General features: G+C 42.7%; 6 protein-coding genes across 6 annotated transcripts in view; 2 read left to right on the top strand and 4 right to left on the bottom strand.

Moving 5' to 3' along the window:
- Positions 1-28092, top strand: part of LOC138603498 (ATP-binding cassette sub-family C member 4-like) — a 39182-nt gene extending 11090 nt beyond the window's left edge. Inside the window, exons 7-31 of the mRNA XM_069675310.1 lie at positions 1-19; positions 1279-1528; positions 2221-2328; positions 4123-4212; positions 4505-4696; positions 8002-8096; positions 9268-9354; positions 10869-10965; positions 11353-11556; positions 11709-11846; positions 11921-11958; positions 12048-12151; positions 12233-12379; positions 12486-12565; positions 13117-13267; positions 13375-13494; positions 13579-13689; positions 13857-13957; positions 14087-14278; positions 14367-14522; positions 16253-16342; positions 16491-16663; positions 16832-16937; positions 27013-27147; positions 27234-28092. The exon at positions 1-19 is cut by the window's left edge and continues 107 nt beyond it. Of these exons, the coding sequence (XP_069531411.1) occupies positions 1-19; positions 1279-1528; positions 2221-2328; positions 4123-4212; positions 4505-4696; positions 8002-8096; positions 9268-9354; positions 10869-10965; positions 11353-11556; positions 11709-11846; positions 11921-11958; positions 12048-12151; positions 12233-12379; positions 12486-12565; positions 13117-13267; positions 13375-13494; positions 13579-13689; positions 13857-13957; positions 14087-14278; positions 14367-14522; positions 16253-16342; positions 16491-16663; positions 16832-16937; positions 27013-27147; positions 27234-27323 (3074 nt within the window). The 3' untranslated portion in view covers positions 27324-28092. The remainder of the gene's footprint in view (positions 20-1278; positions 1529-2220; positions 2329-4122; positions 4213-4504; positions 4697-8001; positions 8097-9267; positions 9355-10868; positions 10966-11352; positions 11557-11708; positions 11847-11920; positions 11959-12047; positions 12152-12232; positions 12380-12485; positions 12566-13116; positions 13268-13374; positions 13495-13578; positions 13690-13856; positions 13958-14086; positions 14279-14366; positions 14523-16252; positions 16343-16490; positions 16664-16831; positions 16938-27012; positions 27148-27233) is intronic.
- A 20-nt stretch (positions 28093-28112) lies between these two features.
- Positions 28113-49896, bottom strand: LOC138603499 (ATP-binding cassette sub-family C member 4-like). Its single transcript, XM_069675311.1, has 32 exons — positions 49691-49896; positions 44503-44613; positions 42546-42666; positions 42238-42462; positions 42068-42157; positions 41808-41971; positions 41610-41735; positions 38799-39048; positions 36638-36745; positions 36457-36546; positions 36167-36358; positions 35792-35886; positions 35480-35566; positions 34778-34874; positions 34479-34679; positions 34237-34374; positions 33803-33840; positions 32738-32853; positions 32506-32652; positions 32335-32414; positions 32101-32251; positions 31893-32012; positions 31694-31804; positions 30436-30536; positions 29988-30179; positions 29764-29919; positions 29586-29675; positions 29331-29503; positions 29124-29229; positions 28486-28620; positions 28357-28396; positions 28113-28127 (listed from the first exon to the last, which is right to left on the bottom strand). The coding sequence occupies exons 1-31, from the start codon at positions 49768-49770 to the stop codon at positions 28379-28381; spliced, it is 3909 nt and encodes a 1302-aa protein (XP_069531412.1). The 5' UTR covers positions 49771-49896; the 3' UTR covers positions 28113-28127; positions 28357-28378.
- Positions 49897-52908: 3012 nt separating this feature from the next.
- On the bottom strand, positions 52909-60929 carry timmdc1 (translocase of inner mitochondrial membrane domain containing 1). Its single transcript, XM_069675526.1, has 8 exons — positions 60781-60929; positions 59427-59752; positions 59080-59245; positions 57989-58077; positions 57656-57723; positions 55957-56035; positions 54558-54668; positions 52909-54475 (listed from the first exon to the last, which is right to left on the bottom strand). The coding sequence occupies exons 2-8, from the start codon at positions 59729-59731 to the stop codon at positions 54325-54327; spliced, it is 969 nt and encodes a 322-aa protein (XP_069531627.1). The 5' UTR covers positions 59732-59752; positions 60781-60929; the 3' UTR covers positions 52909-54324.
- A 432-nt stretch (positions 60930-61361) lies between these two features.
- On the bottom strand, positions 61362-65351 carry poglut1 (protein O-glucosyltransferase 1). The gene is made up of 11 exons (XM_069675498.1): positions 65272-65351; positions 64598-64688; positions 64327-64470; positions 64110-64245; positions 63902-64023; positions 63743-63802; positions 63550-63649; positions 63409-63467; positions 63158-63325; positions 63015-63071; positions 61362-62939 (listed from the first exon to the last, which is right to left on the bottom strand). The coding sequence occupies exons 1-11, from the start codon at positions 65342-65344 to the stop codon at positions 62783-62785; spliced, it is 1167 nt and encodes a 388-aa protein (XP_069531599.1). The 5' UTR covers positions 65345-65351; the 3' UTR covers positions 61362-62782.
- A 689-nt stretch (positions 65352-66040) lies between these two features.
- LOC138603572 (calsequestrin-2-like) lies at positions 66041-72517 on the top strand. The gene is made up of 11 exons (XM_069675423.1): positions 66041-66283; positions 69450-69534; positions 69660-69760; positions 70113-70221; positions 70923-70996; positions 71439-71569; positions 71654-71699; positions 71799-71853; positions 71945-72045; positions 72150-72224; positions 72308-72517. The coding sequence occupies exons 1-11, from the start codon at positions 66041-66043 to the stop codon at positions 72515-72517; spliced, it is 1230 nt and encodes a 409-aa protein (XP_069531524.1).
- A 3735-nt stretch (positions 72518-76252) lies between these two features.
- On the bottom strand, positions 76253-134238 carry LOC138603747 (vang-like protein 1). Its single transcript, XM_069675645.1, has 9 exons — positions 134155-134238; positions 120878-121126; positions 109448-109574; positions 93313-93744; positions 93061-93236; positions 85510-85643; positions 80713-80860; positions 80361-80595; positions 76253-79441 (listed from the first exon to the last, which is right to left on the bottom strand). The coding sequence occupies exons 2-9, from the start codon at positions 120946-120948 to the stop codon at positions 79181-79183; spliced, it is 1584 nt and encodes a 527-aa protein (XP_069531746.1). The 5' UTR covers positions 120949-121126; positions 134155-134238; the 3' UTR covers positions 76253-79180.
- Positions 134239-144179: the final 9941 nt, after the last annotated feature.

Raw genomic sequence — 144179 nt, 5'->3', positions numbered from 1 at the left:
TGGTCACGGAGGTCAGAAGGTAACAACAAGAAAAAAAATCATGAAAGGATTTCTGTGCTCTGCAATTTTCTGTTGAAAGTAAGGATATTTTTAGATCAAAGCCTTTAACGACGCAACTCAATTCTGTTCAATTTATCAAGCAGCATTACTGTCTTTCTTCAGCTTTTTCATAGTCGTTAGGAATAAGCTCCTTGGACGCTCTACGGAGACAAACCAGCCAAGTACAAAGTTTTTCCGTTTATAACACTCGCCTTAATTCAACCCTACCCTTAGTAATTCACAGTCAAAGAAGACGCCCACTTAAGAGCTCTTGCAAAGCGACATGGGCGGGTAAGCCTGAAATGCAGGTATGATGATGCAACAGACTGCCTTCTTTACACCTGGTGTTAAAATGCGTACTGAGTGGTCTGATCACAAGTGGACAGCCTTAAGTACAGTTGTAAACACATTTAAAATGCACTGAGGGAGTCTCCTTGACTACTACTTGTCTTTGATATTAATTGTTGTGTGATTTAATTCTTCTCTAACGTGTCTCATGAAAGTCTTCTCTACGTCTCGCTCATCCACATGCACGCTCTCTCTCCCTGCTGCGACTCTGCATCACAGTTTTTATATCAGTCGATTTCCTTTTTTGGCTAATCAAGTTGATTTATGCTGCATGTTTATCAGCCGTCCTTCGCCCTGTCCACTTGTGATTGGTTCACCCAGGATGCATATTAAAGTCGAGCTGAAACAGCATTCCGAGAGTATCTAGCTTCCGTAACGTGACGTATTTCCGAGTGAAACAGGACGTGCAGGCGGGACATATCATTAGAGGGATTTGATTTGATCGCTGAGAAGTGGGCGTGGACAGACGTTCTCCACAGCGCAGTAGCTAGCTAACTGACCGAGCGTTCTTGGTGCTCTGCGGCTGACAATTCGCTTGTTTAGGTTGTGCACAAGCGACCTGCAACCTGTTCATTTGGCTGATTTCACGCCATAAAACTTCCAAGGACTTATAACAAAGTGACATCGTGAACTGATCTGCTTTCGGTCAGAATTAGGGCAAACTTAATCCTGCTCAGTGGCGGGTGAGCTTAACAGATCAACCATCAAGTCCCTCATATTAAACACCAAAATTAGAAAGGGAAGCAGGCATTTAAATCCTTTCTGCCAAAGGTCTCGTACCCCCGTATTTCATTCCACTGTCGGCCATTGATCCAGATCTGGATGAAGAGTGTCATTCAAATGATTGGGTCTTTCCATCACCCCTTCCATCCGTGTGTGATGTCGTTTCAGGAAGGAGATCTCCAAGATCATGAAGAGCTCCTACCTGCGAGGTCTCAACATGGCCTCCTTCTTCTGCGCCAGCAAGATCATCGTCTTCATCACCTTCACCCTCTACGTCCTCCTGGGGAACACCATCACCGCCAGCAGCGTGTTTGTGACCGTGTCGCTGTACACCGCCGTGCGCCTCACCGTCACGCTCTTCTTCCCCAGCGCCATCGAGAAGCTGTTTGAGTGCCGCGTCAGCATCCGCAGAATTCAGGTAAACTGCATTAATAGTGTATGAAACTAACATTGTGGTTAGGAGTTTATGACAAACATGTTGTGCAGTGGTATCAGTCCAGAAAGCTGTTGCTCTTTATTAAAAGTCTAAGGAAAGAAATGTACAAGCCAGCAGACCCGGAGCTTACAGGACTTGAGACGCGCTTGGCACAGCTTCAGAGCGAGTTCCAGGTTGTTTTCCTGGTGAATTATTGCTCCTCCATGCAGCTTACAGGAAAGCACACTGCTGCAGAAGAGAAGGGAGCCGAGCTTTTGATTAGTTTGCTGATGTTTGTTTGGAGACTTGATGCTGTTTTGCATCAATCTCTGATCGTCTTTTAGCATGGCGTTGCCCTGGCTTTCTTTAAATGGAAGCAGCTGCATCCATTTTTTGCTGACTTGGCAGTTCAGGCAGTTCTCTAATCTCTCTAAGTGCATCGACTTGATGGTCCTGCCCTGTAACGCCAACACCTCCCTTGTAAAGATATGGTCAGCCTGAAATGTACTAAAAAATCTGCTATGGTGGCAACATTACCTTTAATGATTTACACGACCACTGCAGCAAAAGACTGATTTAAACGCCTTTATTACATATGTTACGTAACACTTAAAGGGATGGTAGTAGACGTGATGTTACTGTTTTATAAATGTCGACTTGGCTCTGACTCAATTCTGTCTTCTCTTAATGTGAAGGAGTTCTTGTTGCTGGATGAGATCGCAAAAGGCAGCGCAGCGCTGCAACAGGAGGAGAATAAGGACGCCTCAGTGGAGATCCAAGACCTGACATGCTACTGGGACAAGGTCAGATACCATGTGCTCGCTGGTGTACAGTTCGAGGAATGCCCCCATGACAACTCACTAGATTAAACCCATTCAGGAATTTTCTCTAACCTTTTACCAGCTGCTGCTTTGCTCGTGAGACACTGACTGTGTAGAACTCCCACAGACTTCTATAGATCATCATGATGATTGCATTATGACCCACAAACACTTCCTTTAAAGCCCCACATATGTTGCTTGTCACATACTTCAGGCTTTTGAAAATGATGTTCGCTTAAAGTCAGCATTTTTCAGAATACGTTTCTTTTTGAGTTCCTCATAATCGCTGACACCAGCGATTCTTGGCTGCAAGACATGACTCAATGGCAGGAAACAGGTTGCACGAGTTGTCTGAAAATTACAGGTTGGAATGTAAAGCAGTAAAAACGGAAGGGAACGACTTAACCTTCAGGATATGATGTCCCCAATGGGCAGGTGATGGAGGGTTAACTGGTCTCTACATGGTATAAAAACATGATGTGGATACGCAGGCTGTCAGAAATAACAAAAGTGTAACTGTATGAAAAAGCTTTATTTTTAGTGCTGCTTGACCGATATATTGTTCGGCCGATATTATCAGGCCGATATAGGCCTATACAGATATGTCGATATGGTTGTGTATTTTCCCAATTTGCGCTTTAGGGAAAGTTCTTTAAAGGGGGGGTATTATGCTAATTTCAAGCGCCATATTTAACTCTGTGATACCTGTGGAGTAGCTTAGCATAAGGTACAGTTAAAAAAAACTCCTAATTTTTCTCACACTGGTGCTCTATGCAGGCCCTCATACGGCCTCTGCCTGAAACGACTCAGTCAGCTCTGTCCCTTTAAGAAACCCTGCCCCCTACAAGCCCTCTTTGTGATGTCACAAAGTGTGCAGCAGACTGAGCTGAGTCGCCTGGGGATTACTCCAACGTACTTTTTACCTACAGATTTGAAACTTCAGCCACCATTGTAACGTTACATAAACTCGTCCAAAAAAGTTTAGAATATGGCGTTTGGTCGATCATATCTCTGTTGTCACATTATCATTAGCATTGAATCTGGTATCATTGGAAAGCTTGTTAATTTCCCTTTCCAACAATGTCCCATTTGTAAGAATGATGCGTTTGTGGTATGATCAGCACATCTGAGAAGTGTGTGAGGTCCCAAGGAAAATGTGCCAAATTTCCCTCCCATTGAAAAACAGACTATACTCCTGTTGGTATTCACTCTATTGTTTTGTGTTGTTTGGGAGACTGGGTGATTCAACTCTCTCAGTAACAAGGAACAAACAAGACATATTGGTAATTTTAGTATTGAACAAAATAAGGAACCTCAGTAGCGAGTGGAAGAACCACACGCAGCCACAGCAGCCTGGCACCTCTTCCTCATGCTAGTCACCAGCCTGGTCACACGTGGCCGTGGTGTGTCATCCCATTCCTCAACCACGGTTTGTCGCAGGTTAGCCAATGTGGTTGTGTTGGTCGCTCTAGCACGAACAGCAAATCCGAGCTGATCCCACAAGTGTTGAGGTTGAGGTCTGGGCTCTTGGCAGGCCACTCCATGCTCTGGAGGTAATCTTTTATAGTTATAGTAATTGTGGTGCCATGACAACCTTAAGTCATATTGGTGCAAGGTTTTATTTGAACAAACTCACTTTATCGGCATCCATATCTGTAAATGCAGAATGTTCCCGTTCTAATATTGGTATAGTATCGGCCTCAAATATCTGTCTGGCTGTATATTGTAGAGTTATTGTATTATATAATGTTGACACATGTTTTGTACCTCCTGCAGACTCTGGATGCTCCGTCTCTACAGAACGTCTCCTTCACTCTGAACTCCAACCAGCTGTTGGCTGTCATTGGACCAGTGGGAGCTGGAAAGGTGAGTTATCGACTCTGGAATATGAAAGCTGTTTGGGTAGTATGTGTACCCCCTCCACAGCATCCGGAATCCCAGGGTAGCTTGCAATATGTTGCCCACGACAACGATAATATCACGATACAGCGATTCTGCTATAATCGATACATTTGTGTTACATGTTACATTTATTCATGTCATAAGCAACACCGTGAGGAGTCATGAAGAAGTGATGTGCCGAGTCAAAAATTGATCATGACATTGCACTAGTCAGGAAGACGATATGTTCTCTCTTCATCTCTGCCTCTCCTTCCAGTCATCACTTCTAAGCTCCATCCTGGGAGAGCTCCCCGACGATAAGGGGGTGCTGAAGGTCAGAGGTCAGCTCACCTACGCCGCCCAGCAGCCGTGGGTGTTCCCCGGAACCATCCGCAGCAACATCCTGTTCGGGAAAGAGCTCAACCAGCAGAAGTACGAGAGGGTGATCCGCGCCTGCGCGCTGAAGAGGGTAAGAGATGCGAAACACACGTTACAGTTCAGAGGGGCTGTAGAGCTTTCTCTCATCTGTGAGAGTGATGAGCCAAAAGCATGGAGGATGTTAAGGTCAGCTTGTTGCTCACGTCGATCATGTGAACCAGTGTAATATTTGTGGTATCAGTCAGGTGGCTGCCTGTGTATACAGAATCATCCTTCCTGATACTGTTTGATAGAGAGCAGCTGGTCATGGCGGCAGAGTCTTAGGGTATTTAGATCATTTGATTGGCGTGTTTGTTATTTCACAAGAGATTTCTGTTTCTGTCTGGGCCCACAGCTCATTTTGAAAGCGAGCCAATCAGGGTTTCGCAACATTAACATTAATCAATATTTGATGACAGCTGCCGAGCTGTTTGCTTAGGTTTTCCGCCTTCTTTAGATACAATCTTATCAAACCACACTAACACAGCTGTGGTGAAGAAGAGAAGCACATTTCATGCAGAAGTAAACTCAGTGGGGCTTTACAGAACAAACAAACGCACATAAAATACACAAAAACAAATGAATCCAGAAAGCGCAAATATGAAATACACACACGCTTGTTTACATCAGGCAGGCAAGTTTTAAGTTTCCACAGGTCAGGAGGTACAGCGCCATGGTTACTGAACGCACCGTTACCTGCTTTGGTTTTAATTTGAGGCGCACGCAGGAGGCTCATCCCTGATGATCTGAGGGATCTGGTTGAGCCAGTGAGCAGGTCAGAAAGATATTAGGAGGGGCCTTACCATTTAGAGCTTTGTAAACAGGAAGTAGTGCTTTTGACATGCTCGCCGTGCTGAAGAGGAAATGATGACATGGATACGAGCTCTTGCAACAGCGGCCTCTAACTTTAATTAATTTGATTAAATATCTGTGCTTGCTACATGGAGACGGTGTTTCATTACAGCGTGTTGCATAACGCAGTGACGTCAGACGGCTGCCACCTGCATCAGCTTTCCTCCTGATCGTCCTGTCGATCACGAGCACGCCTCAGCCTGGATCTCTGATTTACAGCAGGGCTTTTATTCCATGCAGAGGTTTTAGCGGATACATACAAGTGTGTAAATGCGACCAAGACGCAGAAGAAGCTCTACAACAAGCTGAAAGACTGACAGCAGCGAGCCTTTGACGCGTAATGCATTTAAATGACAGCGTGAAGCGAATGGATTTCGCAGCAGAGACGGAGGCAGAACTGAGGACTGTCTTACTGTCTTATCGCCTTGTTGACAGGCGAGCATGCTTTATTACGTAAGTCGTGCACGTCTCGCGTCGAGATCACTTTGTTTGTGGTTTTGTTTGGGCTGTTAAGAACAACTCATTCCTGACTTTACAACATAACAGCGCTCTTAAAATCTGGTTGAACTGTGTTTGAACTTAGCTGTCGGTGTCTCTAACCTGACTAGAGGAAAGGTTACTGCCGGTTGTGTTCGGTAAATGAGTTGCATGTGGATCCTGTGACTATTTATACAAACACCAAATGAACCTTAATGATTGAAATCACACACACACACACACTCCTCATGTAATGTGTGACTTATCTGTCTGGTCTGTCTTTAAAGCAGCATTTAACAAGGTGTAGCACATGGCAATGTGCTGACTCACTCAAGCTAGTTTCCCTAACTGGCTTAATGTGAGCTTGTGTAATGACTGAGTCAAAAACAAGAAACTCGTTTTGCTAAATAGCTTGAAGTTAATCGCTAAAGTTATAATCGCTCCTCTCTGTGTTTATCAGTGAGATACATGAAGTACATAGCATACGGACAGATCACGACGTTATTGAGCCACATAACTGGCATGATAACGTGTACGTGGGATCCCCTCCGGTTCATTTCATTCACAGCATTTGAATGTTGCTAAACGCTTTATAAAGATGATTGTTCACGGAAATACAGGGACAGATCGCGACCCTATTAAGTCGGGAGCGGAGTATGAGAACCACACACAGATCGGTGTCATGATTTATAAACTGCTCACTACTGGATCACATGATTATAAATTCTGATAAACTGATCACACTCTCTCCGCGCTGTCTCTCCCTCTCGTCGGGTCCTGTATGGGCCCGATCAGACAGGACGCGTTTTAGCAGCTGGGGCGGCTTTTTTGTCATTGTTTTCAATGAGAGGCTTTTTGCGCGCTGCTTTTGCTTTGCAGAGCGCCGCGCTTTTTTCCGCTCTGTGCGCCTCGCGTTTTTGAGGAAACGCTCCGAGAGCCTCGAGTTGAAAAAACTTCAACTCAAAGCAGAAAAGTGCATGACGTCATGGCGTTTTTTCTCATTGTCCAATTGGAGGGCCCTAATGGACAGAACGCAAACGCGAGGCGCACCGCACTGCCTTTTTGTGAAAGTAAACACCCGATCAGACAGAGCGCGTTTTAGCAGCTGGGGGCGGCTTTTCTTCCCCCCTGTTGTTAAGGCAACCACCGAATCATTACCTGTCATTAACCTAACCGTTACATTGTAAACTGACAGAAGGCTCGCCTCTCCTTTCATCCGATTGGACAATGAGAAAAAACGCCCATGACGTCGGGCGCTTTTCTGCTTTGAGTTCAAGTTTTTTCAACTCGAGGCGCTCGGAGCGTTTCCTCAAAAACGCGAGGCGCACTGAGCGGAAAAAAGGGCGGCGCTCTGCAAAGCAAAAGCAGCGCGCAAAAAGCCTCTCATTGAAAACAATGAGAAAAAAGCCGCCCCCAGCTGCTAAAACGCGCCCTGTCTGATCGGGCCATAAAGCAGTCTCCTTCCTGAAGAAAAATAGAATGCCAGTGGCTTGTGAGAGTGAGTGAGTTACCCTGCTTATCACAACTTATCACGACAACCTATTGTGTTAGCATGTAATGATCGGCTCACATGGACCTGTTTTACTCACGCTTGATAAGATAACATGTAGGAGAAGATAACAATCGGAATGAAGGCCATCCCTGCTTGTGATGTCCTACAACTACTTTTCAGTTTACTTAATCGCATCAGATTAAAGCAGCACATGAGTCAGGGGCAGTCTGAGTGACACTGAACATGCCTGAACATGTCCAGAAAAAAAACTTGCCTGTGCGATGCAGCCTCAGGACAAAATAAACACAACCTGCTGTAATGTACTGTCTGATCCGGGTGATAGTTGCTGTGCTATCCATGTAAAGATTAACTTCTGAAAATGGCTTTGAAACAGTATCTTGTATATTGTGAATGGTGCAGTAAGTTGTTGATCCCGACCTCTTTGCAGACCCTTTTAGAACAAATAGTAAAAATATGAATTAAAACACAACTCATATTAAAATGATCTTTCTTATTTGTCATGCCTGTGTGTGCAGGACATGGAGCTGCTCCCAGACGGAGACCTGACGCTGATTGGGGACAGAGGAGCCACACTCAGCGGGGGACAGAAAGCTCGGGTCAACCTGGCCAGGTGAGAGTCGATTGTTGTTTGAAAGAAAACTGATTTTCAAGAAATGTCCGTGCATCAACAGTAAATAAAAGCTCTTATTTGTGTCTCATTAAATCAGCCATATACCGCCTAATGCGTTGTTATCCACTGGTATTGCTAACAATGGCTAACCTGGCTTGAGCTGTCTGTGCATACACCTACTGTTTATTTGCCCTTCTGTCTTATTTGTGCCTCATTGACTCAGTCGTACACACAGTATTCTTTCCTATTGTATTGTACTGTATAAGCTGCTGGAGACTGAATTTCCCAGAGGGAGTCATCCCAAAGGGATCAATAAAGTTGAGTCTAAGTCTAAGTCTAAGTCTAAGTACTGTCCAATTTCTGTGTGGACCTCATGTTTGTTCTGTAGTTGTCAGTATTCCAAGAGAGCAAGCACAGTAACTGTTTTACTGGCGGCGTCCAACTTGGTTTTCCGACTTGTTTTACTGAAATGCGGTCAACTCCGAGGTAAATGGAATGCACCAGTAATTTAAGAGTTGCATTGTGGGTAATGTAGGCACTTGTTGATCATGTTATTACACTACGTTTTATACAGAGTAATATAAAGTTTATGGTAATATGTTGTAAAAACCTGGGGCAGAGGGCTCCTGCAGCTTGATACTTGACTCAAGAGTTGCATTGTGGGTAATGTAGGCACTTGTTGATAATGTTATGACACTATGTTTAATACTGTCTTATATCTGGTAAAAGCCAAGGGCAGAGGGCTCCTGCAGCTGGCAGCTTGATACTTGAATTAACAGTTGCATTGTGGGTGGCATTGTGGGTAATGTAGGCACTTGTGGATAATGTTATTACACTACGTTTTATACAGTGTAATATAAACGTTATGGTAATATGTTGGAAAACCTGGGGCAGAGGGCTCCTGCAGCTTGATACTTGATTCAAGAGTTGCATTGTGGGTAATGTAGGCACTTGTTGATAATGTTATTACACTACGTTTAATGCTGTGTAATATGTAGTAAAAACCTTGGGCAGAGGGCTCCTGCAGCTGGCAGCTTGATACTTGATTTAACAGTTGCGTTGTGGGTAATGAAGGCAGTAGTTTGTTCACCGGTATCGCCAAGTGAACACAATAAAAGTTCCTCACAGTAGCTGTAAGATTAAGCAAAAATATGTGTGTGTGTGTTTTCAGGGCTGTGTATCAGGACGCCGACATCTACCTCCTGGATGATCCTTTGAGTGCTGTGGACGCTGAGGTCGGGAGGCACCTCTTTGAACAGTGAGTGAATTCAATGTGTGACTCACTGAATGTCGTTGTATTCCCTCCTGACAGCCACATGTGCACATAGCAGAGCAGCATGTTCAGGTCCCGCTCGCTGTTACGGTAATTTATTTGATCTAGCAAACAGGAAAATATGAGAGAGTACCCCTCCGATAGAGGCTGGGGCGGAAATCCTTCGCTGCAGGTCACAGCGAGAGAGAGTTCCTGGGAAAAGAGGGAGGAAATGTTCCTGCATTATTACACAATGAAACCTAGCTTTTTCCTGTATGTTCCTCCCCATACAAGCGATTGATATCATCGCTTCATCATTTAAGAGTGTTTTTAAGAGCATTAAAAGATCAAGAAAACCTGTTCAGTGTTTAAACAGGAAGAGGTGCGGTGCTGCTGGTGTCAGCAGACTATTGAAATTGGCCGCACTCTTCCTGTTTCACTCTCGTATTGGACAAAACATTCACACAAACGATTACATAACATCTGTAAGAGCGGAAGCACACACTGATACAATGGGTTGTTTTTTTACTGTCACACAAGATGAAAGTGAATATAATTAGTATTGTGTGACCCGACCTCTTTTCAACAAACATGCAATTTAAAAAGCAGTTTTGGTCTCGAATTGATCAAATATTTAACTTTTTTAAAACCACTTCTTAAAGACGCAGTAGGTAACATTATTAAAAATCTGTAATATAAGACACAGTCTGTTTTGGGGGGTTATCTCAGAAGGAAAAAGTTTTCTATAACGACTAAAACATGTAAGTCATTTCAACAATGTTTTTCATTTGAAACGCATTCAAAACACACACAAATTAAACCCTACCATCTGTTGTCGCCATGTCGAGTTTGCACTCCTGCTAGCTTCCGGTGCGGTAGTTGAGCTCAGCTTACGGTAACTTTGATTGTTGTGAGGATGGCGGCTGCACTGGCGATCATGGCGGCGCACGTCCGTGATGAAGCTTATACCCAGATTATAGCGACTGGGTAACGCAACACGATAACATCCCTCTCGCTGCATTTTATGCTGGTATCTTGGTCGCACCGATATATAGGACTAGGGATGCACCGATACCGATACCAGTATCGGTATAACAGTTGCAGTTGTATCATTCTGTCTATTTACTTTCATACAGTCAGAAAGTGAGGACCATCTGATGAAAATGAAACATGTTTTTAAAGTCATTATGAGAACTGTGATGATATTATTAAGTACTCATATCGGTACTCGGTATTGGCAAGTACCTAAATGTAAGTACTTGTACATGGTCTGAAAAAAAGTGGTATCCGTGCATCGCTATATAGGATGTAGCCCACTTTTTAGATGAGAAAAAATGTATTAAAAGTGCGTCTTATACACCAAATTTTACGGTAACTAAAACTTAAACTACATTACAGATAATTATGCACATGTGTCTTGCTACCTGCTAAAAACAGGCTGGCTGAGAACACCAAAGTCCATGTAACTAAGAGTTGAGGTTGCTGCTTAAAGCTGACGCTCTGCTCCCTTCGTGTTTCAGGTGTATCTGCGGCCTGCTGAGGAACAAGCCTCGGATCCTTGTCACCCACCAGCTGCAGTACCTGAAGGCAGCCGACCAGATCCTGGTCCTCAAGGAGGTTGGTCATATCGTGCCTAAACCTTACTCTTAGTACTGTACACAGTCTGGACAGCACAGAGTTGTTTTACTCTCAAAGAAAAAGGCAAGAACCACTCAAACACGGATGGTAGTGTGACCTGCATTATGTCAGCCAAGTTACAGAGAGGTTCACCAACTTTAAATTGAGAATGTATACAATTCAGTAGTTGCTGCATTCCTCCAGCTGCCTCACAATGCGTCCAGATAGCAGGGGCATTGTTTGAGTTAATACATGTTAACTCGGGAGAATCCCTGTATTCATCAAAACAACATGATATCTCAGAAATGCAGGTCTTTCAGATTAGCTGTGAGTGCTGATATCTTAAAATCTACTGTGTGATATACTGTGTGTGTTTGCACATGTCAGGGTCACATGGTGGCTAAAGGGACATACACAGAGCTGCAGCAGTCCGGCGTGGACTTCACCTCCCTGCTTAAGAAGGAGGAAGAGGAGGAGCAGCAACAACTGCCGCCTCAAGATGGCCCCATCAGGAACAGAACTCTGTCCCAGAACTCCGTGCTCTCCCAGACCTCGTCTTTGCACTCGGTCAAAGACGGAGACTACTTACCGGTTTGTACATCATTCACCCCCTCTGTTTGTTTGTCTGTGTTAAAAAACAAAACATCGCACACAGGACAAACAAGACATTTTTCCAAAGTAGGATCGTTGTTCTCTCTTTCATTTGTGTCGTTTTTAATCTACTTTATAAATCTGCCACACAGGAGGAGACGGTGCAGACAGTAGCAGAGGAGAGTCGCGCTCAGGGAACCATTGGAGTTGGTCTGTACATGAAATACCTGAGAGCTGGAGGCAGCATTCTGGTCCTGCTTATAGTCTTAGTGGTCAACATTCTGGCTCAGGTACGCAAGAAGGCTACTAACCAATCAGCTGTCTTCTCTGGAGCCTGTTCTGACTGTTCTTTTTTATCTTATAGGGAGCATACATTTTGCAGGACTGGTGGCTGGCTTACTGGTGAGTATAAAAACCACTAAAAAGAGCAGAACATACTGCACATTAATCCTTAGCATTCACATATTGTTCACTTGTCTTTGTCTGATCAGGGCTGATGCGCAGGATACGCTAAGCGCTAACAACACCACCATCGTAAATGGAACAAACGTCACCAAGGAGCTGGACATAGACTTCTACCTGGGTGTTTATGCAGGTAATGTGAAAAAAAGACACGTTATGTCATCATGTAACCTGCACTGTGTTGTGTTTGAGTGCTGTAATCTGCCTCTTACAGGTTTGACGATAGCCACCATCATTTTCGGCTTCATCAGGAATTTGGTCCTGTTCCACGTGCTGGTGAGGTCTGCACAGTGTCTGCACAACCGCATGTTCGACGCCATACTCCGAACACCTGTGCGCTTCTTTGACATCAACCCTATAGGTAAGCAGCTGTTGCATATAATGATAGTATTTTGGCCATTAGATTGTTGTTTCTGTTTTATTTATTTTATACCTTTTATTAACTTTTCTCTCCTGTCTCACCTCAGGAAGAGTCCTAAATAGGTTTTCAAAGGACATTGGCCAGCTGGATTCTAACATGCCATGGACTCTTGTGGACTTTATTCAGGTAAGGATAGAACAGCGTGTAAATGTATGGTTAAAGAACATTGCATAAATAAATCTGTCCTTTCAAATATTTTCTAAACTGTCTTATTTCACACTATAAATGTTTCACTCAACTACATTTACAGGAAATAAAATCACCATAATAAGATTTCACCTTTTCAAAAGAAAGGGCAACAGTAATTATCATGTTCGTTCAATATAAACCCATTAGACGTTTTTATGTAATTCAGAATTTTTGTCAGAAATAAGTGGAAGGGCTTGTGTCTACAAAACAAGCTAGTTTTAGCAGCATAAAGTTACCAACCATCAGTGAAACATCATTAATGTAGATTTAAAACAATAGAGGACCAAGAATGGATCCCTGTGGGACGCCAAAAAATCTGAAGTTACCTTTCCTTTATTACAAACATTTTCTAGTTAGTGACATATTTAAAGAGTCAGTTTGTTGAAACACTTAAAATACAGCATTTGAATACATTTGAATGCTATAATTTTGCCTATTAATGTTGGTAAACAACAAGATTGCAAAGCTGTTTTCTTCTCTCTTTTAAGGTGTTCCTCCAGATTCTCGGGGTGATCGCTGTGTCGGTCTCGGTGATCCCCTGGATCCTCATCCCCGTGCTTCCGCTTCTCATCATCTTCATCTTCCTGCGCCGCTACTTCCTGCAGACCTCTAGAGACGTCAAACGCCTCGAGTCCACCAGTGAGCGTCCTATCTAAGGCTCTATCTATATCGTGTGCAGGGTGGGAACTGTGAGATCATCAAGTGACATAAGCTGTAATATGTGTGCTGATTTCCTCCTCCTGCAGCTCGGAGTCCGGTCTTCTCCCACCTGTCGTCGTCTCTTCAGGGCCTGTGGACGATCCGAGCCTTTGGAGCCGAGGAGCGCTTCCAGAAAGCCTTTGATGGCCATCAGAACCTGCACTCAGGTACTGCTCTGCTTTACACTTTTAGATTCACTCTGTGAGGCTTTTGTGAGCTGTGTCAATAACATGTTTTCTCCTCCTGCACAGAGGCCTGGTTCCTCTTCCTGACCACCTCCCGCTGGTTCGCCCTACGCCTTGACGGCATCTGCTCCATCTTTGTGACCATCACCACCTTTGGCTGCCTGCTGCTCAAAGACCGTGAGGACATTTTTAATCCTTTAGCATTACAGTTAGAGAATGGTGTTCAAATCGTAGACTTAAAGAATATTTTGTAGGATTATGTGTGAGATTTGCTTTTTTTGCTCAAAGGTCAAGTGAGGCTCTTTCGGTGCGTTTAACATGAAATACCTTTCTCCTTCTGTTAGAGCTGGACGCCGGCTCGGTGGGTTTGGCTCTCACCTACTCTGTCACCCTGATGGGCATGTTCCAGTGGGGTGTCAGGCAGAGTGCAGAGGTGGAGAACATGGTGAGATATTCCTTTTGTCTTTGCTAAATGAAGGACTTATCCATTTAGCCTTTCATCACTTCCTAATGGAGTAGTTGTACTAGTAGTTTCCACGTCAGTGACCTGTGTATTTATCTCTAATGTCTTCAGATGACATCAGTGGAAAGGGTGGTGGAGTACACAGAATTGGAGAGTGAAGCACCCTGGGAAACCGATAAGCGCCCTCCCCCCGACTGGCCCGGCAAAGGCCTGGTGACCTTCGACAAAGTCAGCTTCTCCTACAGCAGCGACGGACCTATAGTGCTGAAGAACATGAAGGCCATGTTCCGACCCCAAGAGAAGGTCGGCCATCTTTGCCCACCAGAGAAGCAAACACTATTTTCACTTCACATGACCTGAGCTGACGTGTTCTTATCTCCCTGTGTGTCAGGTCGGGATCGTGGGGAGGACCGGTGCTGGGAAAAGCTCCCTGGTGTCGGCTCTGTTCCGCCTGGCAGAGCCTCAGGGGAAGATCTACATCGACGGTGTTCTGACCTCGGAGATCGGCCTCCATGACCTGCGCCAGAAGATGTCAATCATCCCTCAGGTAGACATTTGCTGACTTATTGTAGATTAAAACTGACACTAGACCAGTGGAGACTTTCATGATTTGACAGTTCTTTAGCAGAGGAGGAAGACTTGTGTGTGTGTGTGTGTGTGAAAATGGTTGTTGGTATTTCAGTCCTTTGAAACAAATTGCTCTTTGTTCTGATCGGCAGTAAACCGCCCAACAAAGCCGAAAGCTCTTACGGGATTTCCCCAGAAAACATTTTTGTCCAATTAATTATGTAATAGGATTTTATTTAGACCGACAAAGACTGTTCAGTGTTAGAAATTGCGCATAAATAGGGCATAAGGACCTCGTAATACCTCTGTCAAAATAAGCTCAATCGGTCATGATTAAAGATCCCCCAATTAGCTTGACTGTAGCCGCCAATCCGAGCTCGGTAATATTGTGTTACAGCAGCAGAGTCTAAGTCAATCCTTATATCCTCTTAAATGTTGGTTATTATGGATCTGACACATTCAAATAACTGCTGTTATAGCTCATTGTTCATTGAGATTGTGAGATTTAAGTAAAAGATTATCTGGATGAATGCCAATTCAAACTGACATGTCGTGATCAGCTGATGGGAAGACGCCTCACAGTAACGCAGTGCTGTGTGCTGGGTGTTGGCACAGTGACCTACTTTTATGTGGACTAACATTTTGAAGCCTAAAGTTTGCCACCGTATTGGGTCTTCATCTACACTATTTGTACAAAATTGAAGCTAAAATACCCCCGAGGCAGTTGCTGCCATCTCGTCCATTAGGACCCAGAGATGGCGCAGTAGGGTGTAGCAGCCATAGCAACTTCCGCTAACCAAAACGCACACTTAAAGGGCCAGTTGGCCAATTTTCAACCTCAGTCATATCATATCCTATTATAGGGAGCTAATGCCATTATGTTAGGAAAAAAATGCAATTTCACTCTGTCTCTGGAGGACCCTATCCGCTTCTCCAAAGCGCCCTGGAAGACGGAGGACAGGGAGCTAGCGAAACTACACTTCCTCGATCTAGGACGCCGCCTCCGATGTCATGTCTCCTTCAAATTTGTCAGGTTTGAAATGTAGACTGCAGACCTGAAGATTTTTTAGACGATCCACCGGTATATTCTCGTCGTATTTTGGAGTCTGTACCGCTCTGAGCCATTGCCTGCAGTAAAAAGAGAACACCAGCTTTGACTGACGGTGGCTTTTTCCAGGGGCGAACTGCTCCTAACAGCAGAACAGCTTCTGTTCTGACACCGGCTGCAGGAAGCACTTTTACACATGATTTATTCATCCCTGCCAACATTAGGATGTGAAAAAGAGGGAGATTTTCCGGGGTATTGGATCATATTTCCAACCGTATTCTACGCTAAAGTCCATTCTAGACACCTTACAGCATGCATGGTATGCATCAAGTCGGCTAGCGGCATTAAGGGGGAATTTCTCACACCAAGTGGGGTTAAATTTGGAGGCGTATTTTTTTTTCTTTGGGCCCATTTCAGCCATTTTCAGCAGCAAGCTCAGTAGAGAGGTTGCGAGCCGCCGCAGTGAGGAGTGATATGCACGCCAGGTAGGGGGTTTGCGCATGCTTGCCGCTGCCTCCAGTTGGGTTGCCAGGAGTTATGACACATATCCCACATAGAGGTTGAGGAACACCCGTTTGATTGGTATCAATGTGAAATAGGGAGAAAATCGGGGTTTCAATATATTGATTAATTGACTAGAGTGACCTCCCCTTGTTTTCCAGGACCCCGTGCTCTTCACAGGCTCAATGAGGAAGAACTTGGACCCTTTTAACTACCACTCTGACGAAGAACTGTGGAACGCTCTGCGAGAGGTCAGTATCTCCCAGTCTCACACAAACAGTGTCAGTTGTTACTGTGTGTATAGTAACATTTTCTGACTGGTTAGAAGAGCTTTTAGACTCCATATCCTGCTTGTATCAATCAGCACACACACAACAATCATTATGTTGATGCCTGCAGGTGCAGCTGAAGTCTGTAGTGGAGGAGCTGCCCGGCAAGCTGGAGACGGTTCTGGCCGAGTCGGGCTCCAATTTCAGCGTGGGCCAGAGACAGCTGGTGTGTCTGGCCAGAGCCGTCCTGAGGAAGAACCGCATCCTCATCATCGACGAGGCCACGGCCAACGTGGACCCCAGGTACTGCTGAGACGCACACCTCTGGCAGTGGTTAGGGAAAGTTCTGTCAGTGATAATTACACTCAAAGAAAACGCTAGCAGAAATGTTGTGTTTTTTATCAAATGCTTTATTTTTTTATCAGCACAGTTGAAAAATGCACTTCTTCAATGTGTGCTGTCTCTCTGCAGGACGGACGAACTCATCCAGAAAACTATACGGGACAAGTTCAGAGAATGCACTGTGCTGACAATCGCTCATCGCCTCAACACCATCATAGACAGCGACAGGATACTGGTTAGTCCTTTTTATACTCTCTGTTTAACAGGCAATAATTTTCAGATTTTTTGGGATGCTGCTGATTCAGAGACAGAGACTGTACCTCCAAACTACAGCCTACAAAAAGATCTTGAAGTTGGATTATTTTCAACAGAAACTGAGCAGTTTAATCTCCATATCACATCAGGCTAGTCTGCATGAGTGTTAACCACATGGACATACTAATCTGACAGTTGATACTAAGACTGTTAGCAGGCTGAAACAGCTAGGGAATTAACACATTGTATCTTGTGTGATTGCATGGCTTTGGGGTGGGGTAAATGGGGTAAAAATAAAATAAAAAAGTCATACTATAGCATGTCGAAAAAAGTGATAAAAAAGTCATAGTATAGCCTGTCAAAACAAGTCATACTATAGTATGTCGTAAAAAGTGATGAAGTCATGTCATAAAAAAGTCATACTATAGTATGGCATGGTATACTGTGACTTTTTATCACTTTTTTCGGCATGCTATACTATGACTTTTTACGACATGCTATACTATGACTTTTTATGACATGGTATGACATGCTATTCTATGACTTTTTCAATCACTTTACACGACATACTAAACTATGACTTTTTTATAATTTTTTACGACAAGCTATACTATTACTTTTTTATAACATTTTACGACATGCTATATTATGACTTTTTTTATCACTTTTCATGACACACTATACTATGACTTTTTTAGCACTTTTTACGACATGCTATACTATGACTTTTTTTATCACATTTTACGACATGCTATACTATGACTTTTTTTATCACATTTTACGACATGCTATACTATGACTTTTTCATCACTTTTTACGACATGCTATACTATGACTTTTTAATCACTTTTTTCGACATGCTATACTATGACTTTTTAATCACTTTTTTCGACATGCTATACTATGACTTTTTTATCACATTTTACGACATGCTATACTATGACTTTTTCATCACTTTTTACGACATACTATACTGTGACTTTTTTATCACATTTTACGACATACTATACTATGACTTTATTCGACATCTTATACTACGACTTTTTTATCACATTTCACGACATGCTATACTGTGACTTTTTCATCACTTTTTACGACATGTTATACTATGACTTTATTTGACATGTTATACTATGACTTTTTTATCACATTTTACGACATGTTATACTGTGACTTTTTCATCACTTTTTACGACACTATACTATGTCTTTATTTGACATGTTATACTATGACTTTTTTATCACATTTTACGACATGTTATACTGTGACTTTTTCATCACTTTTTACGACACTATACTATGACTTTTTTCGACATGTTATACTATGACTTTTTTATCACGTTTTACGACATGCTATAGTATGACTTTTCGACATGCTATACTATGACTTTTGTGAGTTTTTTCGACATGCTATACTATGACTTTTTTGTGAGCTTTTTCGACAGGCTATACTATTACTTTTTTATCACTTTTTTCGACGTGCTATACTATGACTTTTTTCAACATGTTATACTATGACTTTTTTATCACTTTTTACGACATACTATAGTATGACTTTATTCGACATGCTATACTATGACTTTTTTATCACGTTTTACGACATACTATAGCTTAATTTTGTACGACATGCTATACTATGACTTTTTTCGACATGCTATACTATGACTTTTTTGTGAGTTTTTTCGACATGCTATACTATGACTTTTTCATCACTTTTTACGACATGTTATACTGTGACTTTTTCATCACTTTTTACGACATACTATACTATGACTTTTTTATCACATTTTACGACATGCTATACTATGACTTTTTCATCACATTTTACGACATGTTATACTGTGACTTTTTCATCACTTTTTACGACATACTACACTATGACTTTATTTGACATGTTATACTATGACTTTTTTATCACTTTTTACGACATACTATACTATGACTTTTTTATCACATTTTACGACATGTTATACTGTGACTTTTTTATCACATTTTACGACATGCTATACTATGACTTTTTTATCACATTTTACGACATACTATACTATGACTTTATTTGACATGTTATACTATGACTTTTTTATCACATTTTACGACATGCTATACTGTGACTTTTTCATCACTTTTTACGACACTATACTATGACTTTATTCGACATGTTATACTATGACTTTTTTATCACTTTTTAATCACTTTTTTCGACATGCTATACTATGACTTTTTTCGACATGTTATACTATGACTTTTTTATCACTTTTTTCGACATGCTATACTATGACTTTTTTATCACGTTTTACGACATGCTATAGTATGACTTTTCGACATGCTATACTATGACTTTTGTGAGTTTTTTCGACATGCTATACTATGACTTTTTTGTGAGCTTTTTCGACAGGCTATACTATGACTTGTTTATCACTTTTTTCGACATGCTATACTATGACTTTTTTCAACATGTTATACTATGACTTTTTTATCACTTTTTACGACATACTATAGCTTAATTTTGTACGACATGCTATACTATGACTTTTTTCGACATGCTATACTATGACTTTTGTGAGTTTTTTCGACAGGCTATACTATGACTTTTGTGAGCTTTTTCGACAGGCTATACTATGACTTTTTTATCACGTTTTACGACATACTATAGCTTAATTTTGTACGACATGCTATACTATGACTTTTTTCGACATGCTATACTATGACTTTTTTGTGAGTTTTTTCGACATGCTATACTATGACTTTTTCATCACTTTTTACGACATGTTATACTGTGACTTTTTCATCACTTTTTATGACATGTTATACTATGACTTTATTCGACATGTTATACTATGACTTTTTTATCACTTTTTAATCACTTTTTTCGACATGCTATACTATGACTTTTTTCGACATGTTATACTATGACTTTTTTATCACTTTTTTCGACATACTATACTGTGACTTTTTCATCACTTTTTACGACATGTTATACTATGACTTTATTTGACATGTTATACTATGACTTTTTTATCACATTTTACGACATGTTATACTGTGACTTTTTCATCACTTTTTACGACACTATACTATGACTTTATTCGACATGTTATACTATGACTTTTTTATCACTTTTTAATCACTTTTTTCGACATGCTATACTATGACTTTTTTCGACATGTTATACTATGACTTTTTTATCACTTTTTTCGACATGCTATACTATGACTTTTTTCAACATGTTATACTATGACTTTTTTATCACTTTTTACGACATACTATAGTATGACTTTATTCGACATGCTATACTATGACTTTTTTCGACATGCTATACTATGACTTTTGTGAGTTTTTTCGACAGGCTATACTATGACTTTTGTGAGCTTTTTCGACAGGCTATACTATGACTTTTTTATCACGTTTTACGACATACTATAGCTTAATTTTGTACGACATGCTATACTATGAGTTTTTCATCACTTTTTACGACATGTTATACTGTGACTTTTTCATCACTTTTTACGACATGTTATACTATGACTTTATTCGACATGTTATACTATGACTTTTTTATCACTTTTTTCGACATGCTATACTATGACTTTTTTATCACGTTTTACGACATGCTATAGTATGACTTTTCGACATGCTATACTATGACTTTTGTGAGTTTTTTCGACATGCTATACTATGACTTTTTTGTGAGCTTTTTCGACAGGCTATACTATTACTTTTTTATCACTTTTTTCGACATGCTATACTATGACTTTTTCATCACTTTTTACGACATGTTATACTGTGACTTTTTCATCACTTTTTACGATATGTTATACTATGACTTTATTCGACATGTTATACTACGACTTTTTTATCACATTTCACGACATGCTATACTGTGACTTTTTCATCACTTTTTACGACATACTATACTATGACTTTATTTGACATGTTATACTATGACTTTTTTATCACATTTTACGACATGCTATACTATGACTTTTTTATCACTTTTTACGACATGCTATACTATGACTTTTTTATCACATTTCACGACATGTTATACTGTGACTTTTTATCACATTTTACGACATGCTATACTATGACTTTTTTCAACATGTTATACTATGACTTTTTTATCACTTTTTACGACATACTATAGTATGACTTTATTCGACATGCTATACTATGACTTTTTTCGACATGCTATACTATGACTTTTGTGAGTTTTTTCGACAGGCTATACTATGACTTTTGTGAGCTTTTTCGACAGGCTATACTATGACTTTTTTCGACATGTTATACTATGACTTTTTTATCACTTTTTTCGACATGCTATACTATGACTTTTTTCAACATGTTATACTATGACTTTTTTATCACTTTTTACGACATACTATAGTATGACTTTATTCGACATGCTATACTATGACTTTTTTCGACATGCTATACTATGACTTTTGTGAGTTTTTTCGACAGGCTATACTATGACTTTTGTGAGCTTTTTCGACAGGCTATACTATGACTTTTTTATCACGTTTTACGACATACTATAGCTTAATTTTGTACGACATGCTATACTATGACTTTTTTATCACTTTTTTCGACATGCTATACTATGACTTTTTCATCACTTTTTACGACATGTTATACTGTGACTTTTTCATCACTTTTTACGACATGTTATACTATGACTTTATTCGACATGTTATACTATGACTTTTTTATCACTTTTTTCGACATGCTATACTATGACTTTTTTATCACGTTTTACGACATACTATAGCTTAATTTTGTACGACATGCTATACTATGACTTTTTTATCACTTTTTTCGACATGCTATACTATGACTTTTTCATCACTTTTTACGACATGTTATACTGTGACTTTTTCATCACTTTTTACGACATGTTATACTATGACTTTATTCGACATGTTATACTATGACTTTTTTATCACTTTTTTCGACATGCTATACTATGACTTTTTTATCACGTTTTACGACATGCTATAGTATGACTTTTCGACATGCTATACTATGACTTTTGTGAGTTTTTTCGACAGGCTATACTATGACTTTTGTGAGCTTTTTCGACAGGCTATACTATGACTTTTTTATCACGTTTTACGACATACTATAGCTTAATTTTGTACGACATGCTATACTATGACTTTTTTATCACTTTTTACGACATGCTATAGTATGACTTTTTTCGACATGCTATACTATGACTTTTTTGTGAGTTTTTTCGACATGCTATACATGACTTTTTCATCACTTTTTACGACATGTTATACTGTGACTTTTTCATCACTTTTTACGACATACTATACTATGACTTTTTTATCACATTTTACGACATGCTATACTATGACTTTTTCATCACATTTTACGACATGTTATACTGATTTTTTCATCACTTTTTACGACATGTTATACTATGACTTTTTTATCACATTTCACGACATGCTATACTATGACTTTTTTATCACATTTTACGACATGCTATGCTATGACTTTTTCATCACATTTTAATCACTTTTTACGACATGTTATACTGTGACTTTTTCATCACTTTTTACGACATACTATGCTATGACTTTATTCGACATGTTATACTATGACTTTTTTATCACATTTTACGACATACTACACTGACTTTATTTGACATGTTATACTATGACTTTTTTATCACTTTTTACGACATACTATACTATGACTTTTTTATCACATTTTACGACATGTTATACTGTGACTTTTTTATCACATTTTACGACATGCTATACTATGACTTTTTTATCACATTTTACGACATACTATACTATGACTTTATTTGACATGCTATACTATGACTTTTTTATCACATTTCACGACATGTTATACTGTGACTTTTTATCACATTTTACGACATGCTATACTATGACTTTTTTATCACATTTTACGACATGTTATACTATGACTTTATTCGACATGTTATACTATGACTTTTTTATCACGTTTTACGACATACTATAGCTTAATTTTGTATGACATGCTATACTATGACTTTTTTCGACATGCTATACTATGACTTTTGTGAGTTTTTTCGACAGGCTATACTATGACTTTTGTGAGCTTTTTCGACAGGCTATACTATGACTTTTTTATCACGTTTTACGACATACTATAGCTTAATTTTGTACGACATGCTATACTATGACTTTTTTATCACTTTTTACGACATGCTATAGTATGACTTTTTTCGACATGCTATACTATGACTTTTTTGTGAGTTTTTTCGACATGCTATACATGACTTTTTCATCACTTTTTACGACATGTTATACTGTGACTTTTTCATCACTTTTTACGACATACTATACTATGACTTTTTTATCACATTTTACGACATGCTATACTATGACTTTTTCATCACATTTTACGACATGTTATACTGATTTTTTCATCACTTTTTACGACATGTTATACTATGACTTTTTTATCACATTTCACGACATGCTATACTATGACTTTTTTATCACATTTTACGACATGCTATGCTATGACTTTTTCATCACATTTTAATCACTTTATTCGACATGTTATACTGTGACTTTTTCATCACTTTTTACGACATACTACACTGACTTTATTTGACATGTTATACTATGACTTTTTTATCACTTTTTACGACATACTATACTATGACTTTTTTATCACATTTTACGACATGTTATACTGTGACTTTTTTATCACATTTTACGACATGCTATACTATGACTTTTTTATCACATTTTACGACATACTATACTATGACTTTATTTGACATGTTATACTATGACTTTTTTATCACATTTTACGACATGCTATACTATGACTTTTTTATCACTTTTTACGACATGTTATACTATGACTTTATTCGACATGTTATACTATGACTTTTTTATCACATTTTACGACATGTTATACTGTGACTTTTTTATCACATTTTACGACATGCTATACTATGACTTTTTTATCACATTTTACGACATGTTATACTGTGACTTTTTCATCACTTTTTACAACATACTATACTATGACTTTTTTATTACATTTCACGACATGTACTGTGACTTTTTTATCACATTTTACGACATGTTATACTGTGACTTTTTCATCACTTTTTACGACATGTTATACTATGACTTTATTCGACATGTTATACTATGACTTTTTTATCACATGTTACGACATGTTATACTGTGACTTTTTCATCACTTTTTACGACATGTTATACTGTGACTTTTTTATCACATTTTACGACATGCTATACTATGACTTTTTTATCACATTTTACGACATGTTATACTGTTATCACATTTTACGACATACTATACTATGACTTTTTTATCACATTTCACGACATGTTATACTGTGACTTTTTCATCACTTTTTACGACATGTTATACTGTGACTTTTTCATCACTTTTTACGACGTTATACTATGAGTTTATTTGACATGTTATACTATGACTTTTTTATCACATTTTACGACATGTTATACTGTGACTTTTATCACATTTCACGACATGTTATACTGTGACTTTTTCATCACATTTTACGACATGTTATACTGTGACTTTTTCATCACTTTTTTCGACATGTTATACTGTGACTTTTTTCGACATGTTATACTATGACTTTTTTATCACATTTTACGACATGTTATACTGTGACTTTTTCATCACTTTTTACGACATGTTATACTGTGACTTTTTTATCACTTTTTACGACATGTTATACTGTGACTTTTTTATCACTTTTTACGACATGACAGGCTAAAAAAAGTTGATAAAAAAAGTCATGTCATGTCATGTCGTAAAAAGTGATTAAAAAGTCACAGTATAACATGTCGTAAAAAGTGATGAAAAAGTCACAGTATCACATGTCGTAAAAAGTGATGAAAAAGTCAGTATAACATGTCGTAAAATGTGATAAAGTCACAGTATAACATGTCGTAAAATGTGATTAAAATGTGATGAAAAAGTCATAGTATAGCATGTCGTAAAATGTGATAAAAAAGTCATAGTATAGCATGTCGTAAAATGTGATAAAAAAGTCACAGTATAACATGTCATGAAATGTGATAAAAAAGTCACAGTATAACATGTCGTAAAAAGTGATGAAAAAGTCACAGTATAACATGTCGTGAAATGTGATAAAAAAGTCACAGTATAACATGTCGTAAAAAGTGATGAAAAAGTCACAGTATAACATGTCGTAAAAAGTGATGAAAAAGTCACAGTATAACATGTCGTAAAATGTGATGAAAAAGTCAGTATAACATGTCGTAAAATGTGATAAAAAAGTCATAGTATAGCATGTCGTAAAATGTGATAAAAAGTCACAGTATAACATGTCGTGAAATGTGATAAAAAAAGTCATAGTATAACATGTCGTAAAAAGTGATGAAAAAGTCAGTATAACATGTCGTAAAATGTGATAAAAAAGTCACAGTATCACACGTCGTAAAATGTGATAAAAAAGTCATAGTATAGTATGTCGTGAAATGTGATAAAAAAGTCACAGTATAACATGTCGTAAAATGTGATAAAAAAGTCATAGTATGTCGTAAAATGTGATAAAAAGTCACAGTATAACATGTCGTGAAATGTGATAAAAAAGTCATAGTATAGCATGTCGTAAAAAGTGATAAAAAAGTCATAGTATAACATGTCAAATAAAGTCACAGTATAACATGTCGTGAAATGTGATAAAAAAGTCATAGTATAACATGTCAAATAAAGTCATAGTATAACGTCGTAAAAAGTGATGAAAAAGTCACAGTATAAAATGTCGTGAAATGTGATAAAAAAGTCATAGTATAGTATGTCGTAAAATGTGATAACAGTATAACATGTCGTAAAATGTGATAAAAAAGTCATAGTATAGTATGTCGTAAAAAGTGATAAAAAAGTCATAGTATAACATGTCGAATAAAGTCATAGTATAGTGTCGTAAAATGTGATAAAAAAGTCACAGTATAACATGTCGTAAAATGTGATAAAAAAGTCATAGTATAACATGTCGTAAAAAGTGATTAAAATGTGATTAAAAAGTCACAGTATAACATGTCAAAAAAAGTGATGAAAAAGTCACAGTATAACATGTCGTAAAAAGTGATAAAAAAGTCATAGTATAACATGTCAAAAAAAGTGATGAAAAAGTCATAGTATAACATGTCGAAAAAAGTCACAGTATAACATGTCGAAAACAGTGATGAAAAAGTCACAGTATAACATGTCGTAAAAAGTGATGAAAAAGTCACAGTATAACATGTCGTAAAAAGTGATAAAAAAGTCATAGTATAGCATGTCGAATAAAGTCATACTATAGCATGTCAAAAAAAGTGATAGTATAACATGTCGTACAAAGTGGTAAAAAAGTCATAGTATAGCATGTCCAAAAAAGTCATAGTATAGCATGTCGAAAAAGGTCACAAAAGTCATACTATAGCATGTCGAAAAAGCTCACAAAAAAGTCATACTATAGCATGTCGTAAAACGTGATAAAAAAGTCATAGTATAGCCTGTCGAAAAAGCTCACAAAAAAGTCATAGTATAGCATGTCGAAAAAAGTGATAGTATAGCATGTTAAAAAAAGTAAATGTCATAGTATATAGCTTGTTTTATTTACACGCTATATTATGAATTTTTGACTTGCTATACAGCAGTCTTTAATCTAAGTGGTGGAAACGGGCTTCCATACATTTGCTGCACTCTTGTGCTTTGAAGTTGCAGAAGTCATGTAGTGTGAGCTCAGTTCAGCCTGACGTCCTGTATGTGAGAAAATATTTAGTTGAACTGACCCTTAAACAAAGCTGTTCATCTGAGGTCTTGTGGTTGTCACAGCTGCGAGTGTGCTTTGCTACACGACTGTTATAGCATTGCCATAGCAAAGAGATCACAACACACAGAACTGCTGCAAAGCTCAAGTTTCCATCTGGATACTAAGGGAGATGTCGGTTACAGCTAGCGTTAGCATGTTTGTCTTTGTTGTCTCACAGTTCAAACCAGTCAGTCAATAAGTCCTGCTGATGTTTGTCTCCAGGTTCTGGACGCAGGGAGGATTCATGCGTACGACGAGCCGCACACCCTGCTTCAGGATCCAGAGGGAATCTTCTATAAAATGGTGCATCAGACGGGCAAGCAGGAGGCAGCAGCTCTGTTTCAGGCAGCTAAACAGGTCAGTTTAATCCTACAAAATAAGCTTTCATTACATTTTGAAATGTAGAAAAAGAGAGTCTGACAGTGCATACGTTGTCTTTCCAGGCGTACAACAGCAGGAGCCGTCCCATCATTTCAAACGGACACGCAGAAACAGCGGATGGCAACTTAGTAATCTTCGAGACGGCTCTGTGAGCCGCTGACTCGCTGCTTCACCAGAAGTCCTCAAAGTGCCCGGGCTCCCCCCCAGCCTCTGACGAACGAACACGGGGCCTGGATCGAAAGGCCTCAATCACGGCAGCTGGCGAGGAGGACGACGGCCTGCAGAGGCTCCGGCCTCAGTGTGGCCTTCACGTGGCTGAGCCAAACACGTGCACACTAAGCTGTTTCCTTCAAGCTGCAAAGCATGGAAATCACTACTGTAAAAACTTTTGTCATGAATCTATTTATTTTCTTTGCTTCAGTATGTTAACTAATTGCTGCTCAGTAAACCGAAAGATTGCTTTAAACGGCCGCATAATCCTTAAAAGAACTGTAAGTGCCTTATTAGGTTTGCACATGTTGACCAATGACAGCGTGTCTCAATCCAAAGTTGCCTTTGTAAATACAGGTAGCATTATTGCACAGGAGTAATGACAACCAAATCTAACCAATCACACTGCAGCAGAAGTTTCTACAGTCTCAGTAAAGATCCGTTTTGTACGTTTGTGTGAAACTTTACTGATTTTAGACGAATCTTTATTTTGTTTTTAACGCTGCCTTTTTGTACCGCTCATATTCACTCCACTGTTTACAGGGAGGACGGTGAACACGTGTAATGTAATTATTTGGCCCTTGTTGTATTTCCTGTTTGAAATGTGTCACGACTATCATACATGTGAAGACTTTGTGTTATCGAATGCTGCATAAACACCTACCACACCCTCTGTAAAGTGATGGTAATAAATAAGCCTTTTTACCTGAATGACACTTTTCCTGACGCGCACAGCTTGTTATTGTCTAAAGAAAAGAAGCAAAACTCAGACATGTAAAAATCTTTATAAGAAAGGGCAATACAAAAATGTATTACAGTTAAAACAACACGACCACTTGAGGTTTCACAGTCTTTCACTGAAACATTCAAGTGTCATTGGCGTATTCACAAGCGTTGCTGAAGATGTGAAATTACTATTAGCAGGTCAATTGTGAAACTTGAAGCACCAGGTTCCGGCTCTCAGATGCTACTCACTATTGGCAGTCCTGTCCCGCTGTCAACACCGCTGTGCTGCCTTTAAAGACAAGAAAATTCATCCTTTGAGTTCAAACGAGCAGTAAACATGAGCATGTTTTTAACACATTATTTAAAAAGGAGCCTCACCTTTCTGGCAGACTCCAGCAGGGCGGCTGCCTCGGCCTGGCCCGTCTGTTGCACCAGCTTGTAGAAAGCACCCTCTTTATTTTGCAACAGGGTGAAGGGACAGTCTAACTCCTGGATGCTACCACTGTCCAGCACCTGAAAGGAGGACAAATGTCAGTAACCCACTGACGAATCAGAGGTTCACAAACACTTAAGGGTGTGTTTTATTTGCCCTGATAAGAGGCCAGAAAGACATACACATGCTCTCAAAAGTGCTTATACATAATTTGAAAGAACAACGAATTTGTCATGAGCGAAATGTTTATATTTTCTGGACCAGAAGAGTCTGCTGAACGTGTTGATGTAAGTTTCATGTTTGTAGAGCCAAAAATGTGACGAGAGGAGCAGATTAACGTACAGCACCAACAGTTGATAAAAGCCCCTTTTACATGACCATCTTCTATGTAAGACGCATGGAGGTGTTATGGTGCAGCTAAGTCGGAGCAGCACACGCTGTTTGATTACACCTCGTGCTTGTGCTTGAACGCTATGAAAAACAAACTGCGGCTAAAAAGGGCGACAGACTCGGCCCCACATGAGCTGACGAGCTAAATGTCTATAACGTAGCATATCACACTGAGACAGAAGAGAAGACTCACCAGTATCCTGTCACTGTCTATGATGGTGTTGAGGCGATGAGCGATTGTCAGCACAGTGCATTCTCTGAACTTGTCCCGTATAGTTTTCTGGATGAGTTCGTCCGTCCTGCAGAGAGACAGAAACGAGGAGTCACACAGGAGACGTGTGTTTACATCAACTCTTGAAGCCCTGAGCTGGGAAGCACAGGGGTGTTCTCTCAGCAGTACCTGGGGTCCACGTTGGCCGTGGCCTCGTCGATGATGAGGATGCGGTTCTTCCTCAGGACGGCTCTGGCCAGACACACCAGCTGTCTCTGGCCCACGCTGAAGTTGGAGCCCGACTCGGCCAGAACCGTCTCCAGCTTGGCGGGCAGCTCCTCCACCACGGACTTCAGCTGCACCTGCAGGGAGCGAGGAGACGGGGTCAGGGGGAAGCTGCACAGTGAGACGTTAATTAACTGTTGGTGCTGAGTGGACTCTTGCCTCCTCCAGAGCCCTCCACAGGTCTTCATCAGAGTGCTGGCTGAAAGGGTCCAGGTTTTTCCTCACTGAGTCGGTAAAGAGCACCGGGTCCTGGGGGACAGAGGGGGGGGACAGACGACCCAGTGAAACACAGTGAGCTTTTTAAAACTGTAGTGTGAGGAGGTGAGCTTATGTCTACCTGAGGGATGATTGACATCTTCTGGCGCAGGTCATGGAGGCCGATCTCCGAGGTCAGAATACCGTCGATTTGGATCTTCCCCCGAGGCTCTGCCAGGCGGAACAGAGCCGACACTAGAGAGCTTTTCCCAGCACCCGTCCTCCCCACGATCCCGACCTGGAGAGAAGACAGAGTGTGACTCATCGTCCTGCAGGATGCTGAGACGGCAAACCTGGATGTCTCACCTTCTCAGTGGGGGTGAAGGTGGCGCTGATGTCTTTGAGCACCGCTGGTCCGTCTCCGCCGTAGGAGAAGCTGACCTGGTCGAAGGTCACCAGGCCTTTGTTGGGCCAATCGGGTGGAGGGCGCTTTTGGGTTTCCCAGGGTGCTTCACTCTCCAATTCAGTGTACTCCACCACCCTTTCCACGGATGTCATCTGAGGAGGAGGAACTTTAACTCACTTTCAGAACATTTCATTAAACAGACATTCGTCAGGACCGAAAGTGTCTCCAACGTGCTTCACTTAGTTAACACAATCGACACATCTTTAACCTTGTAAAGAATAACGTTATTACGACTGCAGTGTGTCTCTATAAATAGTTAAAGGTAAATTAACCTAGCTGTCAAACCAGGAAGTGTCAACATCCAATGATAGAACTATCCACATGACCTGATGGCTGTTAAAGTCTCACCATGTTCTCCACCTCAGCACTCTGCCTCATCGTCCACTGGAAGTTCCCCACCAGTGTCACAGCATACGTCAGCACCAGGCCCACCTCGCCAGCGTCCAGCCCTAAGAAACACCAACACCCAGAATGCTTTGCTTTACGAAAATGCTTGGACAATCTGAAAGAGGTATAAAATCTGAAATAGACATACGCTTTTTACAACATTAGTTCAACCTATTAATGAATCGGGAGTGATCTCGAACACTCAACTGGGTGGTGGGGGTTCCCACGGTTACATAATTGATTGACAGCGAACACCCGTTGAAATCTCTGCTGCTTAAACTAACAGCTGCTCCCCGATCGAGAGGCTTTGGCTTCACCTTTGGGGAAGACGTCATGCAGCGGCAGTTTAGAGTGAAACAGATGTTTCAGTTCAACGAGTGACCGTTTTAACTTGTGACTTTTAGAATGTGGTCTTTGGTTGCCGTGGTTACAGCAGCTGTCGAGGATAGAGAACACGTAGCTGTCCTCATGAAAGTCTCTTCATTATGGTCTCAAAATAAACGTCTTTGAGCGTTAGTCGCCTGCATGACATGTTTGCTACGTTAAACCGAAACACCGGTCCCCCCAAAACGGCTCGTCCTCCGTTGCTTGGAGGTATTCCGGGTTCAGGGCAGGTGACGTTAAGAATGAAAAACTAGCATGCAAAGAGCGCATGAAACCTGTGTCTGCGCCGCAAAGCAACACAACTTGTTCAAGCAGCTGAAGAAACACAAAGTGCAGTATGATGAGTGTGTGTGAAGGCCGAGAGGAATAACGTCGCGACTCCTCGTCCTCGTCCAGCATCAAGTCCATAACAGCGACGCTCTACAGCGAGACACCCGTGTGCCGTGCGTTACGCCGACAGCTGCTGACCTCATTAAACTAAAACCTACTTTGCAATTAGAGGATGGGATAGCTCCAGAGAGTTAGAGCGGGAACGCGCCCTGCAAAATTGGGCATGGGTTACCCAGAGAGGGAGAGAAAAGAGGGGCGGGGTTTCTTAAAGGGACAGAGCTGACTGGGTCGTTTCAGGCAGAGGCTGTATGAGGGCCTGCACAGAGCACCAGTGTGAGAAACATGAGGAGTTTGTTTAACTGTAAATTATGCTAAGCTACTCCACAGGTACTACAGAGTGACATATGAAGCTTGTAATTAGCATGATACCCCCCCTTTAAAATTTCATATCACCCTGTAATTACAGCATAATGATGTCATACATCTGCAACAGCGGCTTCCTCACCATCTCTGAGAAAGATGCATCCAAACGACGCTAAGGTGATAAATATGGAGCAAATGCTGTCGAGGCGAAGCGCGAACCAGCGGGAGGTCATCAGGAACAAAAACCAGGCCTCTGAAACAAGAGAGAGAAAATGTCAGCACAGAAGAAAAGTGCAGTATTCCAAAGGACTTGTTTGCGTTGTTAACAGTCAAAGGAGAACCTGAGTGCAGGTCCTGATGTCCATCGAAGGCTCTCTTCAGCCTGTCCTCAGCTTTGAGGGCTCTGATCGTCCACAGGCCCTGAAGAGACGACGACAGGTGGGAGAAGACCGGACTCCGAGCTGCAGAGAAGAGGACAAACAGGCGATGAACGCTAACTTCTTTTAAATAGCAACCGCCGCTTTAATCTTCGAATGTGCGGACGCGTACTTGTGGACTCGAGACGTTTGACATCTCGTGATGTGCAGAGGTAGTAACGCCTCAGGTACAAGAAGAACAGGAGCAGGGGAACGACGGGGACGAGGATGAGAGGGATGACCGAGGCTGCCACGGCGACGACGCCGATGTTCTGTAAGATTAACTACAAAACACAACAGGCATCATCGCACTGTGAGGAACATTGGGAAAGATCTAGGCATGATTTAATCTGTAAAATCTTCCCACCTGATAGAAGTCCACAAAGGTGATGGGTAACGTCGAGTCCATCTGGCTGATGTCTTTGGAAAACCTGTTGAGGATTCTTCCTACAAAGCAGGGAACAGTCGGGTCTGAGCTGTACAGTCATGACATCCTGTTCAGGTGGATTTGTTGTGTACAAACAGGAAGTTTAATCACCTATAGGGTTGACGTCAAAGAAGCGAACAGGCGTGCGGATGACGGCGTTGAACATGCTGTTGTGCAGCGTCTGAGCCGACCGCACCAGGCTGTCAAAGATCACGAGGCTCCGGGCGTAGCCGAAGACCACGGCGGCTGCTGTCAGACCTGACGGAGGAACAGCAGCAACACTTTACAGACATCATTGTGGACACTTTAAATAAATACGTGTGGTGACACATATTAGACTTACCTGCATAAATGGTGAGGTGAAATGTGAGCTTATGGTCCTGATCGGAGCGAGTAGCATTAAAGCCGTTTCTGATGCTAACAGCGATCGTCGTGCTGTTAGCGGACTCTTCTTTGGCCCTGCCAGACAAGATGAACACATCAGCAAAGGTCACACATTAGTACTTCCTCCGAGGGGGTTTATGTTGTTGTCAGCAGGATTACAGAGATTGATCCAACTCGTAAACAAGAAATTATAGTGCGTTAAATCGTTAGCTAAAAATGCTAACTGAGGGACGGAGATCAGGAGCAAATTTGTGACTTTTTTTGATAACAAGCTTATATCTATACTTGTTTGGCACCAGTGTATGTGTGAAACATTAACAAGTACAATTTAAAGGCACCGCTGAGACTTTACTCTGAAAGTCCGGTCCGTTTGGACAGGTGAGAACACGCATTCGGACTCCGGTGCAGACCAAACAACCGGACCACTGTCCGCCAGAAAACACGGGACTCGGCGCGTTCCCAAACGAACCACGGTCCGCGTCTCTTCAGGTACAGTCGATTTGAATCGAGAACATAAACGGACTTGCATTGAGGGCTGTTAGCGGGCGCTGATACTGGCAAAGACAGCCACGCAGCATGATGAGTAGAGGACAGACGTGGGGGAGCAACGAGGAAACGGGCTGACCAAACAATTTCACTAATACGAGAGTTGAACTGATCGAACAATGTCGGTTGAAAGTAAAAACATTAAAGTCTGCTGTTCTTTCTCTTCTCGTTCTCTCTCTTTGTTTACATCAGGGAGTTTTCCCACGAGGAAATTCTGACCAATCAGAGAGCAGTCTCCCCACACAGACTGACGTTCGGTGTGAAAGCTCTTACATTGATTGTTATGTATGCAAGGACATTTTGGTCAATCTGTTGATTATTTTGAGTAGTGTACATCTACACATACAGTATGTAGCAGTTGTGCTAGCAGATTATTATAATCATAGAAGACTGGACTTTAGTCCTACGCAAATGTCTGCACTCTCTGAATCAGCAGCTACTGTGCATGCTGCCTTTCTCCAGCTGATGGAACACTCACCAGTAAACCAGCCACCAGTCCTGCAGGATGTACGCAGCCTGGGAATCAAACGCAAACAAAGGGGAGCATGTTAGCTTAGGTGTCACACCAGGTTAGGTTCTTTTCTAAGGAAGCCCTAAGCGGACATGCATGCATACATTTTATTCACTTTCATTTTCGGTGATAGGAGTTATTTCTGTTGTAATTTAAACGGATAATAGATAAAATGTATGGATGCATGTCTGCTTAGGGCTTCCGTAATATAACAAAAAGATTCATGAACAGACTTGTGGTCTACACAGACTGATTTCACTGCCTTATTTAAAGGATGAAGCCAAGAGAGGGAGGCACAAAACTGACACGTGCTTTATTTACAGAATATTTCTTCGTTCTTGAATTCGTCAACATGTTAAAGCTTGTTAACGGTAAAGTGTAACATCACTCCTCAGCCTTACCTCGGCTGCGATACTGAGCAGCAGTATAGCAAACAGCACCACATAGTTACAGCCTGCTGTGAAGTATGTGCGATAAACGCGGCAGCCGACGTTTCCATCGACGCGCGTCTCCTCCGCCAGGGTGTGAACCGCCTCAGCCTGCAAACCAAGTCACTGATGATCAATAAGACTTTAAGGAAAAGGTAAATCATGTGGCTGTTTGACTCATAGAGCATACTGTATGTTTTAGCTTTTGTACCTACAGGAAGCTGGGAACTCTTGCAGCTCTCGGGCGGCAGGAGGCTGTTGTACGAGCACAGCGAGTTGTGGCTGTGTAACGACAGTCTGTCTGTATCCGCCGACCGGGAGCGAGCGTCCTGCTCCTCGTCGCTCTTCAGCAGGGACACGAAGTCCAGGCCCGAGCCCTGCAGCTCGCTGTAGGTCCCCTGGGCCATGATGTGACCCTGAGAGACACAGCCATTAAAAGCGTCACCTATGTCACTGGGTGTATGAGAGAAGGCTCTAAAGTGTAGTCTATATTGTACTCTCCTTGGACACTCACCTCCTTGAGGACTAAGATCTGGTCCGCGGCCCTCAGGTGCTGCAGCTGGTGCGTGACCAGGATACGGATCTTGTTCTTCAGCAGGCCGCAGATACACCTGACACACGAACACACACACGGTATGGGGTGTCTTTAAACAATATTAATAAATGCGGCCTCGTGCTGCCGTGCTGATATTCAGTATAACAGCACGGCGTTGACTGTGTTATTGCTTTTATACAACAAGCAGCAAATATTAGGAAACAGTAACAATCAACAACAGATTATTTTTTGCTTCACCAACTGAACTGAAAGTGGACTTTTGTTGCTAAGCAACACAAACATCCTCCTGCACTCTGTGTCTACAGGTTACACAGATCAGCTGTTTTTTATCTGTATGTTTTAATGTATCATCAACCAGTGAAAGAAGATCAATGTAGACATACACGGTCTGCTGTATTCAGAGCACCTGGCTGAGGCGGAGTGATACACACAGTGAAAAGTCCCAGTGATGTTATACTCTATATCAGCACTCATGGAATGCCTCTTGTCCAATCAGATCACTTGGTCTGAAACGCCCCTTGGTCACCTTCAGCCCACTTAAAAACCTAAGAGCAGACCAGTCTACAGGCTAGGTGCAGTTAGCCACAGCCTTCCTGATCATGCTGGACTAGCTGTATCTCCCGACTTCCTCCATTTAACCTCCTGACCTCCGTCACTCACTGTTCAAAAAGATGTTTCCCGACCTCAGCATCCACAGCGCTTAAAGGGTCGTCCAGGAGGTAGATGTCTGCGTCCTGGTACACAGCCCTGAAATGACACACACACACGTTTTAATGCAAAATACAGAACAGATGTTACAAGAGAATATCTGAATGTGTCCTAACTGTGACACAAATATGTGCATGCCTGAAACATTTAAGAAATGCACCCCAACATGTTCCGACTTGTGTAAGCTGCCTTCACACTAAGACGAGAGCGACAGAAATACAAAGCACGAGACACGTTTGGAAGCAGCGCTCACTTTGCTCTCACCTGGCCAGGTTGACCCGAGCCTTCTGTCCCCCGCTGAGCGTGGCTCCTCGGTCCCCGATCAGCGTCAGGTCTCCGTCCGGGAGCAGCTCCATGTCCTGCGCGCAAACACAGCAGAGGTTGGAGAAGGCAGATACTATTTATGTTGCCAAGTGGAGGCTAGAGGCTACCTGCTACTAGCTGCTTTTCCCTTTTATCTATATGTGCTGTTGAGCTATCTTTTGTCATATTGCTGTAAAATGTTAACAGCTGTGTTGATGGGAAAAAAGTAGTAAAAAGTAAAACATTTTTTTCTCTGTAATTGAAGTTAAAGGGACTTAAAAGCAGAGCCTCCTGTCTGTCCACCAGAGGGAGCTGTTTGCACTGTGTCACACTCACCCTCTTCAGCGCGCAGGCTCTGACGACTCTCTCGTACTTCTGTCGGTTGAGCTCTTTCCCAAACAGGATGTTGCTGCGGATGGTTCCCGGGAACACCCACGGCTGCTGGGCCGCGTACGTCAGCCGACCTTTGACCTCAAGGGCCCCCTTGTCGAGCGGCAGCTCGCCCAGGATGGCGCTCAAAAGGGAGGACTGTTGGCAAAAAAGGATGTTGCGAATGAAGCACTTTTCTTTTTGTTAGTGCTCAGAGTTTATTTAAGCAGGGAGAGAGTTTACACAGGCGCGCTGACCTTTCCTGCCCCCACCGGGCCGATTACAGTCAGGAGCTGCTGTGACCTCACAGTGATGGAGACGTTCTGCAGAGAGGGAGCGTCCAAACTCTGACAGAGAGGGAAAAAACGCCTGTTATTCTAACAGCCTTACTGTACGCTGATTACATTGCAATCATCCCTGTATGCTTTAACTCCTCACCTTATCCCAGTAGCAGGTCAGCTTCTCCATCTCGACGCTCTCCTCCGTCTTTTCCTCCAGAGGCGCAGCAAAGGTCTGTCTCTCCACCTCGTCCAGGAGGAGAAACGTCTGGGAGGGGGGTTAACACACACGCATGCTGTTACACTGTGACCCCTACGACCCTGTCTTTAAATTATCTTCAGTATTATACCTGAACATGAAGATGTTCTGAAAAGTTCTTGGAAAAGTGCTGAGTTACGGAGCTAATTATTCACCTCCAGAAGCAGCTGGGAGAAAAGGATTTACAGTGTCAAAGTACAGGTTGTGCCCGCTCTGCAGGAGTCGATTACGAGTTCTGACACTGATTTTAAAGCGCCTGCTTCACTCGTGTTTCGTAACAAGTTGTCTGTTAACTTCCTGTACAATAAAGAGTTACATGTGGCCTTTTTTAGTGTTAAAAAAAGAGGAAAACTCAACATGGAAACGAGCCATTAAATCAAAGTTGGACACATTTCCTCTGCCAGCTCTCAGAGGTTTTAACACTCCGTCAGTGCCTGCCAGACGTTACAGACGGAGCTGAATCCCTGTGTGTTTAAATCTATTAAGAGCTTCACAGACATTACACAGCACAGGGGAGCGACTGAGCTGTAATATCATAAAACACAGGCCAGATGTTGCAGGGCTTTTTTTACCTGCTTTGAATCTTGGCAGATGGTTTGATTTATTTGAACGCAGCTTTACGAGCTTAGAAAGCAGCTTTACAGCTCGAGGGAGGTGACCCTGTTATTTTCTAGACTCCCTTTCCTCCATGTGGCATGATTATTCACAACTCTGTTACAAAGGTCGTACTTAGTGTTTTGGGGATTTGACTCTGTCTGTGTGGAGGTTTAGCCAGCGTTTAGCTCTTAACAACTTCCAGCCACGGCTTCCTTTCCCGCATTGTTCACAGTCCAGTTAGCAACGTAAGAAGCGACCGTGTGTTCAGATCAGAAGCGATACGGCAGGTATGTCAGCAAAATAAATGCGTAATTTCGCCCGTTCATGTTTCTGCCGGGTCTCCGTTTCACTGTAAATTGTAAGTTGGTTTTTATGGTAACTTACTTTAGCTTAGGAGGCTGCGCAACACAACGCGCCGCGCAACGAAAATCGTGCAGGAGCCGGAGCACTTCCGTTCACACCAGACGCGCATTTCTCCGCGCCGGTCGACAAGCACCTCTGCTCCTCAGCTGTTGTTTACTCACATCTGGAGCTGTTTTTTCATCATGCTCTCTCTCTCTGTTTGCGTGTGTGTTTTGACACCCCGCCCGCACCCCCTATAGCCAGCAAACTTTGTGTTTCTCACTTTCTTGTGTGTGTGTTTGTGTGTGCGTGTGTGCGTGTGTGCATCTCTCTCGCGCTCTGTTTAGATACTGACAAATATATAAAAGCACACAAATATAACATCGTATTTCTCAATCGGGGTGTTTTATTTTGAAAATTGTTTTAATTTAGAAGATTGACCGCATTCTCTCGTTGTTTCATGTGTGACTTCCTGCCAGGATTGACGCGATCGTTGCAGGGCGCGAGCCGGCCGCTCCGCTACTATTCGCGGCGCTTCTGCGTCCGGTGTGTTCCCGGCGTCAAGAAGAACAGCTGCACTGTTATTTTGTTTGTGATGGCTGTATCGGAACTGGTGGAGGTGGGCGCCATGCTGGGTTTATGGGAGAGAAAATGGGAGAGGGCCGGGGGATGCATCTTTTTCCAGCATTGACCAGCTCCTTCATCTGGTCAGCGAACTCGAACAGCGAAGGGGGGAGGGGGGAGAAAGGGTGATTCAGGAGGAGGAGGACCTGGCTGGGGTATGAGGGGGTGAGGCAGGTGTTGTTGAAAGGGTTGGAGGGGGGTGGAGTCCCCCCGGGGGTTCTTCCTCGAGGTTTCCGAGGACTGATGGGCGACGCGAGGAGTTAACGAGGTTAGAGGCGAACAGTTTGACTTGCTGAGGCAAATTCAGTCTGATTTCACAAAATGTCTGCGTTCCCAGAAAATGTTGAAATTGTCAATAATATTTTTGACTTTTTATGACGGGAAAACAGAGTAAATAAAATGTTAAGGGCTTCTGAAATAACATTTCTTACTTATACCAGTAGTTGTGTGGAAATAACAGCTGTCAGATTAATGTTACATAACATACAAACAGAATTACCTTGATCCTGTGAACGCTGACCACAGTCTCCGACAGCTTCTCCACGGCCAGCGGGAAGAACAGCGTGACCGTGAGCTTGACTGTCCCGTAGAGGGAGACGGTGACGAACACGCAGCTGGCGGTGATGGTGTTGCCCAGGAGGACGTAGAGGGTGAAGGTGATGAAGACGATGATCTTGCTGCTGGCGAAGAAGGAGGCCATGTTGAGCCCCCGCAGGTACGAGCTCTTCAAGATCTGACTGATTTCTTTCCTGGAAGGAGAAGACGACATGAGGAGGAGAGCGACATCTGCAGAGTGCACAGCTTTGTCTCAGGCGGTGACAGAAAGTATTCTAATGACTGAAGTCAGTCCTTCGTGCATGCTTGAACTGTAAGACTCATCAGTCATGCATGAAGGCAGGATATTAGAAACTAGTATCCCCGCCTGAAGGCTGTGTGCGGCATGAGGAGGCCTGCAACAGATACTTCTGACAACAGAAGAAGATGAAGCTGAGCCCTCCAGGCGATGCTGAGATGAGACAGGCGTGAGTCCTCAAGTCTGACTGGATGTTGGTTCCCTTTAGGCATTGCTGAGATGTTTGGGACAGGCTTTAGGTCGCAGTGACTTCCACTTATTATCAGCAAAATCTGATTTGTTCATCGGCTCCAGGTGGACATTTTGCTTTCTGCTGCAGGTGTGAAGGCAAAAGAAAACATCTGCACCGGCGTGCACTAAATCCACGTCCAGGAATGTTTAAGTGAAGATCCTCCTGGCTAAGTTTGAACTTAAAATAATCATCACCAAGATCTCAGTTTCGTTCTCTTTGGCGGCACTTGCGGGAGCACGCTTCCCAGATAACCAGACGGCCACGGTTGGCTCCGGTTGTCACTTATTTTTGAAGTTGTATCTGTAGTCGTCAAGCTTTTCTTTGTTTGTTCAGCCATAGTAGATTACTGTTTACTCGCAACACTTGCAGAGAGCGGAGAAGCAGCCGCTTAGCTCCGCCTACCCTCTCTGGCAGACCAACCGCTGCTGGGTGATGGAAAACGCGTCACTAACTGGGCGCAGGATAAAGCACTTAAAACTTTTACTTGTGGACAGCTCAAAGATAGAGCCCTGAGCTATGAATCTTTCTGAGCGTGTGTGTGAGAAATCTTCTGCTGCGTGAAGCATAACACGCTCCTAACCCTTCTTCTTCCACAGCGGACACCGCAGCGAGCGCTCGTAGGCAGCCTCTGACAAAGAGCACACTGTCCACAGAGAGGGAACGAGCTGAGAAGACTCAGCACGCTTTAGTTTGCGTTTTTAGCAAAAGTTGAACCCTTGGCCTTCTGCTGTCAAACTGATAAACAGCAATAAAGTTCTGTTAAAATGTAAAGACAGATAAGCCTCTTCACTTACTGAGTTGATGTATAACCGAGGACTTCGAGGGAAATGTAATAATGCTCAGCAGTGCCTGCAAATGTTTTATTTCTACAACAAATCCTAAACCCTCGTCTCCCCCGTCGAGCCCTAACGCTGACCTCCGTGTGTTCCACTGTCAAAAGATCATTTATGAGTGTACTGTCCCTTTAAGAGGTTTCCTGGAAATATCTCCAACATGTGCTAATAAAAGTAGACTTTGTATTAACCACAAGTCAAACATTATAAAGGATGTCCTTAACCAAAAACACATGGTTTTGGTAACCTGACGCGGCCTATTGCTGCTTATTAATATATGCTGCTGGTAGAGCTGCTGTTTACGAGCAATGTGACACTTGAGGTGATCATCTTTGGAGCCTTCATTTCATTTATTTATCTATGGAATTAAGACGGCGCACATTAATCTACCTAGTAACCAAGTAAATACGCCGGAATTAGCACAATAGCTAAATAGCGCTCATTGGCACGACTGCAGCCAATGACAAGAGTTACAACCGTGCTGTTATCCAGTACAACAGCACTCCCTTTAACTGGACTGTACTTATGTAGCGCTTTTAAAGTCTTTGCGACTGCTCAAAGCTTTTATTACGCATATCACAATCACACGTCACATGATGGCAGAGGCTGCAGAGAGCAATTCAGGGTTCAGTGTCTCGCCCACTTATACATGAGGAAGCTGGGGATCGAACCTCTGACGTCAACCACTGAGCCACAGCCGCCCCGTGCCCCTTTAGTGTCATAGTTCAATAGTTTGCAGCCATGAGATTATCTCTGCAGCCTTCCTGCGACCTCATGCCTGTGACAGAATCACAGCCGTGCTGTTATCCGCTATAACAGCACTCCCTTTAACGTAACACTGCAACATAAAAAGGACTCATTAATTCCTTATTAATGGACTACTAGTTCATGCAGAATAGGGCTTTAAAGGGGATTCACAATGGTTTATAAAGAGCCAGCACTGACTAACATCGACGTTAACAAGAACCTAGCTAATGGTCAATATTCCTACCTTATTATAAAGAATTAAAACAGTGGCTATATACAGACTTTATAAGAGCTTAACATACTCGGCTTAACAACCCGTTTCACATCCAAAGCCTAGAGCCTCGCTTCAACTTTGCAGCTTGAAATGGCGCTTTGACTTGATGCAAGGAGAGATAAACTAGTCTGTTTGACAACATAATGAAACTACACATTGACGGATGCTCTCGAGATGTCCCCGGGACGGTTGCTGCTGATTGGGGAGAAAAGATTCCACAAGTTGGAAGCCCTGCAGAAGGCTCATCTCTCATCGCCCTACATATATACATTTCGGGTCTCAGGCGGAGTAGCAGCATGCAAATGTAGTGCATCCTGACATTAACCAACACACAGAGTTTGTCTACTCTTAGATATTAGTTTCATTCTTACCTTCTGACTTCAGTAACCAGCGCTGAGAACGGTTTCTCCCAGGCGTACATCTTGATGATCCTGATGCCAGACACTACTTCATTCATGATGCGGATCCTATTGTCAGTAAAGACGACTGTCTTGCTCCTGCAACACGACAAAAGCATTTAATATTGGGGGAAATTAAGTAACTCGTCGAGTTTTAATCTTGTTCCTCACCTGAAGATGCCGAAGAGCTTCCCGAACCAGCTCTGCAAAGGCAACATGAGGACGATGACCGCCATACCTGCCAGGCACGAGGGACCGATCTCGTACCAGAGGAAAACGAGGATCACCACTGCTTGGAGCGGTCCCACCCAAAGGTAGTGCAGGTTGAGCGTAATCTATGCAGACAATGAGCACAGTACATCAGCTACTCAACATATAAGCCTGTTGTGACTGGTTGTGACTGGTTGTATTTAAGCATACGGTTGTCTGACCTCATCAAATCGATTGACGTCATTCGACAGGAGGTTCACGATTTGTCCGGTGGTCGTTCGCCCCATGGCCTCGCTGCTCAGACCGAGAGCCTGACGAGAGAAATTCCACCAGACTTGTGAAGCATTCCTGGAAGTCTTAAGTCATCAGCGTAATCGGAATATCCACTGACCTTTCTGTAGATCATGTGACACATGGCCACTCTCATCTTCATGCCTATCCTTTGTACGACGTAGTAGTAGAGATGCTGGAGGATGGTGATTCCGAAGGCGGAGATGGACATGGCAGCAGCGTAGGCGTACACCATGTGGAGACTCCTGTGGTCGTCTGGGTCGTAATTCTCAAAGTACTGGATTATTTTCCACAGAAGAAGGGGCTGGAACACTTTGATTGCCTCCTTTATGAGGAAGAAACAAACACATTGACACATACCGTCTTCTACTTCTTCTTCTGGTTTCTTAACAAGTTGGCAAAACATACCAGTGAAAAGACAAAAAACCCCGCCAGCGAGTAGGACTTCCCGTAGCACTTAATCAGAACTCGGCTGAGGTTTGGCTTCTGAAGTTCTTTGGTCGCTTTTCTGACTTCATTGTCCCAAAGTCTGGAACAAAGAACACAAACAGCATATTGCCTCGGCACTGGAACATAGTGAATCTCCATTAGATCCATAACACTGAATATTGAACATTGAATATGAATAACATTGATTCTCTTGTTACGGTGACACCTGTCAGCAGGTGGGATATGTTAGGCAGCAAGTAGGGATGCACGATATTATTGGCACGTTATCGGTATTGGCCGATATTGGCTTAAAAATGAACTATCGGATATCGGCCAACACGCCGATATCCGCTGATATAATTAACCGATAAAATAATGGGCTGCTGCATACGTGATTAAATGCCCGACCTCGGCGCAATGTCCCCGGCGCGAAGAAGACCTGCGCGGCGCAGCCTGATGACGTCACGTGTGTCTACCTGCAGCATGAGAGAGTTAGAAGCCAAAATGTCCGTGGTGTGGAAGTTTTTCAAAGTGTCCGAAATAGATAGCAAAACTGCTACTTGCAATGACTGCTCAGCTTCGGTGATGCGAGGAGGAGCCAAGGCAAAGTCTTTCAACACTACAAACTTGATTAACCATCTCAAGACCCGTCACCCCGACCGTTGTAACAAATGTGATAAGAGTATCGCCATTATACTGTACGCTAATTCCAATACAGAAGAGACTTGATGATCTCTGCAATTAGGTGTGCAGGAAAAAAATATAGGTATCGGTAATCGGCTAAATGAGTTGTAAAATATCGGCATATCAGATATCGGCAAAAAATCCAATATCACGCATCCCTACCAGCAAGTGAACCCTTTGTCCTCGAGGTTGACGTGTTGGAAGAAGGAACAATGGCCAAGCGTAAGCATGGGAGCAACTTTGACAAGGGCCAAACTCTGATGGAGTCAGGGCATCTCCAAAGCTGCAGCTCTTGTGGGGTGTTCCTGGTCTGCAGTGGTCAGGATCTACCAAAAGTAGTCCAAGGAAGGAAAACTGGCGACTGGGTCATGGGCAGCCATGGCTCATTGGCGCGCATGGGGAGCAAAGGCTGGCCCGTGTGGTCCGATCCATCAGAAGAGCTACAGAAGCTCTTAAAAAGGTAATGCTGGTTCTGATAGAAAGGCTTCAGAACACATAGTGCACCCTTGTTCAAGCCGAAAACGTCTACGTTTACTACATGGTTGGCCGGGTGCATGTTCGTCGCTTCCTTGGGGAAGACATGGCACCAGGATGCACTATTGGGAAGATGGCAAGCCAGCGGAGGCAGTGTGATGCTTTGGATAACGTTCTGCTGGGAAACCTTTGGTCCTGCCGTTCACGTGGACGTTACTTTGACACGTACCACCTACCTAAACATTGTTGCAGACCAAGTAGTTCATGGAAACAGAACTCCCTAATGGCAGTGGCCTCTTTCAGCAGGATGATGCGCCCTGCCACACTGCAGAAATGGTTCAGGAATGGTTTGAGAAACAACGAGTTCAAGGTGTTGACTTGGCCTCCAAATTCCCCAGATCTCAATCCAATCGAGCGTCTGTGGGATCTGTGGGACAAACAAGTCCGATCCATGGAGGCCCCACCTCGCGACTTGGTGACGGATACCTCGCACACCTTCAGAGGTCTGGTGGAGTCCATGCCTCGACAGGTCCGGGCTGTTTTGGTGGGGAAAAGGGGGACTTACATAATACTAGGCAGGTGGTCATAACGGTGTATCTTATTTCGGTTGTAAGGCTTCTACATCCTGTGGAGCCAATGCAATGTTGCTCAGATACTACAAATAGTACTAGTGTAGTTTGAGGTCCATAAATGGTCACGTTTATTAAAAGGAGAATCCACCCCCCCCACCCACAACCATCTCATGAGTGATGTAAGAATGTGTTACAGTGATAAGTACCTCTGTAATTCCTCTCCCAGTTTTTCAGACCGGTCCTCTGCTAGGACACTGTACATGTCGCTTTCCTCCAGTCTCTGTCTGTAGCCGAGGTTCAGGATCGGAGCGATCCAGCTGAAAGGAAAGCAGTTATCACTGAGTTATAAAGCGAGGAGGATTAATGTCACACAGATTACCAATCACACTTGAATAATCCGTTTTAGTCTCTTAGAAAGGTTGTAGGAGTGCTCTATCAGTTTTGATGTCACGAGTAAGACAGTGCTGGAGGTTGTCTCTCTCTCTGTGGAACTTGTGTACAGTAAATGTCTTGTCTGGGCTTGACTACTTGAACAGGTTGTGTCTCTAGTGCTTATTCATTTGAATGCACAGAAAATGTGCTGATATTTTGAGAATGCTGATAATCTCACTTACATATAATACAAGACCTTAAAAATGCACTGAAGTACTAGCTGTTAAAAAGAACTGCAGATGAAATACAGATCACCTTGGTAGCACAGGTGACAATGACTATCAGGTTAGACCAGTGGTTATCAAACTTTTTCTGCTTACATCATGCGCTCTACTAGCGTTTGCATAAGCATATATTTACACAAGCAGGCGGGGAATGTCATACACATTCCTGCCAATTGATTAATTTTATTCCACTGATTGAAAGTCAGTGGCTATAACTAGCGATGGGAATCGCAGGACAACGAACGATACGTGCCCCATGATAACGATAATGTCACAATATGCGATAGGTGGCCCACAATAATGATAATATCACGATATGTGGCCCCTGATAACGATATCATGATACGCGGCCCATGATAACAATTATATCATGATACGCGGCCCATGATACACGGCCCACAATTACGATAACATCACAATACGCGGCCCATGATAACGATAATATCATGATACGCGGCCCATGATAACGATAATATCATGATACGCGGCCCACGATAACGATAATATCATGATACGCGGCCCACAATAACGATAATATCACAATACGCGGCCCATGATAACGATAATATCATGATACGCGGCCCATGATAACGATAATATCATGATACGCGGCCCACAATAACGATAATATCACAATACGCGGCCCACAATAATGATAATATCATGATACGCGGCCCATGATATGCGGCCCACAATAACGATAATATCACGATACACCGCCCATGATAATGATATTATCACGATATGCGGCCCATGATAACAAGAATATCATGATACGCGATACATGGCCCATGATAACGAGAATATCACGATACTCGCCCCACGCTAAGGATAATATCACAATACGCGGCCCACAGTAATGATAATATCATGATACGCGGCCCATGATAACGATAATATCATGATACGCGGCCCATGATATGCGGCCCACAATAACGAGAATATCACGATACTCGCCCCACGCTAAGGATAATATCGCAATACGTGGCCCATGATAAGGATAATATCATGATACAGCAATAATTGATATATTGCAAGACAATCATATAATGGTACATTACGATATCTGATTAACTGAAGAACACAAAATGCCCCTAAAAAGGTAAAGTACAGCATTATACAGCAACATATTGCCGAAGTTGCTCTAGTTGTATTGCCTAGATGATACACAACATGTGTTCTTTAAGATGTAAACAAAACTTTCATAAGAAAACTCAGCAGGGTTTCTTTAAGATCGGAAACAGCTGCTGCTGCAGTCTGTCATTGGATTATAACGGCTGGATGCATCTCATGTTGAGGGAATTGTATTAATGGCTGTGTGAGTCCTTTTCTATTGTACCCCTTGCAGTGCAATATGTTGCCCTTCTTAATGAACGGAATGAGGCAAAATGTATGGTTGGTTTGCAGGAGCCAGTCCTGCTTAGGCAAAAAGTAGTCACCAAACAGGCAATGGTGTTGCTTGACCTCTCAGCCAGTGGTCCAGTGATGTTGCTAGGTTACATGTCTCTGGCCACACACTGGCTCAATAAGACAGACTTTGTACTAGGCCAGGTTAAAGTTGGTTTAATGTCTGGATGAACCAAATCAGACATTTAGTGTCTCACATGCAGCTCCTCTGGGTAAATGTCAGGGTTACCTGTGGAGCGCTGCACATGTGTGAAAGGAACTTCTGATGCATTCAAATCAGACAGGACGCACATTCAATTTATTCCCTGTAAATGGAAATAAACAAAAGAAATCCAGCTACAAATATTTCCTGCGCATCTGAAGTATGGAAGGCGGTGTCCACTGAAAACTCCCTGAGGGCTTTGGGAGGCTCTGGCTGTCTGCATAATGGACATACACGACATCAAACTGGAGCAACAAGCAGCGTACTTTGCTCTAAACTATTTATGTTATTAGTTATGCAGGCTTGTTAGACAGAAATGTTGTTTTACTGCTTCATGTTGAATTGAACATGAGACAGCAGAGATAAGTCTCGCCCTGGGTTGGTCGCCACTGGTCTGTGCATCCCTCTCATGCCCAGTTCACCTCAGATGACTCCGACGTTACGTTCCGCCTGAATGGCGCGTATTTGCTTGAGATCATCCCTGCAGTCAATGGTCCCACGGCTTATGAGCTCTAGAGCTTTTGTGGATGCCACATTTCCAGCACACCTACATAGACCTCTATCAAAGTGTGCGTTTATACAGCCAGCGATTTGTCAGCCTTGCTAATCCCATCAGAAGCAAAGCCTCGTCCAGCCGCTTTCACACTGGATTGTGTAAGCTATCTCCCGTGTGGACAACGGCAGAGGTTCTCGTGTGAGAGGGCACATGGGGACAGCAGCACGGCTACATCGCGGGCTGTGTTTAAAGGGGTATTTGTGGCGTCATCTGTTTTGCAGCAGGTTTGTCATTAGGCAGGATAGAAGAAGCACAAGAAGACGACGAAAGGAGAAGAAGCACCACAATTAACTATTCATCAGCCAGTGTTGGAGCTCTGTTTGTTTGCAGTGCAAGAGAAGCAAGAGAAGACTTTTAAAATAAGAGATCAAGTAGAATCAAGTACGATTTTACGACATCAATAGAACAAAATGAAATAAATATTTCCTTTAAAACCGTTCTTCATCTAAAGACAGGGTTTAAGTTTAAAGATAAAGACTTCCAGGTGTTCCAGCGGCCCGGAGCGGAAAAGCTAAAAGCTGCGTCACTAAAGGTTTAAGTCCGGTGCCTGGAATGGACTCGTTCTCGGAGGACGTCTTGATGATTGAGTCATATCGCTCAGCAGGTTATCTATATTTACAACAGGTTATCTGGATTTATACGAGCGCATGAAACGAAAGATTCCAGCGCACGTGGCTTTTTGTTTGTTTCCATCAGGTTAAAAAGAAAGTGGTGAGAATAAGACAGGTATTTCTCGTCTGACCGCTCCCTTTGAGTGTTGTGACTCTTTGTCCGACCGCAAAAAACGAATGTTACGGTCGTTACATTTTGATTTCCCGTTCTTCCTCCTGCTACCTCGTGTCTCTACATTCACTTGCTGAAGGCTCCGTTTTTAAAGGTTTAGCGCTCATAAAAACAATTTGTTCTGGGTACTTTAAGCTGAAGGAGGAGCTTCCTGCTTACAGGTCTTTTGTAATGTGATGTAATGCGTCATGCTTTAACCGCTTATGCTGATTGTCTGCTTCATTGTCTTGTATGTCTTGCTTATACTGTCCTACTTTGCACGACGCTGCCTTACTCTCCCAAGCTTTTTTAGCTTGTTCAGCTGTTTACGTGCCTCTTCCTGTTGTGTTGTTTATTTGTTGTTTTAATGGTTTACATCAGGCCGAGGGACTTTTGGCTAACACTGCCACTTTTACAGTGACGTTGATTAATGTTCATCGTCCCTGAGATTGAATGAATAAATAAAAGACCTTCGGCTTAATGACAGGCTCAGGCAGGTAAGCCATTCAGTCATTGAAGTTGGTCCAAATTCAATGACTAACCAGCCAAACCAGGCTGCGACAGCCACATTGTTTTTGATCCGTTTTCTGGCCCGTGCTTTTGTTTTCTTCATTGTTAAAAAAGGACTTAAAGGAAACTATAACAAATAAAAACAACAGCATCTTAAATAAGTTGCCTATCCGAGCTTTAGGTTGGATTTACATCGGCACAACCACTACTAAACCATCACAGGCGCACTTTGGTTTTTCATAAAGAAAAAGCACTCCATTTCTTAACACGCAGCCACTGATTGATGTTTCGTGGCGTCGAAAGTGACCCAGTGACCTAGGGGGGAGTATTTTACAATCTGCGCAAATCTTGTGCAAGACAGGATCGCATTTTATTGAGTGGAGAACAACTTCTGTTCTTTTAGCGCCCGAGGAGACAACTTTATGAGCTGTGTGTTTTAGCAGAGCTTCACAGGAGACGAAACTTGTTCCATCAGACTAAAACAAACATTTATATTTTACACACTTCTCAGATGTGTAGAGTGATTGCATTCGTACAGTAGCTTGTTTGAGATTTTATGAACACTTAAATGTTGTTTTAGAGACTGACAAACTAAACTATACATACAGCATCAACAATGAGACAGAGACTCACATCCCTCATTATCTAAATAAGAGTCACACCCGAAAAGTAAACGAGGGTAAATACTCAAGGTTGTTGGATCTTTAGATAAGCTGTTTACTAAACATCAAGGGTCATATAGATAATGTGCATCTATACAAACAATGCTGATTTAGTGATCTACCTGTGGAACAATGCACGTCATCAAAGCGAGTCTCAGTGTTGCGGGTTGTTTGTAAACACGCACACTGAACTACATAACACTTATGTAATTGTAATAGAGGATTATTGGCGTCCTCTATAGGTGTTATATATTTATTATTATTGATGCATTGTTTCCAACTACTGGCTGCGTTTCTTTTCAAACTAGTTTTGACCATCACACTGCCTGTCAGTGTATGGTAAAGAAAAAGTAACTAGTAGTACGCATCACGTAAGCAATTGTTAGAGTTCAGAGAGGAATACGTTTTCTTCTTTCCTACTCTAGTTACATCACAGCGGCTGGACTTAAAACTTAAGTTACGACAACACTTCTGTAGCTCCTTACTAATTTATAGACTCGCTCAATTGACTAATTGACGACACTGACAAGCAGCATAACTCATAATAATTTAGGTCATTGAGCTCTCACTCACTGGCACACCACGCGGCTCATTCAGACTCGGACCCCAAGGCGGAATATTGTGACGCTTGTCTCTTACCACATAAAGACCCTTGAAAGAAAGCTGGCAGATGCCAACGGGTTCTGCTTGTCGTCTTTCTTTACACCCTCCATGGTCATCGCCACCCGGTCGGGTTGGTTCAGCCTCGTCCAAAGCGTTGGCACAACGTTTCATCGGCTCCTGTGTCCACGTGTGCGAATAAATTATCTACATGTGTAGTTAGCTTACATTATGTGAAGCAGAAACTCGATTTAACGAGGTTGTTGAAGCGGCTTCGTTTTTCAGCTTCCGTTGGAACGTTTATTACTTAAAAGTTATGGGAAGCCAGAAGGGTCATAATGCGTCTCTATTCAACAAGCGCGAGCAGGTGTTTAGAATACAGTTGACACAAAGGGGCGTTTCCGGGAGTTGACTAGGTCTGGGGGGCTGTGTTTGTTGTTTTATTGAGGGATGGGTTGTCTCTAATGTTCTACCTGCCTACATTTTATTTGATTGCATTGTATAATTACTGAAAATATTATATTTAATTTAAAATGTAACTCTACAGTAATGTTAAACATGGACTTTCCTTTTTTCCCACTGCTTTAAAGCTCCTGTGAGGAGTGTTTTGCTGGTTATGAAACAGACTGAAATTCATTCTGATGACTCTCTATGAGCTACAAAAGCTAACCAGACAATCAGAAACAAGTTGATTATTTCTATATAGTTATTTTCAATGCCTGAAACTGCTGGCAGGGGGGTAGGTGTCAGACGAAGCGATTAACTAAATGCTGCCTTTATTTATACAAGTTATTTTAAGTGAGTGATACATATGTTAAAGAAAGCTGGATGAGATTTTTTGTTAAAAACCCCCACTTAAGCATGTACAGGAGAAAATCAGCAAAGATATGAGAGGTACGGCTTTGTCCACAGAGGGCGCCAAAATCAACACAAAGCGAAAGCTCCTCACAGCAGCTTTAATGTTTGGCATTTAGTGTTAAACAAATAAAATACACCAGCAATTTGTCTCTATATCAGCGCCATGTATTAAAATACTATTAGAAGTTATAAAGATAACTCAGCTTAGGCAACAGTGGCCTTTTTTTTATCATTATATGATTAATTACTATCAGTTCAAGTTTAAACTTATTTTATAATATTTGGGCTGAAGTTGAGGATTAATTAGAAAAAAAATGCATTAAGTCTGCAAACAGTTTGAAAGAAAAACTGTACTCATTTTACAAGCAGCGCATGAACGCATCATCCGCGCAGTATGTTCACCACGCCTATGTCCAGGAGTGCTGGCCCATGGCCCAGTACCAACAAGAAAATTGTCTTAAACCAATCACTTGTTAGTTTTGGAGACTGAACTTGGCTGAAACTGTTGGTATGCTGCTGAAGAGTAGCTCCTTTAGTCGACAGAAGTGTCGAGGAGGACAAAGGCTCAATTCAGTCACTGTAGAATGTGACATGCAGCATATGTAGACATGAGACGCAGCAACAACAAGCGGGAGAGGGGGAAAGACGCTGCTGTTTATTCTTGCAGAAAACCCCACGAGAATTGCTTAGCTAGGAAAATATTATCCGAAAAACAGTGCGGATATATTTATTGAGTTTAGTAGGTTAAAGCCTGTTTGCACAACGTATATCTGTACTACAATACGTACGACGTTTGATGCAAATCAACTTAATATTTTAAGATGATTAATCGACTATTTATTAAATTCCTCTTAAGTTGCTTAGTAACAATATTGTAAAGATGATATAAGGAGACTGGACTTTAAACAGAATTGTTGACTGTAAATATTATACATCGTCAGTTGTGATTTACGTCTGTCATGTTAGCGTGCAACTGTTATGCTTAAAACACAGATTAACGTAGCATCATGTACATATTGAAATTATCCTCCTTTATATTTGGGGTAGATTTGCAGCTCCACAAAGCCACCAATAGAGGGAACTAAGAGCCAATATGTGAATGCTCTTATTGCCTTCTTACATACTGCATTTTCTCATAGTTCTTATAATGTTCCAGCAAAACGAATAGATTCAAGTGCCCATTTAAGCCGAAAGAGTGTGACATTTAAGCAAATTTTACAAGCTAAAAACAGTAACGATCTGAGGTTTAGACATGTGCGTGTCAACACTGCAAACCCTCTCCAAGTTTCTATCATTTTTCATGTCATATTTTCCCCCCTCGGGCTTTTACCGGGACAAACCTTTATCATGCCTCAGCGATGCTGGGACACAGCCAAACCAGCACCGACAGTTCTATGTAATCCTACCTCCAGTGTCGACCTGCAGGAGTTGAAAGTCTGGTATTCAACACAGACTTCAAAATAAACACAACTTGTAATGTAAGAACTTTACCTGCAGCGCAATGCTTCCTCAATCTGTGTCCATGGGCGGTCCATCTGCATGTCAGCAGAGGCTGCGACATCCCGGGCCCCAGCTGTTTGTGTGGCTCATCTTGTTAACACCAGGGACCAAGGCCGTGTTTGACCTAGTTGTTAAAAAGCCCGAGAGGCACAGTGAAAAGCACACTACGCATTAACACAGAAGGGTGTTTTGTACAGACATTAATTGACGTTTATCTCATCTAGGTGTGTTAATCAGTGATTAGCGAACAGCAGTACCTTCTGCAGCGCAGGAAAGGTGACGTCATGTCTCAGCAGGCCGCTGTGAGCGATGAGCTTCTGTCCTTTCATGGTTTCAGACAAAGATGGATTTAAGGGAAATAGTTTTTTTCAACTTTGTTTATTCATATTTATATTACACTGGAAGGACACACAAACACTTTTGATGACAACAGTATAATGAGGCAAGATGATTTGATCTCAATGTGTCAATATAGGCGGTGTGTTTCCTTCATGTGGGGATGTTTGATTGGGTTTTACTCATCACAATGTCAATTTTGTTTAATGTTAATCAAGTACACAAGTCAATCTTAAAAAGTGCAGCCACCATTGATTTGTGCCATAGACTGTATAAGAAAGATGGACGACATGACAGCTCCCTGAAAGTGAAGCCAAACCCTCTCTACCGCCCCCTGCTGACTGGCTGCAGTGTAGGTCATAAAGCCCGCCTCCTCCATGTTAACAGATGGGACATGAGTCAAACTATAAAATCAAAATACACGCCAAATTTCTCAAACATGGTTTCTGTCATTATAGTTAGTTCTTATCATGCTGACTTACGTCCAAGTGTTCATTTTTCTGACAAGTTCAGTTTTAATCTGATGCTGTAAAAATGATGATTGACAGCTCTGTTGACCAATCCGGCTCCTGCAGCCGATCTGTTCCTGATCAGCAGAGTAGAGGAGGAACGGCGAGAGGAGACGTAACTAAAACAATCACTACAGTCATTGAAGTTTACATATCTGTGAACGTCTGCTTCAGAGCAACACAAGAAGCTGCTTTGTTGTTAAAGGAGCAGTTCGCCCCTGGAAAAAGCCGCTGTCAGTCAAAGCTGGTGTTCTCTGTAATCCATAGATAATAATATTTGAAATTGGCGCCATAGCTGTGGAGAAAGTTGTACAAACAGCTCATGGTTTCGCCCAGTCTACATTCCTACAACACCCAGCGTGCATTGCGCCCCTCCCTCTGAACGGAACAGCCCAGCGAGAGACGCTGGAGTGAAATACTACTGTTTTTGCTGCAGGCAATGACTCGCGGTACAGACTCCGAAATAGAATACACCGGTGGATCGTCTAAAATATCTTCAGGTCTGCAGTCTACATTTAAAAGCTGATGATTTTGAACGAGACATGACATCGGAGGAGGGCGTCCTCGATTGAGGAAGTGTAGTTCGAACGTAATCATAATGGCATTAGCTCCCCATAATAGCAGTATAGGACTGAGGTTGAAAATCGGCATGCTGGCCCTTTAAATATGCCGACATGTGGGATCCTTTTTTTCAGTAAGTTAAGTGTGTGTTTTGGTTGGTGGAAGTGGCTACGGTGGTTCCACCCGCCGATCTCTACCACGCAGCTCTGGCTCCAAATGACGTCACCAGAGCAAGATGGCAGCGCCCGCCACGGGGGGTATTTTGGCTTCAGTGTCCTACAATGAGAGCAGATGGAGACGCATCGTCCAGCTTTGTCATACAGTCGTTGATATGAGCCTCTAAAGCTTTCTAATCCCTCTGAGAAGTGTTGCTTTTTAACCCGCTGCTCCTGAGCCAATTTCCAATTTGAGCTGGACAGTCAAAGACCATCTTAACTTGTGATTTGGCAAAGAAAGGGAGCATGTCTTTGTCTGTGGAACAACCCGCCTCACACACACACAAGTGTAAATGTATATTTGTGAGGAACATCTTTGACATCAAGCGTAACTCCATCCCTAAACCCACACTCATCCTTATTCTAACCTCAACCTTCAACTGTGGATTGGACAAAGTGTCCTAATTTTCCAACAATGTCTGTACTGCCAGTGTCCAAAAGTCAAATTGGTCCTCACAAGGACAGGCATACAAACACACGCACACACACCAACACCTCTCGTAGCTGCCCAACAGCTGCCCAGTCCACACGAGCTGGAGCTGCTACAGGGCACTGTGACAGGAGTTGGTGGGGCACACCCGTGTCCTTTCATCCTGATGTGAAGCTTCCATTCAGTCACAGAGAAGGTGTGTGGAGTCCAGGTAAAGAAGACATTTCTCCTCAAAGCTGTGTGAAGTCCCACCTTCAGCGGCTGTCACTGCCTGCCCGAGTCCTGAGCCGCATCCTGGTTCTTTGGCAAACCGAGCAGCTCCTGGATCCTCTGCATGTCCTTGTTAGTTTCCTCCTTCTGACAGCCGATGTTCAGATCTCCTATTAAGTCGTCTGTGAGCTGCAGACGAGCCGTCCTGCACGTAACAGAAAAAGAGAAACGGGTAAACAACAAGGCGGAAGAATAACAAAGGAAGGACTGCGACACAAATCTCTCACCATTCTGCCAGTCGGAGCTCGTACAGCTCCCTGCGCTCTCTCCTCCTCCTCTCTCGAGCCGTCTCTCCAGCCAGCGACTGCATGCTGATGATCAGCGCGCCGGTGGGAACCCTGAGCAGCAGTTGTGTTGTTTAATAACTTTATAGAGAACACAGTGCAAAAGCATGCTTTTAACTTCCCACACCAAGCATGAACACATCAGTGAGCAGCAGTTTAAACTGATGAGATCATTTCAGCTTGGGGTGACATCAGCACCGAGGAAACTTGGAATGCAAGAGGTTATTAAGCACATTTCATGGTTGCGCAATCAGTTGTTGTAGTCTTGAAGTCACATGAGTTTTTCCGAGGCGCTTATTTTGATTGTGACGACCTGCAAGTCAAACATCAGCTGCGGAGCGTTTGTTGAAATAGCAAACACATTAAGAAGAAGCTTCACTGGACTCGTCGACAACGGGGGATTTGTAACGGGTTATAAAAACATTTTCTGCTTGCATAATAGCTTTCGTAACAAGCCTAGATGTCACAGCTAAGATCTGCCGTCTCCTACAAGGTCACCCCCTCCTCTGCAGGCCAACCCAAACCTCCCACTCAAACCTCCGCCACGTCCCCGGACAAGATCTAGAGCGTGATGTGCTCTCCCGATTCGCTGCCTGCTTTCATTCCATCCTCTTTTGCCCCGGCTGCACCTGGCATAGCCGGGGCTGTTTGCTCACATCACATGCTCCAGGTGGCTGGTCCCTGAGGCGGAGAATGAAGAGGAGGCGGTCGATGCTTGTGCGAGGCCAACAGGAGCGCGGAGAAGGGGCCGAGCCAACGTGATGATGATCACAGGCAATCAAAAGCAGCCCCTCCGGTCTGTTTCACCGTCAAACACCTCACGCTCCATCTCTATTATACGATCAGATCTGCTCCTGGCTCTGTACTGAAAGTGGCCACAGGAACGAGTGGAAAGTGGGACACAGAGACGGAGTGAAGCGGAAGTCCACATCAGACTATGGTAGATGGAGATGAGAGGCTGGAATAACAGTGGTGGTATAAATACAGAGGGGCAGCTGCTGCCTTGGCGCGCCTGCTTGCTCTAGTACCCAAAACACGGCCCTCTGCGCCGCACATGAGTCCCTCTGGCACCGTTAACAGAGATGGAGGGGGGCGTGCAGGGGTTCAGCTGCGCGACAGAGGGTTGCTGGGAGGGGCACAGCTGGCTGCCAGAGTGCTCACTGCTCCCGAGCATGACCGAGGACAAATACATGTGTGTTAAGAAAATACATGCAAAGCAGCTTCTGACAGTGTAAGGGACTGACATGCTTCAGGGCGGGAGCTACACTGTTCAAAGTTGATGGGCTGCTGCGGTGATGAATGCATGTGAGGGGACAGTTGTGGAAGCAGGAGCCAAACTTACCCCAGCGCCGCTCCGATGATCGCCCCTGCCACCAGCCCTCCCAGGCCCAGGTTCAGCCTGAAGAGACCTCCAGTCACAGCTGCACACACACACACACACAGATATTAATCATTCATAACTCTGAGTGCTGGCATGCTAGAACAGTTTGTCAAAAGGTTAAACAAGGATTGTTAAAGTTCCACCATGACTGTCAGGAAAATAATTTTAGAGGAGATAAAAGTCTGTCCTCTGGGCGTGAGTGAAGCAGACAAACATACAGATATGAAACAATATAAAAACAAGATAAAAATCGCATTTTCAGGACAGTGGAGCTTCTCTTTTATCAACTCTTTGATGGGCTTTTTTATGCCTCTGTCGAGATTTAACGGGAGAGATGACAGGAAATGAAATGGGATAGAGAAGGGGAAAAGACATGAAACAAAAGCCCTCACCAGCTGTGAACTGGGCGAGGGCTTCGCAGGTCATGACAGGTGCCCTAAGCGCTAGGCATCCTGAGATCTGGAGTATTTTGCTCAGGTTAAATAGCAGAGGGAGTAAACAGTGAAGACATTGCGATCCACAGTGGAAACAGTCAGAAAGGTTGGACCCATGTAAGAGATGCAATTTTCACTTGTTACCATATTGTATATTTAAATGTATATTTTTATATTTCTGCTTCTGCCTTAATTGCATATATTGTTCCTAAGATGTATGAATTTAGCTCTACATGCTTTTGTTATACATGTTATTTTCATTATATTTTATGTGTCTTTTATATTTATAACTAAACATTATGAATATTTGCTTTTCCCTTTTAAGGATGTAATCATACATGTTTGGATCTTGTACAGCTATCACTGTAGGGCTGTCATGGTAACCGCATGACAGCGGTGATGTGACGCCAACCGCGGGGTGGACCCAGTGACCGTCATCACCACTAATATCAAAGACTGCATGTTGTTGCTAGGCACGCGTCCTGCCTAATTAAAATCTAAAAAGGGACGCAGTTAACTCACTAGCCAGGCCTCCCAGGGAAGTGCCTCATCTTTCCCATACAGAACTATACATTATTAACGACTAACTCGTTTTAAAATAACGGCTGTCAGAGCGCTGCTGTTTTAACCCTCTGCGCATCTTATCGACGCAGACGAGCCCGTGTGCAGTCTCGCGATAGCTTGATTAGCCGCTACAACAACAACTAGCCAGTCATCACGGATTTCATTTCAACAGTTAAGGATACGCTGTAGATAAATAAACACCCCGGCAGCGGGCTCCAAACCGCAAGGGGGCGGTAGTTTTTCGCCGCGGTTAGAAAAATTAATTACCATAATACTGGTTTCATAAACATAACATTACAAACGTTTATCAAATAGTGGATATACAGACTGGTTCAAAACCACCACAGCAAGTGGTTAGCAACAGATGAGAAGTACCGCCTCTGTGTATGTTTAACTGATACCGGAGCGGTTATAAGAGGACAGCAGAAAAGTTACTGTGTAGCAGAGCTGTGAGGACAGACCTCATTATAAATGCAGCATCATAACCCTGGATGACATTAGACAGACACAAAAGTGATGAGTGGAGCTGCTCAGCACAAACACTGAGCTCCAACTAACCAACTCTGATGTGTATATGAAGCCAACATGTCACACCACAGCCCTAGATAAATGATGTTTCAAAATATGTTTGACCGGGTCGCGTTGACGCCCATGTGACTCACCTCCTGCTGCAGCGTAATGGCTGAGGGCGTACTTGTCTCGGTACACAGAGAGCCCTGTGCTGACAGAACTAGAGAGAGCAGGGAACAGATCAGAGACAGAGGGTTAATAATGATACATACCTAATCTCATATTTATAATGCTCTGCCATATTAAAAAATAATTACTTACAATTAGCAGAACCAGCACATATCATATGAACAATAGATCTTTTTCCCACTTCAGCAGATTTAAAGAAAATAGCGCCATCTAATGCAACTTAAATGCATTCTTTTATGCAGTCAATTTCCCTCATGTTCCTTGTCTCAAGTACTATAATTGAATAGTTTCCTTACTTGAACAAGGTGACAAAAGCAGCCACTCTCCAGCTCCATCTCCACCCGTATCTCACGAACCCTCGGATTGCTGCATTATGAGCCGAGCGCTGACACAGACAGAAAGGATTTGACCGTAAGGACAGTACTGCAGTCTTTTTCTCCTTCATCATTATACTCAAGGTAATCTCTATTTACTCGATCATACAGAACAATGTAGGATCTGTAGGCAGGGATGTGGATTTTGAGTACAGTACACTTGTAGTCTGAGTAATATTGATTAATCACCAATCAACAGGCTGCGGCGTATGACATCCTGGTTCCAATCAGCGTCATCTGACGACGATTTAGCTTCTTATTAATCTCTATAAACACACATCTGCAAGCTAACAGCTAACAATGCGTTCTAGACCAATAATTCAACTTGAGATAAATTCCCTTGACGCTGTGTCACCAAAGCCGTTCGGTGTTTAGATTTCCCGACTTCCTCGAATGCATCAGAAACAATCGATCCGACCATTCAACAAACGAGCATTTTAAAAGTAGTTTTCTTCTCCTCTTGAGGACAGACCTGACTTTTTACTAATCTGCATCATGATGTTATTTCAGCAAACTTAAGACCCGTTTATTAAATTCAATCACAGTCTATTTCGAGTTCATAGAGCTGAAGTAAGCCAGAGTGCAGCCTCTGTGTAACTTACTGTTTACAGTGAAACTGAGACTCACCAGAAACAGATGAACGGGCGCTCCTCCGGGGGATTTAATGACCCAGGAAATGATGACGTTTATTATGCAGACATAACTAGAGGAGCGAAATTCGCTTTTGATCTGAACACACGGTCGCTTCTCAAGTCGCTAACTGGACTGTAAACTATGCAGCGCACAGAAAAGGAAGTCTTGAAGTCGTTTTCCGCGAATCGCTGGCTAAACCGGACACGCCTGACATGTTTACCGTTGTCCCCAGAGGCTATATCATCGTCAAGCTATAGCTGATGGGTTACGAGATTGTACTCATGGGTTAGCATAGCAGTTTATAGCATGCGCCATTATCAATTCACTGGGAAATTGGATTGTAGTTTTAGATCTGTATTAAATGCTAGTAACCCACTTACCACTGCGTCCACTCGGCTGGTGTAGAGTTCTGCCTGGCTGGTTTGGATATACCTCTGCCTGGCATGACGAGCAGCGGGAAAGCCTCCGTAGATCAGGCCTGCGAGTCCAGCAACGACACCGCTCTTTATCACACTGGTCAGCTCCTCTGGGTACCTCTGTGTGGCACTGCAGGGGGACAAGAGCGAACAACTCAGTGCCACTTTATCCTCGGCTTTAGAGACGATTAAAAAGGAACTTTGAAGAGAAAGTAACTGACAAAATGATGTAAGAGAAGTTGTGTTTAGATACTTGATTATTTTTCCTATTATTTCCTTACTACTATGAAGGGGTAAGTAGGAATACACACTCTCTATCAAAGATGTCCTTGATGCGATCCCATCCTGTGTCTGGGAATTCTGGCTTGCCCACGCTACTTGGCACGGTGCTGGGAGAGGAGATGGGTGCAGGAGCAGGACTGGTTGAGGAGGAAGAGGGCATCTGTGCAGGCTGGGCAGCAGCCGCATCAGCTGCGTGGACCCTGGGGAGCAGGAGGCAGAAGGAAAGAGGCCTGGCGCTCTGGATGAAGCCCTGCAGTAGGCCGGTGCTCAGGGTGCCCCGGGGGGCTGAATCTGCCTGTCGTCTCTGCAGGGCGAGGCCAGTTCTGGGCTGCATCACGCTTCAGCTGGCATCGGGCTGCAGCAGAGAGGCAGAAACACATGGCAATGGGTTGGGATGTTGCGCTCAGCGCCTCAACTTAAGCTGCATCCTCAAATTAAACAGCCTGAAGGCAAGTGGAATCCTGGCAGGGCTACACAGGCTGTCCAGCTCAGCAGCTGTTCAACGGTGAAGCCATATCAAAACACACTGGGCACACAAGCAGACTTTCTCTGAAGAAATTCCTTCATGAAATCAAAATGCATCATGGTGCTTTCAATGTACTGCACGTCCTGAGCAGGGTGAGCTGGCTGGTTCAGGGTCAAAGATAAATACAAAAGGGCTGTACCTTTATAGCATCTCTGTCCTCTGTTGTAATAACAGCTTTGAAATAACATTGTAAGCATGTTTGTTCATGTGTAATGAACAATTTAAGTCCACACTTCCACATCACATCAGTTGTTTAATACTTTAAACGGCCTCATAACCTGTAAACGACTGTTTTCTTCCGTTTCATATCATGTTAAAATGTAATACTGAGGGTTTGTCCCAGCTAGTCACGCTAACGTTAGCATATGTTTCTAAAGTGTTTGATAAGCGGTAACATAAAATTGTCTTTTATTAATATTATGTTATTACTTATGTTATCATGTAAAATAAATTTCAATTTCACAAACGACTTGAAAGATAATTAAATAAAGTCACCTGTAGCACTGCTAATATCTCAAACACCGTCCTGCACAGCGTAGGGTCACTGACCGTTACAAACTTTTCCTCAATCAGCCTCATGTGTTTCACCTGTGTCACTTTAAGGTACTGTTAGCTAAACACGGCTAACATCTTAGTGCTTGTTTTCTCTATGACCTTGTGTACCAGTATATTAAACAATAAAATTTCCCTTGTGATGCGGAAGTAGAATTAGAGTTCCATTCGTATTTTTAGATACCTTTGTTGTCAACAAAGTGCAAGAACAACGTAAATCATCATATTTGTCCGATAATGGGAGTCTTGTTGTTAGCACTTAGCATGCTATTAGCTTCTCATATTACTGGAAGAAGGCAGCTTACCCCCAAGCGGCGCGGAATTCCTCTTAAATAAACCGTTTGTTTATGCAGTGCCTCGAACTCGGTTAATACACATTCATTCTAGTGAGTGTCAACATTTCTGTTTATCGTTATTGCCCTTGTGCTGTGTTTTTCTCTCCACGGTGACTCTCCTGTGGTCTACCGGCGTTTTGAACTTTGACCTCGGCCAAAGTTCAGTTTCGCAAACAAGGTATGAGAGCAGCGCCGCCTGTCGGTGGGAGGACGCAATAATTACACTTCAGGAGCACTCGGCATAAGAAAGAATAACTAGTACCGCTTTTTCGGAATACTATTGAGTGATGATTTGCTCTTTTGCTACATAGAAATTATTACAGTTACTCAGTATTTTGCATTTAATAACAGTAGGTGCAGATCATTCCTCCCCATTGCAACAAACTGTTGCAAGTTACATTTTGCAAATGTGCACAAGTACAAAGCCCTACTAAAGTCATCAAATAGGAAAGAAAAACTCAGCTTTAACAAGTTTTTAAATGAACCAAATTGTTTATTGGTATAAAAACAACAATGCTGTGCAGACCATGACAACCTGAATGTCACACGTTGATCACAGCTTTGTGGTCAAATCGACATACTAATGGAACATCTTTACCAAATGTTTTAACACTAAAAACTAACAACCTTCCGTCAGTGAGTTCCTGCTTGTTCTCAGTACAATGTGAATACTACAACATATTCAACATTAACCTGCAGCTCTGTACACTAAGGCAGATTCTTTTCAAAAGGTAACAACTATTGTGAGCGTTTCTTGGAAACTCCACACAACAAAAGAAAATGTATGACACTACAGAAGGGTGTTATTGCATACTGCTGGCACTTAGTGTGGAATTACATATTGTGAAGATTATTTTTTTCCACTTTCAGGTTAATTAACTCATGGCAGAACCCATCTACACACTGATATTAATATGTAACAGTAGTTTCTTCAGTTGTCCAGTGGAGGGTGGTGTCGCAAAGCTCATGTCATGTGTGAGCTTTGTGTTTAACTGCAATGTCTGTGTCACAGAACTATCAGCCAATCATATTCAATATTAGCTATGGCACTATTTCAGATTGAGCTGTAGACTTAAACAAGTAGATCAGAAGTCCTTAAAAGAATATTTTCCATATTTATCTAGGTGGAAAAAATGGCAAATGTAACAGCATGGTATCAGTAACTATAACTTTAAGTGACATGTGGATATAGTGTTCAATAGCTGGATTATTTCATTGCTTCAATGGATTTTGGCTAACGGTCTGAGAAAGGATCGCCAAGTTGACACTTAAATACAACTTAAAAACAAAACTGAAACATTAAATGTGCAAAAAAAAAATTATAATAATGTTTTTCACTACTTTAAAGTTGAGGATATTTAAGGTTTAAAAAAAGAACGGCCTAAATCGTAAGCAGCAGGGGCGGAGATAGCTCGACTTTAACTCGCTGGTTCTGGATCCTACACTTCCCATAATGCATCTTGGCGGAAAAATGATTTTTCATTACTGAATCTCCACATCTTTTAAACTCCTCCCCCCTACTTTTTTTTAACTTTTTGTAAAAAATCTCCAAGGCTAATCTGACATAATCTTGATGACATCACTATGACATCATCATGGTTATTCTATCTCCTTTCACAGCCACAGAGGACATAATACAACTGCCCCTTTAAGGAGCAAAAAAGATGACTGCTGGTGAGTACATGTCACATCCTTAAACAAAGAGTTGTAGCAAATTCATCTGGAAAACTATCAGTGATTCAAAATTGTGTACAAGCCCCCTAGTGGCCGCTGAAGGTATGGCACCATCAACAGTCAACATTCTAAACTACACCAACGACTGTTAAACTAAACTACGTGTAGCTGTGACTCCTCTTAAACCACACGGTCCAACGTTACTCGTGATAAAATGCGATGTGGCAGGTCTTACATTCAATATCTAGACTAGAGTTTCCCTTCACTACAGCTGCCCTGGTCCCGCAGAGTCTCCTACTTATAGCTCCGTCTTGCTGGGTCTGTGCACAATCTGGTTGTAGTCGTTCTTTCTTTTCGGCTTGTAGGTGAGAAGGCGGCCAAACTCGGTGAGCAGCCTCTCCCAGTAGCAGGAAATATCTTGCATCTGCAGGTGGTCGAGGATGAACTCCATACCCCTGTGTGGAGAAACAGGAAGTTTAAACCCATTGTTAATTTACATTTAAATCCAACTGTAAAATGTGATCTGTTACCTTGTTGCAATCTCCTTTGCGATGGCGTCATTCTCTTTGACAAACTGAAGCAGCTCCCTGAGGAGACAGATCATGCAAAGTCATTAACACTTAGTTATTTACTAAAGGTGAAGCCAGGGAAAACACAACACTAGTCGTGGTACCTGACATCCGAGAGATCCTGCTTCACTGGGATGTAGTGGACCCAGGGCTTGAGCTGAGGGTAAAAAAACTCCTGCCATTCATCGCCAACGTGAAACACCAGGGAACCACAGAGGAAGAGGTGCTTGAAGCGGAAGCTGGCCGCCACACCGCGGAAGTTGAATAGATATCTGCAAAGATTTTAAGGGCAGGGAGGGTCGGTTAAACCTGCTTGAAAATGCGTCTGCATCATTTTGTGTTTGGTTCAGCTTACTTGTATTTGCAGTGATCGGATAGCGGGATTTCTTTGGCTGGAGGTCTACCTAAGGTGTCCTAAAAGAGACGGGAAACAAATGTCTAAAAACATGAACACAGATTGACTTATTTTCCACTTTTAAACCCTTTAAAGTCTGACCTTCTCAGACTTCCAGGCCTGGTTCTTCGTGTACTCTGCATCCACCAGCTCTGGAGCTTCTCTGGACAGAAGCACCAGCGGATCGCGCTCAGGACTGGTTCTGTAATTTACACACACATGCACAGGAGGGAATTAAGAGAAAGCAGCTCATAAAATAAACACAAAGGTGGAGGACAGGGCTGACAGGACTGACCTGGAGCCTCGGAAGAATCCTCTGGACTCCTTCTTCTTCCACGGCCACTGTGCTGCAGACCTATCCCAAAACAGTGCATGGGTTAGACACACTGAAAACACGGAAATTATTCATATTTAGGAGCTCCATTCGAGTCTTATTTTTAACATATGATCGTACTTTTTAAGATCATCCCTCATTAGGTCCCATCGCCCCAGTCCGGTGGGGTATATCGGCCACACAGCAGGCCCGCCCTCCCAAAACGTCCATGCAGGGTACATGATGTCCTGATAGTCTGCAGTCTGCTTAAATCAAACATGCACATGTTAAAAACCACTTACTGCATTGAATAAACATTCATGTGTGCTCGTATGTGTGCGAGTCTGACCTTACTGAAAGATAAGACAGGCAGGGTTGGTTGGACCCAGTTGGGGACTTGCGGGTAATCTCTGACATTTACCACCATCTCCATGTCGGGTAACCTGTCCATCACCTCCAGGATGAAATGCTCCACCCCGCTGCACCTGAGTGGTAAATAAATAACCATGCAGTCAATTTAAGCTTCCGAGCTGATCAAATATTCAGACTTAATCTTCTTTTCTTACCTGGATGGGAACATACAGCTGTGTTCTCTGTACAACTTGTGTCCAATGATCTGGTAGTGCGTGCCCACCCCTCTCTGAACTGTCGCAGCCATGACATCCTCAGAGATGCTCCCTTGAAAGGGCTGCAAGTCCTGTTGTAGGACACTGAGGAAGAAGTCGACATTATATAATAAAACCAGACCGAATCAAATGTAGCAATACGTATTTGTCTGACAAGAATATTTATTGAAGTTGTTAAGAAAATGTGAGGAAAGACAGGTATCGCACCCACCTTAGATGGCAGCTGCAGTTGACAGGGTTGCAGGGAGAGTACCCTTTAACAGCAGCAGATATACTGTCTCTGTATTTCTTCCACTGCTTGCCTACAAATAATGGCAAATAGTGTCAGAATAGATTAATGTGCAGTTATTAGGAAAAATGAGACTTCATGGATCAGGTCCACTAAAGATGCCCCAAACAAGGCTAGGGGTCAGCACGGTGCTAAAATGTCCTACAACGACCTCGAGCAGCCAGCATTTCGCATGTCTTGTCTATTAATTCCTGTTCCGTGCAGCACCATGACTCGAACAATGATGCTATTTACTGAATAAATACTGCCAGGGCAGCCAGCCAGGACACTCATTAGTGCTAACTAGCTTAAGCAGACCTGTTGCCAAAAACACTCCCAGCCTTAGTGAAAACAACAATTTAAATTAACATAAACCTTATTTTGCAATATAACTGTAACCGCGACTGTTTAACCTAAATTCAAGCAAACCTTAAAGTTAGCGAACAGTTAGCTTGGTTGAGTTAGCTTGAAGGCTATTTAGCCAGCTCGTGAAGTGATGAATGACTCCAACAGCAAAAGTTACGTCAAGGAGGTAACGCGACACAAAATGCAGGAAAGTCTCACTGCCGCTTTTAAAATGGTTTTACGAGTGTTATTTGTTAAAAAATAATTATTACCTGAGGCAGCAACCAAATATAAATCATAAACTTGCAGCAGTATTAAAAACCTCCACAGCCTAAAGCGCTCCATTTTTCTCACTTTCCTCCAGCTTTGTCTGAAGGAACAAAGCGGCGATCGATTACTTCTGCCTGAATACCGTCATTACGGTAAAGCGCGCATTAAACTCCCAGGTTTGGCTACCGTAACGTTTGAAAGATGAGCCCAAATTGGCATTAAAGGGACTCTCCTCACAGAATCTCCCCTTTTATATTCACACTCACGTTCTGTCCAACTAAATAAATCAATTCTTCATTCATTTCATAGAATGATATTTCATTCTGAATGCATATAGCCAATGTCCTTTCATTTTCCCTTGATATGGATAATGTCATTGCTGATTATAAGGCTGATGAAATCCCTACAGCTTCTCTGCTCTAATTTCAGAATTTATTTCAAGGGCATGAATGAGCATCACGTGAGTGATTGACCTGCAAATGGATTGTTGAGGTGAGTTTCTCAGGCAGGGAGAGAAAATGGAGGAAAAGAAAGAGAGCCTCCTCATGGGAGATTTGACAGAGTGACGGAGGGAGGAGGAGACAGAAAACAGGTGGAGAGGGAGATATATCAAAGGAGAGCAAAAGAGAGAAGCAGAGAGGGAGAAAATAGTAATGTAATATTTTTGGAGAGGGAAAATTTGTAGATGACTTTAAGCTAATCTCTTTTGGGCCTTGAGAGGTTTTTATTAACTTCATTCTGGCTTGCAAACACCTCCACAACTAAACAGAAATGCTGCAAATGTGGCTCCCTCTACTATCTGGCATTTGCCTTCACCTTGTCTTCCTTTGCACCGCTGAGGAAGGTCTGGAGTTCCCTAATTTTGACGGGAAGGACAGGGTGCTGGACATCAACGAGCGCAACTTCAAGAAGGCTCTGAGGAGATACGACCTGCTGTGCCTGTTCTACCACGAACCCCTGCCTGCCAACAAGGGCCTGCAGAAGAGGTTCCAGATGACAGAGCTGGTGCTGGAGGTAAGAGACGATGTTCTACAGAGGTGGGAAGAGATACAGTAGTTGTAGAGTAGAAGTATGCTAAGTTCCCAAAGGCCATCCAAGCAACAGCACTTAGCCCAAAGTTACATTTGATTCTGGACCCAGATTATGTTTGTAATGTTATATGCCCATGTAGTACTGAAGCACCTGGGAGGGGTATTCCAATTTATCGGATTGTTGGTTGACCTCTTTGGTCCAGACTTGTGTTCCTATGATTTTTAGTGAAGCTCCACCAGCAGGTCAAAGTTTAACGTAACCAGTGAAATATCTTTAAATGTCAAAAATGACCTGCACAGTAATTATTTAGACTTTTTCAGACATATTCCACTTCCCTATGTTGCTAGATTGACAAAATCAATCAATTCATTTTTTTAAAAAAGCAATAGTTTTAGAATTACAATATATTAGTTAAAAATGATTAAATAAATGTAAAGTTTTTCCATCGATTAGCTAAACTGTTAATCTGCTAATCGTTTTAGCTTTACTTTAAATTGTGAAATAATGACAGTCCGATTAGCTGTCTAAACAGTCTGTTTAGTGCTAGTTAGCAAATGTTAGCATGCTACAAGTAGATGTTAAACATTGAAAAACACGAACGCTTTTAGAATTAGCATATTTATGCTAGCATTTAGCTCCAACACTCACTGCATCCCAGTCCAGGGGCTACATCCTTCAAATGACGCGGCCTACGGAGGATGCGCCATTTATAGCCTGCGAAGGCCACTAAGGCCGAACTGACATGAGACAGTATAGTCTACAGAGGATTTCCTGTTTGTGTCACCAGCTATTCCAGCCCTTACCCTAGCCTCACCAAACGCTGCTCCTGACGCCTGGCAACAGGTAGCTAGCAGGCAACTAGCTAGCATAACTAACGTCACATAACCTATTATTTTAAAGAGAATTTGTTTCAAGGGCCCTTTCGTTTTTTTAAACGTTCAATGCCAACTATTTATTTTAAAAGTGTATTCCTCTGCCATGTAAGAGTCCGTCATCGCGTTTGAATTGGCGCGCAATTAATCTTTGGATACGTTGGAAAAGGAGCGCGCATTTGTTGGCCGCATCTGAAGGAGCCTTCCAAATGCGGCAGCCTTTGTCGGCCTTCAAAGGCTGCAGCCCCTGGATTGGGACATAGCTTGTGCTTCCTCACAGAGCTGCTAGCATAGCTGTAGACTACTGCAATAAATAATTAACAAATAACTGAAAAGGCTAGCTATTTATTTCTTGTCCCAAAGCTCTTTTTTTCTTTTAACGGCCACTACCACTGACTTCCTCAGGATCACTACACGTGAATCATTAATTAAAGAAGACAGTCGGACTTGAGAGACGTATCTGTTGTGACGTAGCCACAGCACTCAGACATATCTGATGTCACTGATAACATAAAAACGTCTCAATAAGCTACAGCTCACATGCCTGCAGGTCAGACTCGCAGCCTCGCTAAGGTGCTCATTTGCCTGTAACCTGTCACAACATGTCATTGGATAGTCAGTAAGCCCACCTGGTAAATCAGACACTGAATGCCTCATGCCTCTGACTCCTCGATGTGTAGAGCGTAATGTAAAGTGATGTATTTCACAACTGTCACTTTTTGATGGACAGAGTCAGTGTTTTACCTGCACACTGTTTAAACCGGCAGCTTTAATCCCATTACGCGCCCTCCTCTGTGGTTCGCATGCATCCGGGGATTGTTTCTAGGTCGTTCCGTTAATTATAGCGTGTTCCCAAAACTCTTCACTAACTGGCTTTGAACTAGAAATAAGTTGACGCGCTCCTGCATCACCTCACTTCTTATTTTTGAGGTTAAAGTGTGCATTCCCGTCACGTTTCCTGCACTTTTTAAAAGCAGACATTCAGTCAAATAGAATCCAAATCTCAGCTTCACAGCGATATTTCTAAATCCCTTTTCTTTTCTCACTAAGTGAAAGTCGAGCAGTCTTGACTCGCAGCTTCCCTCCGACAAGAAAGCTCCACAGGGGGCTCTCAGCACACGCACAGATTTCGGTAAATGAAAAGATGTATTGACGGAGACAGCAGCAGCTGTGCATGCCAGCTCAAATACACAGCGTGGAAGTGCCAAGCTAAATGCAGCGTGCAGAGTAGAAGCTGTCGGCTGATCCGCGGAGTCTCTCTTTAGCAGCTTGGATTTTAGACACGCTGAAGGAATGAATGAGGTATTTTTTCCTTCCTACATCAGTGACTCCCCAAACGTTTTGACTAATAACCTCCCAAAATATAGGAGTTTGTACTTCGGACTTGTTATGAGTCAAACTTTGCAGCATTTCACAAACAAAGCAAGTTGTTCGTCATCTTTCCAATCTTGTTGAACGTCTCATGAGCCCTTCATGGTCCACGCCGGTAGCCTACAATTATGAGGGAATTAGGACCCTATAAATCACTTTATGTAATTGAACGTCAATTTTGCCCCCTGACGAAGCCAAAACATACACTATACAGCAGAAATATAATATTAATGTTACGCTAATCTAATAAATCAATGTTAGGGTTAAAAGCACATATGTGAATAGCTTAAAAACTCCCCCTCAGTTCACAAAAGTCCCCGTAGATCAAGATAAAATAAAATCTAACGTTCTTGTTGATAATTCCTATAAATGATTTTGCACACAAGTTAGCAAGACTGTTGAGAGTTAACAAAACTACAGTTATGCTAGCAGCTCTCTGAGACATATGTTAGTGTGTAGCCTACTGTGGTGGTTTTAGCTAAAGGCTAACATCAGCTTGCTAAGATGCCAACAGTTAAAATGCTAACATGCTTATACTGAGCTGATACAGTCCTGTTTACAGCTTTAATTATAGGTATTTTAGCATGATAACATTTGCTAATTAGCAGCAAACACACTTAGCCAAGGCTAGCTTGATCGGTTCTGGTGTTAAATGAAAGGGCAGGTGGTTGCCAAAGTTGTCCCTAAGTAAGACTGCGATCCTGACAATCCATAAGAACTAAACTACCACAGATAATGCTAAAACAGAGACCCCCAACATTAGAGAGAATACAGTTACATTAGCACAGACATTGCTGTCCTAGCTCAGTTTTTGCGGATCAAGAGTTAAAGTGTGCAGTGATTTTCTGTCTCTATCAAAGAAAACAGCCTTCTCCTGACTGCTATTTGTCTGTGTGAACACTCAGCTCACAGCTCAGGTCCTGGAGAACAAAGACATCGGTTTTGGGATGGTGGACTCACAGAAGGACGCCAAAGTAGCCAAAAAACTGGGTATGACTCGTGTGACAGTAGCCTGGAGATGTTTTTACTGTGCCTGCTGAATGTTTTAGCATTTTTTTCTCTCGATGTAAAGCCCTGAGATAGCTTTCTTAAAGTTGTATACTATACTTCCGCAGGTCTGGAGGAGGTTGGCAGCTTGTACGTCTTCAAGGACGACCGTGTCATTGAGTTTGATGGGGAGCTCTCATCAGACACACTGGTGGAGTTTCTCTTGGATGTAAGTAGACGCTTTGATTCTGTTTCTGTTTTTAGATCTCTGATATCAGTGACATTTCAGTAAGTTTTTTGGGATATAGTTGAGCTCCTCGGCTTTGTATATGTACACACCTTTTCACTTTCATGCCAAGACGTACATAAGATTGATTTCACTCATTTTTTACTCACTGAATAAACCAACATGTTCAATAGTGAACTTTTAAGGGACTCTTAGTTGGATTTCTCTACCGTTGGAAAGTGCCAGGTTGTCTTTATGCTAAGCTAAGTTAACCAGCTGCCAACTACTGAAGAATTTCTTTATGTTTTGCAGCGTTTCTTTGTAGTGAAAATACCTGTTTTATACCGCTCCCTAGGTGCTGGAGGACCCAGTGGAAATGATCAATAACGCCATGGAGCTGCGAGCCTTCGAGAGGATGGAGGAAGATATCCGCCTCATTGGTTACTTCAAAGGAGAGGATTCATGTTAGTTTACCACCAAACCCATATGTTAGTGTGTATCCAAATGTTTTTGAATGTGCGATAATAAAGATAAGGAGTGTTTTATGGGTTAATAAAAACATTTACACTGTTTTTCTGGCCACTAAAGTTGCCTCACTTTGGTCCCCAGGCGCTAATGGGATCAAGATGCTAATGGAGCCACTGTACATCACCCCGTAGCAGGCTGTTAAAGGGAAACCTGCTATCAGACTGTGGCACTTTCCACAGTCTCATGAGAGGCCTTAAATAGCTTCTAGTTCTCTGTCTAATAGGTCAAACTGCAATTATAGTTCCTCTCAAAAAAACAGGAGAAAAAGTGAGAGAGGGAAGATGCTATCTGGTCCAATATGACAGTAGCATGAAGTTTGATTATGGAGCTTATTTCTGTCCGGAGATAGGTTGGTCCTTGGTTGTGACCTTGTTGGGAGCAGAGCCCGGAGCGCATTACAAGCGTATAAAACTGTATTAAGCGAGACTTTGTTACTTTGGGAAGACAGTACAATCATGGTGGGAAATTGAATGAAGTGAGGGGGTGTTGCTGCTTGCCTTCCTGATCGTGTACTGTAGATTTGGGTGAGGAAATGTGACCAGCATGTCAATAGCAAGGTGCTTATACTTTGTAAATATTTTTGTTTCTGTCTTTCTTTTCAGTTCATTAGAAATCTCTTTGTCTCCCTTATTTTCAGACTTCAAAGCTTTTCAGGAGGCCTCAGAGCGTTTTCAACCCTACATCAAGTTCTTTGCTACATTCGATAAATCTGTAAGTCTTGGTGTACAAAATGAAATCATTATCTTTATTTATAGTGTCCAAATCGAAGGAACATTTCATATGACTGTTGATGACCTTTGTAGGCTCAAGAAAGCTGATTTTGATCAGACTTGATGCTAAGCTAGGCTAACGAAATTTCGCGCAAAGACATGAGAGTGGTGTTGATCTTCTCATCTATCTTTCAGCAAAACAAAGCATATAACCAAATTCCCATTATGTCAAACTATTTAGTTTTTATATGTAGCAACATGATGAACTGATGGAAGAAAGCTATTTAGCTTGAAACCATTTTATTTTCAAGTTAAACGCACATGAAAGCAGTAACGTATTGTAAGATTGCCTTTGTTTAATTAGCTTAATCAACTCCTTAAACAAACCCTGTAATTAGCTCCAAATGCTAATCATAATGAAATCCTGGCCCTGTCTGTTTTAGGTAGCCAAACATCTCTCCCTCAAGATGAACGAGGTGAATTTTTATGAGCCGTTCATGGAGGAGCCGGCCATCCTGCCTGGAAGACCTCTGTCGGAGATGGACATCGTCGAGTTTGTGAACCAACACAGAAGGTTGATTAGATTTATGTCTTTTTAAGGCTGAATTCAACGCTGTCAAAACCTGGTTTAGAATTCTATGACATTTTCTTTTTATAGGGCTACTTTGAGGAAGCTGCGGGCAGAGAATATGTTTGAAACGTGGGTGAGTAGTTGTTCAATTTAACCACAGGAGACAGAGAATTGTTTTAAGCTAATTTGAGGTGGTTCAGTGTCTTTGCTGGAAACTGTTCTCAATTTCTAGGAGGACGACATGGACGGAATACATATTGTTGCGTTTGCCGAAGAGGAAGATCCAGGTCTGTGTCTTTTCCATGAACTTTTTTTGTCGTTTCCCTTCCCTTTAGTACCTGAAGGTGAGCTAAGGTTCCTCTCCTTTGTCGTCCCCAGATGGCTACGAGTTCCTGGAGATCTTGAAAGACGTGGCCAGAGACAACACCAACAACCCAGAGCTCAGCATCGTCTGGATCGACCCCGATGACTTCCCTCTGGTTCTGCCTCATCGTTAGCTTAAAATTTCTAACAAGAGTACCAAAGAGTTCCTTTCAGAAGTAAGATAGGACAATGATATACCCAATTTATGTTGTCCCTGCAGCTGACCACTTACTGGGAAAAAACCTTCAAGTTGGACCTGTTTAGACCTCAGATTGGTGTGGTCAACGTCACAGATGTAAGTAATGGTTCAAATCTTGGTTAAAACTGCACAAAGTGAAGCTTTAAGTACCTTGAATTTCTTGTTCCCCTGTGATCCAGGCGGACAGCGTTTGGTTGGACATGTCCAACGACGAGGACCTGCCCACCGCCGAGGAGCTGGAGGACTGGATAGAGGACGTTCTGTCAGGGAGGGTGAACACGGAGGACGATGACGAGTCCTCTGACGACCGCGAACACCCTGACAGCTACGTCACAGAGGACAGCTACGAACGCCAGGACCCGGATGACGAAGATGACAGCGATGACTAACCTGAAGGGATAATTGTTAAAGTCCTGGCAGTCAAGACCTGGGTCAAAATACTGAACCGAGCTAGCTGGGCACATTATAACTGAATTAGTGACATTCAAAAGTAGCAATGTAGTAATATTAGAAGAAAATGTGTGGTGTCTTTGAAACTGATAGGATGATAAAAACAGAAGTGACTACAGGCCTTCATGGGAAAATCCTGGCCCAGTTTATAATAAAGTTAGCACAGCGCTTAAAGCAATAATTCCCCTGTACTCATCAAGGATCAAGATATCGGCATACTCAAGTTTCTATGTCACATACACATGATATTTAAAGAAATCTTTGCCTTTTTGGGGCAGCGCAGCAACTGTAGTGACAGATCATCACCTTTGAAGCTGCTAAGGCTAACGTGTTAGCAAAGTTTCCTGGTTACATATCCACCAGACATAAGAAACTTTGCATTCCTCATATTAAAGGAGTTTAAGTGATGAATCTAACTCAAATATTCATGTTCCTTTGAGCTCCATTTTGGGTCTCCACCAACCCCTAAGAAAATGATCTGGATTTTTAAGCTAATAGATGCTCGAAAGTTTTGACTAGCTAGCTGCTAACTTTGCCTGTGTGCTGTTTGGTGCTGGTCGACTAACGTACAATTGGTTTTTAGAGCTTTTAGCTAAATGTGTTGAGGGCACTGCTGACTGAATCGAAACATTAAAGCTGCGTCCACAAGATGCTAACATGCTAGATTAAGCTAACAGGAACTGCATTCTGGTGACAATTACTTTGTGAAGAATTGATTTTTAGAAGCTTTGAGGGTGACAAATGATTTGATAGGTACAACTTTTGAGTAAAATATTGCAGGGCAAAATTAAATGTTCTGTATATAAAATGCTAATATGCTAAACCTGAATTATAAGAACAACAAATTAAAGTATTTTGTGAACATTCTGATGATTTAAAACCTCATTAATAAAAGTACAAAACAACTATGTAATGTGAATGACCTCAGCCAAGAGCCAAGCTAGCTGTTGCTCTGCTAACTAGCTTAATTAACTGGCTGCTAGCTAATGATTAATATTTAACCTACACACCCAAGTGTGGTATCAATCTTCTCACCTTACTCTGGGCAAGAAAGCTAACAAGCTAACGTGTTTGTTGAAGACTTCATAAGCTTTTTTTCATGTGTGTTGTCGTGTGTGTGTAAAAACACACATACACTTCAGTTTTCTCCCTCATTAGGAAGGTCCAGACTGCTGCTGCTCAAGACAGCAGATTGGCACATTTTCTCCCTCAGTCCACGAGCGATTTCACCTTGAATTATTCAAACATCAGTGAATAATTTAGCATCGTTATGCCTCCTAATAGGCGAGGGGGACCAGGACAGTGAGGCTGGGGGAGGTCACGGATGAGGGAGTCGGGGGTGAGACGGGCTAAAACGCTGCCCACTGGGCCTCACAAACTGCATAAGGAGCGTACACACCGGACATGAATTAATAATACAAGGCCATGCTATGAATGATTATCCCCCTGGAGGTGGAAGTGATGTAAACAGGATGTTGTGGGATTTACACATAATCAATGCCGTAAGAGAGAGATGAGAACATTCAACTTAAACGTGACCCGAGGCAAGAAGACATTTCACGCTCTTCTCTGAGGGGAAAAGGAAGTGTCATAGTGCGAGTGTGCGATGTTCTGCGAGGCCTTCAGGTTACATAATCCTGTCAATGTCAAGTGTGATGGTGTTTTACATGATAGTCGACAAAAAAGGAGGGCAGGAGGACTGAGTTCACACACACACACACACACACACGCACACTTCCTTAATCCCAAGAGAGGAAGGAAGACAGAAAGGTAGTGTGCGTGAGGGTCGAACAGGCTCGAAATAAAAGATGAAAGAACAAAGGAAAGACAGGAGTACGATGTGTTCAGGTGCTCAAAACTGAAGCAACTAGAAGAGGATTTTCTCTCATGCTTCCATGTGCACATAACCAAGTCATTACCAGACAAATCGAAAGAGAGGAATGAAGGGGAAGAAAAACATTCCATTTAGATGCAAATGCTCCTCATTTTCTCCTCCGTCCTCCTCTCTCCTGCTCGTCCCAGCCCAGGCGGCGATGGGAGCGGGATTAACCCTAGGACAGATGAGTTCCGACAGGCGGCCTCGCGTCCCGAGCTCGCGGGGGGATGAGGTTGTTTGTTTTCGGCACTGGACACTGACACTGACATTCATTTACCCACAAGCCCCGGCTGCGCCACTCTGACAGGCTGACGGCAAGCCAATTACCGGTGAGCTTCATGACAACGAAAAGCCACCAAAATAAGGGCAAAAAAAAATAAATGTCACGCAGCAGGGCCGCGCGTTTAATGGGCAGCGACAGAGGAGGAGACACTGAACATCTGAGGGCGCAAGAGAGCGTTTAAAGGATGAATCCGCTGTAAAATGATTCATAACATGTTGAGACTTTCTAACTTTTGGTTCAGAAGCGGGGGAAAATTAGGACTAATCTTAATGTCTCCCTATAGAAAATGACGACTGGTTAAGATAATCAAAAGATAATGAAAAGTTCATGTTCTTGGTGCAAAACTTCAAGAAGCTCGGCACGGTTTGATGGTTTGTAAACATCCATCTTCCTCTTGATCACATCCTGGAGGTTTTAAATGGGGTTCAGATAAGGACTGGGCTGGCCATGACATGTAGAGAGAGATGCTGATTTAAGGAACATTTGGAGTGGTCTGTTATTTTTTCCAGAGCTGTGGATACAGCTGTAAGAAAGAGGAACGAACAAAAAAAAAGAAAAACAATTGTGAATATGATTGTATACGTTGCTGTTAAAAGTTAAAAGTAATACGTTTATATTTTGTTTCTCAACAGAGGACACAGAGTCATGTCCTTTGGGTCATTTCTTGTCTTCCGTACCGCACAGTGAACTGAACATTAGGAATTCACTTTCTGGATCATTAGTGTTTGGCTTACATGAAGATTTAGAAATGTTTTCAAACATCTAACAATTAAACTTTTTAAAAAATCAGCTACCTACAGTATAACCGACTGAAAATGTAATACTCCTTTTGAAATGTGTAAGGCATTCTGGGATATGTAGGAAATAATAATACCAGTAGAAGAGCAGTTAATCACAAAACAGAGGATAAAACTTAATATACAGCAGTTAGTTCTGACCGAGTAATCTGATTGGATAAGAGGCATTCCGATATAGAGTATAACATCACTCCGACTTAGCCACATGTTCTGAATACTGTTAATCAACATTACAGCAGACTGTGTATGTCTAAATTAATCAAGCTTGTACCTCTGAATCACACAGCAGACTCTTATTTCATTGGTTGATGATACATTGAAACAAACAGGTAAATGTTTATGATAAAAACAGCTGATCTGTGGTAACCTGGAGACACAGAGTGCAGGAGAATGTTTGGGTTGCTAGGCAACAAAAGTCCAGTTTTAGTTAAGTTGGGGAACTAGTTGAGTTGCTGTTGATTAATACTCTTGACTACTACTTGCTGCTTGTGTAACTGTTGTATAAAAGCAATATCACACTAAAGATCGTGCTGTTATAATGAATAAAAGCATGGCTGTGGGAACGTTCAAAGCCGTGTTGATATCGGGGACACCTTCACTAATTAAAAAAACCAAACAATTTAAACCAAAATGGCGGAAACAAAAATGGCTTTCGGAGACAAATTTTCTACCAAATCCAGTCGTTTTACAAATGTTCATAAAAATGTTTATTCTTTTTACAAATGCGAACGCTGTGAAACTGAAGCATGTCTTACATTGCGCTGTCACGTCTCCGCCGACGGAGGACCGTGACCTGGCAGCGGCGTGACAGATGGTGCCGATGTGGAGGGGAGAAGGCTGGTCGTGTGAACTGGAATGGCAAACGTACATTCATACATACTTACACACATACATGCTTGTTTACATAAATAGGTACAGTGTAAAAACAGGAGGCACAGTCACATTGGGATCATACAAAGTTCATGTGTCAGCAGGTACAAAATATGACCAGTTGCAGGAGTTAAAAAAAGAGATTGGCTGTTTTTAAAGTGTTTTTGTTTTGTCATTTAAACAGTTAGAAGTTTACAGTGAAAGAAGTTATTTTTCACCCCTTAGGCACACACACTGACAATGCGAGATTTAACAGCCAGGGGGCAGTAGGGGACAATCCTGCTCAGAGATACAGAACATGATATAAGTATAGGTATGAGTTACACATGAGCTCAGTCAGTATGACAATTCTTTTTGTCTTTTGTGAAATACTGGACACGCCGACATGATCTCAAAGTGTTATTTTAGTGCCTTTAGCTTAACTTAATGGTGTTTTTCTGGTTTTAAAAGACGGGCTGATTCATCACGTGAAAGAGAGTCCCCTTTGAGTGAATGTTTGTCAGACAACAGAAGTGAGACAAGTTAAAGGAAAACCAGACGGTCCAGTTGGGAAGGAGGTTCCACCCTGCTGCAGCTCTCACCTTTGATAAACACTCTGTTGATTTATTATCATGTATTTTGTATTCTAGTGTTACAAGCAAAACCAGTGAACCCTGAAACATTAAATTATACTGTGAATTCTCAAATCGGTGCCTTTATTAGCCCAATGGCCTGATAGTGTTAATAACTGCTTCAGCACCTAATTATATCAGTACAGCAAGAGTATAAGGTGTTTTACTTAAAGAGGGGGTTTTATGCACAATCACATTGTAAGACATATATATCATTTTACATACATGTCCAGACTAAGCATAGGTGAAATTTCAAATCTGTAGGTAAAAGTATGTTGGAGTAATCCCCAGGCTTCTCTGCTCAGTCTGCAGGCTGCTGTGAACGCCAGGTTTCACACAGTTTTTTCTACACGCTGCACTTTGTGACGTCACAAGAGCTGGCCAAGCAGAAGAAAGCAGGCTTGTAGGCGGCGGGGTTTCTTAAAGGGACAGAGCTGACTGAGTCGCAGTTTTTTTAACTGGGAATTATGCTAAACTACTCCACAGGTATCACAGTGTGAAATATGAGGCTTGAAATTAGCATAATACCCCCCCGCCTTTAAGTTACCTTGTGTGAAACTTTTCAAATTAAAAGCCTTGCAGCCTGGGGCGTTACGGCAGCCCTGTAGCCCTATGACCCTGTCCACATTTGGTATCAACATGTAGTTTTTGTGATCGGACTCATTCAGATCTGATCGCTCAGGCTCTGCTCACATTTGGTTTCATGCATGTGTCCTGGGTGGTCCGATCACAAGTGGACAGCTCTAAGCACAGCTGTCTACACCCTGCTTCAACGAGCCTCCCAGAGTACAAACTCCCAGACGTGTGTGTGGATAAATGCGTCCCAGACCACCTCCGTATGTGGCCTGAGTGATCGGGTTCACACCTGCACTGAAGGCTCACGAGAACCATTCTAACACCAAATGTGAACGGGGTCATAATACTGAGATGGCCTGGGACACATTTATCCACATACGTCTGGCAGAGTGTGTGCACATGTATCCTGGGCCACCTTAAGCACCGCCCACTCCCCCTGTATCCACGGCAACGATATAACATTTCTCTGCTGTGTTTCATAAAAATCGTATTTTTTTATCATGTCACTTTGTTTCTTGACATACCCCCCCTTTTTTTTTACAATACAGTCTTCCCTTTAAAGCAAGGCTTTTATTTTGAAAAACGTCAGAAGAAGGTGCGCTTTGTTGACAACAAAAAAGAAACGACTGGAATTAGAGTATAAAACATAAATTACATTAAAAAGAGAGACTGCAGAGAGCAGACTATGACATGATTCTGTTGCTGTACTGGTAGAATTAGTGCTCTGCAAAAATGAAAGTAGTGAGCTCCTGTAGTGCACTCCAGTTGAACTTACAGTATTTGTTTTTCTGATATGTAACTCTTAGAAGAAATCAGTAGTACTTTCAATTTACAACATCCCGGCTCCTCCTCGCTGCCTTCCCTTCCCATCACGTCAGACAGATGCTGCGGACATGGAAGCCCCTCAGAAGATCGCTGAACCGACGAGGCAGGGCGAATGTTTGTGGTGCATGTGTCCACCTCTGAGCGTCTCTCACGATCCGGTTCATCCAGAGTTCAACCTGGGGGTTTAATACGTGTGTGTGTTGTTTCCAACTGGAGTGGAAATATTTGGGATTTTGCTCCATTGCACCTGGAGGGAGAATGGTGCACGAAGGCAGGTCAAAGCAGCCAACGTTGGCTGCGAGGGTTAGCACTCAGGGGGACTGTTGTGCTGCTGCGTCCGGCCTAAGGCAGGTGTGAGTTGGACTTCTCGGCGGCTAGAAAAAAGTGCGTCTGGAGTCACACCATCGCACCTTAGTGGTTCGTCTGTCTGTTTAATCGTCCCGCGGAAATAAAGGAGTGACCGAGACGACGAAGTGTCGGAAAACTCAAAGATTCCCATCTTGTTTGGCTGCAGCGTCTCAAACAGGAAAGGAAGGAGTGATTGTGTTGACACAAACTAACACACGTACTGCATGTGCACCGAGACGTCCTTAATTCTCTCTTCTGTTTTCATCCAATCACACACATCAAGATCAATATATTCAAACGTGTTATTTATAGATTCATATATAATATATAAAAAATCCAAAAAAGTACAAATAAAAACCCAAAATGAAACATTTGAGAGCAACAAAACAGCGTGAGGAGGAGTAAAAAAGAAAGTTCTACACGGAGGTCTCCGACTGTAGCCGCAGCACGAACTTGTGCGACTTCGGGTCGATGTATTCCTCCGACATCTGGATGTAAGGGATCTTCTTGGTCGTCACCACCAGGCTGAAGTCCACGCACTTCAGCTGGAAGACGGTGCCGTCTTTCAGGCCGCTGGTGACCGACGCCTCGCTGATCAGCATCCACTGACGGGACAGCCAGTGGTCCCGGCTGTACTGCAGGGTGGGCCCCGGGGTCAGGTAGCTCTCCAGGAACGCCTGGGTGGTAGAAATAAACACATTTTAACATTTAAAGGTTTAAATTTACAAGCTTCATATTTCACTCTGTGATACATGTGAAGTAGCTTAGCATAATTTACAGTTAAGAAAAAACAGCTCTGATAAACTCACTACTCTCCCAGCACCAAACAGCATCCAGAGTTAGCAAGCTAGCTAGTAGCGTAGTGGAGTTGGTGGAGACCAAAATTGAGCTAAAAGATGAGTAACTATTGGACTTACATTCATCTAATACTGTTTTTATTTGGATGCAAATGTTGCTCTGTATCTGCTACATATAATTGAGACACTGTTTGCTAGCATATTTGATTAAATAATAATAAACTAAAGCAATCCACGCAGGTTTAAAGGGGGGGGTATTATGCTAATTTCAAACGTCATATTTCACTCTGTGATAGCTGTGGAGTAGCTTAGCATAATTTACAGTTAAACTGGTGTTCTGTGCAGCCTCTGCCTGAAACAACTCAGTCAGCTCTGTCCCTTTAAGAACACCCGTCCCTACAGGCCCACTTTCTTCTGATTGGCCAGCTTGACGAGCAGAGCCGTTGAGCAGAGTGGTGGAGTAAAACATTTTTCCAAAGCAGACTGAGCTGCTGGGTGGGCGTGTCCTTGAACTGTGCAAAGGGCAGGAAGTTCTGTGGTGTCTTGGGCAGACGCCCAAATATAGAGTTCCTCCAATTTGTGACATCACAAAGTGAAGCGTCTGAAACCTGGTGTTCACAGCAGCCTGCAGACTTTTTTAGCAGGAGATTACTCCAGCATACTTTTACCTACAGATTTGAAACTTAACCCACATTAAGTAAGTACTTCCAACATTGTAAAATTATATATAGCATACAACATAATACCCCCTCTTTAAGTCTCAATGCAAACACAATAAGCACGTGAGCTGAGTTCCGACCTTGGGCGTCATGTTGTTGGTGATGCAGAAGGCCAGGTGCTGCTGGATGCTCTCCATGCTGTGGCAGTGCTGCTGCTTGGTGGTCCTCAGGTACTTCTGCAGGGCGCGGGCCATGGAGGGGAAGATGGCCTGTGCAGCCTCTCGAGGGTCCATCACGTCTCCCGGCGCCTTCTTCTGCTCCTCCTCCTGCATGCGCTTGATGTGCGTGAACGCCTCCTCTACTGCCACCACCAGGCTGGGAGGACACATGGTAAGCAACGCTTCGGTTAGTGGCTAAAGTAGTTCGTTCCTCCTGACAGAGTGTCAGCAACTCTTGGCTAGAATATTCTGTCTGTTAACAAGCATGTATTACCGTGCTTTGCGTTTGCGAACACGCCTCTCGTGCTCCGCCTCCTCGTAGTACAGCTCGTTGTGACTGGTGTCTCGGCGGCGGGCGGCGGCTGCGATCATAGCTCTGGACTGCGAGTGGGCCATTCCTGCCGCTGCGTTGTTCCCAGGACCTGCAAAGAGAAAGGAAAGGTAACTGAATATATGCGTGTTTCTCTCGTAATCACAGGCAGGTAGAGATGAAGGTAAAGGAACAAAGCGTTTGGTGATGACATAAAGTGCAATGTGCTTTCAGAGTGGAGTAGACAACTCTAGATGCACATAAACCTCGGCCTGTTTCCTTTCATCACCGGCAACTTTTCTCCGAGCACTCGTTGATCATTCAGCGAATCCAAGAAGAAGAAGCTCACCCACACATGACTCTACATATTCAAACATTCCCTTTACTCGGTGCCTTCAGGAAAAACGAGGCGTCCAATTAAAGCAGCGTCTCAGGCAACTTCAAAACTGTTAAGATTTCTGAAATTAGGATGGGAGGCTGCTGATGAACCCCGCCTGATGTTAATGCAGGTTAAAAGAAGGCAGAGCGGCTGAATTATTAATGAGGGGAAGGGATCGAGCATGAGCAGAATAATTCATGGACGGAGAGGGGGGATGTTTCAGCACCCCCTGCTCTGCCGCACTTAGGTGGGATTTATGGCTGAGAGATGTTACAGGGAAGGAAGCTGTTGGAAGTTAGCTTAGAGTTTCGTATGTATGCGCTGGAAGAAAATGCCCATCATATAAACCCTTAGATCAGGTGTGAGCCCACCACATCCAGGTGCCTTCACCTGCAGCATGAAAGTAGTGGAATCTACTAAAGTAAGAGCAAAAAGTGTGCTGCATTAAAACTACCCCAACCCATGTCATATACTCAAAATGAAGTTACATGTTAAGCAGTAAATTAATCTTAGAACTATTCAGCTGTGAACCATAGACTGTATATAAAAAGGACGGATGGATAAGCACCGCTAGGCCTCTTTGAAAGGTTGGAAGGTGGCCATTGTAGCCACATGGCTATCGCAGGTAGCTACATGCTAAAGCATACCCTGCTTTATCTACAAAATTAACCTGTATTAAACACAGAGCATAACTGCACTATGAACATGTTAAGAATGGTGGTAAATCACTTTTCTCATCTAGTTTCATACAATCTGACTTAAACCAGTGATGCAGGTTTAAGGCACGTACACATTAGAATCGACAGTCATGTGATCAACGTCAAGGCAACGTCGTGGTCGGCCCCGAGTTTGATTAACAGACTGAATGAGTAATAGATACAATAAAGACCTAACCACTGTAACATCGTCACTGTTTACTGCATCTGTGATGTCAGACGGTGATGCAGCAGAAAAGAGACCGAAAGCAGGATACTTCACTGGCAATGGGAAAACAGACAATCGGCATCTATAAGCGTGTCTTCCCGGGACCTAATGCATATGCTGCTGATTGCAGACAGCCTACACAAATATTGATAAGGAGCAAGTACAAACAACAGTTTGCAACTCTGCTGCAATAATGTACGCAACAATAATGTAATGAAGGAGTGCCCCATTTTCCTCCCACCCTGAGAGTGTGGCTTTGGACCCCCTCACCTCGAATTAAATTAATGACCAAGTTTAGCCGCACATTTTAGAACACATTTATTTACCTATTTTATGGCTTTTCACTTTCTACATTTTATTTATTTATTTTTTTTACATATGACCGACTTAAGCTGTTCAGCTGATCAGCTGCTGCTGCGAGCGTCTCTCCCTCGTCGCTCTGGGCAGCTGAGCTTGAACCGTGGATCCAGCGTCACAATGGGGATGGATTCGGTCCGCTCATCGGACTCAGTGTGAACCGGGTTTCCAACTGCTGTCTAAATGCATTCTTGAAAGCACGTACGTATTATTTCTGTATTTCAGTCGACTAGTCTGTGCACGAGTACACATTGGCTTTACTTTCAAATCAAAGAGAGACATAACAATGTAATACACACAAAAACATATGTGCCTTGTTTTTTAATGTGGCAGGAAAATGTATGTAAAACATTCATACAGTTATTTAAGAATGAATGGACTCTTATTGTGAAAGGAACCACACAGAAAACGCCTTTCATCCGCAGGGATTCATCTCCATCTCTTAATATCGCGAGCCGAGAAAACAATATAAACACCAAGCAGCTCATCGGGCATCATAAAATCACCTGAACCCATTCGGACGCGGTGTGTAATTGAGTGTTACGGCCGCTTTGCGCTCAGAGCTTCACTCCTCTTTAATCAAGGAGAGATTACAGTCTGCTCCTGCATTCGTCTTATTTATTAGAACGTCTGTGCGGCTGCAGGAAGAGCGAAGGAGTGTGAAGCGAAAGCTCCAGACGAGAGAGACGGAGGGAGACGGAGAGGTCCCCGATGCAGCATCCAAGGCGGATGAGACACGAGAGAGAGATGACAAGGCCGGCGGCGTAATAGCTATTGATTTATCAGCCGTCTCCGCGCTCAACATTTTATAAGAGGCGGAAGAAAAGAGGGAGACAAATAGCAGCAGGAAAAATAACAAAAAAACCAAGAGGGAGTCAAGTTAGTGCACTTTAATGAAGCTTGAGTACACTTAAGGGAGAGTGATAATTTAATAGAGGGTTTGTGTTTCATTCTGCCAGCTGTCGTGAGCACGAGTGAACTTTTTTCATCAACCTGTGGCATGCGGTGAGTGAAGAGGAGCGGGTTGGGGGGGGAGCGTGAGTGGATCCACAGTGATGGAAGTGTGCGTTTCACTCAGTGAAAAGGAGGCTTTTCGTTCAGCTTCAAGGGCATCTGACAGGGCTGGAGATTTAAGGATAACGTGAACACAGGCGGTCTGTGAGGGGGGCTTTATCAGGAGCAGCGTTGGAGTTACTTACTGTCCAAAAGGTAGGCTTTCAGTTTAGCTCTAAAGACATCTTAGCGTCAGAGTAAAGAGACACAGAAGTGGAGGAGAGAATTAACATTCAATTTGAGCAGGAGCTTCAATCTCTGAGGTACCAGAGCGTAAAGGCACATATCAAATAACCACTCTTTTATTTGCGCATGCTGTAGCCTATTAACTACAAATCACTTATGCTTGTTTTATGTCTGCAGATCAATTTTCTTCCTTGTAGGCAGCCATTTCTTTCATCATATTCGATTGCAGTGTGAAAATCAACTTGCAGAGACCTGAAATGTGCTTTGGATGGTTACTCTGTCGCAGCAAACTTGAATTATTGTTGCTAGCTAACGCAGCTGCTAGCAGTTTTGTGAAAGAAACACAAATATATAAACAAAACTAATAACATCGCAGGCAATTTACTGGTTTTGACCATCAACACAGAACCAATACATTCAGGGGTAAGTTGTTCTGGTAGGTAATGTAAGCTAATGTTAGCAAACCTAGTAGTTTAGCAAGTTTAGCTACTGTTACACTGTAGTTAGCAAACTAGCTAGTAGCGCAGTGGAGTTGGTGGAGACCAAAGTTGAGCTAAAAGTAAATATAGGACTTACATTCATCTTGTAATGTTTTTATATGGATGCTAATGTTGCTCTGTATCTGCTACATATAATTGAGACACTGTTTGCTAGCATGTTTGATTAAATTAAAAATAAATTAAAGCAAACCCTGCAGGTTAATAGGGAGGGTTTATGCTAATTTCAAGCTTCATATTTCACTCTGTGATACCTGTTCACAGTATCTTAGAATAATTTACAGTTAAAATAAAATTCCTCATTTTTCTCACACTGGTGCTCTGTGCAGGCCCTCATACAGCCTCTGCCTGAAACGACTCAGTCAGCTCTGTCTCTTTAAGAAACCCCGCCCCTACAAGTTCGCTGTCTTCATTGATTGGCCAACTTGACGAGCAGAGTGGAAAACATTTCTGAGGTGGACTGAGCTGCTGGCTGCTCGGCTGTGTCTCGGGCAGATGCCCAGATATAGAGTTCCTCCACTTTGTGACATCACAAAGTGAAGCATCTGGAGAAGTCTGTCTGAAAGCAAGCGTTCACAGCAGCCTGCAGAGGATTACTCCAACATACTTTTACCTACAGATTTGAAACTTCACCCACGTTTAATATGGACATCCTATATTGTAACATTGTTTATATGTTTTAAAAGGTGCAACAGCATTATACCCTCTCTTTAAATATTTCACTAGCAGACTAGTTGTAAAGCTGTAATCCATAGAATATAGCACCCACAGAAATTTATACTCTATAGTATAGAGTTGTATACTCTACAACTCTGTTGTTACAACACAAGAGCTCAGCTCCTCTGACCCGCATTTAGCTGACAGGAGCAATGCAGATGCTAACAGCTGTTAACTGACCCACAACACACTACAACTTTACAGCCTTACCTACTTTACCTCAAGAACTCCAAAAAAATCTCGGGTTCCAGTTTCTGTAATGCAAATATTTGCTGTCTTCTTTCTTTCTTTTATGATAAAAGACTAAATATAATAGTTTTTTATTATGTGGGTCAAACAAAACAAGCATAACAATCCATTTTTCTATTTTAGTGTTTTGAAGAGAAAAAATATACAGGTAAATATACAGGAAGTCAAGCTGCTGTAGAAAAATTAATGTGGAAATCAATGGAAAATAAAGGTATTTCTCAGTTTTTCAAGACATTTTAGAGAAAAAAACAAGCATATTTTGTCCAGGAATGCTAGCTTTAGGAAGGGAAAGATCTGTTAAGATGCAGTTCACCAAAAAAAACAAAGCACAGACAAAGACACAGCATGCAGTTTAAAGACCATCCCACTCACCCTCAGCGGGGGCTGCTGGGAACTCACCATCCACGTTGTAGACCTTGAGGCCGGCAAGGTGCTTAGCTGCGCGGGACTTGGAGGCGGAAAGCAAGGCCGGGTTATGGACCGGGAAGTCGCAGTAGTAGTGCTCCAAGATGGCCAGAGCTGCCCGCTGAATGCTGAAAAGAAGAAGAATAAAGTTAAGCTTGAGTCGAGGGAAATACGTCAGGTGAGATCCAGGTAGCTTACCGCCAGTGTGAGAGGCTGAGAGAAGAATGTGAGAAACATTAGCCACGGGACGTTTTTCACTTGTGATATCGAATACGAGGAAATCCCTGCAGTAATTCAACAACCCTTCTTGCTGAATACAGAAGAACAATGAAGAAGACAGGAGAGGGCAAAAACAGAAGGAAGTATGAGCCCAGAGAGCTTCTCGGCTTTCTTTGAAAAGTTGCTAAGACTGAAAAACTCTTTCTTGAGGATAGAAACTGTCGTCTACTGAGGGGGAGCAAAGGGTTCTCATGTGGGAAACTGGAATTCACTTAGTAAATAACCAACCTTTTCCACAGTTAACTAATATTAATAATGGGGGGATGACAAGTAAGAAAATGAGGTAAAACAGTCAGAGGCTAATGTGTGCTCCTAGCAGCAGCCATACACCACATCCTCATCCATACCACTGTGGGTAAGAGAACATGCCAGGACTTGCCCGTCATAACACAACACTATTAATCCAATTGTACATGAGTGGGGTGTTTTCACATGTTATGTGACATAAATCATCGGCTCCTGTATAAAACACTGCCTCTGGTTTCCTCAAAGTGAGCTACAACAGAGGCTACAAGACTGGTAGCTAATTTAAGCTAATGTTAGCAAACCTAAGTTTAGCTACTGTTACACTGTTTTAAAGCATATACTTATTTAATAATTTAATTTTGGTCTTACCCACCGTGTTTTTCTTCACCCTTACGGCTCTTTACATTGTCTTTCATATATGAAGCTGCAATCCTAAAAACAGCTCTGTGTTAGCAAGCTAGCTAGTAGCGTAGTGGAGTCGGTAGAGACAACAGTTAATATAAACATACTTGTATAATAAATATACCTACATTCATCTTATAATAATTTTATATGGATACTACTTTTGCTCTGTATCAGCTACATATACTGTAATTGAGAAACTGGTTGCTAGCATAGATGCTAGCTAGGTTAAATGAAAAAGAAAATAAAAGCAATCCGCACAGGTTTAAATATTTCAGTAACATTCTCGTTTTAAAGCTGTAATCTATAGAATATATAACCCACAGGAATTAAGTATTTACTGCAACTCTGATGTTACGCCACAGGAGCTCAGTTTCTCTGACCTGCATTTAGCTGACAGGAGCACAGCAGATGCTAACAGCTGTTAACTGACCCACAGCCCTTTGACTTTCCTGCTTAACGCTGAGTCTTTTCCAATATGTGTGTGTGTGTTTGTGTGGATATATCTGCCAGTGTGTAAGCCCTCAGTGTGTCCTGTGTCACTCTCTAAGCCACGTGGAGAGCTAACTCAATATACATGAGCAACAACACATGCTAGCTAGCAACATGCGCCTTCTATTATCCCAGTGGAGGATGACAGTGCAACTTCTGACCCTCTCATGAAAGCACTTCATGCTCTTATCTGATCTCTTGTGATTTCCTTTGTCAGAACAAACCATACATTAGGTGGGAGGACAACTTGAAATGCCACAGACAGATAGAAATCTTTCATGCATCCAGTCAGCATTCTAATGTTATTTATTCTTACTGCTTTTCCATCTGGTGACTGTCACATGAACACAAGCTAACAGTTACATCCTGACATGCTAACCTTACAGATGTATTTTCCATTTAATTACATAATAAAAGGTACTTTTCCTTTTTTTTCCCACTTGTGCACATATTACAGCTTAAAAAAGTGTAATATTAAGAGGTCCAAACCTTGATTATGTTGCATTTGTCCTGTTTTTTTCCTGTTTTTTTGGACGTCTTTAATTGTGTTTACTTGCTTTTATACTGGAGTGACGGCAGAGAAGATTAGGCTATACTGTGTGTACAGTAGGGGTGGGAATCGCAGGGTACCTCATGATACGATACGATACAATACACGATACGAGGCACAATACGATGCACAATACGATGCACAATACGATACAAGATACACGATACGATACACGATACGATGCACAATACGATGCACAATACGATGCACAATACGATGCACAATACGATACAAGATACACGATACGATACACGATACGATACATGATACGATACACGATACAATACACGACACGATGCACAATACGATGCACAATACGATACAACATACACGATACGATACATGATATGATACACGATACCATACACGATACGATGCACGATACAATACACGATACGATACACGATACGATACACGATACGCTGCACAATACAATGCACGATACCATACACGATACCATACACGATACGATACACGATACCATACACGATACGATGCACGATACGATACACGATACGATACACGATACGATACACGATACGCTGCACAATACAATGCACGATACGATATACGATACAATACACGATACACATTGCAATACACGATACAATACATGGCCCACGATAACGATAATATCATGATACAGCGATAATTTCTATATTGCAATCACGATATCTGATAACTTCTTCAGCCAGTTTATTTCCATTCACAGTACCCTCATTCATGTCATAAGCGCCACCAAGAGGAGTCATCAAGTGGTGTCAAAATCACAGGAAAAATCTGTTTAGAGCCTCATATATTTGTAAATTAAAATACCGATATTTGCCGCCAGCCATCGATAATTGTTTTCCACTTGTCAGGACAACGATATACTGCCAAATCGACATTTTGTTAATTCTGTTATCTACCTTAAAAATATCAGTCTGTTGATTATTAAGGCAGGAAGGGGCGTTTGTTTCCGCTAAAGCAGCAGGAAGGAGAGTGATAGCAACTCCCTTGGTTAACTAAAGCTCTCTCTAGCATTAAGCATTCAGAGCCGCTACAGAGAGAGTCATTGTTAAGTGATCAATTGCTAAAAGCTGAGTCAGAGTTCCTGCTGCTTCCTAACTTCTATCAATCATTAAACCGAGCAAACATGACACGAAACCTTTCAAACCAGGCAGCTCGACTGAAGACAGCTTTGTAAACCTGCTGCCTTTGAGACCAACGTAGTTGACCGTTGCCTGCTTTAATGTTTCTGCTTATGACCAACAAGCCAGGGAATGTAAACTGGGAAGTCTCCAGCTGGGAATTTGTTTAACCCCAACCCTGGTGCAACAACTATCTCTGGCTGTAAGGAATGCATTCATATTCAGCTTGTCTGGTCTGACAAGGGGACAAAAAAAAAGCTTCCTCTGGCCCTCAGATTGGCATCAAAGGCCAGGCAGGCAGACAGAGACAAGCCTTCAGGGCCCCGGGGCCCGGGCCGGGTCTCCATTATGATAAGAGAAAAGATGGCTGCCAGAAAAACAGGAATGTGAGCAGAAGCTGCTGAACGATCTCTGTATGATGCTCTGTTCATGTTTGTGACTACACGTGCAGTAATCTGTCATTTGCATGTATACGATGCGATTATCCATGCACACACTCACACACGCGTGTCAGTGTTTGTGTGTCAGGCTGACCAGATGCTGCTCTGCAGTCTGCAGGGAGCACTAATTAGCCGTGTGTTTACAGTCACAGACGGACGACAGAGCGAGGCTGGGCCTGCTGCCGGCCAAGCAGGGATGAATGGCACCGCTTACAAAGGATGACACCCCCAAAGCAGCCTGCTAACACGCTGAGACCATTACCCACACACGCACACACGCACACACACACACACACACACACACACACACACACACACCTGTCTGTCTGTTAAGGTCACATTAAGTTAAAATGATGCTTATGAAGGATGCGCATCAGTATCGGCCTAAAAAAATCCAGTATCGGTTATTAGCTTTATTTGCTATATAATTTTAGCACTTCAAGGATATGTCTTTTGAAAGCGAATGTTTATACAGTACGACTCGGCTTAAAATGCTCTGCTCTTAGGGGAAGCTCTCAAAGTATTCAAGGAGCAACAAAGACTTCTGGGAGATTTAATCCCCCTTAATAAACACAGAAAGGAACATTAAATATTATACACATGAAAATGTAGAACTTGTGAAGGTAGGTAGGAAAGTGACGGCAAGAAGTGTCGAGGTGAGTTTAATATGATGGGATTCCTTTCCTACTTAGTTGCACAGAATACTTCAGCATTAATCCAGGTGGAGCTTAGACTGATATATAAGCCGATATCGCTATAAAGGAAAACAAATGGCAGTACAGAAATTCGATTGTGATCATCCTCGATCGTTGTGTATTTTGGTTACCATTTTAACAAGATTGTCAAGATTGTTTAACGCCCAAATATCGGTATCAGTATCGGCCTAGAAGATATCTGTCAGGCTGCAGTGCCATTATATCAGGGGTGTCTGAATATGGGGAAATATGTTGCATTTCTAGACTTAAACTTTAGCCATTAAACACATGCACCATACAACCATACAGAGACTGACAACGCTGCTAACTACATTAGCATTACTATCATCTGTATTTAAGTCTGAGCATATTGAACTGTACATAGCTTCTGTTACACTGCAAGTTATATACTGTACCTATACCTGTACCTGTGCTGTTTAAACTGTATTTAACAAAGCCAGACTCATTCATCTTATTTTATTCTACAGACCAAATCACTGTGACGTTGTCAATGGAGATAAAGTTGTTTTTGTTGTCGTTCTGTTCTTACTGTGACATTTAAAGAACTACAGTTAAACACGATGGTCTGACTTTCAGTATCTGACGTTTCTGTGTTGCATATTTTATGGGCCGTGCTGCTTTGCTAATGTCTTTTATAAATCTACCTCATTATCTCCCTGCTGGTAGGACTAACTTTAACACAGTCTGAAGCCCTGAAGCACAAGCAACAACAAATAAATATGTATATTTAGAATCCCTACACTGATTAAAAAATCATATCGTCTCTGTTTCTCTTTTTTCATACATTTACTTCTGAAAACACTCAGAGTCACCGGTCTCAGGCAGAGGAAGGCCCCTTAAGAAACTTGCTGAGAAGGCAGAGCAAGGGAGTCTCTCGCTTTGGCTTACAAGAAAGGACAACAAGTCAGACAGGAAAAGATCTTAGGTCAGCTGCAGGGAGCGGTAGCGGTACCCCTGCCCCACCACCTGGAAATGTTCTGGGACCAAAGGGGCGAAACATCTGTGCAGGGTGGCTCCCTGGGTGTCAACGTGCCAATGCTCGACAGATGCTAACGTTAGCCTCATGTAAGCTAAATCCTTCCTATTTTGAAGCTAACTCCAGACCGGTCTTTCCTTTGTGACTTTCTGATCAATGGGGAATTTTCCAACTGCAGTCCCCCCAACCTCCTCTTAAATACTGTGGATCCATGACTGATGAAACCACCTGCAGAACTCCAGAAAGACATAAAGCTCAGAATTTAAGAGCACATATAAGATAATGTTTCATCCATCCTGTCATAAAAGAGGTCCCGGCCTATAAATCCATCATCTTTTATTACTTGCCCCTGAGCGAGAGTCTGCGTGAGACCGGGGGGCTGCGTATTGATACAGAGCTGCTGCTGTGTTTGAGGGAAAACAGGAAGATCCCATTTTTAGCCAGAGACTGTAAGGTCATAAAAACCTGGTTAGTCTAGTCGGAGCTGTTTCTCTCACATACGCACGCCTTCCCTTTCTGCATTCCCACATACATTTTAGGATTCTTCAACACAACCCTCCCATTAACTATTAATCCCTCCTTCTCTATTCTCTCTTTCACCCTCCTCCCGTGGCTCTCGGTCTCCTGGGTCTTCCCTCTGTACTCCGCCCTCCGTCTGCAGCTCTTTTCTGAGGAGTTTCCTCTCTGAAGTCTTCCCCGCCCTCTGCTTTTTTTTCTCCTGGCACGGTTTCCTTTCCCTATCAGCCACTTTGTCGATGCGCCTTCTCGTTCCTACATTTTCTTCCTCCTCTTGTTTAACACTCAATCTCCCTTTTTTACTCTCTTTGACTTCAGGCTCATCTCTGTCTCTTGACCTTCCCGAGTCCATCCTGCTTCCTACTTCCTCCTGTAACCAGCGACTTCCCTCTTCCTCTCCCGTCTCTCTCACTTGAGGTGTCCCACTTTCCATCTTCCCCCCCTCACGTCCTCTCCTTTTCCCTTCCTTTCATCCCCCGAACGTTCTCCTCCTCTATCCCCTGGTCGCTTACCTCTCTCTCTTCACCTCCTGTCTTATCCTCTTAATCTTAATGTCTTCAATTTATACATGCACCGAGGTCATCTGGCTTTTAACTGCTATCATTTCACCGCTAACCGCATCTTATAACGCCATCAGAAACAGTCGAATTAGCAAGATTTGCATCTTAAAATGCACCTGCGAGTCTTGTCAGCTGAAATTACAAACTTCAAGTCGCCTCCTTTTATTTCACACATCAGCTTTGGTTAGAAGACATAATTCTCCTTAGTTTCCTCTCTACTCCGTGTTAAAAAAACCAAGTTGCGCTGGGTGACATGTTCCTTCCTTTCCCTGAACATACAATCTGTATTTTATTCTGAAACAATCCTACGTACTAGGGGTGCAAACGAGTGCTCGGGTAAACATAAAGAAATCTAATCGATAATCGTTTTGTAGTCCTACATTCTATCCCTTTCCCCGTCCCCGTGTCATGTAGGCATTTAACTGTTATTTAAAAAGCTCATGCTTTTTGCGTCCTGTGTTTTAAAAATAATCCCCATGGCAACGTTGCGAATCCAGCGATGATGTCATAGGAAGCGCACGCAGCCGGCTGTAGCTAAAGAATCCTGTGAAGACTTAAGCCGCTTTCCGACTGGTCCAAAAATCCGCTAACACCCGCTTTTTTGCTTAATGGGAAAGGTTACAATCTGCATTCAGACCCGGGTCAAATGATCGCCTCGGCTCCGACACGCTAATCTCCGCCCATTTCTGGCGCTAATCTCCGCCCCTTTCTGGCGCAATGTTCCGTCGGTAACTTCTGCGACTCCTCGTCATCTCAGCTACAAATCCAGCCCGTCTCCGTCCGAGCAGTGCTCGAACATCGTTCCACATTTCTCATTGCCGAATTTGACAAACAGACTGAATGATTAATAGATACAATAAAGACCTAACCACTGTAACATCTTCACTGTTTACTAACCCTGTTTCCGGTGTCTGACGTCAGACGGTGACGCAGCAGAAAAGAGACCGACAGGAGTATACTTCACTCGCAATGGGAAAAGAGAGCATTTATCGGCGGGTCTTCCCGGGTCTGAAAAACCTGCGTCAGTGTGCTAATTTTGGTGGGAAAGGAGTTTTAGCTAAAAGCTGCTGGTGAAACAATGGCTGATAGTGAATGTGGATTAATCCGCAGCTAAAAATAGTCCCCCACAAATGTTGTCCTCTTTCAATAACATCTAAAAACTACAATGCCCAGCTTTTTCAGGAAATAACTGTAAATCTTAGACTGAACATGAGGGTAACCGAAACAGTGCGTCTCACCTGAGCTGCCCCAGGTTGTAGTGCCTGATCTCGCCGTCCGTTGAGCGCGTCACGCACACAGAGAAGCATGGCTGGAGCTGCCTGAGCTCCAGCAGGACTATGGCCAGGTAGTGGATGAAGAGCAGAGCGTCCACCAGGGACACGGCGTACTGCACGATGCCTTGGTAGTTCTCGTCCTGTGGACGGTTTAAGGGGTTAAATAAGCACATTATGCAAACAGATATATACTCTACATACAAAGCAGTAGCTCACCTGCGAGTCGAGTATTCGGACTCCGTAGAACAGCCAATAGGAGAGCACAAAGAGCAGCACCAGCACGGCAAGCAGCGCCCGGAATACAAACACCCGCGGGAGCCCGGCCCGCGGCGGCCTGAAGAACAGCGCCCACACGGCCAGCAGCAGAATGAGCAGCTTGAAGGCGACGGAGATGAAGAGGCCCTCGCAGGCCGTGCCGCAGCTCTGCAGCTTCTCCGGCCACAGGAGGTGGGGGAGCACCAGGAAGGCCAGCGGCGTCAGGAACACCAGCAGGCCTAAGATAACAGCCAGGGTCAGGGTGAGGTAACGGCGGCAGTCGAGGCCGACGCTGTCCTCCAGGTCCTTGGTGATGCGGACGATGTCCTCCTGAGAGAGGCTGTGCTCGGAGGTGCCCGTGACGGCCGTGGTAGTCTCGCCCCAGTTGTCATCCTGGAAATAAGGACAAGGAAGGACATTCATTAAAGGGAATTGGGATGCACTCTGACTTCAGCAGGTTGAGCAAATACAAAAGGAAAAAAACACAATAGTAGAATGCAGTTAGAGCCAAATATAGCACATTGCTCAGGGGGGGAATGAAAGAGGATTGGAAATATTAGAGGAGAAAGCTTTTATCTGCTCCTGGAATACCGTTTGGTATCTCGCTGTGGTGCATTTGCGTGGATTCCCTCAACTCTAAAATGTCCCTGCTTTATAACACACCTTTTTTTCCCCTCTTGGTTTAAATGTCAGCTCCACAAAGGCCAGGGAGGTGTTTTTTTTCAAAGCACGTGGGAAAGAAAGGAATAGACGATAGGAAGTGGAAAAAGTAAACAGAGCGAGCTGCCAACTGGTCTACGCGCTGACGTCCGCGTCTGACTGCATCCGCAGATAATGAAGGTCAGCGGTGTCGGCGTTAGAACAAGGAAGATAAGGACTCTTTACACAGCAATCATAACAAGCTGCGAACGTGAGCATGTGAGAGTTTGAGTGCTTCTCATGCCAGCGAAAAAAGGTCAGATAATGAACTGCCATGAGCTAGGAGAGGACTCTAAAACAGCTCATGCAATAACGTTGCATTGAATACTATTTTAAGGGTTGTATCAGCCGATACTCACAGAGAGGGGCTCATGGAGTAGATGCATTATAATCACTTTATACCGAGGGGATGGACGAAGAGGAGGAGGAGGAGGAGGCAGAGTTTCCCCTGGCCTCAGGGTTCAAACAGCAGAGAATGAGATGAGGCAGAACAATGGGAGGAGCGGGCAGTGTTGTTCAGGTTGTCTTTAAAGCTAGCTTTTGATTCTATATTTTTTCTATTTTTAAAAATGCCATTTAAAAGACCAAAACGTGAGCACTCCAATCCACTGCTGAAAATAGTCCGGAGCAAAGCACCATAAATTCCTCTTTATGCTACGTTTGGTTAAAACTACACTGCCAAGCAAAGCAGAGATATAGTGTATAGCTATGCTAGCATCTCAGTGATTCTGTACTGAGGCTAAATAGTGCTTTGAACTAATGCTAACATCAGCATGCTTACATGTTCACAGTGACAATGCTAATATATTGACAATGACAATGATAACATGTTCAGAGTGACAATGCTAACATGTCCACAGTGGCAATGCTAACTTGTTCACATTGGCAATGCTAACATTTTCAGTGACAATGCTAATATGTTCACAGTGAGAATGCTAACGTGTTCACAGTGACAATGCTAACATGTTCAGAGTGACAACGCTAACATGTTCAGAGTGACAATGCTAAAATGTTCACAGTGGCAATGCTAACATGTTCACAGTGACAACACTAACATGTTCACAGTGAAAATGCTAATGTGTTCAAAGTGACAATGCTAAGATGTGCACAGTGACAACGCTAACATGTTCACAGTGAAAATGCTAACATGTTCACAGTGGCAATGCTAACATGTTCACAGTGACAACGCTAACATGTTCACAGTGAAAATGCTAACATGTTCACAGTGGCAATGCTAACATGTTCACAGTGACAACGCTAACATGTTCACAGTGAAAATGCTAACATGTTCACAGTGGCAATGCTAACATGTTCACAGTGACAACACTAACATGTTCACAGTGAAAATGCTAATGTGTTCAAAGTGACAATGCTAAGATGTGCACAGTGACAACACTAACATGTTCACAGTGAAAATGCTAACATGTTCACAGTGGCAATGCTAACATGTTCACAGTGACAACGCTAACATGTTCACAGTGAAAATGCTAACATGTTCACAGTGGCAATGCTAACATGTTCACAGTGACAACGCTAACATGTTCACAGTGAAAATGCTAATGTGTTCAAAGTGACAATGCAAATATGTTTAGTGACAATGCTAACATGTTTACAGTGAGTGACAATGCTAACATGTTCACAGTGACAATGCAAATATGTTTGGTGACAATGCTAACATGTTTACAGTGAGTGGCAATGCTAACATGTTCACAGTGGCAACGCTAACATGTTCAATGACAACATCTTTGTTTAGCCTGTTAGCATGCTATCAAGTGCAAGGGCTGAAGAGAATCTCATCTCATTTTTAAGATATTTCGTCATAATCCAAAGATCAGGACAACTGTTTTTTATTTCTTTCAATGCAGCCTTTTCTATCTATAGCAGCACTCTCAGTCATTAGAGATGGCATGCTGACTCTTAACTTGTTGGTATAGGTTTTCACAGAAAGTCTCTTTGATGATGTCCAGCACTGAAATCTCAGTTTCATCTGACCTTTGACATTAGAATGAGGTCATAAATACTCATCTGACTGTCTGCATGTCTGTAGAAAGAGCCAAACATCACGACTGACTGATTGTATGAGCAGTTAACCAGACGGTGGAATGCATGACCTGGGTCAAAGGTCAAAGAGGAGAGATGTATGTATATGGCCATGCGTGGCATGTTCTTTACATGAAGTCATTCATGCATGTAAACAAACCTAAAATAGACAATTTAATACTGGTGTGTATAATATCGGTGTAATATCACTTCAGTTCCAGCGACAACAAATGTAACTGCAGCTGCAGGCCCAAGTTGTTAGCCATTGCTTAATCCCATCTTTTATTTGAGCACCTCACAGGTAACTCTTTGACTCTCTATGTCACTGTTTTGTATTATTCGATTAGCTGGGTAGCGTATATAGTGCTGGGGTTAAAAGTCCAATAAACCAATAAAACAGAGAAAGCTAACGCTAAAACCCCAATTTTGGAATAATGGAGGCTGTACACAGAAGTGACATGTGGGAGCTGTCAATAATGGGGTGGGAATCGCAGGAGTAACTCCCGATACGATACGCGGCTTACGATAACGATAATATCATGATACAGCGATTCTGCGATAATTGATATATTGCAAGACAATCATGTAATGATTGAACATTGAGGGAAATCTGTTAAGAGAATTTTAAATTTGTAAATTAAAATATCGATATTTGGCGCCAGCCTACCAATAAATGTATTGTACTAGTCAGGATGACAATACATTAGGGATAGACCGATTATCGGCCGATGCCGATATGCGTCAAAATGCCGAATATCGGCATCGGCCTTTTTTTTTTTTTTTTTCTAATCCGACAGCCGATAAGAGTGCAGAGTGCTCACACACACGGCGGAGAGGAGAAAAAGTTCATTTCTTTGCAAATTTTATTTAACTTTGTTTTATTTACTTTATAAAACTTCAGGAAGTTATTTATTTATTTATTTAAATTTTCAGTTAACTTTATAAGAGATGCTGCTGACCCTGTGAACTCCCTGCGCTTTTTGTTTGTTTGTTTAATAAACATATGCTTAAAGGCATTTAAACAAAGTTAAGGAGTTTGTATTATTCAAAATTTTGACGCTAATATTTTCACTTTTACTGCAAATGAATATCGGCTCCAAATATCTTTTATCTGCCTCCTTGACTACTAATAATTGGTATCGGTATCGGCCCTTAAAAAACCATATCGGTCTATCTCTACGATATATTGCCGTATCGATATTCCACTTACCTGATAGACACAATAGTTTCAAATATCTAAAGTTAGCTTGCCTGAAACCGCAACAGTATTTTGCATCTGTCTAAATGTTGAATGTTTAAACACACACTAGTCTTGAGTCAATAATAGGACATAACTTGTTGCTTAAATGTCCACATTAGTGGGCTTTAATCTGCAGCACTTGACTACTAGTGGTTCTAATTTATGCTCCTTTACATAAGTTATGTTTTATCAGTATTTCCTATGTAAAAAGTGTAATAACATAACTCAACAAACACACCCGCACAAGCAAAATGATGAAATGATACATGTATCAGTGCAGTCAATCTCAGCTGGGATTGTTTTTGAAACAGAATGGTGAAAGCCACTTCATTAATAATGAGAGGCGGACGATTGAGGCCCTCATCCTCTCCACACAGACTTATGCAACAGGCTTATTACCCACATGAGGCAATTATCCCCCACAGAAAACAAAAGTAAGCAAACCTCATTATTTTCTTTTGGTATTAGCAGAGATAACTGCTTGACAAAAGCGAGCCTCAAGCCTCGGTTACAGGGAGATCCACAAGTCATGAGGGACGACGACTAGCATAGCTTAGCAGCGCTGGAGATATTCTGGCGTCTGAATGAGTAAATATGGTACATCTGGTCCATGTGGAGTCGAGCAGAGTCTATCTTTCCCGCTTAACTGTTGACAGATTCTCGTCTTAATCCTGTCTGGCCACCGTCTAGCTGGAGAAGAGACAAGCATGCTCCATGTGTGTGTGTGTGTGAGAGAAAGTAAATCAATAGAGTGTCTCCAACCACGGCGCACCTTGAGAACACCCAGGGGAGACATGAATCACGGCTTCTCATGCTTACACTCATCAACACTCATCGCCCGTGTTTTTTACCCCTGAGTCACACACCACTCCATGACTCCTGAACTGTCAGAGTTTTGACAACATGCGCAACATTGTTCCAGACAGAGAAGACTGATATATTATGATAAACTGAATATCGGCTTTTTGGAAAGTATGTTTAGATATCGCCTGGGCCTCTTGGAACTTGTGATGAATGAGTGTGTGAATGGGTGAATGTGACATGTAATGTGAAAGGGCTTTGAGTGGTCGGACTAGAAAAGCACTATGCAAGTACAGTACCGGATTGTGTAATTAGAGCCACATCCCTAGCATATAACAATATAGCATATAACCCTATATCCCTTCATAACAACGGTATGTTATTGAGAAATAACAGCACATCTGGATGGAATGTGAACTGCAGAACCTTATTATAGAAAAGGAATGAACCTCAAGAGACCTCCGTGGTGTTCTGTTACAACATCCAAAAGCTTGTATTCCAAAAAGCAGCACCCATCGTCTAATTGAACTCCAAAGGTCTGTTATTGAGAAATAACAGACCTTATTGAGAAATAACAGACCTTTGAATGCCAGAATGAACCAATCAGATTGACATGACATTCTACAGACTTCAAACAATTTATTAAGATAATTTTGATGGCTTAATTCATAGAAAAAAATATTGTAATAATTATTGCAAACCAAATCAGACGGATAATATTTCATACTGTTTGTAGAAATCATTTGTATATCTGTGTATCCAGAACCCTACTTAGATTAGGAACTAAATTCAAGGCTGCAGGGAGACGGATACAGGAGAAGGTTAGCCTAGCTTAGCATAAATAGTTAGCATAAAAGACTGGAAAAAAGAGGCAAGTCTGTCACGTTAAATCTAAGTGCCTCTAAATAACATCACATATATAATATATAAACTTACTCCCCTCCCCTAAAGTATCAACACCATGAGGCTGTCAGGCAGCAAGCAATGACGCTAAAAGTCACTACGCCTGGGCCAAGAAATAGTCCCGCACGAAACCCTTTAAACCTTAACATGTAATTTTGACATGACCTTTAAATGCTGTATGGACGATTTCTTTACAACTGGACTTTGAAGGTAGGTGTTTCCAGTCTTCTGCTATGCTAGGCTAATTGTATCAAGGCTATAGCTTGTGTCAAACCAACAATCCAAATCCCAAAGATATTAACTTAGCTCTCATATTCAACAAGCTCCGTTTAATAACATCAAAAAGTAAATCAGTAGAACCTTATGTTTCCAATAAAGCAAAAATGTTGATTTAATTACGCTTCATGTCTATGCTCAGTTTGATGTATCAACAAGCCCTCTGCATGTAACACTAACTCTGGCTCAATGCTAATCACATTTAGCACATTGTTGTTGCTGGCTCTTACTACTGTACCTTGACTTTCCCTCTGCCTACAAGACTAAAAATAGGGACTATTGACCCACATTTGCTCATGGGATTAACCGATCACCACAGGCTGATCTGGTTCAGTACCAGCAGCCTTGCAGGAGGCCCAGTCCCATTCATCACATGAAAGTGGGTGAAACAGAGAGGAACAGCAAAGAGAGAGAGGGAACAAAGGGGGGGAAAAAAGAAAGAGGGCGACAGAAGTGTCCAATAACAAGAGAGCCAATTAAAGGAGAAGAGGGATTGATCCAGAGAGGGAGGGAAAGTAAGGGCAGGGGCAGTTCAAGGGCCAGAGATGATTACGACAACATGTGAAATGCTCCGCTAGAAACTGCACATGCGTCACGGATGTACACACTGCAACTAAACACCTGTCAGGTCTACTCTTGTTCTCCGTCTGCAGTGATTTATTCAACCGAGACAAGGTTTTACAAGCAGTGCCTCTGCTCAGGGAGGAGCTGAAGCGTTCCAGAGGAACTACACAGCAAACGGAAACATTCGATATGACGTGTTCTCGTGTTAACCACTGAACGAGAGAAAAGAAGGAAGAAGAAAAGAGTTGCGATGATGGAGGAATGTTTAAAAAAGAACCAAACCACCACGCGCATGTAATAACTGCAGTTAGCCCCGCCTAGCATAAAAACTGGTAGCATGCAGGAAATAGCTAGCTTAACAATGTCCCAAGTTGAAAAAAAGGCAAATCAGCTTCTTAAGCTCAATAATCAGCATGTCAACTACAACTGGTTATGTAAGACACTAATGCTACTTCTTGTCTTTATGCTAAGCTAAGCTAACTGTCTCCTTGTTCTAACATCTTACTAAGTCTAAAGCAGATCAATAAAAAGGGTCTATCAGCACTTCCTAAGCTTGTGTAAGCGTCCTACATCTATTGACTACAACTTGGCAGTAAGTAAACTAAGACTACTTTTAATCTTTATGCTAAGCTAAGGTAACTGTCTTCCAAGTCTTGCAATTTACCTAGGGTAAAGACATGATAAATAAAAAAAGATTATCTGCACATCCTAAGCTTGTGTACGTGTCCTACATCTACTGACTACAACTTGGCGATAAGTACAGTACGGCTATTTCTAGTCTTTATGCTAAGCTAACTGTCTCCCACATCTAACATCTTATTAAGTGTAAAGACATGAAAAATATAAGGTTTATCCACACCTCCTTAGCTTGTGTATGCGTCCTTAGTCTACTGACTACAACTTGGCAGTAAGTACAGTGAGACTACTTCTGGTCTTAATGCTAAGCTAAGCTAAGTGCCTCCCAGGTCTAGCATCTTACTAAGTGCAAAGACATGCTACATCAAAAAGGTCTATCAGCACCTCCTTAGCTTGTGTACTTGTCCTACATTTATTGACTACAACTTGTCAATTAGTACAGTACGACTACTTCTAGTATTCATGCTAAGCTAAGCTGTCTCCCAGGTCTAGCATCTTACTGTGTTAGTGTAAAGTGTAAAGACATAATAAATAAAAACATGCACTGTAAGGTAAACTCACTACTTGCGCATCTCTTGGTTTCAACTTGCTACTTAGTAAACTAAGACTACTTCTTGTTTTTATGCTAAGCTAGGCTAATTGTCTCCTGGGTCTAGCTTCATGTTTAGCTTACAGACACGAGAGTGGTATCAATCTTCAATGCAAATTCTTAGCAAGTGAACAAAAGCATCCACATGAACGGGAAACCACTTTCTCCATTGCACCCATAAACAAAAAAGGCATATGTAAAAACCATAGAGCACAGTGGTTTTAAACGCATTTCAAGAGCGGTTTGGTTAGACCCAAACGTGTGATTAAGGTGTTTCTTTGCTCTTTTTAAAAGCTTAAAAACAGAGCAATAAAGAAATGATGAGTCTGATATCACAGCAAAAGATGCTCAGACAAAACTAAGTGCATGTTTGCATGTGTACTCAAGTATATTTAGCACACTGGCTACCTGCCCTTGCATGCAAAGTCAGCCAGCGTGCATTTACAAAGCTTTCACCAGAGTATTTTCTGCTCTCTTTCTCCACCTCAGTATAAATAACAGCTATTGTCTCCCTCGATAAATCAGATGTCCACTAAAAGCCTGTTTTCTGTTGTTCTGCTATAAGTGGGCTGCAAACAAAGCCCCTCGCTCAGCGCAGGAACAAGTGCACTCTACTCACTCCTGGGAGGCAAGGTGTGTGTGTGTGTATAATATAGCAACATGCATTCCCAAAGAGCTCTTCCCAACTATTAAAAACCAGCTTTGTACAAACTGTGGACAGCGTGCGAGGCTGCCGACGACTTGTCAGGACAAGGATGGAAGCACTTAAAGATCCCCTGACTAATTCGAAGGATAGAGGAGAGACTGCGGGACAATGGGAGGCTGACAGCTGCGCAGCACTTGGTGAGGAAGTAAATTGCAGTATGAATTAGTTGGATTCTTCACAAGGAATACAGAGCTTCTAATTTAGCCATTCAGAATCTAGTGTAACTTCAGTGTCAGAGGGAGAACTGATGCATAAACCTGGGCCTTAGCATAGAAAATTACACACTGTACAGTCACTCCAAAACATGTCTCAGCAGGAGTGTGTCCACCTTGGAACCGCAGTTATACAGGACTCTTCTCAAATCCCGTTGGACGTCTCTGTCTTACCTGGCTCGGTTTAGTCCCCGCTCCAGAGCTGGCGACCGGAGGAGAGTTAGTGATAGAGTCTTCTTCTATGGTGGTGACAATCACTTCCTTTTTCTCCTCTACAGCCTCGCAAACCTCCAGCACCCGCAGCACCTCCTCTCCCGCCTCCATCACCGGCGACTGCATCCCGAAATCCTCGATCGCCAAACTTTAGCTGGGTCCTGCTCGCGCAAACATCGCCTCTGCGCTCTCCCACTGCTTCCCTCCTTCCTGCTTCATCTCCGATTGTGTGTGTGTGTGTGTGTGTGTGTGTGTGTGTGTGTGTCTATGACCTCCCTGACTCTCTCCTGATTCGAGCCCAGCCCCGCTTTATCCGTCTTTATATAGAAATCTCTCCAATCATGCCTCGGGAGGGCATTGTATGTGACTGTGCGCTCACTTGCCACATAATGTACGGGGCTTTATGGAGCGCGGAGTGAGGGGAGAGAGGACGATGAGATGATCACATGGGACGTCCTGACCGAGGCAGGGACGGATGAGCATGGATGGAGAGGAAGAGGAACGTGGAAAGAGAAGTGCAGGAGTGCAATAAATAAACACGGAGAGTAAACAAAATAACACACAGATATGGTGTCATCCTTCACTCCTCCTCCTTACTCTCTCTCTCCTTCCTACTTCCTCCCTTTTGTGCATCTCCCCCTCCAGGCATCCTCTCTCGTTCTCTTCCTCACTCTCCGCTCATCTCTTGCCTCAGCACCACTCTCTGTCCATTGCTTCTGACCCAGTGAGCACTGTGGTGTGTCCGTGCTGCCGCTGGCAGTGCTGCATGTGTGTGCGTGTGAAGGTAAGACAGAACCTGTTCAATCAAAGCAACATACCATAGTTTATTTTGACTCCCTGCTGCTACAAATACTCACTAGTACTTTAAACATGTATAAATCCGCAGCGGAAAATAGACCCTGTAGAAGGATCACGCTTTCTTCCTGTTTGAGTATCTCCTGCTAAAAACTACAAAGCCCAGCTGTTTTAGAAAATTGTTTAGTTAAAAAATGATCAACTACACAAACTTTAGGGATTGTTTTGTCCTTATTGGGACAAAGCTTACAAGCTAACTGAACACAGCTTAACTAGCAGTTAAGCGCTAAGGTGGACTAGGTGGATCTTAGGATATCAGGCAGCACCATTAATTACCATAAAATACTCGTTGGAAGTCATAAACCATGGAAATTTCGTTCTTTGTGCCGGCCTTTACCTTTGAGTCTTTAACCACAAAGTTCTCCCTAAGTGACTTTTTCAATGAGAGCCGCAGTGGCCTCTGTTTGAGTCAATTTGTTGCATGTCCCCATCCTTCTCTCTAAAAAAAACAAAAACCCCAAGAGACACCTTCTCCAAATCCGCTGTGTAAAAGTGTTAAGAGTATCTCACTTTCTCTCTCTGTCTTCGCCCACCCACAGAGCTTGCAGCCTGGCGGTGGCTTGCAGCCTACAACAAGCACAGGCACAGACTCAAAGCGGCGGGATAACCGCGAAGCTCCGCAGGGATTCTGTCTCACAGGAGACTGAGCCAGGAAGCACTCACCACAGGGAAGAGATCCCAACAAGAACGCAAGTGCCGAGTCTCTTCCAACAGCCCGACATGGCTGCGTATGCGCCTTACTGAGTCTGGGGCCGGCGGAGCTACCTGCGCGGTGGTTTCCCATAGAATGCCAAGAGTGGTAGAGTTGGTGAACAGCTGAGATCATAAAGCAGCTGGGTTTAATTAGGATAAATGAATCGAGCTTTGAGGAGAGTGAGAGGAAGGTTAAACAGCAGGAGGTTGAGGGGTGTTAAGATACTCTCCAACTTCAGAGAACTGGCTTGTGCAGTATTCTCTTATATTTGGAAGACAGTAGAGTGATAGTACGACAATGGTTTTCTTTAAGTCTGCTTGTATGTTACAACTGAAGTGTGATTGGAAAAGGCATCAGCATGCTGTCTGTCATACACAATGATACAAGAAAGACGGCCAAATTTGGATAGAAGAAGAAGGCACATAACAAAAACTAGGGTTGTTCTGATACCGATACCAGTATCAATAGCGATTTCAGTATCGGTACCAGTATCGGTACAAGTATCAGTACCAGTATTGGTACTAGTATTGGCATAAGTATCTGTACCAGTATCGGTACATGTATCAGTACCAGTATTGGTGCTAGGATCGGTACCAGTATTGGTACAAGCATCAGTACCAATATTGGTAGTAGTATCGGTACCAGTATTGTTACTAGTATCAGTACCAGTATGGGTACCAGTGTTTGTGCAAGTATCGGTACAAGTATCTGTACCACTATCGGTACATGTATCAGTACCAGTATTGGTACAAGGATTAGTACCAGTATTGGTACTAGTATCGGTACCAGTATCGGTACCAGTATCGGTACATGTATCAGTACCAGTATTGGTACAAGTAACAGTACCAGTATTGGTAGTAGTATAGGTACCAGTACTGGTACTAGTATCACTACCAGTATTGGAACTAGTATCAGTATCAGTATTGGTACAAGTATCGGTAATGACCTTTGATACTGCCTAAAATGAAGTTTGGGGTACCAGCATTTATGCCAGTCAATGCATCGTTACAATACCATATTTTATTTGTTTTATTTCTACCTTTAAATTATAGAAATAAAAAATCCAGCTAGTATCTGAGGAATACTCAGTATTGGCTGATACTCAAGTCTAGGAATTATCGGTATAGAAGAGGAAAAATATGTATCAAAACTTTTCTAGCAAAAACTCAGCTGTAAGTGTTGTGCAATCACATGCCAGCCATTCAAATCAGACAGGTTTCAGTGTATTCGAGCCAAACTGTCTTTCACTTTTTCCTTGCCAGAAAGAACTGGCTCGCTGCACAAATAAACCAAAGAACAGGCCAGTGAAACAAAAGGCATTCAAAGGGGAGTCAAGGTCAAACATCGGTGACTTCATCTCACTGATCCACCAATGTATAACACAAGGCTTTCTTATCTAAACTGCATGTAAACAATGTAAAAATAAACCCAGCTCCGCTTTCTCGCTCCATTTGAAGGTGCTAATTCTCAAAGAATGCTTTATGGTTAAAACATATCACATTTCTGCTGTTTGACACCTCGTACAATGCCTCTCCACATCACACGCCTAAGCCGCAAAGCTACCATGCTGTATTGACCTGAGCCGCTCCAAGTCACCTCTCAGTATCCAGCCGAATATTGAGTTTCTTGCAACAATAAGAGCAGGTTAAATTGAGCCAATTACTCACTCCACCTATAGAAGCCTTAGTCCAGGCTATACTCATATTGTCCTTCATAAACACCCAGCTAGCAAAAAACAGCAGAGTACTTGCCGTCAACATCTACAAATGTTACTCATTCCCACCTGACACATTCACACATTAGCATACAGCCCGGAGCTTTGGCCTGCCTTCTGAAATTGGAGCAACCTGCTGCACAGTTCTGTTCAGACCTATAAGGCAATCTCAGGTAACATAAAGAGACGGGTATAATCAGACGCACTGAAATACCACTGCAGAATCTGTTATTACTTTCATGCATGCAAAATATGACGCTGGTTAGCCTAGCTTAGCATAAAGACCGGAAGTGGGTGGAAAAATCTAGCTTGGTAGGATCTTATAAAAATTTCCTTTGTCATCATCATATCCTGGGCTCGGTTAGTTTGTTTCCCTCTGCAACTTTGATGCGAAGCTAAGCTAACCAGCTGCTTGCGCAAGCTTCATATTTAGTTAACAAACATGAGGGCAATAAAGAAAACAATGTTATTTCCCGTATTGTCATTCTTTTCCCTAAAACGTTGCTCACAGTTGGTATGGTTTCTCTCTTGCGTCCTGTGAATTCCTCCTGCCAAGATAAGAAGTTTACACACACAAACACACTCTTTCAACAGAAGGCAAATCCTCCAAACAATTCTCTGGCTTGTGTGGTGTTAATCTTGAATCTCCGGTCGTGTTTTCCTGTGGTGCAGCATCACAGCCATGAGAAACTTTTTTTTGTGCTTCAGTGTGAGGACATCCCTGCCCGGAGCGATGTGCTGCTCTGTCAGCCAAGACTCTGATTAAGTCCCAGCAGTGGAGTAATGAGCGCAGTGCTGCACAGTTAGACTCCGAGACGAGGCTGACGCACGCAGACACAAAACATTCACAAACAAGAGCATATGCGAGGCGCCCAAGCACACACAGACATGGATTTGTGCTGAGCCTCTCTCTCAGTAGATTTGGTGGCCCTGATTACTCAAGCTAAAGCCAAACACTCCCCGCCCTGTCAGCAGCACCACTGCAGGCCACGGCATGAATAAGACATGAAGAGCAAAATACTAAGGATGGCTTTGCTGTGGCAAATCCTGTCATGTGTTAAAATTAGACACACTATGCAGACAAAAACACAGTCACACATACACAAGCGCTGCTAACGAGTCTCGCCACAAGGGAAAGTGAGCGCCAAGTAGGTCAGTAAATGTTGGTGAACGTTGGGAGCGTCTGTGACTGTTTGTTTTTGTCATCTTTTCCCTTCAGCGGGTTAAACCGATCACTTGATGAAGGCCACTGTGCCAGACAGTTGTTTGGCTAAAAGAGCAGGTCATTCTTGGGTAAGCTGAGGCTGTCAGGGCGCTGAAATCTCCATCTCTGTTTTCATGAGATGCATCTGACTCCTGCCAGCAGCAAGTGTTGAAATTCCTGCTTTCAAAGCAAGCGGGAGGAAGAATCTGGCACATTTCACGCTTTCAGATGACAGATAACTGCTCATCAGAGCATCCTCTGAGTTATCAGAAAATCTGGACTTGTCTCAACTATAGCCTGACAGATATATCAGCCGGCCAATGATATCGGGCCGATTTATGAAGTTATATCCTTATAGCGTCTATGTTTTCAGATTTGTGATTATACTGTTTATAGTATGGGTGCCCAAGCCACATTAAAAATGAATTTTATCATTCCAGCAAAAAACAGAAACTGTTGAATTTTTCCACCTCTAAAATCAGTATTGTATCCGTCCATAAATTCCCATATTGGATGGGCTCGAACAATATATCGGCCATCATATCAGTAACTGTTGAATTTTAGCACTTCTAATATCGGTATCTTATCAGCCTCATAAATTCCTATATCGGTCGGGCTCTATAGCTATATCGGCTGCCATATCAGTAACTGTTGAATTTCCCCACTTCTAATATTAGTTTCATATCGGCCTCATAAATTCTCTTATTGGTCAGGCTCTATCACTATATCGACCGCCATATCAGTAACTGTTGAATTTCCCCACTTCTAATATTAGTTTCATATCGGCCTCATAAATTCTCTTATTGGTCGGGCTCTATCACTATATCGGCTGCCATATCAGTAACTGTTGAATTTCCCCACTTCTAATATTAGTTTCATATCGGCCTCATAAATTCTCTTATTGGTCGGGCTCTATCACTATATCGGCTGCCATATCAGAAACTGTTGAATTTTTCCACCTCTAAAATCAGTACTCAGTATCGGTCCATAAATTCCCATATCAGTCGGGCTCGAACAATATATCGGCCACAATATCAGTAACTGTTGAATTTTACCACTTCTAATATCGGTATCTTATCAGCCTCATAAATTCCCATATTGGTCGGGCTCTATCACTATATCGGCTCCCATATCAGTAACTGTTGAATTTCCCCACTTCTAATATTAGTTTCATATCGGCCGCATAAATTCTCTTACTGGTCGGGCTCTATCACTATATCGGCCGCATTATCAGTAACTGTTGAATTTTACCACTTCCAAAATCAGTATCATATCGGCCTCACAAGTCCCATATTGGTCGGGCTCAAGTCTTCATAATGAGCTGTAAGATTTAGATAGTGTTTTTGATCAGATAACGGACGCTGTGCGACTCTGAACCATCAGATCAAGTAAACTAAAGAAAAATATGCTAATAAAGAAGCTTCCATTGTCGTACTTTAAATCCAATACAAACCACACGATGATGCCCTGTATGTTGTTAAACTGTGCCAACAAACACGGGGAATACCACAGACTACGTAAATCACCTGTAGCATCAACATAAATTAGCAGAGTGCTTACAGTCTCCAACACCAGCAATTAAACTCAAGTAGCAAGGCACTCAGAAAGAATCCCACAGCTAACCGCAACATGACCGAACACTGTTTCCAGCAGTAATAACACATGCTAGACATGGACATCATTCAAAATGACTTCAGGTTATTTAAATTTATTGGCCTTTTAGTCGACCTTTGTGGAAGAATTGTTAGAACGTATCTTGTGTTCTTGCTCAACAATACCACCCAAAAGTGGAGCTGACAAATTGGCAATTACTCATTTTCAGTCCCTGTGAGTGTTTCAGACCAACAACTCTTGTTTCCTTAAAGTGCTACCGGGAGTTTCACGTCTCTACATGCCACCTTGCAGCCGACCTGCCCAGCTGACACTCTGATATGTGATCTTTTATCCGTTCTGCCTTTTATCCGACTCCAAGAAACATAATCACACGGCTGTCTGTGTTACGGAATTAAAATGTGTTAGTAGATTCATGTCTATACATTAGCTGATGTTTAGCAAATAAGGAGTTATTATTGAGGTTGAAAACATGACTGATAGAGTCAAAACGTTGTCCTACCTTATATCTCTCTTTTATCAAATAATCCATCACATAATCCATATTTTGAGCGTGCATTCGCTGACATCAGCGTCAGCATGATTTCTGATTTACAGTTTGACTTTTGACTGACAGTAACAAACTGCTAAGCTGCTGTTTTCGCACGGCCTGGTCCATTTTGGCAGGGGGCCACTGAACACACCTCCCTACCTTGCAATAGAATATCTTCTATTAACTCCCTGCAGTGGAGTACAGTGTTTGCTCTGACAAAAGAGATAAAACTAAGTTGTAATAACATAAAAAGAAACGTCCTGGATACACGTCCTGTTGCTGATATTTTCAGGAACAGATCCAAACAAAAAGACGTCCCACACCTCAGTGAAAGTGGACTGCCCCTTCCGGGTTTTGCCCTCATATACCAGATGGCCGCTCCCAGCCCGGGCTGATTATCATTCCGACTCATTTTCACTAGTGACTTTATAAATCTCCTTTGCTCTAAATCCCTGATACTGCAGACTAGCAGTGTTATTCTATCTTGCTGTAGAAGCATCAATAAAGCAACATGGAGTAAACGCTGTTCAGTAATGGCGGGTGATTTGGTGATACAGGATTGTGTTAAAGGGATGGTGTAGTGTTTAAAGGTGGTGTTCATTCCTACCTGGACCTGCTCACCCCGAACGGCCGAGTCCCCCAGCAGCGGCTCTGCAGGCGGCGTGTTTATTGTGACAGACTTTTCTGAGCGGCTGTCTTTACTCCGAGACTTGTGGCGGTCCCGACTTCTCTCCCTGTGAAACAAGCAAAAATCATAGTTAGTGTATTGCACATATTGATAGAGAAGTAATTCAGTATATAAGCTTGTAGAGGAAGTCAAATGTTGTACATGAAGTAACATTAAAAATAGGGCTGCAACTAGGAACGTTAGGATTTTATCGATACCGATACTGCTTATCGACACAGATACTTATAGATACTCTTAGTGATAATACTCTCCATTATTTGGTGCAAAGAAATAAAGGTCATGACTTTATTAGGGTGTCTGATAATTTGCCTCTAAAGGTGATGTGGTCTTATCCCTACAGTAACAACAGTTAACTGCATTTTTTGGCTGATCCCATCTGCAGCATTGCGAGCCACCGGGACTCGGAGGCTGCGCCAAGAACGTACTAGCAGTAACGCTAGCAACGGCGTTAGCATTCACCGCTTTGCTAAAGCAGTGAAACACGCTGCATTGCTTCAGATTTATACATTGTTGAACTTGTAAGTGTTTCGTGAGGTTGCTGGTGTTACCAACTTAAGACGCAACTATCTCCAGTATTAGACATCAACAAGGCAGCGTCATTGCCCGACACCGCTGCTTCGTCATCACTAGGGGACGGATGCCAGCTACGTTAGAATGAAACGACTTAATTAAATAAAAATAAAAAAATAGTCCAAACCAAAAGATGTTCAGATTATATATTAGAAAGCTAAGATAAGCTAAATATTTACATTAAAGGAAGCTAAACCAGAGGTTTTTGTGGGAATTTTTGCATTAAAAAATGACTTTTGACAATTAAGTGTTTATTAAAATTACTGCAGATTAATTTAAAATGAATCAAATTATCGTCCAAGCTCGTTTAATGTCCGTCATAAATCAGGGTTATTTAGGCTCTGATGAAAGACGCTACTCTGTTGCATTATGGGAAACATAGGATTCATTTTTTTGGCACTTGACCCTTACAAAGAAGTAAAAATCAGGATTAATAAGCCTCTACTAATCTCCACGACAGACATTAATTGAACCTTTATGGAGCAAATATAATTGAATTTTTGTCTCGCTTCTGTCGTTAAACCTTAAAAAGAAGCCAGTGTAATCCATGATGGCCGTTAAGACCCTGGTTTTAAACTATGACTCGCTTTTTGATTTGTTCTACTCCACAGAAAAAGAGCTTAGAAGACCATAAACAATTCCCAGAGCGAGGGACGCATGCTATATTAGACACCAATATGAACATACAGAGAGAGCAGGGACAATGTGTTTGAGTCAGATAAGAGCACAGCAGCTCTCTGTGTGAAGGTGGGAAATTAAATTGCGTCTTAATTTCCGATGACTGAAGCCCTTGTGAACTCACACACATAAACCCCCTCCGCCACATCCTTCCTCCCTCCACTCACCACAAGGCCCTCTGTCCCTAACATATGAGCTCCATTAGCAGCACAGACCCCCTGCACTTACGGCCCTAATCCCGCACAGAGCATGGACGGCGGGTCTTTGCATCCTCCGCCCGGCATCGCCATCTCCACGTGGCACCGTGCCCACTCTGCGGCTCCATTACTACAGAAAAGCCCGAGTTAATCTCTCATCTGTTTCCCTCCCCCTCCGGCTGCTGGGATCTTGGACACAATACATACAGTATTTAATAGTTCTCTCACATCCGAAGAAGGAAAACCAGCTACACGAAAAGGCTGTTTTCAAGTGCCTCAAGTTGAATTTAAGTGACAGCAGTGGATAGGAGACAAATATACACCAGAGCCGCGGCTGTCAGATCTCATATAGATATAACACACTGAAGATGCTGTAAAGAGATTACTGGACAAACATATTGGACATCAGGTGATTGAAAGAGACGCCATACAGTCTATTCCTGTGCACAAGGAAAGAGAACAAAGCCGCTTCTAGACTCTGTTGTCTTGCTAAATGCTAATCGTGTTTCCAGCCGTCTCTAAGCATGTTGTTCCACGGTAATCACGTCTTTTGTTCGAGAGACATTAGAACAGAGGAGTAACAAATTTAATTTCCACAGCGCTCTCTCCATTAAGTCTCTCAAGCTCAGGATGTTGTTACTGTAATATTCACTTTCCTTTCAGCCTCAGTGTGGTCTTTACAAACTCCTGAGGGATATACACGGCTGTTTAGCTAGCTAGCTTCACCAGCTAGTTGCTAACTTTCTCTATCTGTGGTTCGGTGATGGGCAGGTAGAGTAAAAGTACGTACTTATCAGAACATTTTTGGCTGAAAACAGGACACAGATAGGAGCCATGACACTGAATCAAAACATTACAGATTCAGGCCCTAAAACCAAAACAAAGAGCTAAAAGATAACATTCGAAAGAGCTAAGGGAAACGGTAAGCTAATCATTTTCAAGGTTTTGTCACTAGAAGACACATTTTTTTAAATACTAACTCGGGCTGCCCTAGACTCAAGATTTTTCATGTGGACTAGTTGTTGTTTTGTTTAAGCTAGTTTAAGCTACTAGTTAGCTAGCCTCCGCCCATTTACGATATTAATTCAATTATCTAAGTAGCTATATCATTTTGGCGCATAAGAAAATGGTGTAGGGCTGAAAAATAATGTTATAAGTGACAGTGTTCGCTAGGGATGGGTATAGTTAGGATTTTATCGATACCAGTATCGTTACCGATATTTATCGATACTAACTTAACGTTTAACTTGGGTGTCTGACTTCTGTTAATGTTACCCATTGCAGGTGAAGCTGGGGCTGCTGCTTGATTGACGCCTATTGGAACATAACTTAGAACTGCTAATAACCAAAGCTAGCTAAAAACAGCGTTAGCATTTGCCGTTTCGCTAAAGCAGTCAGACAGCAAAGTTAAACGTAAGTATATAAAGTTAGTATTGATAAATATCGGTATCAAGAAGAGTATTGAGTAAGTATCGGTTCTCAATACTCATCCCTAGTGTTAGCACAGGGCTACATTACAGAGAAATACTCACAAAGCGATCCATCTGTTAGCAACAATGCTAACTACAAAAGTTGTAATGCTTCCAAAGGTGTGTGAAAAACCCGAAAGGAGACTGAACCTTTGTTTCAACAAATATCATCATGACATCATCCCCTTCCAGCCTTAGTCCCCACAACTCTCATTGGGAATCTTTAGCGTGTTTTAATTAGCTTTAGCCTGTCTGCTAATTGCTAACTACCTCTCTAATAATGCAGTTAATGCTATACAACAGCTATAGTCCAGCTGGTTACTACTGGTCTTTTTGAGTTCACACCAAATGTGAAGAACTTGCTGAACTGTGTCAGAGCAATACCCTAAGACTTTTCCATAAATCAGACACAGGAGAGACTCACTAATGCTAAGTTCGGTTAATGAAAGTTTAGCATTAAATTTGACATCCAAATAACCTCTGGTGCCCCTTTTGCAAACCTTTTAACGAAAAACACAAAACTCCAGTGAGTCTTGAACGCTCCTCTCTCACACAATAACAATTCATAACCATAATGTACAGGATATCCTGCCTGCAGGGGGAATGGAGGAACCAGTGTGATTGACAGCAGAGGAAATGCAGCAGTCTAATAGAGTTGCATTGGACCAGAGTGTTTTGATTAAAGGGTGTTAACCAGTCTGCTTTCCGCCTTTATTCTTGTACTTCCTTTTGAATGTGGACGCAATTTCCTACAGAAACACACAACAGCAGCTGAGTTTCAAATGTGCACTCAGTAAGAGAAGCTAATTTTTAGTAGCCTGCGGCAACAGCTTCTCACTGACAGAGTGACTGACATATTCTTATCTGGTAAATCCAGGAGATTAGGAGGTTGATGTAAGCCTTTAAATATATTACAGCCGTCATTGTTCCCTTAAATATTATTATGGTTATCATCATCAGTGTAGCGGCGGTTAGTCTAGCGGGAGTGATCACCGCTCAGAGGCTGTCACTGATTACGGTTATTAATTGGGGAGGAGAGCTGTAAGAGAGGAGACTGGGAGGAGCAGCAGGGCTCATAAAGCAGTGATCCCACTTCAAAGTCATGAGCGGAATAACAAGCAGCTCAGGGGAGAAGTAAGGGAAAGGTAAAGGCTAACGTACAGAGGAGAGGAGAGTAGTAGACGGTTGTGTTAGAAGGAAAATATATCTACATTCCCGAGGAACAGACAGGGTCTGTTTGTGGGGAATGACTCAGACAAAGAGAGATCTTATCATTTGTTTTTTTAAGCCTTTGAAAAACAAGAACACAAGAGCAAACCTGTAAAGGACATTTCAAAAAGTGTGTTTATCTGCTTTAATTGGGGCTACAAGTGTTAGCAAGTCTGGTTAGCGAATTTTTTACTAGGTTAATTAACGTAAGCTAGCACTACAGAAGCTAGCAAGTAACCAAGCTCTAATCGTGTATTAGCCAGCTAACAGCTAGCATAACATAGTGTTACTGTTGTCACACAAAACAATGTTTTGTTTGGCCTTTTATTTTAAGTAATTTCAAGTAGATTATTGATAAACTCAGCTATTCAAGTCTCCATTCAGTTTCTTCCACTTATCCGGGGTTGGATCGCGGTGGCAGCAGGCTAAGCAAGTTAGCCCAGATGTCCCTCAACCCAGCAACGTTTTCCAGCTCCTCTTGGGAGAGTCCTAGGCGTTCCCAGGCCAGGCGGAATATATCATCTCTCCAGCAAGCTCTGGGTCTACCTCCTCCCAGTTGGACATTCCCAGAAAACCTCCAAAGGGAGGTGCCCAGGAAGCATCTTTATCCGATGCTAGAACCACCTAAAGTGGCTCTTGATGCGAAGGAGTAGCAGCTCTATCCCGAGGTCCCTCCTTATCCCATCTCTATGGCCCCACCCTTCTGAGGAAACTCATTTCGGCAGAGACCTTTGGTAATGATCCCATTCTTTTTGTCACTACCCAAAGCTCATGATCATAGGTGAGGGTTGGAACGAGATCGACTGGTAAATCGAAAGCTTTGCCTTCAGGTTCAGCTCCCTCTGCACCAAGACGGTCCGGTACAATGCCCGCATTATTGCTGAAGCTGCACCAACCAGTCTGTCAATCTGTCACGTCTGTCAAGTGTAAGTCCAATGAGTGCTGATGGTAAATATAGTGAGTTGAAACACTTAATTCCTCAGTACATGCTATATTAACCGAGAATGCCAAGTTCTCCAGCTTGTGGAGCTGTGCTGGTAGTGCCTACACGTACCAGGATGCATTGTGTATGAATAGCGACAGCCTCGGCCTTGACCACTGCATGTCTTTGGCCTCATACTATGGCCAATATTCAGTCAGCTAATCTGTGCTCACCCCCTAATATGCGCTCATATTTTGGGGAGCCATTTTCACTATTTGAGGCGCAATTCCGTCACTGGATGGAGACCGAAGGCCGACCCTGTAGTTCTTGAGGAACACACACTACGTCAGGTGATGAGAAGATCAAAAGATTGTGCAGCTTCACCTAGACACAGAACATTACATATCATACTCAAAGCAAAGGTTTGCCTGGTTCTCACGATGTTGGCGAGACTACAAATGTAAAAGAAAAAAGGTGCAAAAGATGATGCAAGTTACACATCAAAAACGGCACAAATGTGAGCATAAAGCATGCAATGTGGAATTGTAGTTGCACACAGACAGGAAACACAGGGGCGAGCAGACCTGTGGGCAGCCAGGGAGTGTTTTGAACAGATTGGCCTCTGTCTGCAGCCCCTCCCCTCCCCCAGCCCGCTTTTCTCATTCCCCCTTTAGCGAGCTTCTGGGGTGATTGCACCGTGTGGAAACCTCGCACCAACACACACACACACACACACCTTCCCCCTCCTTTCCCACATCCTCTTCCTGCCTCATTAGCATGCAGACGACTCGTTGCTATTCCAACAGCGTGCTGCGCTATGATTTGATTAATGGAATTTGACTTCCAGCATGGATCCCTGAAACGGGGATGGCTTTTTGGAGGATGAGGAGGAGGGAGGGGAGGAGGATCTGTGAGGGCATAGACGCCTGGCGAGCCCGGGGCACCGTCCTGCCAATTAAGCTGTGGTCGCACCGTTTCCCTCTAACACCTGAGGATGAGCGTGGCCGTGATCGCATTCTCCACCTCACAGAGAAAGCGACGGCAGGATGGTTATTGAAGAAGTAGAGCCAACGAGCATGGCAGGCCAAGCTGTCTGTGGACCAATTTGCTCTCTGTTTGGCGCCTCACACACCTGTGTGACACAAAGCTTTGTGTCGGAACGGAGGCACCGGTGGACGACTCAGCCTCGGCCAAATGGGTAGAACCATGAAGCCAAATAAGAACTGACCAACCACACACTCAGTTTGGATATTTCAAACCCACGGTCTGGTTGTTCAAGACCTGATTCCGACTCCGATTGGTTTAGGTGAGGGATGGCGCCAGGGTAGAGCGCAGAAGGAAGTGGAGTCTTCTGTAATGGTGACTTTTCTGGGTTAATAGCACGTTTCCGCAATACCATGCGATAGTAGAAAACAATTTATGGGCCACTGAGGCGAGCAGCAGAGAGGCAAAACTTGCTCAACGTGAACAATGTAATCATTGGGTCACCCCAACTTCATGCCGGGACAATTTCGGGACATTGTCCTTATAGATGTTCCAAACAGCCACACTAGAGGCAAAGCAAAGACTTGCCTCGGACTTCTTTTAAGACATTGATATTGTTGGGTTAGGTTGCTCACAAATACTGAGAGAAATAGTTGTACGGCGAGTTAAAGAGGTCCCAAACGCTGGATGCTTTCTCACCTCCGCACAACCAGCCGATCGCTGCGTGAAGTGGCTGGGAATGTTGGACTGTCGGCTTTGTAAAGTTACAGAGAACCCACTCATTCCAACGTCAGATAAAGCTTGGGGGAACGGGTTTTCAAACCATTTCCACTCCAGTTGGTCCCAAAAGAGGGACTGGCGAGTCTCAGCAGACCAAAGATTTACTTCCTACCTTTGACCTTTAACCATCAGTCCTCATAGTCGGTCTTTCTTTAGCCGCCATAGTTTAACACTCGCCCTTGTTAGGGATCCATGATTGATGCCACAGTATTCAGACTAATTAAGCCAGTAATAATAAAAACATTTGAATGGTCCACTTTGAAATCAACATATAACGTCTCCTTTAAAAGAAGTATCAAGTATCCAAATGGTTTTAGAACTGTGAATGAATTACTTTAAATGACTCAGTCCTGTGTGAACGCCGTATGCTGCCTGATAATTGGAGTTGTACCAATCAAAAGAAGCAATTTTCCACATGAGCAGCTGCTAATATGAGATATTGGAAATTTACAATCATTTAACGCTGAAAATTGACTGAGTGAAGACGCCTGGCTTTGGGGGGATTTTGAGAGAGTAAAGTGGCTTAATACCAACTTCCCATTCTTAAAAGGGGTCTGGTATGAGTGTGATGCTTGTACACAATTATGGCAAAATATTGACATCATATCATATATCACTTTTGCTGGTAGAAAATCATAATTTACTGTCTGAATTGAAAACCAAAGTCTTCTGATTTACCAAGCAGGAGGAACCATTTACAACATGCAGTGTGAATTCACCAAAGAATAGGGGTAAGAAAAATATCGACACAGCAATATCGTCGTCTTGACTTGTGCAATACAATTATTGGAAGGCTGGTGCCAAACATTGATATTTTAATTTACAAATATACGGAGCTCGAAACAGATTTCCCTGCGATTTCGACTCACCGCGTCACCACCTCATGACTCCTCACGGTATATCAATTATTGGAGAATCCCTGTATCGTGATATATCATTATCGCGGGCCACGTATCGTATCGTGTATTGTATCGTATCACGTATCGTATTGTGTATTGTATCGTGTATCGTATCGCGTATCTGTCGTGTATCGTATCGTGTATCGCATCGTGTATTGTATCGCGTATCATATCACATATCATATCACGTATCGTATCATGTATCGTATCGCGTATCTGTCGTGTATCATATCGTGTATCATATCGCGTATCGTAATGTGTATCGTTACGCGCAGGGATGCACCGATACCGGTATCGGGTAATGGGCAGCATCGGAGCTTAAGTACTCGTACAACTACGCCAATACAACTGCACCCGATACCACTTTACGTTCGTGATGAGCGCTTAGAAATGGCAGTGCTCATCACGTGATCCTTTTTACACTATATGTGGTATGTTGTGTTATACTGAAATCCACTGAATGTGTTATAGGTTACACGAAAGTAAAATGTGTGGCAGTGTCATGTTTGATAAGTAAAACAAAGTTGAGAGTCAAAATGTCAGTTGTATCATTCAGTCGATTTACTTTGTTACAGTCAGAGAGTGAGGAACATCTGATGAAGATGAAACATGCTTTTAAAGTCATTATGAGAACTGTAATGATATTAAGTACTCATATCGGTACTCGGTATCGGCAAGCACCCAAATGTAAGTACTTGTACTTGGTCGGAAAACAAGTGGTATCGGTGCACCCCTAGTATCGTGTATCGTATCACGTATCGTTTCGCATCGTAAAATGGCATAGCATCGCATATCGTATCGCGAGTTACCCTCTGATTCCCACCCCTACTAAAGAACATACAGAAAAACACACTCATAAAGCTTGGCAGCCTCTTGTTATTTAAAACCCTTCCCTTGCAGTTTGCACCCAGAATTGTAGTGATCACACTTTTAGGTCTGTTACCTTTGCACAACTGAAGTCGGTAGGGTACAAAAAGCATTTCAAATAAAGTTATCGGTGTCATCGGCAGGTTTTGTCACAGCTTTTGGAAGGAAGTAAAGTCTGCAGACAGAGCGGCCATCACCGAAGAGTCGGGGGGATATTTCTGTGGAAGTCACTTGGACACCAGTTGAGGACAAAAAGCCAGCTACTGGAGGAAACAACTCCAAAAGCCCGCTCCGTCTGTGAATCAAAACCGAAGCCAAGCCCATTCCTCTGTTCTAATGTGACTAATTGTGTTTAAGACCAAAACACAACAGCATGATGATGTTACTGTGTGATTATCTGTATTGGTTCGTGCACACAAGTAGTGAAAACTCTGCATCTGCTCCCAGCATCAGTGTAATTAGACACCCGTGATCCAGAAGTGCCTCCGTGTAAAAAGATTACCTTCAGACGGTGATGGCAAGCGATCTCAAAGGCAACTATTTTTTTTTTTTGTTGTTGTTAGAATATCAAATTAGAGGCCAGCCGGCAGCTTTGGCACAGTCATGGAGGAGCAAAGGAGCGGAAAAGGCACTTGGCGGGGATGCACATATGTTCCCTTCCAATTTGGTGTCACTCACTTTAAAGGCTTCGGAAACAGCGCAGAAGCAAGGGATAGGAACTCTCGCCTCCACCACCGCCGCCGCCAATTTCCAAACCACCAACCTCCCCCCCCTCGCTTTGATTCCAAGTGAAGTGAGACCACTTTTGCTCGGCGTAACTTTGAGCTACAAGGGCACATTCCTGCCCCGGGGGAATGCCAGCGAGCGAGAGGGGAACGAGTGATACGCCTGCGCCTTCCCGTCCTCAGAGAGCAGCCAGGAATCCATTAAAGAGGGTGGAGGAGGTCAAGAAGGAAGGAGAAACGGGGCAGCTGCTGCATTCATATCATGATGGACACATGGGAGCAAAAATGAGGGTATGAAAGAGGGAGATAAAGACAAGACGTGTGAAGGGGAATGAGTGGCTGCAGAGTCCCTGGAACAGCAACAGGTGGTAGCGAGAGTGGGCGCAGCACTGGAGATATATGGCGATCACGCAGTAAGGGGGCTGTCTGTGACAAGGGAGGGGCTGTTGTGGAAGAGGAGCCTCCTCTCCAGTTTCCCTCCTCTCAGGCTCTCATCGTATCCGCTGAGCCATCAGTCAGCCGGGCCTCTCCAGCACCTGTCTCCTGCTGCCTTCCTGAGGCCTGTCAGCCACGGCTATTTCACTGCTGACAGACTAATGCGACTACACGAGCTGTGGACTCCACACACGCCGGGACAGAGATACACGAGAGAGGGGGATCAGGGAGGACAATGTGTATGGGAAAAGGAAGGCTGAGGAAGTACTGGGTTTAAGTGAGCAAAAAAAGTTTGCTTTACGTATGAGAGGAAGTGCTACAACATATATTCACATATGAAATAGTGGCATGACATTTCCAATAACAAAGCATGACATGCGCTAATTCAACCAGAAATCAAATGATTTTGGATTCAAATTTTGGATGAATTCAGCGATTATGACGCAGAAACATTGGTGCACATTCATGCCACTGACTGTCTTAAGTCCATGGCAACGGGCTCGAGGCTTATGGGTTTTGAAGTATCTCCAGCCACCACCAAAAGAGTGGCAAAAACTATTTCACAGGATAAGAACGTAAGAAGTGGTGGTGAGGAAATTGAAAAATGTTAAGAACCTTGCAGCTTGAAATGTGAAGACAATCGACCTCTTGTATTACAGTCCACACAAGCATTAGTTAGAGATACACAGGGAATCTGGTTGGGTGGGAATATCTAGGCTTTTCTTTACTATTCTGTTATTGGTCTTCTGTCTAACTCTCACTGACTGAATGTCAAGAAACTAGGCAACAATAGAATCACTGTTATGTTTTATGAAGCAAACTGTCAAAAAATGTGCAACGGGGTGCAACGACGACTTGACAAAAATCAACGTCAAAATCAGTCAACAAAGAATTGTAGTCGCCACCGTCATTTTTTATGCTGTGCACAGGCACGTTGGACTTGTGGATGATGCAGACTCGCCCATAATTAGCTTCTCCGCTGTCTATAGATGGAGTTGTAAAGGCTTTTAAAACTAATATATCACCGTTGTGGTATAGAAGGAACCTTGACTCATCTCTCTTTTAAAGTCTTTTCTCTTTTTCTCTTCTACATTTTCAGTCTCTCACCTTGAACACTTCTCCTTCTCATCTCTCTTTCTTCCTCCTTTTATTCATTTCTTGTGTCAGTCGGAGCCGAATCAGCGGCAAAAGACTATTTTTAAATGGACAACTCACATGTAATTTATTCATCTTTATTATGAGTTTGCACATGCTCCAACGCTGATAGCTAAACAAGAGCCATTGAGTAATTGTGCAATGCATCATCCATCGTTTTTATAATCGATGACTACTAGTCAATCAACAAGACTCGGCTGACTGCATCAGGTCAATGTGCACTTCTGTGGGCAATGTTTTACAAGGAGTGTGGACGAGTGGAGGAGCAGCCCCGCCTACTCCCCGCACAAAGTATCCAGAGCCATGTAGACAGAGAGTCGCGTCAGTGGAGGTCCAATATGCTCTGCCATTGCGATGTCGCAACTCTCTCTCTCTAGGGCTCTGAAATACCGTCACCTAGTCAGAGACTTTATCAGCAGTTCCCTTCAGGTGAAAGCAGACAGTATAATGTAGTCTTACCCATGCCTGTGAGACCCCCTGGAGCGTCCCGAGTAGTAGGAATACCCGGAGTAGGTGGATTCTGTATCCATGTTGTTGCAGTCCCGACCAGGCACGCGGTGCTCGGCTGGACCGCTGGCAGACGCGGTGCGCGGCGTTGTCGAGCCCGAGGCGCTCGATTGGTTCGCTCAGGAGGCTGACAGAGGCGGCGAGCTGTCGGCAGTCAGGCTTGAAAGCGACCCTGGGGGCGCCCGGCGAGGAAACATCAACCTGGAGAGGAGAGGCAGACGGGAAATGTAAAAATCAGAAGTGTGGGAAAGCTGCCCACATTGGACTGTTTATTAAGTCTTTTTCATCACATCTTTTATTTATCATTTGTTAGCACTCCTGCTGCAAAAACCTGCGATTATCAGCAGCTGCATGACAATTTGTATATTTTAGCTTCCAACCTGCTGCGACACTGTGTTATAAGCAGCTCTCAGGAGGTTACACTGCAGATAAAAGCAACCAGAGCGGCCGTGAAGCAGCTATTTGCTGCGATTCCCACACGGCTGACAACTGTTGTTCAGAGGCGGCTTCGCGTCTCTGACACGCAGCGACACTGACGAGCTGTGAGGCGACGAGCCGCGAGAGTGGCGAAGATAAGAGCTGCTGTTTTCACAGGAGGAGTTCAGTGAGACGGAGGTGTTGCCACGTTCGGGAGCGAGTGTCGGGAAGTTTGTGACAAATTTACAGAAGTGCTCCAAACAATGCGTCCTTGTTTCACCTGCAGGTTTACTTATGCTCCTTAAACAAACTGTCACAGCTGCAGTGCTCACAGGATGAAGAGAATTAACTGTTTGTGGCTTGGACAATGATGACACATTCTCATTAACGTGACGTCTACACAAACACTACCACGTGACCCCAGGAGCCAAACATAACACTGTATTTTCAGATAAAAGCAAAAGTGACAACAATCAGAGGCGTGTCGTTTTGGTTTTGTTGTACAGCGTCCGACCTTGAGAAAGTTTGTCAAAGTCTGTGGCAATTAAAACAGCAGCAGCATGACTTATTTCTACATCTCAAACAAAAACACACAGGTTAAGGAGAGAAGTGCATCAAGCTTAAAGGAGCAGTTCGCCCCTGGAAGAAGCCAGTCAAAGCTGGTGTTCTCTGTAATCGATAGAAGCCATAATATTTGAAATTGGCGCCATAGCTGTGGAGAAAGTCGTACAAACAGCTGGTGGTTTCGCCTGTTCTACATTCCTACAACACCCAGTGTGCATTGCGCCCCACCCTCTGAAAGGAACGGCCCAGCGAAAGACGCTGGAGTGAAATACTCAGACGTGTCATCTGGCGGAGGTTTTCCAGGGCCCGTTGGAGAAGCGGATAGCGTCCTCCAAAGGCACAGAGCCACTTTGCATTTTCTTTCTACCATATTGACATTAGCTCATCATAATAGCATGATAGGACTGAGGTTGAAAATCTGCGCACTGGCCCTTTAAGACAGTGGCAGCCTGAAAACACCTGGTAAAAGGGGGATAGCATTAGCAGCATGACAAGGAATATACTGTATATCATAAATGTCATTTGTTGTCACTGTCTCGACAGTCTCTCAATTTCTAGCTGACCCCCCACTGGAGATGACACCCTCAGCTGTAAAGCGCAATGTTTAACAGATAATTATTATTTATATCCCCTTTTTGCAGCATTCCTATGCAGTGACACCCCCTGCTAATGTCAACACCAACCATCAACATTCATGACAAACAAAGCGAGCGTCTGCGGCCGCATACTTCATCTTAAACGCAACAGTTAAAGTTCCTCCAGCTGGATGGATGCTTTAAACCAAATCGCTTAATGATGCTGTGATTGCATCAATGTGTATCAGAGGAATAGCATTCCCTGATTGGACCTACATTACGTCATTTCCAGAGAAATCAGGCTGCATTCTTTCCCCCTGAGAGTCACCGTGAATGTGCAGAAGCAGAAGCAGTGAATAGTTCTCGGTAGAGACTAAATACAGTTTAAAAGGTGGACGATCAAAGGAAGCTTATTTAGTGCACTTGATTGAGTGAGCGAGCGAGGAAGCACAGATGTGTTTGAATGAGATAAATTTGGCTCACAGAAACAGACATGAGTACCTGCACAACAGGAGGGAGATTAAAAAAAGTGACTCATTGGTTGCTTGAGGCTTTCTGTTTACACACTTTGTAACACACACACACATTCGTCTCACACAGCTCTGGGTAAGATGAAATAACTGGAGTGTGAAACACACAGGTAGTTAAAACTTAACTCAAAATGCCCTAAAATCACGTTTCTGCTCAGACGCTCACCTCGCTGTGAACGTGCACTCTGAGGCAGCACGCCTACGCTTGGCATTAAACAGCCAGCGGCCCTATGGAGAACTGTGGAGGACTGAAATAGCTGGTAATAAATCTGAGCTGATATTAAACAGAGGACTCCCTCAAACCGTTTTGGTTCAGCGCCACAACAAACTACTTTCTTAGTGTTTGAAGTCACACATCACCATTTTTACTGAAGTATTAAACCACAAGGATTTTAGTTAGGGATGCACGATATTGGATTTTTTGCCGATATCCGATATGCCGATATTTTACAACTCATTTAGCCGATTACCGATACCTATATTTTTTTCCCACACACCTAATTGCAGATATCATCAACTCTCTTCTGTATTGGAATTAGCGTACAGTATAATGGTGATACTCTTATCACATTTGTTACAACGGTCGGGGTGACGGGTCTTGAGATGGTTAATCAAGTTTGTAGTGTTGAAAGACTTTGCCTTGGCTCCTCCTTGCATCACCGAAGCTGAGCAGTCATTGCAAATAGCAGTTTTGCTATCTATTTCGGACACTTGAAAAACTTCCACACCACGGACATTTTGGCTTCTAACTCTCTCATGCTGCAGGTAGACACACGTGACGTCAACGTTGACATTGCGTCTTATTTAATGTCGTTTTATTAAAGTCGTTTCATCCTAACATAGCTGGCGTCAGACCCCTTATCATGACGAAATAGTCGTCGTCAGACAATGACGCGCGTCCAAAGGCGGTAACACCAGCAACCTCACCAAACAGTTCAGCATTTATCTAAAGCAGTGCATCGTATTTGACTGCTTTAGCAAAGCGGCTAATGCTAACGCCGTTGCTAGCGTTACTGCTAGTACATCCTCAGTGCAGCCTCTGAGTCCCAGGGGCTCCGATAGCAACGCTGCAGATGCAATTAGCCAAACTAAAAAAGCAGATAAAACGCACGGTTCTAGTTATTTAGCCGCTGTTGTTACCTAGCTTAGGTTATTAGCACTTCTAAGTTCTGTTCCAATAGACAGAGTCAGTCACGCAGCAGCCCAAGCTTCATCTGCAGTGGGTAACGTGAGCGGAAGTCAGACGTCCAAGTTGAACCCGTTCTCCATCGCTACACGAGAGAAAGTGACACAGTCGCCATGGTTACTGTAAAAGATTTACCTCACTACAGTGGAGTCCAGTTGGTTTAGGCTACGCTTGTAACTGATAGCTCGCCTAAGTGTAAATTTTGAGTTGCCATGACAACCATAAAACTATTTTTGTATTGCTTATGATTGTTACTGTTACAACATTAACTGTTAATGTTCATGGAGATGACCACACCTTTTAAACCCAGTTATAACCCCCCTTTCAGAGGCACATTATGTCTTGATTTTTCTCACCAAATAATGGAGAATAGTATCGATAAAAAGCAAGCAAAAAATAGCAAAAAATTTACCTAAAAAATTCAAGTCAACTTGTGTCTTCTCAACTAAAGAGGGGGAGTCCTTTCAGAGTGCTTCAAACCCTCTGCTTTCATACCAGCACTTTGTCCTGACGCAGCCTGCAGTCCGCCCCCTGATCGAAACCTTCACTGAAACTCTCAGGCCAGGCTCGGAGCACAAACACAAAGATTTACGGCTGATTTATGACTCCAGTCGCCTTAAAGGTGGTGAGAAAGTTACCCAGCAGTCTCCCTCACAAGACGGCCCCGCTTTTCTGCATTCACAACTCCAGGAAAAAGAGTCACTGCGACTCTTATCTGCCACTTAGAGGGAAACACAAATCACTAAGTCCAAAAATACACTGTGGTGGCACCAAACAACTTGTATGACCCAGTTCTGAGGAGGAGTGTAGCGTCGGCACATCTGTGAGGGACTGTATGTGTGTATATGTGTGCAGGCATGCTCGTGTGATTGTCACAGACTCCTGAAATGCTTTGAAGGTTGCGCAACTGCATATTTGCTCGTTCTGCAAATCGTTTTTAAACGTCTGAATCATCCTCACATGGTGACAAATCCTCCCTCAACTGGTTCTCCCAAGTCTCACTGCCAGCTGCAGAACGGATCCTGCCCAGCACTTCGGGTGAAGCTGGCTTTTCTTAGAATTTTGTGATCATGAGTTTATTAAAATGTTATTAAAGTTGCAGAGCAAGTTGAGATACTTTTTCTCTGGGTAACACATAACACATCGTGAGGCAGCAGAAAAGAGACAGAAAGGAGTACACTCGTCTGGCAATTGGAAAAGAGACAATCGGCATTTATAAGCGGGTCTTCCCAGGTCTGAAAAACCCGCGGCAACATGCAAATTATGGTGGGAGAGGGGTTTTAGAACGGCACACTACACTAGGGCTGGGTTTAAAACAATCAATTTTTCCGATTCGAATCAATTCTCATTTGAATTACCCCGAGATCGATCTTTAAAAATATGTGTAAAAATGTGTCTGATCACTCACGTTTCTGAGCGCTCCTGAACACAGCACGACTTACCGCATCCCCCCGAAACACGGCAGTGAGGGAGACATGTCCGGACTTGTTTACTGCACCTACTACGGAGACATTATCGTGTGTGCGTCCATGAATATGTAAGTTAGTTTTGCACTGATGTTTATGTTACTCTCTGTTAGCGTCGGCTTTGGTCGCGAGTGTATTTTCGGCATGTAGTTGCCTTTTCCCATATCTTCTTCTTCTTCTGCTGTTTTATAGCAGTTGGCAAACAACAATATGTTGCATTACTGCCACCAACTGGTATGGAGTGTGGATCGGGATTCTAACTACTGTTTTCAAAACTGAATATTTAGGGCGAAAAATAGTGGTTTGGTTCTTCGCGCTGTGAGATCTCGTGGCCAAATCTCGCGCAATTTGAAGCCCAATTTGAAGTTAGAGGTGCATTGATATTGTTACTAAAATTCCACTAACCGAATCGATATTGAATCGGATCGGAAATCGAATTTAATCGGGACCTTGTGAATCGGAATCAAATCGAATTGAGAAATTCCTATTGATGCCCAACCCTACACGCATTCTGACGTACCTGCACGGGAAAAAATTGGCTAACTTGCCAAAATTGCTTGGTGGCAAAAAGTGTGCAGCAATTTGTTGGATTTGCACAGTTGCGACTTTGCAACTTCCTGGAGGTGCTGTACAATAATGTTGGATGTTACTGGATGTACAGAACAACTGTTAACGATTTGTAGTCACACACGATCTGTCACTTTTTTAACTTCGATGTTTCGCAGATGATGGTGTGTTCTTTAGATCAGGACAGTTTTCTTGAAATAACACCAAAATATAAATGCAGTTTCGCAATATATTACAATATTAAATCGTATATAGTGTTAGGAATCATATCATCAGATTACTGCCGATACACAGCTCTAGATAACAGGATAGAAGCAGCCAGGCCCAGCTAATGTTCTACTGCAGGAATCTACCGGTTGAATAATGACCAAGCAAGCTGGACACAATCACAGAGACATTTCCACCACCTGTTTTAATCCTCTTAGAAGCAAGGGCACGTGGGTAATTGAGGGATTAATAGGGTTAAAAGAGTGCATGGTCCTGGTTCAGTCAGAGTGCAGACGGCAGCTAGGTTACAAGCTGATCGATTATTTCCTACTTCCTCGCAAAATGCAGGATTCATAGCCTCAGAGCATCCCTCTCAGTTTGTTTCAGATCCTTCCCGCTGAGCAGCAGAGTCCCCGCACACGCTCAACACCACCGCAGCGAGGGCTCTGAGGTCTATATCGAAGTGAAACCCCATCTGCGGGTGTTCTCACATGTGGTTTCTGTCGTTGCCGTGCCAGAGTAAATGGGTAAGCGGAACCACTTCAAGTTTGCCGAATGAGTCCGGAGCTGTAACAGGAATCCCCTCCGCTCTGGAGGGGAGGGGGAGGCGGGTAGCCCAGGCAGATTCTTCACAGTAATCCAAGACCCCCGCTGAGCTGCCGGCTTGTCTGTTTGTGCTGGCAAACACTGGCAGCGACAAGCGAGAGAGGAGGAAGAAGTCTCACAAGGACACTTTTAAATCTAACTTTCTTCTGCACAATAAACCATACAAGAAAATGCTAACAGGTGTAGCGACCTGAGCGCAGGCTCAAGACAACAACAGAGTAAATACCCAGCAGCTGACACTGGGAATGCAAACAAACAACCTAGCGTAAACAGCCTAAGACAAGACTTTTATCTGCAGCAGAGTTACACCGGAGCCACGAGACATCTGCTGTCAGCCGCTGTAAACAAATCTGTGCTGCTCTGCTGCAACTTACACATCACAACTAATAAAAGCATCGGCGTCAGCGCTGGGTGAGATCTGATTAACAGCAGCTCGGGTGAAAACACAAATCCCGACACTCTGACACCACCAAACATCATTATTCTCATTTGCATGGTGAATAAAACATGCTGTAGTTCGCTCACAAGAATGCACGGTATGTCCTGTTCACAACGTTTTTGTGGTTTGGGTGCAAATATTCCTGCAGAAGTGCTGCATGTGCAAAAGTTACAGATCCCATCCTGCCTTTTCTTCAATTAAATATTACATTACAAGCCGCCATTGATTCATCACTGCAGTGATCATATGTTCCGAATGGAGCTTTTAAACTAAAACCAGCATAATGCAAACCACACTGCATCACATGTTTGGTAATACAGATTACATAAATAATCGACTGCCATGTGATGTATTGTTGCATTTTAGTTCTGGTGTGGTTTATGTTCACACTTATATAAAAGGTCATCATCAGGATAATTAGACATCTGATCAAGTTGAAGTAACCTTCTGGCACATGCACCCCTTTTAAACACACTGACGGTGGTCGCTGCCATACAAGGTGCCAACCTGCCATCTAAGCTTATTCATATGCAACCGCATAACACAGTCACGGCGGTGCATTTAAGAGCAATTTGGGGTTCAGTGTCTGGTGTCATAAAACAGATTATGAGCAGCATTATGAGTTAGCTGGATTCCAAAATGGATTGTTATGTCACATATAATATCCAACAGGAACAAACACAGGTGTGTTGTGCTGTAATATTGCACCTCGTTTCCAGCGCCGGCAGCCTCCCCAGCAGCTCCGTCTGTTTTAAGGCTTTAGTGGAGTTTTTTAACGAACACACTGAAAAGTGAATTTACACCAGGACTTAAAGCATTGTGACACTTTAACGCTCACGTATTAATGATTATAAATCTTTATGCACATGTGCACCGTACTGTTTTTGCACTGACTGTTTACATTGCACCACCTCCATACAGCCACTACTCAGTTTTGCAGTTTATAGCTGTAATTTTATTTTTATTTTGTCTTTAATTTTATTATTTTCTTACGGGCTTAAGGGGTGACAGATGTGTGATGTCATAAGTCTTGTAAGCTACTGGATGCCTAAATTTCCCTCAGGATCAATGAAGTATCTATCTATCTATCTGGTACAGGAATAAATCTCCATTATGATTAGGGCTGTAACTAATGACTATTTTGACAGTCGACTAGTCATTGATTAATAAAACGATTAGTCGACTAATCAGATAATGAATGAATCAGCTTTTAAATGTAGTTCGAGGTTCTTTCACACATGTGCAAACAAAGAATAAAAACATTTAAAAACAGCCTGTGCACTGCCTGTCGGCACCAGAGACTTTGTTCCCTCCTGTCTTGATCGTTGTCTGTCTTGAACCAATTCTTTCCAGCATCTCAATCAAAGGCACATACCTGAATGGGAAAAATTTGTGGTACTGTGAGTTAAAATAGAGCCGTCGCCGGGCAGGCGCGAAGCCCTGCTCATTGATATGCATGCGTCACACGCACGGATATACAGACAGATCGTGTCTGTATTTATTCACCAAGGAGATCTAAGCTTTTAACCGACGAGAGGGAGAGATGCTGTGATGATGCAGTGCAGTGAGGACAGTCTGTGTCTCTGCCCCTGACTTCATAGGGTCGCGATCTCTCCATATTTCTATGAACAACCTTTATAAAGCATCAAATCTCCACATGCAGTGGATGAGATGAGTTGGAGGTGATCCACACGCAGTTTATAATGCTGCGCGGGAAGGAGACAGACGTGAGGAGAGGAGCTGATGTGACACAGATCTGTGTGTGTTTCTCGTGTTCAATAACGTCGTGATCTGTCCGTATGTTCACGCACCATTACGTCTCAAAAGGCGGTCATATGTCCGTATGCTGTGTGCTTTAACTGTTAAACACAGAGCTGTGGAGGAGCTTCAGGTTTCATGATCAAACAAAGTTTCATATCATGTGATCACTTCACGCCCCCTCTCTCCCTCCCTCCCTCCCTCTGAGCGCCTGCGCAGCAGCTCTCCCCTCTCTGTGCTGCGAGTCTGCTTCACAGTATTTTCTATTATAGTATGATGTGTTTTAAAGTGTTATTACGACACGGAATTTCATTTCAGAATCATGTTGGGTCAACAACAGTCTTGAAAATATTATATATAGTAAAAAAAAAATGCAGGATGTGAAGCCTGGGTTGCCAGGTCTGAGGTTTTCCAGCAGAATTGTGCTACTTTTGAAGTGTGACCCTGTGCGAGGCCCTTAAAGGCGCGAGGCCTTGCACGTTTTCTTCTGTGAAATAAGCATGCGACCTGTTTTGACCTTGATCTTTTACCCAGAAGTCAGCGATATAATCTAGCTGGCTGAGCTCAACTACCGTACCGGTTGCTAGCGGGATTGCGACAACACATGGTAGGCTATAATTTGTGTGGTTTGAATCTGTTGAAATAACTTGTATACACATTTTTATTAATAAATAACTATAGAAAACCTTTTTCCTTCTGGGAGACCCCCAAAAACAGACTGCGTCTTCAATTCCGGTGCGAATTATATTCCAGATTTTACTGTAACGAGAGCTCAACCAATAAATCATCCAGGCAGATATTAGCTTCCTACAGACATATAAGTCTCATTAATGACTGATAAGTAATAAAGAATTGCAGTTCAGGTTTGCCAAACAAGTCTTGAGGTAATTCAGAAACTGCGTCTTAGTTTGAAACTCACCCAGCTGCAGCTCCGGCTGATTAAGAGTAATTTACGACACTGACCTTTTCCAAGCAGTTAAGTAAGGGGAACTCCCTGGAAGCACATAGCTGACTCAGAAGCTACCGGACTTACTGACCCTGTAACACATTGATGAACTTTTAAAGCTTAACAACAAACAGAGGAACACGTATTCTCTGAACCTGCTGCAGCCGCACAGTCACTGAACCTGCTGCAGACACACTTACTGTACGAGTAGGAGTCTAGGAGCAGAAGGAGAACTTCTAAATTCCTTGTGTAAAGCGGCAAATTGAGCATCTAATGAAGCAGATCAGATGATCCGTTATGCTTCCATTCAGAACCTCCTTTCACGCACGCCATTCATGTGATTCTTTCATGCGGCGTCGGCGTGAAAAGCCCGCCGCAGCTCATTCACAATCTGCAGTGATTAATCCTGAAATACACAAAACGTCTTTGATTCCGGCACCATTCCAACTCCAGTTGCTGCGTGCTACTTTGAAAAGCTGAATGAAGGCAGAACAACAGACGAGTCTTCCTGATTGAAATCATCAGGGCTGAATTTGCAGACGACACGTGGTCTTGGAGTACGGCCAGTTTTGAGCAAAGATGCTATTAAAAGCTCATCTGTATTTAGAGCTAATGGTGCATATGACCTGTGTTTACTCAGTGGGAAAGCTCTCCAACATGAGATGATGGGTTTACATGCATAATTAGGGATTAGCACGTAATTAACAAGGCAGAGAGATTTAAACAGACTTTTGACGTAATCTGTTCAATTTATGCGCCTTTAAGTTATCTGCCTCTATCATCACTCCTCTCACCTTAATAAGAGACAACAAAGTAATGACTTCACGTTAGCTCGAGAGAAGCTAGCTCCGTCATGAGACGTGCCGAGGGAGCATGAAAACAAGTGGCTGTGGCAGTCTGGCTCCGGGTCACATGCTGGCCGCGGTGCTGCCGATGACTGAGCGAATGAGGGGCCATTAATTCTGCGGAATTCAATCAACATTCCTGAGTGTCGCCGGATTTAAACCCTCCTGAAAGATACGAGTTAGGCAGCAGGAATCGCATTTGAAAAGCTGGTCAATTATTCTCATTTTAAGGCGCCTAAAACAAAGCATTATCAGTTTCTGTTTGCTGTGACTAAGAGGTTTGTCTGACTGACACTGACTCGATGCCTCATTCACATATAGCCTTTACCTGTTGCCTTTCGGTGCTGCAGTTACTAAGCAACAACAATGAGCTGCGTCTGAGCAGTCAATAAACCAGCTGTTGATGTCTGCACGAGCTGAAGTGTTTTTATCTGTTTGTTAGTCACGAGCACACTGAGGCAAATACCTAACAGGTAAGTATGGCAATTAAGTAAGTCTAGGAGAGAATAAAATCATTAAAAGTGTGCCGAATTACCTTTTAACATCTGCTCCTAGTAATGTATCCATGGATGTACTGATAACTATTACTGCATGGCTCTAACACAGAAGAAACCTTAAAGTGTCATCATTCTAAGGCAGGTTCTGCAGCCAGACGGAGCTCTTTTTTTCTCTGACTTCTAAGCTGATTTGTGGGTGTTTTCCTGGAGATAATGATATCGTAATTAAGTTTTAGTCAGGCCTAATATGTGCATCATGTCTGTGTGTTTAGATGTGACTAAGTTGTGACTCAAAGACGGAGTGTGGTTTTCAGTTGCAGGTGCAGAAATTGAGCGCAGAGGTTTTAAAAGTACCTGAATTGCACCCATGAGCTGCGTCCCAGCTACTGCCTACTAATAAGGAGAGCCAGACTACAGTTCAGAATTCGGCAAAACACCTGTCGCCTTGACATTTCTATATACAAGAAAATCCAACAATGACTTAACTACTATTAACATACAAGTTGTGATAGCACTTGATAGATGACATTATGACATAAGTATTCCCTCTGCTGCTGTCTCCAAAACCAGAACCACTTCTTTGGAACTGAAAGTAAAGAAGAATCTGTGTGCAATTTGATAGCAACACAACCCTCCAATGTTAATCACTTCCAGAACATTCAGGATTTCACCATAACAAGGGCCTTGCATAATTTATGGAGAGGAAGTAGCAGTTGTTGTCACCAATTAATGTTGGTCTGGGCTCTGACAATATCAGCAAATGTTACCATGCAGCTTTTGCGCAGACAGCTACATAGAGTAGAGATATAGTGAAGTACTGTAAGCATGGCTAAATCACGTATGAATACTTTTGTAATATATCAGCGCTTCATGGGGGATATTAGTGTAAATAAAGCACCTTTCCCACTGGTCAAAAAACCTGCAAACACCCAGCTTTTTTGCTTAGTGGGAAAGGTTACAATCTGCATTCTCGGGTCAAATGACTCTGCAGTATATCCGGGTAATTATCGCCTCGGCTCTGATCGTCAATGATGGGAACACAAAAGTTCCAGCTGCTGTCACCTCAATGCAGAAGAACAACATCCAACGGTGAACATCGTTTCGTGCAAGATGGAGCAACACTGGCAAGACAGCGAGGTGAGAGAACTTCTTCTGTTTCCGGAGCGTTTGTGATGTCAGACGGTGACACAGCAGAAAAGAGACAGAAAGGAGTATACTCCACTGGCAATGGGAAAAGAGACAATCAGCATTCATTAGCAAGTCTTCCCGGGTCTGAAAAACCTGCGTCAACGTGCTAATTTATGTGGGAAAGGGGTATAACAGAATTGTCACTTAAACTATGTTTAGAGAAACCTTTGCTGTTTGCCTTGCATAAATTTTCTGACATTTTGTTTGTATAGCAAATGATTAAAGGCAAAGACAATAAGCAGATAAATAATTAAGGAAATTAATCATTAGCCCAACGTTAACCAACACAATAAAAAACTGAATTTAATTTCGTTGAGTAGAATCATTTAAATAAAGTTTTTCTCAAAAAACATTATAACTGGATACACTTCACATTAGTTAACCGTTAATAATTTGACGTCACCAGTCTACGCACGTGCTACAGAAGCACCTGCTTAGCAGTTTGACCAATTACACAGCGGTAACAAGCTTATGATACATTTTAGTACATTCCACACATAAGCTGGACTTTTGTTAAGATTGTCAACCAAAAAAAAGCTAAATTAAATTCCTTCTTAAGAATATGAGCAAAGAGAAAAGTAGGCTAATTTAAGAGAAATAAAGGCAACGTCTCACTTTTCCAGTGGTGACTCCTGTCTGGAGGAGCTCCAGGGCAGGTTTACCCACCCAGCCCCTACCTGTGACCCGACAGGCTGGCGGAGCTAGAGGCAGGAAACTCCCTGGTTTCACCGTGGCCTCGGAAGTCCCCCCTCTGGCTCTCCCTCACCTCAGCAGCATATGTGTGCGACTACTTGAAAAACCAAAGCGCACCATATTGGTTTCAAACGGCTGTTTCGTATGTTTTCCAGACTAACTGAATGTTAGTGCTACAAGATATCCATCCGCGTGAACCCTGCCGCCGCAGGTTACAGTTTACAGCTGAGCGGCGGTGCACCAGCCGGGGTAATGCGGATCAAGTCAACCGTATGAAACATAGTTGACTTTTCTCACAGTGGCTCTGTGAGTTTCTGCTTGAGAAAGCCCTCATTGAAGGTCTTTTAAAACAAAACCGACAACGCAATGAACTCGAAACCGTCGCGAAAAATTTAAAATTACGATTAACTTCCCCTGTGAGGGTTTTTGCGGTGGTCTGCCCGCAGTTTGAGGGCATTCAAATGAAGTTGAAAGCATTCCCTTTCATACAGGTAGGCAAAACAGCAAGGGCGTGTTCCCAAGTCTTGCCTTAAAAACACACATTAACCCTAACACTGAACAACAGGATTTGTTCTGTGCTCTGCGTATAAAATAGGTAGACACGGAAACGTACATTTTTGTAAGCTTAACGAACCAGGACAGGACATTACAGCCTGTCAGCTTCACACACTGCTGAGCCCGCACACTAACATCTGCAGAATATATATGACCGACAGTATCTCCTGCATATTAACACATAACTCACCCTTTATCGGTGGAGATATCATTCCGCGTAGTTGATCATTTATCCAGAGGTTATAAAATAGTTTCCCTCAGAGCATACGGTAGGTTGGCTACAGTAGGAAGCAGCCCTTGGTAACCGTAGGAATCACCCTGGCAGTCAGGAATTTCACAGGGGGCAGTGCTTGTCAGTTAATGGGGTGCAGTACGCAGCAATGGCGCTAGGGGGGTGTCGTCAACACTGGAGGACCCCCGGTTTGCTTCTGCCAATATTACAAACAAAAAGTAGAAGTGAACCTGTGGCATATAGAGTAGTTTTATGTACTGGTTCAAGTGGTTTTCAAAGTGTGGACAAGGAGGTGGTTTTAATGAGAAGTAGTTTAGGGCTTTTATCATTAAGCTATTTGATTTTAGTCAGAAAATGTATCTGAAAACAGACGCAAAACAAATAGAGCTAGCAAATATAGCATATAGCATACCAAGATACTTGACCTAGTTTTATAATAGTTTCAAAACTTCTTATGATATTACAAAGTTACCTGACACTTTACATCTTAAACTCACATTTACTGTAAACTAAGCACAGAGAAACATGTTAAAAAGCCTTCTAGTGTCAAACTCTTCACATGCATCACTCTGGAATATCAGAATAAGAAGGGGGAATTAATAAAGTATATATAAAAAGCAGTACTTTTATTACTTTTATGATATTGTGTACTTAATGTTCCCCAAGATGAGGTGTTCATTCAGTCGTCTCAATATGCATATATTAGGGGAGACTGGGGAGTGTTGTAACACTGTCAGTTTGACCAATCAGAAAAGAGCTGCGGTGATGTCATCAATATTATACACTCCCAATTCCGACAGGAGAAATGGTGTGTCTCTGTGAGCAACATTGTGGGTTTTACGACCAAAAAACTGGTAAGAAAGTAAAACATTTTATCAAGATAATTTTTTTACCTAGAGTTCATTGTATTGTAGATACAATGGGTTAACTTACATAACCCAAAGTAGCAGTTTCTCTAGTTAAATTTTATGAATAGTATTCATGCTAACTTCAAACCCACATGCTAAAACTGTTAGCACTGTGATGGTTGCTTGGGGTTGGGATAGATGTAACAGTCCATTAAAAATGTTACAACCATCTCCTTAGGGTGACTAAGAATAATCAAATATACTCACACTCACACAAACACACAGCAATTGTTCTGTGGCATAAATTTTGAGCAGAATTAAGTGTTTTCTGTCACTTTAACTTTGAACTTTTTTCAAAATTGTTTATTCTTTATTCTTCAATAAAGTTCTTGCATAAATTGGATAGTCTGGATCTTATGTCAGCAAACTTCCTGTCATTGTTACATCTTTCCCCAGCTAGTGTTACAATTCACCCCAGTAGTGGGGTAGGTTGTAACCATGGACCTGTGTTTGTGTAACAGAAGTTCAAACAACCACTGAGTTACAGATGCTGAAACAAAAAGTGTTACTACTATCCCCGGTCTCCAAATATTCATAATAATAAAGTCCATCAATCATGTCCAGATTCTTGCGTGTCAGCCTCTGGACTGAAGTACTGTTGCTGTCATTCACAGCCAATACTTTTGATAATGAACAATTGTCTCAAACATTAGAAGCCATTTGTCTGATCAGTGATGTTGCTCCAAACAAGCAGATGGCCTTCACGCGGCCGGCACAGGCAGGATCTCACACAGTCGCTGTTGCCTCAACAAGTCTTAGATTTGCATTACATGGATGTCACACATCAGCAGCCACAAATTGACAGTGATCAATATGATGTTTGATGGCATGGAATCAAACCGGAACATCTTGTGTTTTGTCTCCAAGTAGGCCTTGAATGCATCTCCGGTAGACAGGCACCATTATGGGTTTTTGTAGCAGCAGAATATCTCAATTGAATCTGGTGAAGAGAAGTTAAATTGCACTAAACAAAAAAAAAAATGGTTTTATCGTATTGTTTTGTTTAACTAAACTTTACAAAAAACGTTCCTTTTTAAAAAAAAATTTAGACAAGAGCCAAAGCAGGTTCTCCCTCTTCCACCGATACAGACGCAATGTTTCTGTCACAGCACATGAAGCAGAATAAGACAAACACTTGTCAGCAATATAAACACTCAGTCACTCAAAGCGACAACACAAAACAGCAGAGTGATAGCTATCAGGCCAGGACACAGTCAGTGAAAGAAACACAATGGAGTCAGTGAGGCCTGGAAGCAGCCTCTTAAAAGGGAATGTAAACAATATTCCACTTTTCCGCCACATAACTTGTCGTCTTTAAAAAAAAGTGACTTTTAAGTAAGAAATGTTTGATATTTGACACTGACCCTCCCCTGCTGATTAAAGTGCTATAACTCACTTTAAACATACCAGGAAGAGCTTCAGGGCAATGGTATTTCCAGTGACATGAAAAAGGGAGTGCTTTATAGGCCAGGTGTCTCCTGAGGAAAATTAATGTAATAGTTGCAATATTTTTCCTTCTGGGGAAAGTTTTTAATAAACTGTGGCTGATGGGAATGTAGTTCTTTTAAGGCACACAATGTATGCACAGGAGTGGTTTGCCCCCAAGGGGTCAAAATACAACAAACAGGATGGGAGTATGCTCTATGGGAAACTTATTTTTCACCACAATTCTTTTCTTTTTTCTTTTATCTTCTCATGAAATACTGAATAATTTCAAGGGGTCAAAAATATATGCCAATAAAAACGCAGAAAAAGACTCTAAAGATACGTCATCAGTGCTTCATATTAAAGGACTACTTCAATATTTTGAGAGATATGTTTATCCACTATTGTGGCAAAGTTACATAAGAAAAGAAATACCAATCTATAAGGTTTCTGTAACACTACCTCCAGCACAAGGTTAGCTTAGCTTAGCTTAGCATAAGACTGGATCGCACACATTTCTTAGCAAGAAAGTAAATCAGCAAACTTCCCACAATACTCAACTAAATTGTTACTTTAGTGGCTCACAATACAAATAAAGTTAGCAACTAATAATTCAAATGTGAAGATAAAGTTCCAACAACAAGAGCAGTCCAGATGCTGGACCCTGATTGGCTGACAGCTATCAATTAAAATGACAGTGTTTAATGATTATTTTCTTTAAAGCTAGATAACTCAAAGGACTACATTTTAAAAAATGGATAATGTCTTTGTGACCTTTGACCTTAAGCAGTATATTTGTAAGGGATCATGTACAGTGAGCAGGTTGTTATAGCGGAATTATACAACAGTTAGTTCCGACCAAGTAGTCTGATTGGACAAGAGGCATTGCATGAGTGCTGATATAGAGAACAACATCACTGGGACTTTTCACTTTGTATATCACTCCGCCTCAGCCAGGTGTTCTGAATACTGCTATTTAACATCACAGCAGAGTGTGTATGTCTACATTGATCAAGCTGGTACCTCTGAATCACACTGCAGACTTTTATTTTACTGGTTGCATAATAAATTAAAACTTAAATGTACATGATAAAAAAGCAGCTGATCTGTGGTAACCTGTAGATACAGAGTGCAGGAGGATGTTTGGGTTGCTCGGCAACAATAGTCTAGTGTCAGTTAAGTTGTGGAACTAGTTGAGTTAATGGAGCAAAAAATAATCTGTTGATGATTATTACTTTTTACTACTATTTGCCGCATGTGTAACTGTTGTATAAAAGCAATATCACACTCAAGGTCGTGCTGTTGTACTGAATATCAGCACGGCTGTGATTCGGTTCTTGGAATGAGGCCGCAGGGCGAGATGATATTCAGAACATTATACATTATCCTTCTTATTACACAGCGATTTACTTATGAAATAAAAATTTTTTATTCATTTTAAAATTATTATATTTTGGTTTATATTTAAAAGTAGACTGTTACAGTCACCGTTAGAGCTGCGTCCACAGTCTTCTTAAGTCTAATCGAGCTGATTTTACTCACATTAAATGGAGACATATCCACCGATGGTGAAGTCAGACATGGTGAACAAGGCCGCAGGAATCAGCGCAGCACCTGATTGAGTTTTTCTGTCTCTTCACTGTCAGAGTCTGTTGACATTTTCTTTTCCATTCACCATGTGCCGTCTTTTGATTTGTAGTTTTCAGCAACGGTCTGTTATTGAGGAATAACAGACCTCGGAATGCCGTAATTAACCAATCAGAATCAAGTATTTAACACAGCTGTGTAATAAGGTTAAATAAAGGTTACTCAAAAGCACCAAAGATATATATATCCTCACCAATTGATTTCACATTTATCTTACTTTACCGTCATTCATCCTCCATTGTGTCAACACAAAGACGGTCTCATAACACTTCATCCAGACTCCAAACAGACGTCAAATTTGTGACCACAAGGCAACAGATGCCTCCAGCAATTACACGGCTGTATATGAATCAATATCTTGTCCTCCTTTGAACTGCATCCTTACACACATACACACACTCCACACACCCTTAGATATATCTCATCCCCCTCCAGAAGAACAATGGAGGTCATGACTGGGACACGACCCCTTTGATCCCCACGGAGAGACGAATAAACACCAATGCTGTGTCAAAGATGGGGGATGGAAGATGATGTTTATTTAATTATTATATATCAATAACTATGTATACCCTCTTTATTCAAAGATAATAACAAAATATGTTTAGTAGATATCGACAAACTTCTTTTTAGCTGCTTATTTTCTTTCAGAATGTCTCTATCAGCAGCTTTCATCCTAGTTTAAGATAAGTGCGACACCTTGTGGCACTTTGCCGCCATTACATGTCCTAAAATCTTCAATATTAACATCAAAGGTCCTCCACCTGGCAGGCAGATGATTTTTTTGTAAACGTTTACGTGTTTTCGGCTTCAAGTGAGTTAAAACAAATATTCTTTGACTTCGATCTAGCCGATTGTTTTGGTCACGTGCCAACTGCTTGTTTGGTTGTTTTTTGGAATTTGTCCTTATTTTTTACTCGGTTTAAAGTTAAGTTTAGCTTCAAGGAGCGATTAATTAAAACAGTTTTTAATCAATATAGATTTTACAGGTTAACAAAAGACCGCCATGCTAGGGTGTGTAAATCAATCAGCAGTGAAAGCGGTGAAATCAGATTACACAGCTGAATGGGAGCGCGAGGCACCCTCGTAGGCACGCGCGTCGTTTGAAGACGAGCAGCAGCAGCACGTGCTGTCACTTTTTCACGTTTATTCAAAGCGGGGAAGCGCGCGCAGATGGCCCCTATTGAGAAAGGCGAGGTGGGGGCCCCTGAGATCAATTCAATTTGGTGTCCGGAAGATGGATGGATTCCTCCCCAAAGACACGGAGTTTATGAGTTTAGAGGCTTTTTTGGTAAATAGAGGAGAAAAATGAAAGCGTGTAAAAATGAAGACGAAGAGGTTTATGAGACCACACGCATACATGAATACACACACACATACACAGATATTCCGTCTACTTCACACTCAGCCAGATGAGGCTCTCTGTTCAGGGGCCAATTACATTCTGTGTGTGACAAGTTATGTTTAAAGGCCCAATACCATTTTTACTGACTATATATATATTTACTGTATACTGTATGTTTATGGTTAAAGGCGGGCTGAAGGTGGAGATGCAATTATAGATAAGAAAAAACATTCTCTCATGATTCAAGTATTTGTAAACATCCAAAATAAAGTCTCAAAGCAGCAAAAGAATAAACAAACAAGCAGCTTTAACAAACTTTGAAACAGCTTAAATACTGTAAACATAATAAACATACTATTCTATTGTATATATAAAACGAGACATGGAAAAAACTAAATGAAAGAAAAAATACAACTCAAGTCAACACAAATATATCTATCTATCTATTAAATCACCAAAAACCGGAACATGACCTAAGGTCCCTGAAGGCTGCGGGATAACTGGTGTGCAAAAAGTTGTTTATTTTCTTTTACTGCCGGTTTGTGTAGCACAAATATCAATACATATAAACATAAAATGATCAAATCTTGCATTTTTATCTAACTTAGAGCCTGAATCTTAGTCCGGACAGGCTCTAGGAACTTTCTTCTCTACTTCCAGACCCAAAAAACTAGGGATGCACGATATTGGATTTTTTGCGATATCCGATATACCGATATTTTCCAACCCTTTTTGCAGATTGCCGATACCGATATAGTCACATGTTTTTTTCCCACCTAATTGGAGAGAACATCAAGTCTCCCCTGTAGTGGAATTAATATCATGCCTGCTCTTATTGTAGTGGCCCACTGGCAGATGCAGAAATAACATAATACAGTGCTTTTTAAAATGTACTATTCACTATAAGCAGTATAAGGAAAGTACTTAAACTTAGGTTATGTACAAAATGTCATATTTATTTGTGTGTAACATTTTCTTTCAAATAAAACTGTACTATTCATGTTCGGATGATGCTCTCCCTGAGACAATCCTGAGAACAGCCACGACTAGGGCAAGTTTGACCTATTGCTCAGAACAAATACATCAACCTCGCTGTCCATTTTGGAAACTTTGAAAAACTGCCGCACCGCAAACATCTTGCACCCTCCTTCACGCTCATTGTGCCGAGTTAATGTCGTAGCATTATGTCAAGCCTTTTTAGGGAATCATCGAGCATTTAGGCAGAATTAAAGCGTTGTTTTATCGGATATATCGGCAGAAAATATCGGCGGAAAAATGACAGATCTGTCGATGCCGATATGTCCTTTTCAAGCCATAATCTGCAGATACCGATAACTAGCAATAATATTGTGCTTCCTTAAAAAAAGACAACAAAAAAACAACAAATAAAAAAAAACAATGTAACCAAAGAAAAATATTTTATTTTTAAGTATTTTAAGACAAAAAAAACAAAAAAAAAACATGATCACCAAAACAGGAACATGACCCAAGGTCCCTAAAGGTCGCAGGTTAACTAGTGTTACTATTTTCTTTTTAAAAATTAACTGCCAATTTGTGTAGTAAAAATAGCAACTTATAACATAAACAAGTGTATTTTGGTGTGTGTAGCATGTTTGTACTAACAGGGTGAAAAAAATGATCTTCTTCTTCTTCTTCTTCTTCTTCTAAATTGATCAGATCTTGCTTTTTAAACTTAGGGCCTAAATCTTATTTCCAGACAGGCTCGAGGAGCTTTTCTTCTACTTCCAGGCATTAAAAAAAAAAATCATCAGTTCATTGAGAAAATAATCTTTCTGAAAAAGGTTGTAAGTTTCATTGTGTTCTGCAGTAATGTTCAAATGAAGAAGGACAAAATGTTTCGGGGGAAGTTCAAGTCGGGGCAGTGATGAGCAAATAATTCATTTTCAGTGATAATAACGGAGGATTAAAGTTGAGGTAATTCTTCCATAATGTCTTTATGATTCAGTAATTATAAATCTGCATTTTGGCTGTTTCCCCTCAAAAAAAGGGACAGCAGGAGGCTGAATAAACTCCCCTTCTGACTCACGCTGACTCACAAGCAATGAGGCGTCCACAACAAAGGCCCCAACAATTGGATTTAAGAGATCTTAACCAAATTGAAACCCAATGAATATCGCCGTTTTAACTCGCCAGATTGGGCCGTGTGCCGGGGCCTAATGCATGCACACACACCTCCTGACAGGGCCGCGGTACAGATGGTCCGAGCGTGAGTCTGAATGAGAGGGGGACCATACGCGGCTGCTGACGCATTGTGGGGGGACGTCGTCTTCAATACAGCACTTAATGAGAACAGACTGACTCTTTCTCCCCTCCCATCCCCTCCCCTTTTTTTCTTCCTCTGTCCATTCTATCCCCCCTCCTCCTCCTTCTCCTCCTCCACCTCCTCCTCCTCTCTGATTCTCCACTTCTCCTCTCCTCTGCCCATTTCCATCTGTTTGGAGACAAAGGGCCACGAGCCAGCTCGAGCCCCGGGACCCTGCTGGTGAAGTAGGCAGGGATAATACGGCCCATCCCGGGGGCTGCATTTCAACACATGGACCAGGCTTTGTACTTCTGCTGCACGAGCACCCTTCACACACACACACACACACACACACACACACACGGGGATGTGCATGCTTCACGCACTCCCACAAACACTCACTTAGAGCGAGGAAAGAGAGGGGGGGGACGGAGCTGCAATATTGACGGGGGAGTTCTCGCCTTGAACATGTTCATAATACCCAACGAGGTGCAGAATAAAAGAGAGGGCGAAAAAATGAGGCAGCACAAAAAGGCCCAAATGTTGTTCCTCGTACTGCGAACATATGGCTGTTTGTTGTCATACTCTTCCTCCCTGTCCAATTTACACAGAGCAAGTGAGCTCTCAGAATTAAATGGGTGTGTGTAGAGCGCTGTGTGTGTGTGTGCTCCTCCTGGCGTGGAGTATACCTGAATGATGATGAGGAGAAGGATGCCCAAACATTGATAATGGCCGCTGCATAATCCCCTGCTGTCTGCACACACCTCCTGACATATGGTCACTCCACGGCCTCCACCATTACATAAGCCTAAAGAGGGTGGGGGGTTGTGGTGAAACGTGCTACTTTCTCACACACACACACACGCATATACGAGCATACACCGGCCACACTGTCAGCCAGGCTGTTCAGTGCCCTCAGCAGTTTGGGCTTCGCCTGTCACTTTCCTCTCCCCTGCCCCTTCTGGGGGTTTGTAAAGAATAAATTGAAGAGGACTGATGCGACGGAAGCTTTTGGGATGAGGAGCACAAATGGCCTCGTAGTGCTTCACGGCGAACGTACAGATGGACTCCTCCATTCAATAAGCTTGAGCAGAAGTCTATCTCCACGCCATGCCAGGATCGCGGCGCTTGTTTTGTGTTCTGAAGAGGGCAATCTGTTGATGCAACATATTGGTGTTCCTTCCTTTCATTTTTTTTTTGGTAGCACTGACAAAGCAGTGTGTAATTTTGGGCCAATCAGGGTTGAGTAATGGACAACGAACGCTCTAATCAAAAGCAAATAATTATCAAACATTTGAATGTTTCAAAGTGAATCCTGTTATTCTAACTGCTAACATCGCCAGTTTCGGTAAAAACGTAACAGATCTGCTAAGTGACACATTTAACTGTCAACGTGTGTTGACCCAGAACATGAAGCAAACTTCAGATGTGGTGGGGTTGCATACAAAGTTACGCATTAGCTCACAGCGCTACAATCACAAATTGGACTATGAATCTGTTCATGAACTTATATTGAGAAAAAAGGGGAGAAATTGGAGTGAAATTCAGTTAGAGACCTAAATGAACAAACTGTAACAGATTCGGAGCGCCCATTACTAGCTAGCGTACGGCTAACGTTTCTACAGTCCAGTCAGTTTGGCGCCAAAGATGCTAGCTGGAAACTTTGCTTGAACACATCTCAAAGGCGCAGCTACATAATTTTTGCTTAATATTCGCAACTGCGGCCACAACCAGTGAGCAACCACAACACATTGTATTTGCCTACATTTGTCTGTAGTCACAACCTGCTGTGTGGGATTAGCAGAAACATGTCGCTATTAGCAAACTGTTGCTTATTTGCACATCTAATGTAGGCTACAAAATAGCACTATCATTCATTTGTAGTCGATTTTGTCAAACTGAAAACTGAAATTCAGTCAGAGACTCGAATAAACAACAGAGTTGAAGCACCCATTGCTAGCTTGCTTACAGCTAACGTTTCTACAGTTGGTATTTTGGCTATTTGGGGCTAATTAACAGTCCAGTTGTAAGTTTGGCGCCAAAGATGCTAGCTTGAAACTCTGTTTCAACACATCTTAAAGGCAAGACAATGTCACTTTTTTTTAATAGTCACAACTGCTGCCACAACCAGCAATTAGCCTACAGGATGATGACACGTTTCTCTTTAGTCAGATGCTTTGAACCTGCCTCGAACCTACTGCGTGGGATTAGAAGAAACATGTTGCTGTTTGTAAGCAAACTGTTGCTTATTTACACATCTGATGTAGGCTACAGAATAACAATTTAATTCATTTGTAGGTCCATTTTATAAAACTGAGAATCAAAGGAACAAACTCTAACACAGATTTGAAGCACCCAGTGCTAGCTAGCTTACAGCTAACGTTTCTACAGTTTG

The sequence above is a fragment of the Semicossyphus pulcher genome, unplaced genomic scaffold (genome assembly GCF_022749685.1).
Source record: "Semicossyphus pulcher isolate SPU_LCO1_2020_fin unplaced genomic scaffold, fSemPul1.0.p SCAF_24, whole genome shotgun sequence".
Classification (NCBI taxonomy): domain Eukaryota; kingdom Metazoa; phylum Chordata; class Actinopteri; order Labriformes; family Labridae; genus Semicossyphus; species Semicossyphus pulcher.
Note: the sequence above shows the minus strand (reverse complement) of the source record. Positions and strands in the feature narration are given on the sequence as shown.

Bases quoted from the DNA above. Each gene is read 5' to 3' on its own strand.
- LOC138603499 (XM_069675311.1), bottom strand. From the start codon at position 49,770: ATGACCATGGAGGGTGTAAAGAAAGACGACAAGCAGAACCCGTTGGCA. The intron at 44,614-49,690 runs GTAAGAGACAAG...CTTTCCTTTCAG, and splicing joins CTTTCAAGGGTCTTTATGTG to CTGGATCGCTCCGATCCTGA. The intron at 41,972-42,067 runs GTCAGACAACCG...TTGTCTGCATAG, and splicing joins ACGTCAATCGATTTGATGAG to ATTACGCTCAACCTGCACTA.
- timmdc1 (XM_069675526.1), bottom strand. From the start codon at position 59,731: ATGCAGCCCAGAACTGGCCTCGCCCTGCAGAGACGACAGGCAGATTCA. The intron at 57,724-57,988 runs GTAAGGAAACTA...TGCTCTCTCTAG, and splicing joins GCTTTTGTCACCTTGTTCAA to TTCTGTCAGCACAGGGCTCT. The intron at 56,036-57,655 runs GTGAGTCACATG...GTGTGTGTGCAG, and splicing joins CCATTACGCTGCAGCAGGAG to CTGTGACTGGAGGTCTCTTC.
- poglut1 (XM_069675498.1), bottom strand. From the start codon at position 65,344: ATGGAGCGCTTTAGGCTGTGGAGGTTTTTAATACTGCTGCAAGTTTAT. The intron at 63,650-63,742 runs GTCAGTCCTGTC...TGTAAATTACAG, and splicing joins GGATTCTTCCGAGGCTCCAG to AACCAGTCCTGAGCGCGATC. The intron at 63,326-63,408 runs GTAAGCTGAACC...AAATCTTTGCAG, and splicing joins TCCGATCACTGCAAATACAA to ATATCTATTCAACTTCCGCG.
- LOC138603572 (XM_069675423.1), top strand. From the start codon at position 66,041: ATGCTGCAAATGTGGCTCCCTCTACTATCTGGCATTTGCCTTCACCTT. The intron at 70,222-70,922 runs GTTAGTTTACCA...CCTTATTTTCAG, and splicing joins CTTCAAAGGAGAGGATTCAT to ACTTCAAAGCTTTTCAGGAG. The intron at 72,225-72,307 runs GTAAGTAATGGT...CCTGTGATCCAG, and splicing joins GTGTGGTCAACGTCACAGAT to GCGGACAGCGTTTGGTTGGA.
- LOC138603747 (XM_069675645.1), bottom strand. From the start codon at position 120,948: ATGGATACAGAATCCACCTACTCCGGGTATTCCTACTACTCGGGACGC. The intron at 109,575-120,877 runs GTAAGACTACAT...CTTGTTTCACAG, and splicing joins AGGGGGTCTCACAGGCATGG to GGAGAGAAGTCGGGACCGCC. The intron at 93,237-93,312 runs GTGAGCTACTGC...AACCGTCCACAG, and splicing joins TCCGAATACTCGACTCGCAG to GACGAGAACTACCAAGGCAT.